This window comes from Telmatherina bonti (genome assembly GCF_933228915.1).
Source record: "Telmatherina bonti genome assembly, chromosome: 11".
In the NCBI taxonomy this organism is placed as follows: domain Eukaryota; kingdom Metazoa; phylum Chordata; class Actinopteri; order Atheriniformes; family Telmatherinidae; genus Telmatherina; species Telmatherina bonti.
Genome location: NC_136629.1, coordinates 32,858,133 through 33,002,311, shown reverse-complemented (window position 1 = coordinate 33,002,311; position 144,179 = coordinate 32,858,133). Strand labels below are relative to the sequence as shown.

The following is a 144,179-nucleotide window of genomic DNA, read 5'->3' as shown; positions in this document are numbered from 1 at the left end:
TTGCAGTCGATCAGAAGCGAGAGAATGTGCTAAATCTTGAGCTAGTATGTAGAGGAGAAGAGAAGACAAGACTTGAGAGGAAGCCGAAGTTTCGGTGGGTTGTCCAGAGAATACGTCTGTCTCCACAAGAAAAGCATCTCGCTGCCTCCATTAAATGTAGTCACAGAGAAGAGTTGAGGTAAATTAAGCATAAAGAAGTAGTGCTTCTCTTTTATCTAAGCTGTGACTGTCCCTCTAATTTAATTGAAGATGACTAATTCTGCTGTGGTAAACAAGGTGTGTGGTTGTGAGACTTGGACAGAGAAAATCTCTCCCTCTGGATCCCCAACACATCATGGTCACCCTGAACAGAGTCTTCAGCTTTGGTAAAGTGAAATATTTTGCAGCAGGTATCAGATTGTTTGCTAAAATAAAATGACAATGATGTATGTTTACTTGGATGCATGGGTTTAGAGTGGGCCACAGATGAGGTCCTGTTTTACACAACTCTGGAAGGTCTGCGTTCCAGCACGGTGTTTCGTCTGAATCTGACCTCCAGTGGAGAGAAGATAACCTCTGTGTATGAAGAAACTCAGCCAGAGTAAGTGCAGTGTAGCAAGTTAAGTGTTTTCTGGTGGCGACGTCATGATTTTAAGCCCAACATCTTCCCAGCGTGTTTGTGGAAGTCGCTCTGTCCAGAGACCGGCAGATCCTGACCATCAACTGCAGCAGCAGAACCAGTTCAGAGGTGCTGCTAAGTGACGTAGCAGCATCCCAGTTGGAACCTTTTGTGGTTCAGCCTCGCCAGCTGGATCTACTCTACCATGTGGAGCACTGGAGAAGACGGCTAATCATACTAGCAAACACAGGGCCGGGGCAAGAATATGAGGTAGTCCTTCTAGCATAGTTACATACTGTTCATGGGATGCAGGATAGAAACATGAAAATGATTTATTGTTCTGTTTCCTAGGTGGTGCAGGCCACCCTTTCAGAGCCGTCTATGGCTTCTTGGGTCTCGTTGTTTGCTCCCAGCCCTGGCACTGCAATCAAAGACATGGATGTGGTTGGGAACCACTGCGTGTTGGTTGCAAGAACCCCAGCCAATGAACTCGCTCTGATTGTGGTCCCACTGACTCAACCCAAAGAAGCGTGTGTTTTACAGGTTAGTGTGGCGGATGTAATGGGTAAACTGGTGGGTTAACTCAGTTTGAGTGTGCTTGATTATTAGTGTCCCAATAAATCGGCATCTTGTCCTTTTCCATTTAGTTTTCTGGCTCTTACTTTTGTATTTCTACGCTCACTCCTAAGCTCCCCCCATGGGCGTGTGCCATTGAAACCAAGAAACCAGGTTTTGCTGACCGACAACATGTGTTAGAATTCCTGGTATCATCTCCAGTCCACACACCGGTGCCATACTGTCTAGACCCTGAAAGAGGGGTTCTTTTATCAGGTTCTGAAGATGGGTCCTTCCCTGAGAGCCAAGCCAAGTGTATCACCACACGCTTGGAGGCCTGCAGCCAAGTGAGAACACCTGATCTATTAGACACGTGCACACACACTGTAACAGTATCAGCAGGGAGGGAAGCATTTTGTTATAACTCTCAGATGTCTGCTGATAGAGCTCTTGTTACACTTGGCCAGCGCTGCACAGATATGCACCACACAGAGTCAGCAAGTGATGATGTAGACAAAACTTTTCTTTAATGTTCATTTAAATATTAAAGTCACCACATACAGTCTGAAAAATTCTCCCACTGTTCGCCTTTGCAGGATGGCACCTTGGTGCCAGTGACACTGTTTCATGCAGGACCAATGGAGGATCTAAAACAGGTTCCTTTGCTGGTTCACGTTTATGGAGCTTACGGTCGCGATCTCAGCATGGCGTTCTGCCCAGAGAAAAGACTGTTGTTGGAGCTGGGCTGGGCTCTGGCCTATTGTCACATCAGGTAACGCGTTACCCTTCCAACAACTTAAAAAGTTACTCGGAGCAGTCAGTAGGGTTGAGGGTTGCTGTCTTCTTTTCTGGGAGCTGAAATGTTTCTTCAGACAGTTTCTTCAAGTCCACAGAAGAAGAAAAAAAATCCTGTGAAAATTTGTCAAATGTGTCTACTGAAGTGTGAAAGGGAATCTCTCCTCGATGGTCAGCAGGGAAAAGACGGACGTGCACTTCAGCTGCATGCAGTCTTCCCTTTGTCACAGGAAGGCATGGAAGCACGTGTATTTACATGTGTGCGTTGTTACTGATGTGGAAGCTGCATCACAAAAATAGCATTTATTACATTACCTTTTGTTCTTTTCTCGATGTCCATTCACATCTTAAATGAAAAGCTTTATGACTAGGTATCAGCCATTTGTCTACTTCCTCATTCCTGCCATCAAAAAGCATCCAGTTAAAGAAAGACTCATCCCTTGAGACTGTTCCTGCAGTTAAAGTGGGAATATCAGCAGGCTAACAAAGTTCTGAAAGTCTACCTTTATTTTCTTTAGAGGTGGAGGGGAGTGCGGCCTGTCATGGCAGAGACAAGCCCAGGTGGAAGGGAAGCACAAGCCAATTGAGGATCTCCAAGCTTGTCTCCAACACCTTTTCTCTATAGAAATCTCTTCCCCTTCCCTAACTGCCCTTACAGCCTGCAGCGCTGGTGCTGTCCCAGTGGGAGCCCTGTGCAACAGACACCCAAACCTGCTGCAGGCCGTCACACTGCAGGTAAGAGGCTGAAGCTTAGCTCTACCTGTTTATGTGCAAGGTTATGACATCTCTTTCTGTGTTCAGGCTCCTTTTCTGGATGTTTTGGGAACTATGGAGGACCCCAGCCTGCCTCTGACTTTGGAGGACATAGATGAATGGGGCGACCCAGTGGGAAATCCAGAACACAGACGTATCATCTCTTCCTACTGTCCCCTTCAGAACATAACCCCACAGGTAGCCAAAGAGGAAAATTCTCTTCTACAGCTGATACAAATAATGTCGTTTTGTTGTTTTATGGTTGTGAAGATGCTGCAAGTTTTCCTGCTAAATACATTTACCAGGTGATGATGAATAAAGTCTGAAGATAAAAGCTGTTTTAGCATGATATTTTTGATTATTTAAACCAGAGCTGAGCATGAATAGCTCTGATTCAGTTAGAGGTGAAAGCAATGTTTACCAAAGGACGGATGTGACTACAAGGGATATTTGATAAGTAATAACTTTTGCTCAGCATTCTAATTAAATCTGGTTGTTTTTGTCTTTGAACATGTCCTTTGGGAGGCAGCGCTACCCATCAATGCTGCTGACAGCCTACAGTGGTGATGCCAGGGTTCCTCTGGCAGGTGTCCTCAAATATGCTGAACGTCTTAAGAAAGCAGTTTATTCACACTTCAGCATGAAGCCAAAATCCGGTACGTCGACACTCACACGATACCTTGATCAGTTTTTCACTATGATGATACATCCACTGATCAGCTACAAGACTGAAGGCGCAGTTTGTTTACATGACAGTAGGAATAAACTTATTGTCTGAACAAAACCAGACTTTCATCCTGGATGTTAGTCCAACCAAGATGATAGAAAATGGAGTTTCTTGAAATCATATTTTAACACTCAGACGATGGAGTTACAGTTGATTAAAGTTTGTTACATCCTTCACGAGAAGCGACAACTTTGTTCTTGATCTCGAAGCTGCAAGAAGATGAAAAAAAAATAATTTTTTTGCCTGGTCTGATCGTCCTCCACAAGAAGCTTCGTCTGCAACGGGGCAGGATCACTCCAGGCGGTGATGTCTGCTGTTATGTGCAATAAACCTTATTTCATATTTCACTTAAATCTTCATTCCCAGCAGGGTGGCTGGGTCCATATATTTAAATGCAACATGTTCTGACTTTCTCAGCACCTTGATCAGCTGTTTGTCAAAACAATCCGTTTTATTTGCATCAGCGAAAAATGCAGAAGCAACATTTCGCTTCATGCTTTCTCGAGAAATGTCTTCAAACACGTCTGGGAGACGAAATGACGACATTTTCTTCTCAGGGTCTCGGGAACAAGAAAAAAGTTCTCGCTTCTTGTGGAGAAAGTAGCAGCCGTAACTCCTGCATGAACAGTGAAGAGTTCAAGCACAATTCTGTGGCTCTATCACACAATATCTCAATTCCTTGATTTTGTCCTTTTTTTTGTTTGTTTGTTTAGTGTTTTGGGCGGGTTTATTGTCTTGCTTTTTTGTGTGTGTAAAAACCACATAAGTGTATCTTAATATGGCCAAGTTCCCAGTATATCTGCTCCCATTCACATAGTTTCTTATTCCTTTGTCAAACATTAAACAGGGAAGAAATTGTGACTGAAAAGCAGCTTATTAATACTGTCTGCAACTTGATTTCTGTAACAAAATCAAAAGTAACTTAGAGACAAGGCCTGTGCAACATTTTTAGCTGTACTTACATGTACATAAAGCAAGTTAAAATCATCAGAATGACATTAATATTTTCTCACACAGTCCGCAGCATTGTGTTGTTTAACGTATCTGTTAATGGGTAGAGCTGAATGTGCAGGTCTAACTAACTGGATTCCATCCTGCATGTGCAGACTGACAGGTAAAGTGATGATCTTTGAGCATCTTGTTACACCACAGTACTCTGGGTGCAGGCATTTAGTTACTATTACTCCTGAAGTTTCTACTTGCTCTCACTCATTTGCAGATTTGTAAACAGAATATGTAGGTTTTAGTTTATTTATTTATAAATTATTTTTTTTATTGTTATTTACATGATTGTTTTGTTTACATATTACATGTTTGAAATAAACTATAGGCTGCACGGTGGAATAGTGGTTAGCACTGTGGCCTCACAGCAAGAAGGTCGCTGGTTTGATACTTGGCTGGGGTGAGGTTTGGACAGTGACCTTTGTGTGTGGTGTTTGCATGTTCTCCCCATGCATGCGTGGGTTCTGTCCGGGTACTCCGGCTTTCTCCCACCGTCCAAAGACATGCATGTTAGGTTAATTGGTTACTCTAAATTGCCCATAGGAGTGAGTCTGAGCGTGAGTGGTTGTTTGTCTCTGTGTGACCCTGCGATGGACTGACGAGCTGTCCAGGGTGTACCCTGCCTTTCGCCCAAAGACTGCTGGGATAGGCTCCAGCTTCCCTGCAACCCTTCATTGGATTAAGCGGTTAGGACAATGAATGAATGAAATAAACTAAACAAGGGGGTGTCCAAAGTCTAGCCTGGCACACCAGACTGGAGTGCTCTATATATTCAACACAGTGCGACTCAGTCTGGAGTCCCTTCTCCTCACGGAGATTCACATTGGTCTTTAACAAACCGGCCACTCTGATTGGTTGATCTGAGGAGACTCTTGCCTCTCGCCTTGCATCACCATGTATTCTTTAAAACATTCTGGTAATTTAGAACGCTGTTTTAAATGACCGGTAACGTCAGCCTGGCACGCCAGACGGGAGTGCTCTCTGTATTCAATACAGAGCGACTCAGGTCATTTTCGTCTTCTGTACTGCACGCCATGTTTATTTTCTTCTGTTCAGTCTACTGAACACTTCCGGACATTGTAGGCTGCTGCTTTACTGACGTCACCAGCCTTGTTTGTCCCACCCTAGAAATCTGTTGATGCAAATGAGTCCCCAGACTTCACTGGTACAACGAGAGAGTCTGGCTTGCCAAGCTGTCCAAAATCAGTCCTTGGTGTATTCCTGCTTCAGCACACCGGACTCAAATCAAATGCATCTAACAGCATGTGAACTTCAGCACAGTGACTCAGGGTTACATCCAAAGCCTGCAGGATTGTGGCCCAGAGCTGAACACGCCTGATCTAAACTAAAACTAAACAACGTTGTAGACACACACCACAATGGCCTGAACTGACAGGTTAAAATGCTCATTTTAATTAAACAGTCAGAAAGCACATGGACACAGAGCGGTCCGCCATCGTTACTCTGATGAATCAGAGCGTTTTCATGCCAGCAGAAGACTCGTCTAATTAATCATGTAACTGAAAAAAAGCCGAGAAGCTTTAAAGGATGACTGTGTGGTTGTAGAATAGTCACATTACAAGTCTCTGAGATAAATGCCTCCGAACCACAAACTTTGACTTTCCACAGATCATTTTCTGCAAATAGCAGAATTGAAAAAATATATAATCTAAAAAAAAAAATCACTGCAATGTATACATTTTTCTCAAATGGATTTTTCTTGGACGTTTGTAGTTGCGTTTATTTAAATAATTACTTTAGTTTCAGATACTTTTTCACCTAAAATTCTAAGTTCAGTCCAACACACCTGACTTTATGTATGCATCTTTATTTGATGTGTGTGTGTGTGTGTGTGTGTGTGTGTGTGTTTGTCTGGGTTTATTCCTAATGGAATTCTGTATTCCACATGGATCTTCCACTTTCTTTTAGCTGTAATTTCTGCATCAGCAGAGGTTTTAACAGCTCAGGGTCATCTCCCTGAAGTAGTGTCAATGTGCGTGTCAGGAGAAGCAGCAGTAATAGATGTATGGGTGTCTGTCTGGGGATGTGCTTTCAAAGTATAGCTAGGTGACCTTGTGGTAAGCCTTCAAATGTGTGTGTGTGTGTGTGTGTGTGTGTGTGTGTGTGTGTGTGTGTGTGTGTGTGTGTGTGTGTCAGCTAATTGCTCTCATTCCCCCAGACAAGCTCTTTCTCCCTCTCACTTATAATCTTTCTTCACCAAGTTGGCGGTACTCCTTATTTACACGGCTCTCTCGCTCTGGCTCTTCTCTTCCCGTTTCAGATGCACACATTATCTGCCTCCTTCGCCGTTTCACGCCTCTGTTGTTCACGCGCACACACACCAGGCAGCTTCAGTGTCTGTATATGTGTGTATATGTCTCCCTAATCTGTCTCTGTTCTCCGGAGCCTTTGATAAAGTGCTGATGGCACAGACGCTTCTAGGCGGGTGGGCAGGCCCATTAGCATGGTAAAAGAGATGGTGTATCAGAGCAAGAGATTAGACAGCACAAGCTGGGAGCTGTCAAGGTCAAGACCACACTTGTGAAACAGTCCATACCAGAGAGACAAGGAAGATGGATAATACAGAGCGGGTTGGGAAAGGGGGCGAAATCAGATGGGCGAATGAATGAATGGAAGAAAAGATGGAGGTTAGAGGGAAGACGGAAGATGAGCAGACGATACTGGATGTGCAGTGCAATAAAAAAAAATTATCTGCAAGAGGAGGTTTTATTTCTATGTCTTCCTTCATTTTGCCCTTGATTTCTTTGTCTTTGCATTTCTTTTAGAAGGTAAACCAGAAGCAAACATCGTTGTGAATATCCAGCCTGGAGGAAACCACCTTGGACCAGACAATTTGGAGCTGATGTTGGAGGAGGTAAGACGTCCTACGGAGATTTTAGAGGTCACAAGAAAGAAAAACTCGCTTTAAATGTGAGCCTTCGAATGTAACAACAACAACAAAAGATATTTAATCCACTGTGAAATCATGTTTTTGTATTCTTAGAGGTGGAAGGAATGAGAAGTTTTAAAGCACTGTTTAGAGTAATAAAAACTGCTTCCACACACACTTAAACTGTTTTTATACTGATTATAAAAAGACCTTCCAACACCGGTCTGCAAGGATGGACACAACTTGCTTTATCAGCTGGAACCTTAAACATGGAGGCTCTAAATATGCCAGCAGCAACGTGAATAGTAGCTGTGTGGGACAGACATCACAATTCTGGTCCTTTTGTTTCTCAGAAAACTGGGATCCAACAAGGTCTTAGACTATTAAATACTGCCATTCCTTCATGTCATCATATTTATGGGTCTTTGGTATCGTCTCAAACCAAGATATGTTCTAAAGAAACATCAGATCTGATCAGTGCCTGATTATTTAAAGCCTTCATGTTACACACTATATGGTAGATTTGAGATATTTGTACTTTTTGTTGCAGGAAGCCCTCAAGCTTGCATTTCTATACAGCGAGCTGGGCCTGGACCCTCCCCGACCCACACGCAAGATGAGGCGATAGCAGTGTTGTCACTGAGGCGGTCGGGAATGGAAACTAATCCCCAAACATTGATCGTTACTGCTGGAAAAGACTGAAGACAGTGATGACCGGGTCTTTGTGTTGCCAAATAGAATTCCAGACCTGTTGTCTCACTTTGCTAGCATAGCTTGTGATGGGAAGTGGAGAAGAGTTAAACTTTTCCAGGTGGCAGTGGAGGTAGACCATAGACTGTATATAGAGATGAATGGAGCCTCCGTGATGTCACCTGTAGGTTTCTGAAGAGCTGAATTGAAGCTCGGTGGGCGGTTCCTACCATCACCATCTTGGCAGCGTCATGCGTGTCGTCTCGCCCAGAAAATACAAATATGGGCGAAGAGGTAGAGCTGAGAGGGGGGCTGTGAATGATTGACATTGAGCGAACTCCAAGCTTTCTGTAGCTAAAAGCTAACTGAACTAACCTGGAGATAACGGGAGCTAACCAGCTAACGGAGGTAAGCGAGCTAAAGCTAAGTCACGTTGTTAACCGACTAAAAACCGCGGTTGTTCTACGTTCTTCTGACTTGAAGCGGGAGATTGGTACCTGTCAATCAAAAGGACACGCCCCTAAATATGCCGAACTTCGAGATTAAAATACTTTTAAATGGGTGAGTTAGAAAAAAAATTCACTCCCCCCACAGTGGTCATGAAGGTAAACCTGACCTATTAAACCGAAAGTGGACTTTTGAACCAGGCTGTAAACATGTTTATTTCTGCCTGAAGTTGGCCTTTTTAACATGGGAGTCTATGGGGATTTGCTCTGTTTTGCAGCCCCTAGTGGATGAAGGGAGAACTGCAGTTTTATGCACTTCCGCATAGGCTTCACTTTTAACCGCCAGAGGTTGCCGCTTAAGGTTGACACAGTTATGCTTGTGTGTTATTTTGTGAGTGCAACAGGCCACAGAGGCATTAATCCCTCGCTTCTTTGTGAATCCTGCCCAAAAATAAATGTTAACAGCAGCAAATTCATTTGTCATTTGCTTTATTTTATGACAGAAGTCCCTTTTAAAAGAGACATTAAAGAATCTCTGCAAGTATGTCTATGGTTGTAACGACTGCATCCAGTTCATCCATTTATATCAGCATTTATAAAGAATGCCAACAGTCTCCATATAACAAGCCTTCTCAGAGACGTAGCACTCTGCAGGATGATTGGGGTGAAAGCGAGTGTCGGTGGAATACTGAATGAGCAAACCCTCTCCGGCTTCTGTCTGGATGAGAGACTTCTGAAACACCTTTCCATCATGAAGCGGGTTTGTGCTCATCAGCACCTTCAGCTGGTTGGGTAACTCATGAGCTGACGATAGATCTGTCGTGGCGGATTGTTTCCCAAAGTTAAGCACCACGAGGTAAGCTTCTTTGTGTCCATCAAGCTCTCTGAGGTAAGAGAAGACACTAGCATCAGCATGAACGTAGCAGAACCACCCGCGCTGGAAGGGGAGCTCAGACTGGCGCAGGCTGTTCAGGAAACGATACTGAGCCAAGACAGAACCATCGTCTTTCTTCTGGACCTAGAAAAGATGCATAACCAAAAAGATAAAGTGGACTCGTCTCCGGTCAGATCTGTTTTACGTGTTGAACGTGCACAAGAGAGCGGCGCACCTCCACATTGACGCTTTCATAATCAGGGTGTACAGGTAACCAAGTGACGTTGGTTTTGTTGTTGAAGCCTGCATTCATGTCATCGTTCCACTGCATTGGAGAGCGCTCAGGGTCACGACTGGCACTCTGCAGCAAAAGCAAAGGAAAAACTCTGTCAGAACACAGTTCTGCTGAGTTTCCCAGCAGTTCCACTGCATGCAGTTCTTGTTGCCAAGCTGTTGCATAATTAAAGTGGTCGTCTTTTATGAGCGAGGCGTGTTTGTTTTACTGCGTTGTAAAATTAAAGCACTGACCGCGTTGTATTTGCCAGCAGGATCCTGTATCTGACTGTCTGTCACATTAATGTTCTCCATGCCTATCTCTTCGCCATAATAGGTGGTGGGTGTGCCAGGGAGGGTCAGCAGCATCATGTTGATAACGCGAACGTAGATCGGACCAGCACTGGAAGAAATTCTCGGCCTGTCATGATTCCCGACCTGATAACGGTGCAGGAGAGGCAGGGAAAACAGACGAGGATGTTTTGAGTGACATGGAAGAAAGAAAGCTGCAGTTTGGGTTCATTTGACATCAAGGAGTAAATAAGTAAACTTATAGTAAATAAGTAAAGAAGTTTTCTTCAGTCTGATCTGGAAAGGTGTTTCTCTGCGTTGGATGAAAGCAATTATAGAAACATACAGTTGTGCTCATATTTATTCATACCCTTTCATTAAAGAAGGAAAAAAAAACAGCTGTCTGTAAAATAAGCTGAAATTGACTAAAGTAATAATAAATAAAAATTTTATGAAAATCATTACATTATTTTCTAGTTCTGGTTCAATAGAATTTTTTTTTTTTTTTTTTAAAGCAAACAAATAAGATAAATTATTACATATTACATCAGTCATAAAGTAATATTTAGTTGAACAATCCTTTAACGTTTTCGCTACAGTCAGGTGTTTTCTGTTCCTCTCAGTCAGACTTCTGGACCTGTTGACAGGTATTTAGTCCCACTGTTCAACAGAAAAGTGCTCTAATTTGTCCGGACCAATTTGTTTGTTTGTTTTTTATTGCTTCCACTCAATTAAGCTTTTTCTTTAATGAAAGGGGATGAATAAATATGAGCACAACTGTAGTTATGAACACATGGAGGAAAACAAACATGAGAGCAAAAAGCATGAATGAGACGCACATACAGCAGGTCCATCTTTCTTTTTTTTTTCCTGTCAAACTGTTACGCTAACATTTGCGAGGCGACTCACCACCCAGTTGGGCCATTTTCCTCTGGGCATGTTGGACATCCAGAGATCCACCAGATGCTTAGCCCACAGGCCGCTGGTGTTATGAGGCAAGTCCAGCAGGTAAAAGTTAAAGGGGAAGTCACTTTCTTTAACCAGGGGGGTTCCGTAATACATCATGGTCTTCTCCACCTCGTGGTAATCGTATGACTCCGTCACCATGAACCTGCAGAGACATGGATGCGCCGTACAACAAACTGAAAACGGTGATGACTTCCATCAATCAGGCATTGAAGTTTATTGGCTCTTTGTGATGGATTTATTAAACCTGTTTTCTAATACAATATTTTATTTTGTGTGGGCTTTATGTCTTAATTCAACATAAGTTATCTTTGATCTTTTGACTGAAGATGCGGGTTGTAAGACTGAGTAGTTGTGATTAAGAAGTACTCATGAGACATTTGATATGAAACACAACGGAGCATGAGGGATTTCCTGCTTGTGAAGGCATTTATGTGCCAATATGTCACATGATCATATATAAAAAATTGCAACTACAAAATAAAAGGGAGAGAAATTGCTAAACACAAGTCGTAGCTTAGAGCATTTATAATTTCAGACTTAAATCTCCTCTAACATCGCCATGAGCTCCCTCCGTAAAGTTCACTTTTATGTTTCAGTTTTTGGTCATATGTAAGGGAAAAATCACTAAAAAAAACAAAACAAAACAATAATTTGACCTGTAATTCCAAATGAATCATATTTCATACACATTTGAGACTTCTGCATCACTTAGACTGAATGAAAACATTCCTTAAATTTATTTTACATGCAGTTTAATACATATATCTCATAACTTTACTGATGTTTTGCAGTTAAAAACAGTCAACAAGGACTCCTTTTCAGTAGTTTCCTTCAGTTATTATGCAGATTGTTTTCCATTTAAAGGGTGGGTTTTATTGAAAGGGCCAGTTAAAAAGTCCAAGTAACAAAATAAATAATGTTTTTATTTCATACGTCAGGCTTTTCAATTCCAAAGAACATAAGTGATAAGGGAGTCTTACAACCTATAAAATTTGTTGTTTTAATGCTAAAATACAAATAAATGTCAAAGCATTTATGTAAATGCAACTTTGTCATCACTGAGAGCTTGTGAGACAGAGCTACAAAAAAAGAGGCTGATTTATGTGGGAAAATAAAAGGGTTGTTTCAAAATTAATAGCGCTAATTACACAGTCATCAAATGTGAAGCACATTGATTAAGCTTCACCATGATGAGTCTTGGTCTCTAATAATTCACCAAACAGGCTCAGTACCTGTATCTATCAGGCTCATTACTGTAGGCGTCCATCTCTGCCCTGAAGTCCCTCAGCAGGTCATGTAAGCCCACCTGGCTGGTGGTGTAGTCGTGATAAAGGTCCCACTCTGTAGTAACGAGCTCCTGAAAAGAAATGATGTCATGACGACAGTTATAGATCTGTTTCGGTCCGAGTTCAGATATTGCTGAAGGATCTTTTAGTAGAGCTGCTGAGTAGTGTTTCATGTAACGTTCTGTAATGGGATGTGGAGAGTTCTGGTGTTTTTTCCTCCCTACAGGGAGTGAGGAGAGCTTGTCTCTTAATCTATTCCCTTCTCGTGCCAAAAGCACAGAGTCTACTAACAGCCCAGACATTAGGAAGGTAGATAAAAACCAGATACACAAAGACAAGAACTACTTGTACGTGAGAGTAATGTTCATACTTAAGTTCTGCTCTGTCTTTATTTTAGAACAACCTGATATGAGATTTTTTTTATGAGTTAAAATCTGTCTTAAAATCGGGTACCGGGTTCCTGAACTCGCCGTACTGAAACTGCTGAAGAATCAACTCGAGATCTGAATGTTTTATTCAGGGACACAAAATAACACTTTATGTGTCTTTTTGTTTCGAGAGAAACTACAATCACTGAGCTCATGTGGAGCAGAAAGGTAAGCCATTCAATCAGCAGTCACTCTGACTTTAAATCTGCACTAACACACTAAAGCAGTGACAACACAAATACACACAGAAATACACAGCTGCACATATACAGCTGTTTATATTTTGCACTTTTCAATCTTTAACTATCTGACTCCCTAAACTCTGACTCTAGTCTATAGATATAAGTTGATGTAGAATCAGGGAGCATGCCTCTAAGTTTGACTCAGTCCCAGTATTATAGCATTACCCTGCAGTAGTTAGTAAATCCCAATGATTTGCTAATCCTCTAAAATATGCTTCTTTTGTACTAATCTTTCCTCTGTGAGAAACAACCCTCGTCTCTGTGGAACAAAAACTCTTTTTTACTGAGCTTAAGTCAGTGTGTGTCATGAACTCTTTGAATTGAAAAAAAAAAAAAAAACAAAAAAAAACAGTATTTTATTCTGAAGGGTACAACATGAGCCTGACATTTAAGCTAAAGATAAACAATTAACAGCACATGTACGGTGTGAAATATCCCACTCAGTTGGTGATTCTGTTTGTTCTAACAGCCGGCACTGGAAGTACTGTTTCAGTCGCTGCAACTGTTTCTGCCCTTGAATCACATTGTTTAAATCTGGACTCTGACATGTCATGTATGAGTCAGGAGAATAAAACGATGATTATATAACTAAAGGTTATAGCAAAGATTGTAAACCAAACTGAACTTTGAGCAGTGAAAGTTATTGGCTGCGGGAATTAAAATTTAACACAAAAAGCCGGAGAACTTGTAGCAAAGAAATGAGGGTTTTTAACTCTTTATGTTAACAAAAAATATGTACATTTTGCTGATTAGTGCCAAGTGTACTACAGCACAGTTTTAATCCTCCTCCACCATTCAACAAGTAGACCTTATTTCATTTTACAGACCATTAAAAGATTTTATCAAATGTAAAGAAAACTTCGGAGGAACAACACGAGCCACCACCAGAGGAGATCTGATCATACCCCACACACCCACCGCCTTTGGTCAGACGGGCCTGTCTATCCGAGGTGGGAACAAATGGAACAGCCTGCCAATAACACTCAGAGATTCTCCAACATATAATCATTTTAAGACTCAGTTGAAAGACTGGCTATAGTCAAATCAGCGTTGCACACATTAGATATTATGTTATAAATGCTGATATATTCATATGTTGCATATGAATGGGAAAGGTTTTATAGAAGGGTAATGGGAAAGGCTCCACTGCTGTGTGTTGTGTAAACTGTGTAGTGCACTAATATGGGAGTGCCAGTGTGCACATTTTCAAATGTGATTGTTAATTTTTACATTACTGTGCATTATTTTATTACTTCCTGTGTGAACCCCCCCCCCCCCCACACACACACACACACACACACACACACACACACACACACACAACAATCTGGCGTGTTTACATGCATGTGTTTGATTTTTTTCTATTTGTTTGGGTCAGTGCACATTAATGAACAGACATAATAAGACTAAATTTAACATCCTAGATGACCAAGTGTGAGGTTGGATTTTATGTGGTGCCAAAAAGAAAAACACTCACAGGTGGTTTGTTTGGATCCACCTGTGGTTCATCCCTCAGGTGTGTTGCCTCCAGGATGTGCTTCACTGCATCCATCCGGAAGCCATCCACCCCCTTCTCCAGCCAGAAATGAATAAGATCCTGAAGTAAAACAAAACAATAATATTTAAAATGATCTAAAACCTGATCATCTAAAAATTGTAAAAAATAAAAATAAAGTGCACAAATCTATCATGAAAATGTGTTTTAAAATAAAGCATGGTGTCCACACAGGTACACCCTGTCATGCTTTCTGACGCATGTTGATGTGTTACCATTTTATCACTCATCACCGCCACAGATTACTCAGGAGTTTGAGAACAAAACTGATGAAAACATACTAGATTATTGTGTGTCTGAGTTTCTAGAACACATTTTTAGAAGCAAATCAGCAGCTGAGGTAAAATGAGCTGAAGTAATCTTACAATTATCTCTTGGCGTACATCTGCGTTCCTGAAGTTCAGGTCCGGTTGCTCCTTGAGGAACTGGTGCAGGTAGCATTGTCCTCTGACTTCATCGTAAGTCCACGATGAGTTTCCAAAAATGCTCACCTGTATGAATCGAAAGAATGAAAAACAGTCTGCAAACCCTAAAAGATGCATTATTTATTTAAATCTTAATTCCAACTCATGACAGCTTTATGGTAGAATGCACCAGTAGAAACACAAACCCAGTTATTTGGCTTCGGGGAAGAAGCATTGCAGTCAGCCCACACGTAGTAATCATCATAATGAGGATCTCTGGTCCGACTCAAGTTAAACCAGCGGTGGCGGTCACTGGTGTGGTTGGGAATGAAGTCCATGATCAGCTTTAAACCTGTTGGGAACAGAGACCGGACCATTTGAGTCTGCCATTGAACAAACCCTGGGATATACTCTCCTCCACACCTTCCCAGAAACAAGCCGACTGAACGTACACACCCTTTTTGTGCATTTCTGCCAAGAGTTCTTCAAAGTCCTGCATGGTCCCAAAGAGTGGATCTACGTCCCGGAAATCCTCCACATCATAGCCGAAGTCCTTCATGGGAGAGCGATAGAAAGGGCTGATCCAAACAGACTTGATATTCAGGTACAGGAAGTGGTCCAGCTGTTCCTTAATTCCTGCCAGACAGGACACATCACAATGCTGAAAACTGGTCACTAAGATCCACAGACCCAATCCTGATGCTGTAGCTGCAGAGTTAAGGTGTACAAATCATTCCAGGAACAACAATGTGGAAATGGATTTGGAACCTTCAAATCCAAAAAGGTGGGAATGTATGAAAATATTAATAATTTTCTCTTTATAAATGTAAACACCTTTACATTTAGTTTGAGTTGTACCTCATTACAGACAGAATGAAACCAAAATAATTCATGTTTGTGTCTAAGTTCTTTTATTAACAAGCATGATTTCACCTTTCAGAGCTGCAACACAATCCAAGACAAAACAGGTGAAACTTTTACTACTTTCTAAAGTTGCCTCGCAGCCTCATGCTATCATGGACGCTGGCTTTTTGACTTGAATAGATGCTCGGTGTCATTTTGGGTCTGGGACACACACCATCCATTTCATCCTAAAATAATCTGAATTACTGATTTGTCTGATCACAAAATACACTATTAGTGTATAACAGAAAAGTTTCAAGTAGCATTTTTCAATGTAACCATATTGTAATTTCCTTATAGTTATCCACCCCCAAAATAATTCACGATGCACCTTTATTCTTTACACACAGGAATTCCTCTAGATCCCTTCATTATTCTTCCATTATTAGCCATATTTGTTAAATGTCTTGTTGTTTTTTATTCCACATTTGTTGATTAAATAAACTGAAAATGATCACAGTTGTTCCTAAAATATTTCACAGATTCTGAGTTTGCACCAAATCAAATTAAAATTATTAAAATCCCTTTGATCAATATTTTTGATGCATGAACATTAAATTGGTTAGTGCAGCAATACTAAATTTAAATAAAAATTTAAAAAAAAAAAAAAAAGGAAGGGGGGGGGGGGGGGGGGTATTGTTGTTGTTTGGTTTTGCATCTAACTCTGCTTTTTATTGTTTGGAGTACCAGTCATGTTCATTTTCCCAGCATATGCCATACAGTGACCATTTGAATAATATATTTACAATGTTGATTTATGGATGATTAAAGTGAATTATTTACCTTTGCTTTTTGAACACATGACAGCCTATGGTTGCAAAGCAGTGATAAGTGCAACTTATCTGAACTCCATCTGCCTGTGCCAAACTTTTGTTTAATGACTTTACTTTAAAAGTTTTATTTGAGGGGCAAAATTGCTTCTTTTAACGTTTTGTTATCTGCAAATACAGATTTTAGGTATAGGCAAGGCCGGATTATCCAGTGGGAATTATGTCATGATATCATATTTTGTATCTCCTTATTTCTGGTTTCCTGTTTTGGTTTGTAGTTTTCCTTGTTTACTTCTCTCATGTCTAGGTTCCTGTTCATTAGTTCACCTGGTTTGACTTTCTGATTTGTTTCACCTGTGTCTAGTTTCTTTTTCTGTATATTTATACCCCTTGGTTTGCATTGTGAGTTCTGCCCTCACTTTTGTTTATGGATTGAAATTACGTCTGCTCTCTGCATCGGTGGGTAAGGGGGCCCCCTGGAACACTCTGGGCCCAGAGGCCTGTGCACTTTTAATCCGGCCCTGGGTACATGAGTTATTCTTTATGGAAAAAGGCTACTTGCTAATTCACCTTCACCTCATGGTGAAGGACATCCTACCTCTGAGGTCTCCGACTCCATCCCCGTCCGAGTCCTTGAAGGAGCGGGGGTAGACCTGGTAGACCGGGGAGACCTGCCACCAGCTCAGGCACCGCGGGGACAGCGCGATGATGCTGATGGTGACGGCCAGCAGCGCGAGCGTGCAGCACACCGTCAGCCAGAACAGGATCTCCCTGGGGACCCGGTACCGAGCCCGGGAGGAGTAAAGCAGCAGCACCTCCTTCGGCATCCCCGCGTACGGTTTGACCTGCGTGTACTCCGGGTCCAGCTTCACCGCGGCGGAGTCCAGCTTGGCCGCGGGCTCCGAGCTGCTTGCGGTGTCAGCCGCCGACTCACCGCCGTCTGCATCCCGGTAAGCCGGGTTTCTGATGCACTCCGCCAGCTCCACGCCACCGCTGTCGCCTTTAAGACTCATCTCTTTTAGATGTTTACTGCAAAATCTGAGCAACAAAACTGGCCAAGTTCAGACGAGCCTGTCAGCTGTGGGAGGGTCAGAGTACAAAAGCTGCAGACTCCTATGCTTCCCACTCAAACACACACACACACACACACACACAAACACACACCACTGCCACCTGTGGAATGTGGGAAAGGCTGAAACTGGGCAACTGAGAGGACTGGTTACAGATTAGCATTTCTTATCTTGTTGCAGAGCAAGAGGCACTTCTTCCCTCCAAAGCAATGTGAAAATATCTCAAAGTTTGCACAGGTTGAATCACAACTATATTTATTTATTTATATAGCACCTTTCAAAAAACAGGTCAAAGTTCTTTACATATATTAAAACAAGTAAAACAAATACACACTTCATCATTCACTCACACACACACACACACACATATACTGGCACACCACCAATCCCATGTTGCTTGATAAAGCTTCTATGGTAATCTTCTATCTGAGATAACATCTGGCTTGGCAAACTGTGAGGAAACAATATCCTGAGGATCCTTTCACACCAGGGGCCAGCCCACCCATAACCAGGGTGTGTCACCACTGGAACGGCCACGACTCAGGCTTGGCCCTGATCCATGCAGGGCTGCAATGCAAGGGCCAACCTGTCAGAGGCCATCCCCATGGCAACGATCCGGCAAGGTGCCCAGGGTGGTGGATCCCCATGAGGAAAACACTGGAGTAACAGAACTTAAGCTCAAACAATACTAGGACCTACAAGGAACCAGCTAAGAACACAAAATAAATAAATACATAATAAAAGTGAGCATAAGAATAAAATATTTAAGAATTAAAGTGATAAAAACAGATTGAAATACAAAGGTGAAATTTAACAACAATAATAAATAAATAATCCTTACATAGACTAAAAACTGGATAACATCATCTAAAAGCTAAACTAAAAAGGTGGGTCTTGAGCCTCTTTTTTAAAAGCATCAATAGTCTCTGAAGCCCTGAGGTTCTCCAGCAGGCTGTTCCACAGACGGGGACCATGGTGATGAAAAGAGGCCTCACCGTAAGTTTGGGTTCTTACTTAAGGAACATGTAAAAGGCCAGTACCAGAAGAGGGTCTGCAAAGAGGACGTCAGATAAGTAAGAAGGCCCAAGACCATTAAGACATTCAAAAAATCACTAAAACAATTTTAAAATCAATAGGTCTGTGTGTTGAATATCGTCTGACGGATGACTACGGCTGCAAAATGAGACTATATAGAGTGCAAATAGGACACAGAAAAGTTGGGGGAAAAGTTTTAAAATAATCCCAAAAATCTTAAATAATTGCACAAAAAGTAAGGAAGTTTGTGTTGGGTAGATTATTTCTTTGCTTTACTAAAACTAGTTGGTGTTGTATTATACATTGTGCCCTGATTAGTCATTGACCCGTGTTGTTCATTCTACAGAAGCACTATCTTTACAAGTTATACCTTAGACGTTGTACCTATATATAACATAAAACCTCCAGGGACTGGGATTACACAGCTCTGAGTCAGTACTCAACCCAACTGAAAACTTGTGGGATCACTTAGAGCATGCTATAGATACAAAGGCCCAACACATCCGTGCTGCTTGACCTTCAGCAGCTCCTGGTTGAAATGTGAGGAAATCCCACAGTGAAAAATGACCCGGTTGGTGAGCAGCATAATAAAGAAATGACTACATATGGCTCTTCCGCACTACTGAGGTCCCTTGCAGTGTAAAATGATTAAATAAATGTTGCCTGTATGCGTCGTTTTTTTCTTTATTGATGTATAAGAGTGTAATCATGCATTCCAACAAGAAATTCTAAGAATAAATACAAATAGGAAAGTTTTTCTGAGAATTTTGGCACATTTTGGGGAAGGTGTGCTACCCACACTTTTAGCCGTGTTGCTCATTTCACATAAACAAGATCCTTGTTGTTACACATCACAGAAGTGACTATTCATATTTTCCAATATACAATAAATAATACAACCCTCTTTTAAAAAGAGAATAATGACCAAAAGTAACATTTCCTTACTTTTTGTGTTAAGTATGGCATCATATATCATATGTTCAATCATTTGAATCCGAATTTAACAGAAAAATATAAATGAATTGATTTTCAGAGCCTTTGCTACAGGCTTAGAGTACTACTATGATGCCAGTCAGTTATTGAAAATGCTTATCACCAAGTTCAGCAGAAAAGCTTTTTTTAGGGATAGATTGATTAACATAAAGTGCACCACTAAACACCATAGGAAGTCTTCCCTTCCTATATCCATTAGCCTCTGCAACTCCTCCCCCAGTCACTCTGCTCAATTAGCTGATGCACCTCTTCCAAACATTACCTCTTAATACATCCTTTTTATTCTGATTGTAAGTGCAGTAACTGTTTTCCTTTACTGGATATGCAATGCTTTAGGCTCAAAAGGCCATTACCATTAGATTTACATACCTTGCAGAACACCTAGTTACAATATTTTATCACTTCTAAAGAGCACTTACCTGTATGGTAAAGTAGCGTTTTATCTTTGCTATTTTTCTCTGTGATAAATAAAGTATTTTTAATCTTGGATATTAGGTTTATCTCAGTTTTTGGTTTTATTCTACATAATTTATATATCATTTTTACATTTTTGATGGTGTCAGTACAATTATAAGCAGTTTCCTGGATTAATAAAGCTTTGTCCATTTTGTTTTTAAGCTGTGGCTAACAAGTTGGTGCCAAAGAATCTGTCTTTTTTTTATTATTATTACTTAAATAATGCAGAACTGAAGTCTGTTACGTTTCTGGTACATTATGGATTATGTCAGCAGCACAATGCCAAATCTTCATGTTGCAGATTTCTAAATATTGAGGACACTGCAAATTTCCTCTTCTTTTATAACCATGTCTGTTATAAATACAGTTGAAAAGCATTGATCATTTCTAGAATTACGTTTTTCTTACAATTCGAGTAACTTATCATGTAATCTGCAAATGGGGTGTGTATAGTATTCCCAATATTTAATATTTTAAGAATTAGTATGTTAAAAAAAAATACATCAAACCAGTAAAACAGCATGTGACAGATCTTACCATGCTGATGTATGAATCAGTCTGCACAAACCAACTGTATCCAAAAATGAGACACAATTATATTTACTGGTAGTTAAAAGAAGACGCTCCATCAAATATCAGCTTTTAGCAAAGAATTATCTATCCACTCCTTTACTCTTATTCAGGGTCAGGTTGCAGGGGCAGCTGCCTAAGCAGAAAAGCTCAGACTTCCGTCTCCTCTCTCACTTCTTTGGGTAATCCAGAGGCATTCTCAGACCCGTCGAAAGGCATAGTTGATCCAGTCTAGTATAGACCCTGGTCTTCCCCAGGGTCTCCTCTCAGTGGAAAAATGAGTCAAAATAAATGTAGGACACAATAAATGTTCTGAAGTGTGCTCTTTGTAGAAATGTTAGTAGCCAACAGAGAATGAGGACAAGTTAGTGAAAATCACAGTAAACTGTAACTGTAAATGGCAGAAACTCCTCCAGGCAAGCAGACATCTCGCTTGTCAATATCTCTTCCTATAAAAAAATCATACTCATCAAAGGACACCAAACATCAAAACATGTAAAAACAGGAGTAAATATTGCTAGTTGTTTTTTTTTGTTTTTTTTAAAGGCATTATGTTTTCTTTATTACTGGCAGCTTTTGGGCAGTAAAGAGTGAAAAACTGAAATCTGATGCAGAACTTTCCCAAAACTGTAGCATGTTAATGACTTTGTTGTGTTTTAATAGTCAAACTTTGTGAAAACGACAGCAGTGTTTGTTTGCAAAGTTCTGCCAAGGTGTTGCTAACAACTGTAAGCAAAGTAAGTAAACACTTCTAACCAAGTGAACTGATCTGAAAAAAAAAGAATTATTCTCTGGCAAAACTGCCCCCTTGTGGTGATGACTTCTGAAAACAAGTTACAAAAATGGACCTTTAATTGGGCTTTTTGACCAAAGAACAACCGGTGCTGGAGCTAGAGCCAGTGCTTAAGTGGTTCAGCTTTGGTGCTAGCAAAGAACTAGTTTTGGTTTTGACTGATAGAGTCGCTGCTGCGTCATTACTGGTCGGTCAAGAACAGAAATCAGGATCTGGAAATTTGGGTATGTTTTGGGTCATCTGATGCTGCTGCGCCCCAGCACCTTTTTCTGGTCCCCAGAAATCTTCTGAAAAATTAAACTAATTTGTTGTAATATTATTATTACTGCATTACTCCATCGCTGTACTTGATTAAATTATGACATATTAAGGATAATATTTTTATACAGGTATCACGAATATACTGGGTTGCTATTGTATTGCTAATGGATTACTATTGTTATTGATATTATGTCACTTCATCGCTAGGGTGGGATTAAATATGAGTTTATGCTTCTACCCATTCCTTTTGAATGATTTGTCCTATGTTTTGTTTCTCTTTTCTTTCATAGATTTGTCATTTTGTTCAAATAAACTTTCTAAACCAAAAAAAAAAAAACAACAACTTTCAACGCTCATATTTTAGCCAGTTAAGCCCACAACCAGCTGCTAACGCACACAATGTGAAGCGGTACCAACCTCTGGCCCAGCAAAGAGTTGGTGCCAGGATAGAACTGGTTTTAAGGACCAGGAGCCGGTGCTTAGATAGTCGAAAGCCAAAGAACCGATTCTAAGTCTGGCTCTGGCTCCAAACCAGCTCGGTCGAAAAGCCCCCTGAGACTAAAAATTGTGACTTTAACACTTGGTTCTGTTCAGATTAACATACTTTCCAATCACTTTGGAAAGTATGTTACTTTGAGACTTAATTTCCTCTCAAAGCCGCATACAGACTCATTCTCCAGACACAGGACAATGTGTTGCTTTGCATTTTGCACAGCATTTGTTCACAAGCTTTCTTAAAATAAAATACGGTTACATTTCTGCACTAAGCTGTGAGCGTTTACACAGAGACGGCGATTAAAGTTCAAATGGGAAGAAAAAAAAAAAAGCAAAACTGGTTTAAACTTAAATTCATCTTTTATTGATGTTTATGTTCACTGTATGATCTGTAAACTTCACAACAGTATACTGGGAAATTAGTACAGGAAGAAGGGATGACAAAATGCTCAAGCCTGCCCTTCTTTTAGTTGTCTCAAAAATCAAAGTCACCTCATTCTGTCTTCAAAGTAAAGCATTACAATCTGAACTGAAACACTTGGAATAAATAAATTGGAATTTACCATTGCAAATCATACATCTGTCAGCCCTAAATGAACATGTTAGAACAGTGACCAGACACTGAATATAACACTCAGGGGCCAAACTTAGAGAAAAAGAAAAACACGTGTTTCTGCTGTCACTTAGTGGCCATATCAAAACAGTTGCGTCCCTTCTGACGTCCCCACAGTTACATCAACCCACCAGGCCCGATGTGTTTAAATCTCTACTCATCATTTCAGTGTCAATGATTTCCCCTTCCAAAATCCTTGTGTGTGTGTGTGAAGTCTCCCATGTGATTCTTTGTCATATTCCGCTATGAGAATAATGACCAAGTATATATGTTAATTTATTTTCTAAAACAATTAAGCCAAGAGAGCTCAGTTTGTCATTGCATGACTAAAGAAGAGAGAATGTGAAGCTGCAGTGCTGCTTGCATTCAGTCCATGCAGTGGAATCAGTGTGAGTAATAACAAAAAAAAAATAAAATAAAATAAAACTTACATTCAGAAAAATAATTGTTTCTTCCTCCTTCCCTCCCTCAATTCCTCTCCAAGCCCAGTGTCTCATATAGCTTAAACATAAACTTTAACTGGAGACCGTTCAGTGTGGTTGGACCTTGCACAATGTTAAAAAGTCAGAATGTGACATTCAAAGGAAACTTATAGCCATAAAGTATGACTGAATATAAAAAACATAGTAAAATAGCATGCTGTATGGGATATTAAAATGGAAACACCTAAAGTCTTGTAACACTTGTTCATTAAGTTGTTGTATAATTAAGACACCACTTGTGCTCCATTTTTCTCCAGGTCGTCCGTCTGTCTAACATTGTGTATCACCACACTGAACATATCCACCATGCCCCCCCCCCCAGTGCATTTCACACAACACACTCCCTCCATCAATCAGAAAACATGCACCGCTATAGATTCCACCCCTCCCACTCCCTTCACCACAAACAAAATAATCATCGCTTTAAAAACAACTGCAAAAGAACAAAACATTCAAGTACCTGTTTGTCATATGGCACCAAGAGCAAGTGTACCACAGGAACGTTAACCAGCCAGCAATCTCCGTTTGGCCTTCTCTCTAATACTTTACACTTTAGAAAGCAGAAGGAATTTGCCATTAAATGATTTTAAAAAGTGTGTTTTTGTTTACATTTTCAAGCTTCAAATCAACCTAAGGAAAAGAACACACAAAGTATGCGTACCTATCTTATGCACACATTTGGTTAAAAAAAAGTTTCCATAAAAACAGGTTTTTCTCATCAATATTGTTTCATTTGTAAGTGCATATCAATGCAAGTCCACGAAGGTAGCAGTGGGAAAAACTAAGGACAGCATTTTCAAGACACTGTGAGCATATCTCAGGGTTTACAGTCCGGTTTCTTTGTTCATCATCGTCCCTCCGTTACTTTATACAGTGAAATACCAAAAAAGCATTTTTCTCTCCCAATATGCAGATATAGTTTCATGCTTACCCCGTTACTTTTAATATCCCCAAAAACATGAAGCACAAAAGAGAAATATTCCAAATGAAATTTTTAAAAAAGGCTTTTTTTTTTTTTTTTTTTTTTTTGTTTTAAACAAGCAGGATATTAGAGCAACAGTAAAGGCAAGTTGTAGTATGAGTGTAATGTGCCGTGTGTGTGTGTGTGTGTGTGTGTGTGTGTGTGTGTGTGCATGTGTTGATGATAGAGAGGGAAAAGGAAAGTTAGGTTGTAAAACTTCTACCCTCACAGCCTGTCTTTGGAACGCCGCTGTGTTGGAACAATTTTAGTGCATGCCTTTGATTTCTTTTGGTCTACACACACAAACACATGCTCAGAAATGCACCCACACTGACAACACATCTGTTTGGCCACAATTAATACCCTGGTTAGGAATTTAAATGAATAAACAAATAAAATTCATATATATATATATATATATATATATATATATATATATATATATATATATATATATATATATATATATATATATATATATATATATATATATATATATATATATGAATTTAATATAGAATTTCTTATCTCTATATTCTAAACAGCAGGCTCAAAGCTAATGATTCTGTCTTGTGAGTGACAGCAGTCTTTTCAGGACCTGAAGGACAAAAAAAAGCCCCAAAAAAAAGGGCGACAGAAAGGAAATGTGGCAAACTGTTACATCATTTAAGAGATGATAGAAGAAGAAATTAAGCAGAGACGTGCGAGAAGAGTCACACTTGAGTTTAATGCAACTGCAGCGAAGCACACCAGTCCGTCTTCCGTTTTAATACAGATGTGCCAAAGTGAAATTGTTAACCAGTCATTAAGGTTCTCCCGTGTTCAGATGTGGAGACTCAGGAAATTGGCTTTCAGGCCCCAAATCTGAGGCTTTAACCCAGAGGTCGTTGGATAGTAAGGACTTCAAGAGCTTTAAATCTGGGATATTTTGTGAGGCCAGCAAGCCAGGTGATAACATAGATGAAGGTTTGGGCCCTGTTGGAGGACCAGTAATGCCCAGAACCCCTGAGACTCAACTGGACTCTAGCTTATAGAGGAGTTGCAAGCTTGTGTGGTCGATTAACTCCAAGTCAGATGCAAGAATGTTTACACTTCAAACAAATAATGCCGCAAATCACTTCAGCCATTTCAGCGTCTTGCAAGCAAGTGGCTGGTTTTCAGTAATGACTGGCTGGCTGTAGAGTTGTGTGGTCCTCCCTTCTCTCTCTCTGGTCTGAGCAAGGCACCATAAAGTCCAAATGTTTTCAGAGTAAGTATGCTCCCATGTCTCCATCAATCCACAACAGAAACAGCCATCACAAAGAAAAGAAGGGGCAAGAGGAACTGTGCTTCTTCGTGTCTCCTTTCTTTTTGGATTATACATGTTGTTCTGTAGTGCAGCTTTCCCCCTAATTAGTTCATAAAAAGAACCAAGAAAATCTCATATGCACTTTTACACATTAGGTGCATTTTAAAACAAGGATTTCTGTTTTGATTCATCTCTCAGTGAGGGGGAAGGGAGAAAAAAAAATCCCAGTGAAATTAAAAGATGAGTTTGATTGTGATCTCATGTGGAATAGTGGTCCTGTTGCTTTTTATTTTGGGGGATCAGGCAGTTGTGCTGGAGAGCTACCAGTGGCACTCCAAATCCGCTCCACTCTGCAAGAGGAAAGCCAAGAGAGAGGAAACAGCAACAGAGGGGGAGAGGGAGAAATGAGAGGAAATAAAAACAAGAGAGAGGAGGGACAGCAGGGTAACAGAGCAGGAGAAAAAGAAGGGATGTTAGAAAAAGTAGAAAATATCACGTCATATTCACTGATCATTTCACCCCCAATCTGGACTTCAAGGCATGGTTTTCCTATAAACAACACACCGGAAACAAATTAACAAATGAAATAAAGTTACAAAAGTAATTACAACAGTAATTTAAGCCAGGGCAGACTTTCAACCTCACTTTGTAGATTCTTCCTGTGATGAAAAAAACAAACAAACAAACACCAACATAATTCACTGGACGTTGCCTTATTGCAGGGACTGACACAGAAACAGAGACTGTCGAATGCTTGCGTGCAGCTGCTGAGAGACTGAGTGAGACAGCGATGCATGCGTGTAGGGCCAGTGCATGCGTGTTTGTGTTCTGTGATGCAATGTGAGACAAGGATGGACGGGACCAGAAACACCTTACCAATCTTCCTCAGAGTCCACACAATCATGTCTACACACATACACACACAGACACACCTTAAACTCTAAATGGAGCTCCACATGCTAAAGAGTATACCAGAGCAGGGAGTAGAGACTGACAAAAGGTGTGACAGAGGAATATGCCTTGCAGGTCACCACTTACATGCCTGGAAGATTGTGTGTTTGTGTGTGTGTGGTTGTATGCATGAGGGGTTGGAAGAAGGGGGTGGGGGTGGAACAGTTATATATGTGATCACTTACCAAATGAAACAGGAGGGCTGCTTTAATCAGAGGGTGAACACACAGTTAGACATATTGATACATCCCTTATCAATGTGTGTGAGTGTAGGTGTGAATTTTTAACTACACACCATTTTCACTTACAGTACATGCTGAGCTACGTAGAGTAAAATCAGCACATTTTGTGCAACTATAATACAAAGATGTTTTTTTCCTGCTAGTAGCCTTATATAGGGTTAAATCGCTGTCAAGTAAGGAATATCTTTTCATGTATGTAAACGTATGTGCAAAGCGGACAATAACTAAATCTTCAAAGACAACAATTTGAGGCAAACATCACCCCCAGTTACAAGCTGCTAAACAAACACACTGCTCCCCGATAAAAATGTAGTAATTTCCATCAAAAGCAGACACAGACACACACACATGAACACACACGAACACACCAGGCTGTGGTGTACAATGGAAAGCTAATGATTCTGAAAGCTGTCAAAATGTCACCCTCTGATCTGTCCTTTAAAAAGCACATCCACACACCCATCAGCCACAACATTAATACCAACAGGTGAGCAGCATTGCTTGTCTTCTTCTAATTCAGTGTCTTGCTGAGAAACTTTACATTTAGTCATTTATATGCATATTAATATTTAAGTCCAACTCTGATGAAACTCATTTGTACTTTATGAATTATATCTGAATGTTTTTTTTTTGTGTGTTGCAAAGAATATCTTGGTACAAAATCCAGCTATGACTGAACATTTCTGCCTTAAATCACCATGCTGGCTGCAGAATAAAGCTTAGCAGTTTATATGCTTAAAACATGAAGGGAGCAATGAAACAATAAGCCAGCAGGCTAGCAGGACAGGTTCGCCAAAGCTGGGTGAGGAGGACAGATGCAATGTCGAGTAGGGAGGCAGCCAAGGCTCAGACAGCCCATAGGAAGCTGAAAAGTTACTTAACTTCCTCAGATGGTTCCATTTCTACACTATAAACACAATTTTGAGGAATTCTTACATTTTTAAAGATTTAAACAGCTACCACAGTGGGACTTTGATATTACTACTATGTGAAGCTTGTTGAAGGCCAAACAACCTCCACAGCAACGATAACAGCACAGCTGCCTAAAAGAACCACGTCCTTAGGATCAGCTTGTAGAGCAGGGCAAAAAAAAAAAAAAAAAAAAGACAGACAGCTATGGTCTGGCTTTCCGCTTCTTAGATCTGGATGTAAGTGTCATACACTAAGTGAGAAAAAGAGCAATCCACACGGTCCGAGACCAACAATCCACCAAAAAGATCAAGATCCACTGAAATTGTCCAATAGCAATTCTCTCTGGGAGATGTTTCTCATGTTGTGGCTGATCAGCGTTATGTGCCACAACCATCCATACGCTATAATAAAAGAAGGTATCAGGAGCACACATCATAAGGTAAAGTAAATGTGACTGATGTGAAGTCATGTGCAGGACAGACCTCTGGCAAGCCCAGGAGAGTATTTCCACAAATTCCCACACATACCCCCCCCGCCGCCCCCCCAACCAAAAAGGAAACTGGGAATGCTGCGTAAAAGATAAAACATAATGTAATGACTTGCAAATGTCTGAAAACCCACACTTTTCCCAAAAGTGACAAATGAGTTGATCAGTGAGACTGCTGCTTCTGGATTTTTTGTTTCATCATTTGCCCAATGTTTTCCAAAAGTTTCTCTAGTTGTCCCACAATATTTAGATGCAGTTTGTCGCAGATTGGTGAGTCTGTGGTTATCTTAACATCCGACAAACTCTCTGAAATGCTCCCTTTAGCCTTTATCCCCAGTCCTGTTACTGACCTTTTGCCCATTAACCCAATTATCGAATGCCCCTGCAGTTATTTATGATTTGTGGCAAACACTTAAGATGTGTTGCTGCCATCATTTCCAAGCAATTCTTATTTTACCATGAAATGGTAAAATGTCTCAGTTACAGCATCTGAAATGTTGTTTATGTTCTTTTGGGAAAAAAACAGAAGTTTATGAGATTTCCAAATCAGTGTATTTTTCTTACATTTTACACAGCATAGGTTTTAATTAAATATGACTTATGTGAGACAAAATACTAAGAATTATGATTTTTGTTGTCAAAACTCAAATATGAAAGACAAACTAAGGAAACAAATGACTGCTAAATCATGTTATGCAGCCTCAGATCTCAGCATGGAACTCATGTGAGTACTGTGTATAAATGGATCAAAGATAATATTCTTCACATAAAATGATACTCACCCCATCTTCCTCCTTGTATGGGTTCAGACGGTTGTATACTGCTTCGATAACTTTTCGCCTGAAAGGAGAATGTAAAGGCAAAATTGTTATCAGGCCTTTTCACATCAGTTTAAATATTTAAATTATTACAACTAACTTAGAAATATCAAGTTACGACACAGGCTCTGGATATAAAGCAGGCAACAATGATGTAAAAATACCTATGGCTTTATTCTACTTCACAACATACAACTCTCCACAGCTTCAAATCATGGTGCATTTAATGTATCCTTAAAATACGGGAAAGTTCAAAATCTTCTTTTTTTTTAAATATCTTTTTTAAATCTTTTCTATCAACAGCAGATTTTTACTAGTAATCTATTTTAACTAATTTTTACTAGTTATCCAGTTTACTCATAGAAATGGTCTACAGGTACTTTGTTTTCTGCTAAACTGAGAAATCTGATGGCTTGCTGTGGAAATGGGAGGTAATGTGGAGACAAGTGGCTCAGTCCACCCTCCATAAAACCTACTGCTTTAAAAATAGTTGACACTGTGGGGTTGAGAGAGAGCTATTGTTTGGAATTTCTGTTATTTTGGTCTAAAAATGTAATTACATTAAGACCTTAGGGAACTGTGTCCCCTGGTAGAAAAGGGGCGTAAAATTGCTCCGTTAAAATATTGTTATCCTTACTTGCTGGCAAGACCACCCCCTGGTGGCAGAGGGGGCATGCCACTGTCAGTAGACAGGTTCCTCATCACTGCTACCAGGTCTGGGAACCCGTCCTCCCCCGGCCGAGACAGCATCTCTAAAAACAAACAGGAAAATGGGTTTCATAATAAGGTAACAGAACTGATAAAAGCCACAAAGTGTGGAAAGATAAGCGGCATGGAACAGAGCAGAGAAATAGAAATATGTTGGGGTTTTTTTTTTTAAAAGGAGAAACAAAGTGATGATGGAAACCAAACAAGTGAATCAGGGGCAATGAACATGTCTGGTAAAGAAGGATGGTGAAAGCATGAGACCTGCAGCTGAGATGGGAATGGCATGAAGCCAGGCCAATGTTAATCCAAAGCATTCCTCTCACTAGGTCCTGTTCTTTAAATAATATTAATAACAATAATCTTAACAAAAATTTAAAAAAAAAAAAAAAAAAAAAAAAAAAAATCACACCCTCTATTCTGTCTTCACATATAAGATGGGGCCTCAAGCTAAACAGCTACTCTACTTGACCTTAATAAAACTAAAATTCTAAGGTGCATTTCACCACCTCCTGGGAAGTTAAACCACTTTAACCTACTTTATGATCATATTTTGAGAACATGATCTCAACGTATTCTGTCCTCACATTACCTCTTTGTGTCACACCGTTCCTTTTTGAGGTCTTGCCATAGATATAAGTTTATGTTCTCATCTTGTAAATCACCAACGTGCTAGCCAACTGGTAAAAGGGCAAAAAAGGCAAATGCCTGAACAGCTGACAAGCCCTCGTTTTACATAAACCAACACTAACGAACAGAAAGACCAGAGCAGGGAATCCATCTAAACAAGACAGTGAATGTTTGTGAAGAAAGGAAAAGGAACAAATAAGTGAATAGAGAATAAAAAGGGAGATCCTTGCTAAAGTTGAAAAGGAGACTGTCATAGTGTCGTTCTTCTGTTCTGAGCTGGCATTAACTTGGCTGGTTTTACAATGGAGAACAGCAGAAACAGTTGAGAAAATACACATTCTCATATGATACACAGCTTCATCCAAAAGGATGCATCTAGCCTCAAACAAAAAATAAATAAAAGTAATAAAAAAACAAAACTGCAGGCCAGGAGAAGAAGAATAGTTGGAACAACAAACTTTCTATAAAGATGTTTAGATAAACAATAACATGTAATGGCAAGTAAAGAATATGATATTTTCATAATACACTGCAACCATTTCATTAACCGAGGTACTTATTCCCTCACTAAACACTAACGCAATTAAATTCCCCAAATAAACTGCAATGCACAAAGAATAATTATCCCTCAGCTGTTTGGACAAGAAACAGAAAGACTGATGAAAAAAAAAAAGCTTTTAGACATTCCACATTCTTAATGTGATTCAAATACAGTTAATATTGTTTCTTATTTTCTCTCCATTCATTTCTTCTCACCTTCTACTCGAGTCTCCAGATATTTGTTGAGTTCGGCTTCTCTCCTTACAGCTTCCTCTGATACTTTGGGAGCATTGGGCAAACACACTAGCACAATACTCATGTTATCCCGACTCCCCTAGGTTGGATGGTAACAGAAGAAACATAGATAACATTTATGAAATGGAATTACTTTGTGTAGAGCTCAAATAAAAAGTGCAAATGATTTCCTGGGAACAAGCGATTGAAATGTCTGCATCTCAATTTGCTGCTGTATTAGTAGACGATGTGCATATATGGACTGCTGCATTACTATTAAAAAAAAAAAAAAAAAGACAGAAGGTGAGGTTTCACTTTCTATTTGAACACCTGTCTATATTCAAATCTAATGCAAACTTCTTTAGAGTGGATATGATGATATGGCAATGTTAGTAGTTACCCCAGGAAAAGCATGCCACAATTATGTAAAACAATACAAACATACCTTGTGCAAGCAGGTGTCCACCACTTCATTGCAGACCTTCTCCAGATCATCACACACCTCAAGCCTTGACTTTACATACTCGCACAACTCCTCATTGGACATCACATCCCAGATGCCATCACAAGCCAAGATTACAAACTGATCCAGCTCTGGTGCTCGAACCATCACAAACACTTCTGGTTCGGGGCTAACCAGCTGCTCTGTGGGACCCTTGCCATCCACACACTTGTAGTCATAGTCCCCCAAAGCTCTTGATACCGCCAACGACCCATTAACCCTCTGAATCATCACTGAGCCTCCGGCATTTTGAATGCGCTCCCTCTCACGTGGATTGCAAGGCTTGTGGTCCAGTGTGGAGAAGCACACCTGTGAATTGCGGTACAGAACAGCTCGAGAATCCCCACAGTTGATGAAGAAGAAATGGTCTGGTGACAGAAGGATTCCTACTGCCGTGGAGCCACTGCGATCCATTCCATTTCGAAGATCAGAGAAGCTACGCATGTGCTCATCAATCCTCAGGAAGCCTGTCCGGATACCGGTTTTCACAGCTTCCACTGCAGGAGCAAGTGGTGCAGGAGAGTCACTGGCGGAGCTGTCTGATCCAACATGGGCACCCTGTGTACCTCCAGCTCCTAAGCTAGCGGTAATAATATGTTCTAAAAGGTGCTTGGAGCAGTAGTTGGCAACCTTTGATCCAGCATGACCATCGTACACGGCAAAAAAAGACCAGTCAGTCATACCAGGAGTCTGAAGTCCCAACACAGCTGTGTGAGCATCTTCCATCTCCACACGCCAGCCCTGCATGGAGCTAAGTCCATAGCGTAGGCCATTACCCTCACCATGAGAGTTGTGCTTCTCTGTTTTGGGCTTGTCCAGGAACGCACCCATGGCTCTGTCCTAGACGGACCCACTGCCAACTGTGGGAAAGAGAAAAAGACACAAGCAAGGAACAAAAGCATAAAGTCAGACACTAAAGAGTATTTTGATAACATACTGGATATTTCACTGTACAATAAGTGGATTTTCAGTAGTGAACACTCAGACACTAAAAGTAAAATATCAGCTGCAATGACATGCTTGTGATTTTCTTTGCATATGCCAACATGGTAAACGTGCTCCTGGTGGCACAAACTGTGGCTGGCAGTTGTAACTGACTTACTTTGGCTGTGCTGTCCTGTAAATCTTCGTTATCAGTAGCTCACATTTCAACAAAAAGGAACAAAAAAAAAATAGCTATTTCTTATATTTTATTTAGATGAATGTCTGAAAATGTAAACCCTGCAAAGATCTACCAGAGATTTGTTGTGAGAATGCGAAAGACCTGGACAGCTAGGCTCTTTCAGAGTGTGAGACGTTTTGCCCCCCCCCCCCCCCCCCCCTTGATACTGGCCTGAAGAAATAGTTTAACTAAACAGTAATCATAGCTCTGTATCCAGAAATAGCACATCCACTTTGGTTTATGTTTAAACAGAATAGGAGAAGCTTAAAAGCTTCTGTGGCCAGGCAGAACCGGCTACTAAAAGCATTAAACTCCTCAGAGTGTTCAAGATGATGATATTTGGCAGTAACTGCATTTGCATTAACTAAATGAACAACATTAGGCTGTTTGATAGAGACTAATTCTGTATCAACCTTGTGCCGACTGTGAATCATACGTGAACATATTCACTCTTATTTTCAGATTACTTATCAGGCTTTTTGGCCATGCCAAAGTAATTTTTAGCAAGTGCATAATATCTGAAAATATCATACACAATGCAGACATACTCATGGATTCAGTTTCTAACTGTTTGATATAAATTTATTGTCAAAACTTGGCAAAATCATACTCTCGTTGCCTATTTATACTAACGCAACTGAAGTGATTTCCGGCTGTATTAACTGATTACTGATATGAAATACATTATAATAAAAAACATGATAATGGATTAGATTTATATACCACTTGTCAAAGCACTTTACAGTGAATCCATCAATCACTCATTCATTCCCTCTACATTCATACTTTGTGATAGTGCAGCGACAACTGCTCCGAGGCAAAACGATTGGGGGGGGGGGGGGGGGGGAATAACCGATGGCAGTCAATTTGCGCCAACAGCCTCTCCGACCACCACCAAACATTATGAAGGGGTTATGAAGTGTCTTGCCCAAGGACACAACAACAGATTAACTGAAAGTGAAGTTAGTGAGACTCAAACCACCAACCTCCTGGTTACTGGACAATCTACTCAATCACGTGAACCACTGCTGCCCCAAACACTGATGTTGGCAAATAGAAAGAACTGACAACATCATCTGTTTCTCCAGCAATATGTTCACGCACAGCTGAATGGTGCCACCTAACCAATTGATGAAACAATGGGTTTAATGGTCCCATCTTGAAAACGCAATGTCACAATAGCTAATGGACAATCCCAATCTATATGTCAAGCAATTAGTCTTTAATGTAAAGTCACCTATCTCCGGCTACATAAAATATCCAAATCTACACTGGCAACATCACAAATTGCACCTAATCTTTCCCTCATATATTTCAATTGCAACCAAAACATGTCTTATTTTCCCCTCATATATTTCAATTGCAACCAAAAAATGTCTATCTTAATGCTGCTTTCACTCCACAGCATATATGTATGGTTATGATCTAAAAAAAAAAAAAAGTAACTGAGGAGAAACAAGATTCCTTGAAAGCACACTATTTTTTTTATTACAACTGCAAAGGAAATATACACAATACTGCGTGTGTTTGCATGACTTAGTTTGAGCCCTGTATTGACATAATAAAGGACTCACTGTGTGTGCAGTCTTCTCCTGTCTGCTGCCATGGATTAGTGACCATCACAACCTGCTCCTACAAATGTTTTAACTGCTCACACAACAGATCCACTGGTTTTGTGGCAGTTACCATCCTGTACTGGATATGTGTCAAGGTGTAAGAGCTGCCTTACTGTACTTTACTCTTCAGTCTTCCTCACTTCATTTGTTGATTATTTTCAATGCAGGAAAAGCTAGCCAAGAATAGGAGCTGTGGTCAGTGTTTTATTTAAACTGAGCATTTTTTATGACTATTTCTAAAGTATGTTCAAAGAACCTAAGCAATTGTATTAGTGTGGTCTATGGCTGGGCTATATGGCCAAAAAATAAAATCTCCCATTTTTTTTAAACCAAATCCGATTTCTGATTTTAATCTATTTTTTCCCCTTACTATAAAGAAAAAAAAGACAAATGTCAAAAATGATTCTTTTTCAAAAATGCTTTTATTGCAGTCAACCTAGAAGTTTACCTAAATTTGAAGTGCAACTAAACAAGCTGTTAAACAAGATTGTAAAAAGAGATGGCAGGCACTGCCACTGTAAACATTAGAAACAACATGTTTGCATTTAGTGTGTTTCCACTGTGAGATAGGTTTTAAGTTTTGATCATACATTTAAGAATAAGCCTCACTTCATCTGTGTAACTTTATTCTAAAATAAAAAACTGATAAATAAATAAAAATGCCTACTCTTGGAAGAAAAATAGTGATTCATTTTAGAGTATTTTGACATTAAATAGCCAAAACAATTTCCCACATTGGCAATGAGGTAATAAAAATGAATGTTTCTTTACATTTAACATGTGTTTAGAGAAAATTGACCTCTTTGATACAAAATACTATTTTTAAAAATTCATGAATGTTAATTAAAGCTATATTTCTAGCATACATGTATTATTACATTCTTGCTGTTTTTTGTTTAATTTACACATTTTTGGCAAGAAAGACAAGCCTGTCAACTGCATCTGGTTTCAGACCCCTGTGGCATGTGACAATGCCCCCTCCCACACTGAAAACCCTGCGTTTCCATTACACCTAGAACTGCGCAAAAACTAAATATCGCCATAAAAAACCGCTGCTATAAAAGTTTTTACAATCTCAAGAGGTGGTTTTTCAGACATTTCAATATAGAACTATATTGCAAAAGTGTAATGGAAACACTTTTCCATTACACTTCCAAACACAAATCTTCCAAACACAAATCTTAAATTCTTAAAGAAAGCGAGGGAGAAAAGCTTCGAAAGTCTGAAGCAAATTCTCCACAGTAAGTAGAAAACCCTAAAATAACGCTACGTGTTCACTTTGCATTAACTGCAATTTTTGAAAAATGTCACGAGAGAAACGAGATTTTACTAAACCTGATGCTAATGTGCTAAACATTGGAAACACCCGCAAATCACAATTGTTGTTAGTCGAAATGTACAAATATCATTTTTATTTTGCAAAAAAAATGTAATGGAAACACAGAGGGGACACTTGTTGTACGTTGCTAGCTGCCATGTTGTTGTGTTTATGCGTTTCTGTGGGTTCCAGCGGGAGTGCGCTGATGTCACAGAAGCCAAAAGGTGATGGCAGGGCAAAAAAAATCCCGATTTTCATAAAAAATAAATCTTCACAAACAGCAAATTCGAATTAATTGATTAAATCAAGTAATCGCCAAGCCCTAGTGTGGCCATGACAAACCAGATTATTTTTTTGAACAGAGAATATGCTCCAAGTGTGTAGCTTATATACACATTTGATTGATATCAAAGACCCAACAAGCACTTGCAGTCAAAAGCATGAAACTAATGACATGCAAAACAAATGTATTCATCCACAACATGCTATTCATCACTAAGCATTTATAAAAGCTATTTGCCAAATTACTAAAACAAACTGGCCTCTCAACTATGCAGCCACAGCATACATAATGTATAAAGGCAAGGATGACAATATTCATCAAATCAATCATGAAAAAAAAAACCCGAAGTAAAACAAATTTGTAACATATTCAATAATCCACTGATCTAATAAAAAAGAAAAATTACCAGCATCTATAACTCAGGGGAGTGACGTCAACAAGAGCCCTTTTTCTGTGTGGTTACACAGCTTGGAGTGGCAGCTGAGTGGCTTCCATAGCAATAAGTTGATGCTAGTCCTTACAGCATGTGACAAGAGGACTGCACGGCCATGCCAGTGTGTGTCCATGTGTTTGTGAACATTCATGAGGCAATGTAAGGAGTGCTGATGCATTGGATTTTTTTTAAGGCTAAAGGGTGTTAAAACGGATTTAGTCGTGCTACAAAAATCTTTCTGCTCAATTGCTACATACATGTGAGTTTTAATTCCGAATAAAAGTTAATTCTGCTTTAAACTGATGAAAAATGACCATGTAAACACTTAATTCCTAATGCAAATTTCTATTCGGAAATAAACTTAATTCTGATGTAAGTGGCTGGTTTATTCGCATTTTAATTCCGAACCATTTAGTTCCTCTGTTATGTAAATCTTAATTCCGCTCCAAGTTAATTCGCTTTGCGCATTGCCGTCACCTTGTCCTGTTTTGATGACGTGCGTTGTTTTGCCTCCCATCTTCAGTGGTCTATCTTTCTTCTCCTTCTCAGTTGCTGCAAAAAGTGTAGTAGTATGCCCATGTTGAGCTGGTACTTATAATAAAAATAGCGGCAAAACTGGTACTTATTATGTAGCTTTTACAAGTTACGACTGAAAAGACGAGAAACAGGGAGCCAACTTTGTTTATTTCCGGTATACGTCATACGTCACATGCACCCTCTGTCCAATCAGAACCCTTCCCAACCTGCTACTCTAAAGAGGAATTAAGTGAGGACGTGTTTCGTGTAAACCTTCATTATTTTCATGTAAAATCGTAGGAGAATATGTTCATTCTGAATTATTTAATTCCGAATGATTAATTAAAAAAAAAAGTTTAAAAAAAAAAAAAGTTTCCCTTCATACTGGAAAAATAAAAAAACATTAAAAACTTAGTTCAGTTTACTATGGTTGTCAGCAGCTGCTGCATTATAGATACAAACTATGATAACTACTCAAACACTGGTAAGGACTATGAAAATATTCCTGTGGTCTGAAACCACCTACGTCAAACATCAATATTATCTCTGAAAACAGAAGTGTCTTCAGGCACCATGATAAGCAAAGTCAAATGACCAACAAGTTTCATTTTAGGAGAAGAAAAAGAGAAAATTACTGTGCCACTTCTCCAAAATCAAACATGACCTAACTCCCATGAAGAGATAATGGCATTTAAACCAATTCTTAAAATGTGAGCTATACACTTATTTTATATCAAAGTTACAAACTTTTTTTAAACTATTTGTTTTCCTTAATCTGATTCTTTCAGTGAAAAAGTCAATCACCTTTTTGGAAAGATACTTTGAACTGAGTGGTTGGTATCTAAAGTGCAAATAATTCTGGTTTTAGAAAATCTTTTACAGACTGAAAATACATATTATACAACGAATGTTAGCGAATGAAAATAGGTCTTCAAGTAATATTCAAAATTATGATTGTAAACTGATATTTCACCAAGTTTACTACAGTGAAAATTGATGGAGTAGCCTAAAAATGCCAATGACGACCAAAATTTGCCGATTGTGTTTATTTAAATGTGTATATTCTCAGCTGTCATAAAGCAATAAAATAAGATGATTTTAATGAGACTGGGAAACTGCCAAAGCAATCATAACAAATACAGTGGGTTTTATCTATGACATGTGGTTTTGCACATATTTTTTCATTAATTTCGAGTTAAGATTTATTATTTATGCAATAGATAAGGATGATAGTCATAGTTTTCCAACCTGAAAGTTGGTCAATTCCAGGCTTCCTCTGACTATATGCCGAAGTGTCTTTGGGCAAGACAATGGACCCCATTTTGCCTCCTTGTTTGCTTATAACAATGTGGATGCGAATGATATGAGAAAGCACTTGTACAACAACAGAAGACCTATATGAATGGGTGAATTTGACACTTGTCACACTTTGTAAACGCCTCTTGAGTGATCAACATGTGACTAGAAAAGAACTAAGTACAGTCCATCAACCATTTACATTTTAAGCTGAAAAACACGAATACTGACAGTACTGGTAAATGATCAATTTCTCCTAACATGCTTGTCTTGCTCTTTCAGTCTGGGATCATCTTTCTGTCGATTAAGCATCCACTGTTGCATTTCCACTTATGATTAAGTTGATTTTTTTTTTATTTTTTTTTTAAAACTTGGTTGTGTTGCAAATTGTCCATACTTTTGATTCAGAGAATCAGGTTGACCAACAATGAAATTCTTGCTTTCTCTAAAATGAAGAGGGGCAACACTCTGATGACTCATCATGAAAGTAATATCAGAATCTGTCAATTTCCCAGAATAAGGGCTCTTTGAACATAATCCTTTTCAAAGCAATGGCGTCTGGAACTATGGACCAGTTATTTGACCAGACTGGAGTCTATCAGACCATGCCCAAAGAGGACGGAGAGTAAATGTGTCATGTTATACTAGACTGTGAGTGGTTTCTTGGCAACAAAAGCGCATGTGAGCGTGTATATACCTGCTCTCTGTCCAGAAGTCTGCCTGCCATTAATTTGTCTTCCAGGCATCAAAAGTTGACATATGATGAGGTGCAACAAGGAGAGTACTTATCACATGATAAATGGTTTAGGAGCAATACCTATGGGACAAACTGTAAAAGCCCATGCAAAGTGTTTGTGTAATATCCTAATTCTAAAATCTGAAACAGGGTTATCAGAAAATGTATCTGCAATTATCCCTAGTCTTTTTCTGTCCAGCCACATGCATACACTTTATCCATCTAACCTTCTTGATACAAACAAGAGTTCAGTTAACAGGGTATCTGAACATACATCTGGATGTGCAGGGAAAACAGTGAAAACAGATACCACCAAAAGAGTGGAGATAAATGTCTTTGGACAAGCCCATAGACTCACAGTAGTCAGAGACTAAAACAGCATGGCTAGAGCAGGATTTCACACAAGGGTGCCAACACAAACATGCCACTGATTATGCTGCCATTTCTGGAACACACTGTCACACAAAAACATTGCCAATTGCACAGCCACATCCACAACCCAATAAAAAATATCCACAACACAGCAGTAAAACAAGCTAAATCCTGTGGCGGTGTTTCATACATACAGAAGCAGAATACAACACAGACTAGCACCTTAAGTAAGCATAGTAGGAGTGGGAAAATCGAATTGAAAAATAGAAAATTGGGATTTTTTTTTGCTTCACATTTTTTTCCCCACTAAATAAAAATAATCCATTATAAGTTTTTGGTCATTTTTATTGTTTTTATTGATCTTTTAACTTGTCATTTTGGGCATTATAGCAGCAGAATAATGGTCTGGCTACTGTGTTGTTTTTTCCTCATTTAAATTAAGTAAAATGACGAGAAAAAAAAGTTTTATATATTTATTTTGTTTTTAATCTACAAAAAATCAGCAATATCGAAGAATTATGAGAATAACAATTTATGTCGAATTGGCACCCAAAAAAATCGGAATCGAATCGGGACAAAACCATATAGTCACCACCCTAAAGCATGGGCTATATTTAATTACAGTACAAACTGATTACAGGATTGTTATTTCTCAGTGATGGTACAGAGTTGGTTTGGATTAAGAGTCTACTATATGGACCTCTTATTGAGAAACTATATACCGAACAAACAGCCATCAAGATCATTTAAACACCTCCACACTTGTTGCAAACATTTGTAGACCAGATTTATGAAGAAAAAACATCACTGCATGCATCATGCCCAAAAAAAAATTAATTAAATGCCATTTTTTTCACTTATCAACGTTCGTTAACTGTGTTAGTATCTTTCATGTTTATTTTTAAAACGCAAAGGTTGATACAGTAGTTTAATTTATGCACAACATTATAATGTAACTGACTTAAAATGATAACATGCAACAACAAGCAACGTCAACTTCTCCAAGTGGGACATATTAACAAGCGTTACATTAGCATTGCCAATATAATAACCATGCCCACAAATACAGAGAAATAACTACAATTCACGACTCTGATCCATAATAAACATTTGGTTAAGAGTCTGCGATTCTTAAATTAACATGAGGCCACTTACATGACATACATGATAAGCAGCTAGCGAAGTTAACAAAGTGCTGTCTAATGTTGAACGTTAGCGGCTGACCAACCGGTGTCGTTGCTTGTTGGAAGGACTTGGCGTTACTTACGTTGTATGAAACGAACTGTCTCAATCTCTCCTCCTTGTTGTGCTTAGAGTAAAATAAAGCAGATGTGCTGGTTTAAGACTGGTTACTGCTGGCAGCTGCTTTCGATTCTCGGCCCCTTGGTCGTCAGCTAGCTTTGATTGGGCTAGCTAGCATTTCACACGGTAAGTTCTCCTTTCAGCATATCTCTGCAGCGGAATAAGGCTTTTATATACATGTTTGGGTCTTTAAATATAGGGAGCTACAAATCAAGAACTCAAACGATGACTGTCGGTAGGGGGAAAAACCTTCGAGAAGGCAGAGTGTATCTATGATTTTGACAGCAAGCTAATTTTTTGGCTAAAGCTACACGTACGAGGCAGATGACGTACCATTTCAGTATTTACTTTAGGGGAGGAGCCAGTTTGTTTCTCTCCGCTATGATTGGACAGGAGCATATTCAGAACTCAGCAATGACTGGTCAAATATTAGGTCAATCAAATATAAATTTTTATAATATGATAATGTAGATGTTGAAAGGACAGTAGGACTTTTCTAAATCTAAACTTTAACATTTAGATTTAGGCTGAGAGTCTTTTTTGTATCGATTGGGTGTTTTTTGTTTGTTGGTTTCTTTTTCTAAAGCTATCACCCCCATTTATTTAAGTATTTGAGCTGCAACAGTGCAAAGTGCAGGGGATATATGAGTTTGTGTCATCTGTGTAAAAAAAAAAACCGAAAACAGGAAGCAATTGCCAGGGCAGATTTAGTTTTGGCTGCAATACACACACACACACACACACACACACACACACACACACACACACACACACACACACATATATATATATATATATATATATATATATATATATATATATATATATATATATATATATATATATATATATATATATATATATATATATCAAGTATATGTTGATAAATAGATATAGGTAAAAATATAAATACAATGAGTAAAACCTAGAAGAATTCTCACATTTAATGTCCCTTTTCCTTATTCTCTCCTATATATATGTATAAATAACTTTAAATATATTCATTTTAGGTGTTATTTTCCATCTTTTATGGATATTTTATATTTCTTTCATTTCCATCTTCATTCTATACTGATTCTGTGCAAGCAGTTATTTTTACATTAATATTCACCAGTACAGAGTAATTTATATATTTATATCCATTTAATTTCCTAAGGCGGTTCATACTTTTATTTACACCTGCGACAACAATTCCAACTTCTAAATTTAATACAAAATATTTAATTTACCCTGTAATGTTCAGTTCAAGCCAGCAGACTGAGCCATTTATTAGTGGTCATGATAAGAGGGTGCAGATTGTTTTACGTCGTCACGTTGGTGTAGTCGCAATAGTATGAAGTGTGTTTTTTTTTTTTGTTTTTTTTTTTTTTTAAAAAAGGTACAAGTTAAGCAATAAAGAATGCTCATGAAGTTCCGTCTCTTGAGTTCATTTCAATCTTAGCAGGTCCCATTGAGCATCACAGCCACAAAGGTGCTTGTTTAGTCTGTTTGATAAAAGCATGTGTTCAAGTTTTACAGTTGCCATTCCATTTTTTATCAGACTGCATAACAGTTGTGTAATATTTAACCTAAAACTCAGATTGTGGTTTGAATTTTGCCGCATAAACATAATTTACAAAATTCTTGCACATACTGTATACTGCAACAACGTGTCTAAGAGTATTTGGACATAGGGCTGGAGTACATAAAACATCCATCGCCATGTGAAGAAAAAAAGACCTTAATATTTTCACTGAGGCAGAATACAGTGGAAGTTACAGGACTGTAAAATGTGGATGATGATTAAACCAGTTTTGGAAAGCTGCATGTTCCTGGATACATAACAATGTATTGCATTTGGTCTCTTTACACATCCATTCTATGTAATAGCAGCTGTAAGGGTAATACTGACCTGGTACATTAATGTTAGTCCTGTGGCAAATTATGTTTCTCGCTTTACGTCTTTTGACTTTCATTTTTGTTGAAGGGAGGTTAACTTCTTTCTTACCTTTTCAGAGGGCCTAAACCCTGATCAATATGTCTGCCATTAAGTATGTGTTTGCACACTCTTTGGTTGTTCCAAATGGCTGTTCAACCAATTGGTCCATAGTTGAAGTCTTCTGAAAGCCAGTGCATTTATATTACAAGGAAGTTGTATCCTCACATCCCAACATATTTCTGCAACAAATGTATTAAAAGTTTGTTTAGATGTGTGTGATGTTTGAGAAGTCTGAACTGACCTTGTGGTTTTAGTTGTGCTCATCTGGACTGTTTTTTCCCTGAGTGCCTTTTATTTTTATAATCAAAACATTTTCTGAAAATCATTGTAGAGGCAGAGTGTTTTTTTCTCCTGGTTGTTTTATTACTTTTCCATTTCTATTTCATGTGGATGTCCCAGGTAAGTTTAATATCCATTGTTAAGTTCCAGATATGATACCTTCATGTCTGTCTTTGTGTTCATAAACTGCTGAAATTGCACAAACTATAAAATCACTAAGGTTTAGTCATTAACTGAGAACATCACTGAATTTCACTGACACTCAACGTTGAATTCCCAGAGTGCTATAAGTGAAAAATACACGTGTGGAAATTTTGTGTTTCTTTAAAGTACTTTAGTGTAATTCAGCTTTAATATACTGGAATAATTTGTCTTTCTAAAAAGGGAGAACCTTTTACTGTCATTGTCTTGAGGATCATCCTAATAAGAAAGTCCTTATTTTTACCATAATCAGGATAATAGTAATGTTAATCACCAACTTCAGTCATTGTCTGCCACTATGAAGCAGATATTAGGTTTTCTTGATGAAGAAAATTAATATACAAACCTGACTGGTTGATATAAACCTGTGGTCAGTTCACAGGGCCTGATAAAACCCCTCTCTTTATTCTTTTCTTTTATTTACACATTGGAATAAGCTATTCTGATTCTTTCTTATTGATTGTTTGGAAGGGCTAGAGCATGTTTTAAGAGTTGTTTTTCATCTCCAAATGCTTATTCAGAAAGGTCCTCTTGTTTGTTCTTATTATTTATGGTTGTTGTTGTTTGCTTTATTGTAAGTTTGATATTTATAGTTAATCATTTAGTTACTATGAAACATTCAACAAGAATTACTCAGTTGCAAAATAAATTTTAGGGTTTTTAGAATGTTCAAATTCGGACGAAATCCAACCAAAAATGTGCCATTGGTGAGGCTTAGAATGGCAAAACGTCCAACTCTAAACAGAGACAAACTTGAACATTATTTTTTTATTTTTTGGTTTTCATTTTTGACATGGTTTCTTCCAAAGCTCTGTGACCTTCATTGAGGTATTTCTGGAATTGGTGTGAGTGAATGAGTGTGGACTCATGCCCTCTTGGGGCCCACATATGGCATACACCAGCAGTTTGGGCGTGAAACAAAATGTACATAAAAGTCAGACACCACAGTGTCTAGTGTATTGCTACTGGTACCACTGGCTGAGAGACGTCAGAAATGTCGTTTCACAGTGTATTACAATTCACAATTTTCACAATGTTGGGGTGGGGAAGGGGGCCCCTGGAACTCTGGGCCCAGGGACCTCTGCACTTTTAATCCTGCCCTGGGTGTATGTGTTTTAATTTCTTCTTCTTAATGTATACGGTTGTATACGGTTGTATTGACGGTTGTATTGACGTTCATATTCATGTGCTGATGGATGAATAGTTACTGCACGATACAGTTGAGTCAAGTTCTGTGCAAATATCATAAATGAGCTGCAACACATACAATCTGTTTCAAGTGTTAAAAGTCTGACAGCTTCGATTTCTTTTTTTCAGATGAGCACAATTTATGTGAGTGTTGCTTGTTTGTGTATCATATGTGAAGGCAAAGCAAGCAAGTAGCCTTGGCTTTAGCTGCGTTTTCGCTCCTTGTATGAAATCAGCACATCTGATCCTCTCTGCAGAGTGCAGCAATCACTCCTTGCCTTGCTCTCTGCTCTTCAAACACGAGAGCACTTGAAAAGCTGATTTTCTGCTCCTCAGAGGGAGCAGGTTTCTTTTGTCAACTGAAGAGCTGGGTCAAAACAATAATTGTTAGCAAATTGTGCCTGAAAATATACAACGCTCATTTGATTTACATGTCATTTTCATGAGTCCACTCTTCAGGCCTCCTTAACTGCTCGCAATGTTACATTAAGGCTTCATCAAATGTTTATGAGGGCAAATCAATTTCATTTCCTGGGTGTGCTAGAGTGTGTGTTTGTGTGTTTGAGAGAGGGAAAGAAAAACATAATATACAATGCAACCCCATATTAAAGCATGTTATGTGAGGGGGGCGGGCTACTCCCTCTGCTTAATGGGATTAAGGACATTAACAAACTGTTTACTAAATGGGGACCTCTCTCTCTCCTGCTTTATCTCCAGCTCTCTGCCTTTGTCTCTCACTCTTTCTCTTCCTCACTTTCCACCATTTCACTCTTTCCCTTCGTCTCTGATCCCTAATCAGAAAGAAGGCCTAGGAGTGCCTTGGGGCTGAATACAAATGAGCGCAGCTGCCCAGTGCGGATTACTACCACACACAGGCCTGCACTTTATGTATAAATTCACACACACACGCAAACACACCCCCACACACGCACAGTCAGAGACATCAGTACGTGCAAACATGAGCTTTGCATGGGCATATGTCATTCATATGCATGCCCAACACTCGCTGACACATGTATTTTCCAAGCACATGTCATACAATGAATTTGTCTCACACACACATGGACACACACACTCACAGATACAGAGAGAAAGCGAGACACAAAATACTTAGTTCACATGTCTGTAACATTCAGTAGCAGACATATGCTGCGACACACCCACTACTTTTTGTGTGTCACAGAAACATGTGTGCTCATGGCCGGTATATTCGTGTAAGGGGGGGGGCTGTGCTGCCATATGTCGCCAGTCATCAGCGAGTGACATTGTGGATCAAGCTCTACTCATCAACAACAACAAACAGAAGAGATGAATAATAAATGTAATGATTAAATCTCCTGTTCTCAGCTTTTCTCGTGGTGAAGTTGGCCTCTGTGTCTCTGTTTAAAAGAAATCATCTAAATGATGCAGTCAAAGTTGAATCGTTTCAACTGTGACCTAAGATTTATCATTTGGGTGCTGTGTGTTGACCCCGAGGAGCTGAGCCAGAGCAGGTCAGCCATAATTCTTGGTTCTGTGGCACGTCAGATGCCTGTAATGAAGAAATGACAAGCTACTTTACATCCATATTTATAACGCTGGGCTGGAGTTGAACTGACATCCTCTCACTCTGCAGGTCGAATTGCCCGGGAATCAATAGATTTCCAGTGGTATTAAATTTCAGTATTATCCTGGGTTTGTAAATAAAAGCCCTGTCTGGGTGAACCCACTGGGTAGGGAAAGCGATAAAGTGACCGTAGTGTCAGTATCACATCTCCATCTAGTGGTAATGAGATGTACAGCTGCTACATGTGGATCTGAAACTAGTTTTGTTCCAACTGATCCAAAGATTGTTTGAAAAAGTTGCTTGTCTTGTTGGGGAATTTCCTGTGATGCGATATAGAATATATTAACTCTTTAAGGGATCCTGTTTTATCTATTTTCCCCTGTTAAAGTGGAAACACGTTCATTTAGGCATGAAAGGTTTACAGAAAATCAGATTGGGCTGATAAACATTGCTAGAAAGTGAATAAATGACCAAAAGAAACACACGATTACCACAGATAAATGAAAATATCACATGAAAACATAAGATGGCAACAAAGACATGGAAAATGACTGCAAATAGACCCAATCAATCAAAAACATTTAAATGAAATGGAACATCATCAGAGAGAGACTGAATTATGTCAATTCTCTCACATTAAAGACACAAGACCAGAAAAGAATGAGTACAAATAAACACAAAATCAATCAAAAGACAAAAAACAACCACAGAAGGAAAAACATAAATGGAAAATGGCTACAAAGAACAGCAATATGATTTTAAAGAAGGAAACAAGATCCCCATGTTTACAAAATGATCACAGCAACAAGTAAAATTCTTTGGGGGGAAAAAAGGAAAAACTACAAAAAAAAACAACCGCAATTGGTAAAAAGGTACAAAAGCAACAGAAATAGACACAAAATTATGACAAATTAATGCATAACGATGGCATACAGACAGAAAATGACAACACAGACACTAAATTAGAATCCTTCCAAAGAGCATAAAGGACCGCGGAGCACAAACAGACAGAACGACTGAAGAGATTCAAGACCTATCTGAATTTTTATGAGAAGATGTGATAGATGAGTGGCTTGTTGCTTTTATAATTCATTCTTTTCTGTTGACATCCTTTTATAGTTGACTTTTTAAATAAAAAAAACTTAATCCCTCAATCAAACCCTAGTTTCCAGTGTACTCTTCATGCTCCATGTTCTTTACATCTGTCTCTGTACTCTGTCTGGTTAGTCTGAATCGTTTCTTTATTCTGTTGAACGGAGCTGACCTCTAACCTGTTCATTTTTCTATTAATCCCATGAAATATTCACATCCATAAAAATATCTAGAAAAGACTGTGTGGGTTCTGACTGCATCTTGGCCCCTGCACAGCACCTTGTGACAAGAATAACCTGAATGGTTATTCAAATGGCAATAAAGGGATTGATTTCCTGTGCGAGCTGTATTGCCAAGGTGACTCCGGGAACTCTGGGTGTACATGCAATCTTCGTTTCCGCTGTGTGATCTCTCAGTGATCTCTTTTTGATTGATATTGGGAGAAGAGTTCAGCTGGAAGAAATCGTTTAACAAAGCAAGGACGATCTTCTCCCTGAGCTGGCAGAGGAAAGGCCACCACTTCTGTCTCTGCATCTGCTTCATCCTCATCCTCATCTGCCCGAGCTCTTTTCTCTACCTGCATTTCTTCTTGGCCTCGAGTTTGTGGTGTCACGTCAATCACACCCAGGGAAACACAACAAGGTAGATCCATTTGGCTTTTTGGAAAGGTGCTCTTGAGATGGTTTAAGAAGGAAGTTAGTGGTGAGGGGAGTACATTAAAGAGAATGAAAACGTTAATTGAAGATGATGATCAAATCCACAGAATCAGTGATGTTGAGTCGGGCCTTATTTTTATCATGATGATGATATCCTGTGTTGTCTTTGTGTTAAGAAGCATTCAGTGTGGTGATGTGATCGCTAGATCTACTCGAAGTCTCTAACTGATGCCTTCAGGTGATTTTGGTGTAAGAATTATGATAATCTATGTAGCAATTGATCATGGCCAGTATAATAAAATCATATATAGCTATGATGTAATGGATAACAAATTTTACAGCACATCAGCTAAATTAGCTGCAGTTTAACAAGACTGAGGCAGAGATCCTCAATCCTGTTCCCTTAAGAGCCAGTGTCCTGCAGGTGTTCCAAGTGTCCCTGCTGCCACACATCTGATTTAAATCAATGTGTATTTAGCAGACATGTGCAGAGCTTGTCTGAGTCAAGTGTGTTCCAGCAGGGACACTTGGAAAACCTGCAAGGTGCTGGCCCTTGGGGACCAGGATTAAGGATCCCTGGACTAAAGGCTTCTTACCAAAGGTTGTACCTGACTTGTACCTTTTTTTTTTCTTTTTTCTCAGAACTAAGAGGACAAATAACAGTTTTCATGCAATAATTTTGTAATCTCTATATTCATTTTATCTTTCCTGTCCTCTCCACCCCAACCAGTCGAGGCAGATGGCTGCCCTCCCTAAGCCGGGTTCTGCCGGAGGTTTTCTTCCTGTTAAAGGGGAGTTTTTTCCTTCCCACTGCCGCCGCGTGCAGCTCAGGATGGGGGATTGGATCAAAGTCATGACTCGATGCAGTCAGTTGGTTTCTATTATAGGATATGTGTGAATTGGCTTGAAATGATGTGTATGTTGATTCGTGTATGTGAAGTGCCCTGTGACAACATTGTTGTAAATAAAGTTGAATTGAATTAATAGAGAAAACTGTTTTTAATTTTGCTAAAATGTAAATATTGTTTTTAACATGATACTTAAAACAATCAGAATAAAAACATGACAGAAGTCGCATCACACACCAAAAGATGGAAGGAAAAATGAGGTTTGTGTCAAGTGGCCTGAGGAAAAATTCAATTTAATATTGCATTTAGACTGTTTATTTACAAATATCTTATAAACATATTCAACCATAATTCACATGTGAAGGACCCTGTCAGTTATCACATATTTCTGAAAACAAGAGGTATTTCTCTCACATTTCTGTCCCTTCTGTGTTCTCTGGTCAACATTTTAGCTTCAGTCAGTCACATCTTGGGATCTTAACAGAATTTTATTTTTCTTATTTTTTTCTTTATTTTTCTGTGTAGTTCCTTGTTCATCCCGTCTGTTCAGCACTTTCTGCTCTTCATTAAATTCTTAGTTAATTCAAATAAACAAATGTGAAGAAACAGTTTTCTTCTGCTTTCAAGTTTTACAGAATTACGATTCAGTCGACTGCAAAGTTATTTAAGAGAATCGAGGAATACAGAAAAATGAGGCGTTATGTTGAAGGTGTATTTGCAAGGCAAAGCAGATGCACAGTGACAGACAGGATCCTAGTGGACTGACTAAAACATAAGCTAAAGTAAAGTTTATTAACTGTGATTGACTGGCGACCTGTCCAGGGTGTACCTCGCCTCTCCCCTGATGATAATTGGGATAGACTCCAGCTTCCCCACAATCCTTAATTGGACTGGTATAGAAAATAAATTAATGAAAGTTGATTAATTGATCAAATTCTGCATTAAGCAACCGGTCTGTCCTACATTATGACAAATGTGTGCACATCTTTTTTGTGTGGAAGCACCGCAATGCACCAGCTTGCTCTTCCACAGAATGGCTGCGTGTCCATTATTGATGATGCCATTAAAATATGCACAAGGACAAAATAGGTGATGTGTGGAGAGAGAGAGAGAAACATATTTTTAATAATAAATGGTGGAAAATACAATTTCCTTGTGTAGTTATTAATTACTATTACGCATAAGCATATATTTTAAATTAATGTTAAAAACTGTGTCTTCAAACTGAATATGAATTCAACTCTAATCACAATAAAAAAAAACCAACTTTGCATTTAAGTGTGTGTGACTGTGTGTTTTGTGGTGTCAGCCAAGTGCAGTGTGATCTAACAGCAGCTGACAGGCAGGTTTGAGGCCTCTCTCTAGGGTCCTCTGTGTGTGTGGTGTATGTGTGTATGCGTCCTGATCTAGTGGTGTGTGCTAATTGAGAGCTCAGCGGGACAGGCAGCAGGTCCTCTGTAGTGTACATGTGCACATGTAAAATCATACTCAGTCTCTCCATTCCACAGACAAACACACACACACAGCTCAACAGCAGTCTGCTCCGTTAGCCTTTCTACATTTAACATGAGTCCAGTCTGCAGCCTCTTCACTTATTCATCCCTCTCCACCTCCTCCTCAGCCACTTCTCGCCTGCACTAACCTGAAACGACAGCTGCACTCTGGCCAACGGAGACCTGCCAGCCTCCCTCGTCTCGCTGGACATCAGAAAGAAACACACACAGCACAGAGGAGCTGTGCAGGCATTTCTAGATGAAGGTAGGAGTGTGGAGGACGTACAAGGGAGCAGGACTGATATGAGTAGAGAGGAGAGCGATGGAGTACCTAGTGGTGTGTGAATGTGTTATTTACCTGGACAGGCTGGGGAGCAAAAAGATGAATCATTCACCCTCTCCTGAGAGATCCTACAACACACACACACTTGCGTGGACACACAGGCATGCAGACACAAATATGAATATCACACCTGCACATTCCCACACATCTACATCCTAAAGAACCAATAAACATAAGGGATGAACATTTCTGAACTCTGCTGTTTGGAACTGTGATAAATAATAAATGTGAGTTATAAAGTTTATTGATCCTCGAAGGGCCTCCCTCTTTGTTTACTTAAGTTAGTAAAACGATGCGATAGATCAGGTTTCAGCATCCCTCGAGTTAACGCTCAGGGAATACTGTTTACTATAGCTACACTCAACAATGCTTCAGTGTAAACACAGTTGCTTAAACAATTATCCAGTTCACTTCAGTCATATTTTTTTAAAATAAATATTAGTTTGCTTTCATACAATATCAAACAATCTAACCGTCCCAACTGAATATGAGCCTTAAAGTACAAAAATACATTTAGATAAAACAATGCAAGATCAATTCTGCAGACTTAAGTCCATGCTCAGATCAGTAGCAGTATTATGACCACTGATCCTCCTCCAGTTACCATCTATCTCTGATCAATCAGGGTGCGAAAAAAGAAAATCTGAGGATATTGTAGGCCTTGTGGGTTATGAGGCGGAGGTCTTTGAGAAATACCTCAGCCTTTGAGGAATTTGAGGAATTTGGAGGTCAGGTAGACATCTCAGGTTGTTTGTCATGTTCTGTGAGCTCTTCCTCGCTGCTTTAGAGGAATGCCATGTGTGAGATGTGACTGCTTTTGGTTTTACAATAATAATAATAAATGTTTATTAAAACAGACTCAAGTCCATAAAAGAACACACAGAAGACAAAGAAGACACATACGCATAAAAAAAAAATCATCAACAGCTAACATGAACCTTGAGTGTCTGTTTTCACTAACTTTGATCTCAGCTTTTATTTAATTGCTGATAAATGCTTCCTGAAGTCATATTAGTTCCTGTTTATTAATATAAATATCGTTCCGTCCATTTCCATGTGTGTGCTGTGGGATGTTTTCCAGGATGGATGTCAGTTACTTTACAGCATATCCGACAGCCTGCATATGATCCTAAGAGAGTGTGACAGCTGTCTTCACGCCCCTCTTAACGCAAACATACATACGCACACACATGCACACACTGGTCATCCACATGCAGAATGAATGGCAGATTTGCCACTCTGTGACAGATCTGCTACATTTACCTGCAGCCAACAGGCTCGAGGACAGAGAGGTGGAAGGGTTGAGTATAAGATAGGAGGTTGGGATTAATATTGCTCGAGGCCAGACAGGGGACAAATACAGGGACGGACAATCTAGCAAAGAACTGGTGGAAGGATACCTCGATGGATAGATGGATGGGAGAAACTAGGAGAAGGAAGTAAAGAAGAAAAGGACAGTTTAGTTTAGTGATCAATGGGTGAGGTAAGCAGTTGTAAAGACTTAAGACCAGTGTTAAATAAACTGAAATATTGGTAATAAAAGAGGGCCTGGGCAATGCTGAGGCTTGAGAACATATTGAAACACAATCTGAAACAATGATAAACAACATAAAAAAAAAAACTGCCAGGGATTATTTGTCATCATCATATCTTGAAATAAAAATAAAAAAAAATAAAAAACACTTCCTCTCATAGTGAAGTCTTCATCAGCTCTCTAAACACACTTTTACCCTAGATTGGTCTGTTTTTTTTTCAGTCTCGCTTCCAGCCTTCTCCTCCTGAGGGCATAGACCCTTTAACTGATAAGGGCTTCGGGTGCTGGGAAGAATAAAAGCTGAAGGATTGTAATAGCCTTTGTCGAGTTGCCTTCATTAAAGCGATCGCTCCTTAATATGATGCGACGTGCCTGACACTGCACACCGCATGACAGACAGAAGAAGCGCTCAACTTCACACATATGTGCAGATATGAACCTATGTGAAGCATAAATAAATAAGATAAGAAAATAGTAAGACAGACAAAAGTGGGAGAGTTAAAGCTACAATGGACTGCAGATTTTTTGTTTTTCTTGTTTTCTGGCTCATTATTTTGTTGATCTTTCCTTCTTTGTTGTAACAATTACATGTCATGGTTGAGGGAGCCCCGTGTCTCCCCCTCTGATGACAGGCGTGTTCTTGACATGCACGTTGTTTTATTCATCTACATACTTATTTGTTTGTGTCTCGCTGTCCTCTTCCATTCTATCAATCCTCCAGACTTTGCATGATGACAATTTGTAGAGGAGAAAACTTAACAGGAGTTCATTTTTCGTGAAAAGTGAACATAAACAAACTTGAACAAAGTGGAAAATCGTGGCTTTGAGATGAAGAGAGAAACACTTCTTGCCTGACGTTGGAATTTCTGATCATGACATCAAGCTGCAGTCCTGGAAACTGTTCTTAGAAGTTACTGTTTTATCATCATGAGATGAACAGTGAACGCAACACATCATACCAAGGTTCTTTATAAACAAACATCAAAGCATTTATCTAAGAGCTAGACTTATTTCTTAAAGGTTTCAAACACTGCGAATGTCTTTAACAATGACTATAAAAACTTGCTAAAAGTACGTCGGGGGAACCCTGTGCTGTGCTGAAGGGCAGGCTCACCGTTGGCCTTTTCCCAAAGCAGAGGTGAAGTGTCCTGGTCCACTAATGTCAGCATTACAGCCAGGGTCAGAGGGCTGTCAAACACACTACCGCACAACCTTTTCTGGCTAACATTAACACAGTAAGAGTACATGATTATGTGCATGTCCCAAATGTCAAGTGCTCCCTTGTTCCATCTCTGTACTTCTGCTATTGTGCCACTTAACTTGCCTGGAGGTTAACATGCACATGCAACATGCATGTGAATCCCACATTTTTGTACTTACCTATCCATGTGTATTTGCAAGAATTAATGTTCACTTATAGATTTAAGTAACACAGTTTTAATACCTTTTTTTTTTTTTTTGCTGTTTTATCAGTAATACAAAATTCAACATCATGTATATCAGAAGTACCTCAATCACATAATGCAGCATTTTATAAACATGAATGCATTTCATAAACATATTATGCCATGTGTATTTCTTGAGCATGATCTGTCAGGACAGAGACACAGAGCAGATGAATTGGATCCTAGACAAGTCTTAAGATGGCATGCAGTGAAGGCATGTAGGTGTTGGAGCGTGAAGGTTTTCCCTGCTAATATGGATATAATGATGTGACCATGACTGCATCGGCATCAGTGTGCGACTGTGTGTGTGTGTGTGTGTTCACAGGGACAGTGTTGTTGAGCTGCTGGACAATTCTTTTTGACTCACACCTCATGAAAGAGAGAGTTAAAGATAGATAGAGGTTATAAGAGTTAGGTAAAGGCTGATAAACAATGACTGTGTGTTGTTTGGACCGTGCTGGGAAGAAAGTGAAGCCGACAGCGAGTTGGCCTACATTCATGTGGCTGAATATGTGAGGGGACAAAGAGATGTCCCAGTGTCGATCTAATTATTTATCCACAAAGAGAAAGTGTCTGTTATTTTGTAAGGTGTGTTTGTGTGTGTGCTGAGGAAACTGACATGTAAGCTTCAGAAAGCCAGAGACACCAACCAATAGGAGGCAGCCATAAGTTTCTAGTTATAAATTTTAAAAAAATTGAGCGCAAATATGACCCCCTAAACACCCATGTAAAGTTGTAAAAATCTGGCACACACAACAAGACCGGTGAAAAAATTGATGATCTATGGTCTGTGCAGAGTCGAATGCAAAAATGGCTCCACAGCGCCACCTAGAGTGAGAAAAAACACCTAAATAAATTAGGTCCCGAATGTGTACGTTGATGTAGGACAACAAAATTTGGCACACATGTGTAAAATCCCAAGACAAGCAAAAAAAAATGCAAACACCCATTGCCATGGCAACAGGGTGACCACCATTATTGAGTTTACGCCCATTTACACCCCATTTTTACACCTGTTGTGTTTGGACGAACTAGTCTGAGAGGTTTCATTTGACTGACTCTAAATTTGTCAAAGACTCTAAATTTGGTGGGAAACTTTAAGACAAGTTGACGACCAAACAGTAGTGAAATTTCTCTTATAGGACAAATCGTGTTACCATGAAAAAAGCCTTCCCACCATGAAACATGATTTACTCATATCTTCTGAGAAATACATGGTCTCTGCACCAAAACTGACAGAATTCATATTTGGTAGGTCCTTAACACATTACATCCTGTCGAGTTATGCTAAATGGGTTTATGAAATGGTTGGCGGGCAGGGCCGCCTTTGGGTCCCTGAGAAGTTCTGCAGGCCCTGTCCCGTCCAGATGTACACTGAGGTTTTTTTTATTTAAGTGGATTGACATATTAATAACATGACCATTGTGAACAATATTGAGTACAATAATGAATGAATAAATAACAGCAGCAACAGATCAAATAACCCTGTAAAGCCATACTTCCTTGACATGGTTTAATTAACGTGACTCTTCAGACACTGCAGCCAAAACATATGAAAACCTGCAGATGCTTTCACGAAAACACTACACTGTCCTGGAAAACTCTAAACTGCACACGCAGAATGGGCACATAACAGATCCGGCTTCGGCTGTGCCCGTGTGACTGTTGTACATGCGCCATTGCGCATCCATGTCAAAGAGCTGGGCTTTGCATTTTGAGTTTGCACACAGGGAGGGGGGTGGGGTGGGGGGTGTTGGGTGGGATTTGGCATGGTGGGTTCATTTGGATCATTCAGCACTCTCAGATTTGTTTAAGATGCTGTTTGAGCAGAACTTACAAGTTATATAACAGTTAGGCTTTTTAGGTCATTTTGTCCCAAAAAGGAAAGGCCCCTAAACTCTGTGGACCCCTGGGCTTCAACCCAGGTAAGCCCGTGCATTAAGACATCCTTGTTGGCAGGGGTGATGGATGTGACGGAACCCGCTGGCTGCTCAAATTATACTTGTTTTTGTTTGGCAACCATAAAGAGTGAATTACTGACTCCCTGTTCCTTTCAGACCCTTCTTTTGTGCTTTTAGTAGTCCTGCTTTCAGTTTCTTGACATTGAGTAACATTTTTACTTTCTGGCAAGCAACTAGTTTCAGAGGCAACAAACAATCCCATACCATGATAGTACCACTGCCATGCTGTACTGTACAACAAATGTCTGAGCTTCATTTTGCTCTCTAAAAAGCAATTGATGCATCATGTTCCCAAACATTCCTCTCTTGTTTCCTCAATCCATGGGTAGAGTTTAGATTTTTTATATGTTTTTTTTCTGAACATGAGCGTTATGCAAACTGAAACCACTGCTCCAAACTCCTCCAGATCAGCCTGAAGGCAGGCTGCAGGTCAACCTGTGTCTCTTTTACAGACTTTGTCTGAGTTTCTTCTCACTTCCATGTCCATACACACACAGTCCCATACGTGTGAAGCTTTGTGATAACATATGAACTACGTTTTAAGATTTTGATGACTGCATTTTACTGTAAAATTTGAATTTATCTCTGTTTTGGTGAGAACAGCACATACGCTCAGCGAGCTTATGAAAACCTTATTCTAATCAACAACACTGACATTCCATCAAATCATACTGATGATCATTTACTACTTATTTGTTAATATATTTCAAATTCTGTAATTATAAATTAGGAGGGCCAATAATTTGGCCCAAACCGTCAGCAGTAGGTTTGCAGAAAGTTAAACATGAAATAGCAAAGTGGGAAGCGAAACTATGACAATGTGTGAAACTTGTTGGCAATCAAAAAGTAACAAAGCATTTAAGTCTAAATATCTGCTTTTTGATAATAGGCCAGATTTGATTCAAATAGACAAAAACATTGTATTCAATGCATGACCGTTTAGTTGAGAAGGACTAATTGTTCTACCTTTTACTCTTATTTATTTGATATTATTGCTTTCCTGCCCAGTAGGTCCTTAGTTTAAGTTTCAGGTTATGAGTCATTTTTTATTCTATGTCTTTCTGAAAAGCAGTTTTCAATGATGTTTGAAGAAATACTGTATAAATGAATGTTATACTTAACATTAAAGCTCATGAACATAGCTCTGACTTACAGCTGAGAGCTTCCAGTGGCCTGCATATGTGTGTATAGATCAGGGTCCAGATGAGACAATGTCACACTCCTCTTACTTTTTTTTTCTAAGATGACATACTTGAAAACATTTTCACTTTCAGACTCTAAAAAGTGGTATTAATCTCCATCCAGTATCCCAAAAGACGTTCACACACTGACACACTACATATCACAGCAAGGTTGTTTCTGGCGTTTCCGTGGTTTAGAGCATCATCCCTGGTTGCCACTAGTGTGAAGTTGTGAGCTTCACATATATGACACCTCAGCTCAACAGGGTCCACACAAACACACACACACACTTACTAAAAGGATGCCTGTGCTCTGCTTCTCCTGCCGTCACATTCTCACTTCCTGATTTAGACAGACAGAGACTGATCCTTTGGGACACAGACACACTTCTTTCCTTCACTGCCTCACTTCTTTCTCTACTCTTTCCCCTTTTCTTGATCCCCTGCTCCCTCTCGTGGGGGTTGGAGGGAGGTGGGGCTGGACGTTAGACAGGTGGAGGCGGGTGATACACTGATATACAGCCAGTCTCAGGTTTGCTCCTGTGGGAATGGTGAGATGGAGAAGGAGAGGGAGAAGGCAAAAACAGGACAAGCTCACAGAGGCATTTCTCCTCATGAAGAAACACAAATGTTCAAAAAGGGAAAAAAAAAAAAAAAACTTGTTCAGTTTATATCTTAAAGAAAAATGCCATTTCACCATTTCACCTCAATGTAGAGTTCCACTTTTAAGTTTTACTTATTTTATTTAAGAGATTTTGGGTATAAAAAGAAATACACAAAAATTAGGGTTATGTGGTTCAAGATAATGTTCAAGTTAAAGCCAGATTTTCAGGGAATATTCCATTTTTAGTTTGATTTATGTTCATTTTTAGGAGTTCAGAGTGTTTTTAATTTGTATTACTTGTCATAGGACCAATGAATGATGATGATTGATTTTGAAGATGTCGGAAAATTTTGCAAATTTCCGCCTGCTTTTTTTCCCCATACACATTAAAACAGTGGCAATTTCTGTGTAAAGTCCTCTGAACACATTCTACAAAAAGCACCAAAGCTAATGTTAATTGTCTTATGTAAGCGTTTGTTCATTTTTAAAGGAGAAACCAGCAGAAACAGACATGTCAGTGATGCTTCAGGATTAAAGTCTGTGATTTTGCCATTTTTAAATGATGAATTAACTGTAAATAAATATAAATCACCACAAACAAATAAATGCATTTCTATATTTTAACTCAGGCAGTCAATTTCCCTTGATGTAAAAACATTTTATCCCATAAACTGGATTTTTAAAAAAGTTGCTGAAGACAAATCTTTAGTTGAGCAGAGAAGCAGAGTTAAACAGGAATCAACCCACATACTAAACTTCTATATTCATACATTTTCTTTATAAATATGGCGCCATTTACCGGGACATAAACCAGCTTTCTAGTGTAATAATATTTACTGACGTTTGATAATTACAGTGACAACTTTATGGAGTTTTAAAGAAAAAAAAAAACAGATCCAGAAAGAGGAAAGGTGAGAAAAGATAGAAAGAAAGAAATACTAGACAACTGGCAACTGTGTGTGTGCACACCAGCAGAAATAGAAACTCTGGATACTTCAAATCCACTGGTGTAAGGCTACTGCGATGCACTGGACTAATTTGGACAAAAAGACAAGAGTCAGAGAGGAGGTTGACTTTTTGAGTGGTGTGAGGTTTCTTCTTCTATCTCTCTGCTTGTTTCTACTGACACTGCTGTCAACAGCCGCTTTAGGTCACTGAGAGGCTACCGCTCCATCTACCTGTGTTTTAGCACATCACACGCCGCGCTGCACTCAGCACACACACTTTTACACACACACTCGGGGAGCGACGGTTCATTGGTCGAGAAGGATCGAGGAGCTGTACAAGAAACAAGAATTTGTCTGTGGATTGAGTGACCTGGCAAAGGTGGTCACCAGGAAGAAGACAGGAGGAGGAGGAGATGTTTGTGGAGAACAGTGATGCCTTCTAGTCAGGAAGTAAAAATGATAGATCCAGGAGATAAATAATTGAAGGAGTACATTGATGCTTTTATGCTAGGGAAGCTAAACTCACATCCTGGGGTTCATTCATGAAAAAGGGAGTCGAATGATGGAAGGATAAAGGGGGGTTAGGGGTTGTTGCTACGGCAGGTTTCAGTTCACACACACTCCCTGACACTCATTGCCTCGCTCATATATTTATTTTTTCACTTATAATGATGCTAAGTCTCATGCTAAATAAGGCTGGCAATGAGTTTATTCTCAACACTTATTACAAGACCCTAAAGTGTAAAACTACACATTCCATTTATTTCCTTTATTGTTTACCTGTTTTTGTAAGTCTCGTATCATAATTGGACTAAATAAGTCTGAAATCCTTAGTCTCAAATAAAATAGAGACCTAAAGGGAAGTAAGAAAAATAATTTATCAGATAAAAACAGAAAACAAATCTGGAACACTCAAACATTATTGCTGCCTGTTTTATTTGCTTTCCTCTCAAAAGTAAAATGCACTTTAAACCTGTGACTGCAACCACAGTGATGGCATAGGTGGGATACTTTTTTGGCTAGATGTGTATCAAGATCAAAAAGCAAGACTGAGGAAATAAACAAAAGATATTAAACATAATCATCGTCAAACTAAAAGCAAAAGCATCTTATAAGAGTCTAGCACATAGAAAAAGATGGAACCTAAACATAAAAATCAGAAAGTGTAACTAAAACCATGATAGTAGTTCAGAAATAACCTGGATATAAGGGGAGATCTTCCATTTTACACACACGTGCACACACACACACCCACCCACACAAAGACTCTCTACTGGATGTCTTAAAATGCCATACTGTTTTGAGCTGACATGTGACAGCACAGCCCACATCAACATAAATCTATTCTCTTTTACAGCAGACACACACACACTACCAAAACACATACCCTGCTGTTGTACTGTGGACATCTCCAGACATGCCGGGGCTGGACATGCCCAAAAGGCAGAGCCTGTTTCCTGTCACCTATCAGCTGGTGGCAGGCTGCAGGATGTGACTGTGTCTGCGTGTGTGTGTGTGCTGCAGCCTCTATCTTTGTGAGGACCATGTTGAGACACAGACATTACAAGTGTTGGCATTTAGTTGTGAAGTTAAAATGTGTTTCTTGAATTTGCTTTCGTTCTTCAGTTCTATCAGAGGATTTTCATATTTATGAATCAGTGTTCTTTGCTGCTATTGCAGTCTCAGCCAGAAGACTCCTGTAAAACAGATCAGCCAGGTTTACTTTAACTGTACAATGTGCATCTGTTCATTTATTCCCTATTTTAAAATGCAGCAAAATTTCCTAAACTTCTTCATGAAATCAAACATAACTTATTTGTGTTTCTGGGAACATTATAACACATACTGAACATTATTACATTATAGTAAGTGGTTATGGTCTGCATGATATCGTTGTTGAACTCCAACTTTATGTCATTATTTCAGCTTAAACTTTGTTTCTATCTATATTTTTACATAAAATACCTAAAAGAATGTTTGGGAAATAGTTTCTTTACATCCAGAATCTCTTCACATGTACAACATTTTACTTCATATCATCTATGTAACAGTGTGTAAGTAAGTAAGCTGATGGATCTTGTTTTCGGGTACTAACATGTCATAGGTCATGCCAGAGAAGGAGAAGGGAGATAAGAAAAGGCAGCTGCCTACCCAGGACTGCTGTCTCGGCTGCCAGGGGCGGAGCCAAGACAGCATGGCACACGTCATCCTCATACATTCCTTCTCCTCCCTCTTTCCCCACAGGCTCTGACAGGCGGCACGAGAGCCCCTTAGCCCAGTGAGGGGTGGACAGCCATCTGACAACTCCCCACCTGCATGACCTTTACCATGCTTGACCCCCTACAGGAGACAATCACCTCATAGCAAACAGCCCTACGGGAGATGCAGACACACAGTGCGTTCAGGAGGATACACACATACACAGCCATGCAAAATGCTCACACAAATTGGCAGAAAGTTTGGTGGAAGCTGTTAGTCATGTGACAAAATGTACACAAGCTTTTGACGTGTGGTTTAGGTCTCACAAACACACACACACACACACATAAAAAAAAGAAAGATCTTTTACTTCAGCAACATAACATTTGAAGTTTACATTGTGACACAAGTGTTTTGAGACATTTACTGTAAAATATCAAAATTTAGAAACATCTGTCCTGACATTAGAAATGATTCTTTGTGGGTATTTCTGAGGTCAGATGTTACAAATATGAAACTTCAGTTGGTCATTATCTGCATACAGATCATTTGTATTAGTCGGTAACATTTAACCAGTTTTACCATTATGGACAACTGACTAGTTAAGGCAGACTTTTTCAAGGTCTGCATCTACATGGATTCAAGAATAATTTCACTGTTTTGGACAGGAAAGCATATATTAGGTAAAGTATTTTTGTTATTGTTATTAGCTTGTGATAAACACGAAGTACTAAAGGAGTAAATGGGAAAATGCGTTTTTTATTTTAATAAAAAAATAAAAAAATATTACAATAAAACTAGTTTAAACCTTTTAACAACTGCTCAAATAAAAAAAAGAAAAGAGTTAAATTACTTCATGGGTTTAATATGACATTTAAATGTAATATATGCCTTAAATGTTATTCTGTGTAGTCTTTTCAGTGGCCTTTTACAAATAAATTACACACAAAACTTAAGTTGACAAGATTCAATGGATAGATTAAAATACAACATTTATTGTCAATTTTTCTATTCTTGCCATTATTTCTGTTCTGGTTTATGTCATATTGTGAGTACAGGGTTAAATTTGTAAGCAAGCCTAAGATCAGAATTAGGTGGTATTCTGAAGGAATATGACATAGAAACATCCAGAAAAATAAGGAAAAGATTTGTCTTATCCAATTTTCCCCAAAACCAAAGAAGTATCATTCAAGATCCTAAATGATATCTACCCATCTAACGACTTCCTACATAGGAAATTCAACAATAACTCATGTGGATTCTGTCAAAAAGAAATCGAAACAACAGAGCACTTATTTTTTTATTGCAGACGTGTCGGATTTTTGGACTGCCTTTCAGGGTTGCCTCCACTTAAAGAATATCACGATGTACCCTCTGGCTATGTGCTTAATCAAAACTGGTGTTATATTAAAAGAGAAGAACTTGGAATTTCTTGTAAACAACCTGATCCTGTTGGTCCCACATTTTATACATTGATGTAAATATGCCAGAACTAAGCCCCAAATCAATGGATGGAAAAATGATCTCAGAACATTCACAAAACCTCTTCAAAATATGAAAACAAAAAATTCCCAAAGACTTTTTTCCTTGATGGACTTGTTCATGTTACTAGACAGGGACTCCTAATCGATTTCTTTTTTGTGTGTGTGTGTATGTGTGTGTGTGTTTAGGCTCTCATTCCTGTCAGACGGCCTTGTTTTAAGTTAAATGTATACGACAACCAATATGCCGTATGTATGTACATTGTTGTTCAATAAAAAAAAAAGAAAGAGTAATTCTCAATAAATGCAGTTGTGCTCATACGTATTCATACCCTTTTATTAAAGAAAAAGCTGAATTTACAACAGTTACTCAAATAACTGGAGACTTAAAAAAGGAACAATAACTAAACATTTGCAAAAACATAGTTTAGTAATATAAGACACTGTTTTTTCATTTAATTGGGTTGAAGAAAGAAAAAAACAAATAAACAAACCAACTGGTCCTGGAGAAATTTGAGCACTTTTCTGTTGAACAGTGGGACAAAATACCTGTCAACAGGTGCAGAAGTCTGACTGAGAGGAACAGAAAACACCTGACTACAGCAGAAACATTGAAGAATTGTTCAACAAAATATTAGTTTATGACTGATGTAATATGTAATCAATTATTTTATTTGTTTGCTTTTTTTAAAAAAAAAAATCTATTGAACCAGAATTAGAAAACAATGTAATGATTTTCATAAATGTTTTATTTATTATTACTTTAGTCCATTTAAGCTTATTTTACAGGCAGCTGTTTTTCCCTTCTTTAATGAAAGGGTATGAATAAATATGAGCACAACTGTAAATAAAGAATAATCTCATAATTATGACTTTAAATCTCATAATAATGACTTTCAATCTCATAATTATGAGATTGTTTGCAAGATTTTTTTTCAAGTGGCGGTAATGGGCTTCCATAGATTTATGTCATATTGTAAGTACAGTGTTGAATTTGTAAGCAAGCCTAGAGAAACATACGTCATCTACCTGCGACATTTAGCGTCGTCGCCGGAACAAAAAGCATGAAAGATTTTCGTTGCAAATGCTACAGTTAGAGTTGTAAGTAATTCCTTAACATTTCATCTGTAAACGTAATTTATTAACGGAGCCTTTCGGCTGCACTACTGGGGAAGCGTTTTTCACTTTGGTTTATTTTTCTTTGGGGTAATTCTTCTTCCTCACTGCCTTCGGTTAAAGGCAGTGAAAATGCTAAATCAGTCAAACTCTGAACATTAAAGATTTTATGTTATTTTCACCTCTTCCTCAATGCTAAATCAGTCAAACTGTAAACATTACAGATTTTATGTTATTTCTTCACTTTTTTATGTTACAGACGTTCCCCATACCGTCCCTACGTGCTCCCTACCAACACCGTGCTCCGTTCTGCAGACAATGAATCCACTAATTAGACGGAGACTTCCTCCGTCCGTGAGGCGTCTTCTGACAGATACAGGTCCAAAAGAGGAGGAATGGACCGACACCGAACCGGACACGGTGACCAGAGAGGGAATTCTGCTCCCATCCAGAGGACCTGCATCTGGACAAGAGGAGTTTCTCTCTCCAGCCAAGACACAGGAGGAAAAGTCTACCGAGGCTGCGAGTAATACCAGGAGTGCAGTCTGCATGTTGTGCAAATGTAAACCCTCCTGCTACACGTGTCCTCGCTGCAACCTGCATTACTGTGGGTTGACTTGTTATCAGAGCCCAGAACACTCTGTGTGTTCAGAGGAATTTTACAAGGAGTCTGTTCTTCGTGAGCTGAAGGAGATGGGGAAAACAGAAGCAGAGGGCAGAAAGAAAATGCAAGAGATTCTGATGGGACTCAGACAAAAAGCAGAAAATACACGTGGGGGGATGGAGAGTTTGTTGAAAGAAGTAGGGATTGTAGGCAGTGACACAGATAAGGAGGAAGAGGAAGAAGAAGAAACAAAAAAGGTGCAAGTTATGGAGCTTTTGTCGAGATTAGCAGAACTCCAGCAGTCTGGACAGGAGGACGTAACAGAGTTTGAGGACATTTTGAAAAGACTTGAAGAGATTGGAGGAGGAGAACTACTGCCTGGAGACACTGCTGAGGATATTCAGAGTGAAGAGGATGAGCTGGACTTGGCAGACCGGCTGTCAGGGTTGGATGTTGATCAACTTTCAGAAGAGGAGCTGTGGGATCTTCTTAACAATAAAGAGAAAGAGGTGTTTATGGGTTTGATGAAAGGTGGAGCTCTTGGTGGGCTAGTTCCCCTGTGGAAACCTTGGTGGGAGGAGCATGAACAGGATGGGAAAGTGTTAGTGGAGGTGTTTGAGGATGAAGTGGGCTGTAACAGTGAGGTCAAGCCGTCAGAAGAAGGGGGAGAGAAACTAGACAATTTAGCTCCAAAGATGAAAAATGTCAAAGTTAGAAGAAGAAAGGAGAAAAGTGCAGATAAGGGACATTCATCTGTGGAAAGAGTTCCCCCAATATCTGCCAAAATTCCGAAGTTGAGTAACTTGTGTGCAAATCCGTCACCTCTGGTGTGCTACAGTTTAGTAAATGCACTTTATGGCTATGCCTTTACCTTGTGCCGGTTGAATGGTGACACTGATTCGCTCAGGTTTGAGTTCTGTGACATGATAATCGCTCTGTCAGAGGCACTGAACTCCAGCAGGGTGTTCAGCTCTGTCCAGGAAGCCTTAAACTGTGGAGAAGCTCTCATTCTTAATGGAGGCTACCTCGACAGGGATGATCCTCAAGCTCCAGTCAGATCTGTGGAAGCTGTGGCTCACATCATGACCGGAAGAGACAGACAGGATGCTACTGGATACTGCCTGGCAGCTTTGAGTCAGCTGCGCTCTGTGCTGTCTGAGACCAGGACAGCCCTGTCTAAAGAGGGAGAGGAAGGGGTGAGGAGACAGAAGTACTTCCTTGCCAGCAAGAAGTGTGAATTTTTTCAAGCCTGGCTGTTGGACAATGCACACCAGATTCGTAGACTGGCTTTTGAGTTGTGGAGTGAACACAGTAGAAGAGAGAGTGTGAGAAAGGGGATGGAGAAATCAAATACTGAAGTTGAAAAGAATTTGAGGAAGAGGAAAGGCAGCAGAAAGCTGATTGAAGAATTGAGTTAGTGAAATATTTCTTCTCGTTGTTGGATGTTTGTTAAAAGTCATGCTGGAGTAAAATGAATGAAATCTTTAATAGCGATCTGTTTCTGATTTTAGTTTGTTCTTAATATGTACATATGTGTCAAGATGAAATTCACAATATAAATAAATTCTACTATTGTTATTAAAAACTTGCATCCATGGAAATGTGATTAATTTGAAGAAATGTGGAATTATAAAGTAAAACTTAAAATTTCAAACTGCACAAGCGTTTTATGAAGTAAAGCAGTGTTTTAAAAATGAGATAGAAATGCATGAACTGACGAACTGAATGCTTTTTAGTTTATCTTGAACCTGTAATCTTAATTTAAAAGATAATTTATTGCCTCATGATAAACATGCCCACTACAACACATGCTACATGCTCAGGGACTAACCCCACCCCTTGCCTTATGATGGCTCTGAATTAAAACACAAATCATGCTGGAAGAACCTTTCTATATATTGGCAGAAATAAAATGTACTGCAAGAAAATAACCTTTAAAACAGGCCGAACCTTTTATTTTCTGTTTATGGCATTATTTAAAACAAAAAGAAAAAACCTGTGTTTTTGAGTGCCCTATAAAGGGTTAAATCACAGTGCATACATCTAACTAGGTTACTTTGATATAAATGGTTTATCAGTTTATATTACTGCTATATTTTATTACCTTTGAAAAAAGTATTTATTATTCTTAATGAAGGGTAATGATTTTCTTATTTAGTTTGTACATCTTTTTGGGCCCCTATCAAGCTATTGGGCCCTTAGGATCTTCCTAACTTCTCCCCCCCATATGGCGCCTCTGACCCTGCCTTTCGCCCTATGACTGCTGGGATAGGCTCCAGCTTCCCCGTGACCCTGAATTGGATTAAGTGTTTCAGAAAACGAATAAATGAGTATATATACCAAATTTTCTATGTTGTTGCCACCTGTTGCTTCAGACCAATTAGGCAGGAGAATATTTCAGGCTTTTATTACAACAAGGTAGCTCTCTCTTGAAGGTCCTTTTTCTGTTTGTTGTGCTTGTTTGTTTGTTGTTGTTTGGCCGGTTGTACTATTTCTTTTCGCTGAATCTGAGGATGATCGCAGTTGTAGAGCTGTTATTTTGTTATTTTTCCATCTCTCCTCACAGTTTTAATCCATCCCACCACAGACCTCGAGTCAGACAATAGAACCGTCTCTTATTGATGATTCTTTGTTACAACCCAGCTTGTTGGGCTCCCAGATAGAAATCTAAATCTAATTTAATCATAAACAAAACATCTGAAAATTAAAAAAAAAACAAAAACATTTTAATATCCTTTATGGGTGGGGGCATCAACAATAGGTACTTCGGTTGTGCAAGAGTGGCGCAATGTAAAGTGGGTCGTTAATCTCGCGAGAATTCTTTCTGTCACGAAGTCACGCGGTACGGAAGCTTCTCCATGCTGTGAAAACATGGCTGCGCTTTTGAGATCAGCCCGGTTACTTAAGTTTTCGCCTTCGGGTTTGCGTCAGATCACCGGGACCAAAAGGAATGGCCTGCCGCTTAGCCGGCTCTACAGCGGGGCTGTCGGTGGCAGAAGGACCGGAGTTGGTTCTGGACAGAAAAGCCTTGTTTCTGACCACGTCTCCAGGTAGAACATGATCCATGCGTCCAGCAGAGATGTCATTGGGCTTCAATGACAGCCAAAGGCACACACGTGTTTAGTCAAACATAACATACATTTTTAATGATAAAATGTTGACTTTATAGAATGTTTTCTTTAATGCATCGCAAGTCGTTAGCTCCTGGATTACTAAAGATGTCTCCGTTTTATGCAAGGTGATGATGACACGTTGTGTAACTTATCTAGCCAGCAATCTGTGTGAATACACACCTTTAAGCAGCTACAGTCACTTAGATTTATAAAGTTAATTTACCTGAATACACTTGTTTTTACCATTCTGTCTTGATCCTAAACGTTTTTAACCATGTGATGCTAACCTTTAGCTCCACCAGTCTTGTCTTAGTACTGGAACCACATGGATGCAAATGAATGAAATTCATGCTCTGTTATTTGTTTAATAATGAAGTGGGAGATAAAATGTGTCTCTGTTCATGCCAGAATAATGTATATCAGGCAGTCATGGGTTACTTTACTGGGTCTTCTTTCCTTCAAGGTCACAGCACTTAACTAAACTGCAAACAGCATCTAAATAGGTGGTTTAGCCATTAGAACATGTTGCACAGCAACATTGTGCTGTTTCACACTCAACACACTCTATACTAGGCCATTTTGTTACAATTTAAATGCCTGTACAACCAGGGCCGGATTAAAAGTGCACAGGTTCCTGGGCCCCGAGTATTCCAGGGGCCCCCTTTCCCACCACAACATTGTGAAAATTGTGAATGATACACTGTGAAACAACATTACTAACATCTCTCAGCCAATGGTACCAATAGCAACACACTGGACACTGTGGTGTAACTATCTGGTTTTTATGTACATTTTGTTTTATGTCCAAACTGCTGGTATTTTCCCTACATAGGCCCCAAGTAGGCCCCTGGGCCTGTGCCCATAATGCCCATTGGATAATCCAGCCTTGTGTACAACACACAATCACATATGCTCTTTCTCAAGTACCAAAAAGAGCTTTGTATTTCTCTGCCCCCCCCCCCCCCCCCCCCTGTTTTTGGTCCTTACTTTTCTTAATAATCAAGTTCTTTTTTTTTTTTTGCTTCTTTTCATCTTCTTCCTTCTGTAATCCATCAGCCGTGTGTGGCCATATGCAGCGGGATGTGTGCGTAGTTATGCTGTGGCCACAGAGCAGAAGGATGAAGCCATCACGGCGGTGCGATCCAAACAGGTGCAGCAGTTTGACTGGGCCCTGGCCAAACTGGACAGCTCTGTGAGGAGGACTGGCCGCATTACAAAGACCTTGCTGCTACGCATCTTCCATGATATCTGCAGGATTGGTAGGTGGACAGATCATGAACCGCAAGTCATAACCCAGATTTATGAGTAGATGTCCACTAAGAAGGTGTAAAGAAACTGGGAATATCTTGATTTATTAAAAACATTTACTAAACACATCAACAGATGCATTAAACTAGATTTTTGTGCCATCTATGTCTCAACTTGCAGGGTATCCCAGCGGTAACCAGGCCTTGTTGCTGTTGCGTAGTTGTGGGTCCCTGCTGCCTGAAGTACCTCTGGCAGAACGCACCGAGCTGGCACACCGTGTGTGGGAGAAGTTGCAGGAGCTGGGTATGAGTTGCACCATGTGTCACGCTCATGTTGTTTAAAGAACTGTCATAGAACCACACTGAGTTCTCCACACCAGTCACAAACGATCAGGCTACATCGCTGCTACTTCACTGAGATTGGTCTTCAGCATAAATATTAGAAAAAACTGTTAGTGCTGCCTGCTTACTATTGTATGACTTTTTTTTTTTAACCTGAGAAAAAACTGTGCACGTTTTAAACTCTTGTAGTATCCTCCAGTATGATAGTAACACTCTTTTCAAAGTAGAAAGTGTAATATTCCAAGTATTTCAATGAGTGCCTGATAAAGGGCTACATTTCAGTCAGTACGGATTTGTACAGTATTTACAATAAAGCTGCAAGGTAGGAAAACATACAGTAATGTCAATTACCATGGCAACGACTAAATACAATGAGGAAATGCAAACAAATATGTATGTGTATGTTTTTAAGTATTGTGTATTAAGGGCTGCACATCTATCCCTACCTCTGCTGGTTACTCGCAGAGCATGTGCTCGAGCAGAATTGCAAGATCATCAATAATACACACATGCTTGAAACATTCCGATTTTTCCAGAGAACACCTTATACAGTCGTACTCATTGAACATTGCTGTCCCCAGGTGCACAGTATGATGTCAGTCACTACAACGCCTTGCTGAAGGTTTATCTGCAGAATGAGTTCAAGTTCTCCCCGACTGACTTTCTGGCAAAGATGGAAGCAGCCAATGTCCAACCCAACAGAGTAAGTACCTCAAATGCAGGGTGCATCAAGTAAAGCAGCTACATTACTGTTTGTTTGACCCCATGAAGCACTCGAGTTTCAATGGAAGACAAGCACATGTGTACAGTTTGATGTAGTATTTTTATTTGTTTTTATAGTTTTCAAAATAATCTTACTTTTCATTTCCGATACTCCAGTTATGCTGTCAAGCTCTGTTTGATTGTGTTTTTTGTCGTTTTGAACAGGTTACCTACCAGAGACTCATAGCAGCTTACTGTCAGAATGGGGATATTGAAGGAGCCAGGTGAGCAAACTCTGATGACGTGGAATCGGCTTCCAGTCTTACCAGAACAGATCACTGTCCACGTTTTCATGGCAGCTACCTTTTAATTAAGTAGTTTGTGTGTGTGGGCCCTAACTTCTCTGAACTGCCTCAGTGAACTATGTTTTTATAATGTTAAGATGATAATGATAAGACTTATAGATATATTTTTCTCATTCACCTCCAGTGGTTTCATACTAACATACGATACCTCTGGGCCGAGATTTGTGCTGGAATTTTTGTAAAATGAAACGATATCTTAGAGGGCTTTTTGTCATCAGTCTTTTTTTAATAACATAGCTGGTATGTGAGTAAGCAGCACTAAAGCCTTGGATCTTCCAGTAGGAGTCTGTTGGTTGGTGACTGCGAGTTTATCCAGTTAAGAAACTTTGTTGCAGATTTGATATTTCTTCCCAAAAACTCACTAAGTTTTAGCAGCGCTGTTACATGAGTTTCATATTGTTTTCTTGTCATTTTCTGTTGTTAACTTTGCATTTTTATTTTTTATTTTCATGGGTTATTGCGAAATACTTCATAAGCATGTTTTTATGATTATTAATGTTACTATTTATACCCGTTTCACTACGTTAAACGGCCTTCTCTGCTCTCACAGCACTATCTTGGGTTTCATGAAGAGCAAAGATTTCCCCATCACTGAAGCAGTGTTCAGCTCTCTGGTGACCGGTCATGCCCGTTCAGGGTGAGCATTGCAGCTTTTAATCTGCATTCACCGGCATACATAAACAGTTTAATCGTAAACAAGCTGTTTTCTTTATTATTGTGCAGTGACATTGAGAGTGCTGCAAACATCCTGTCAGTGATGCGGGGAGCAGGAATTGAACCGAGTCCTGACACTTATGTGTCACTGCTGAACGCCTACGCTGAGAAGGGAGATCTGGACAACATGAAAAAGGTGTGTGTCATCAGAACAATAGCGATGCATATTTTATACACACTCACATTTCCCTTTCTTCCCTTCATCGTCACTTTGTTCCACCTTTTCAGACTCTGGAGGCGGCAGAGAGCGCAGATTGCAGTCTGATGGACAGAGACATCATGCAGGTCATCTTCACTCTCGCCCAGGCCGGACAGCAACAGCTCATACCAGAGATGATTGAACGCTTGAGGCATGAGAGGGGCTATGTGCCAGGTACTCATATGCACAGCAACATATTGCATATTTTTATTGTGGTTGGTAGTCACTTCGGTTCTTCGTGTTAAATACAAATATTTGTTAAAATAATGTCTCAGTCCGACACATCAAGTCTGGTGTTTTTACATATTACAGGGGATAAATGTAATATGAAGACATCATACCACCTGGACTCATTCATTCTCTAAAATGAGACCAACAAGCTGATGCAGGATCCTGAATCATTCAGTGCAAAGATGCTCTTTATGCTCAAACTGAAATACAGAGTTGGATAATGTCAAACAGCAACAGCTTCAACTGTGAATGAAACAGGACACTGTACTGATTTAATGACGCATTTGATCTGCAAGGATTTGCACATTTCTATGCGTAACATGTGCTCTTGCTTTAGGCAGAAATTAAAAGTAGTTTTCCAGATGCTGATGTTGATGCTGTGGCTCATAGAGGCACATGCATGCAGGGCTTTTGGGAAACAAAGGTTAGGACCATAGACTGTATATAAAGAGATTGACGTAGCCTCTGTGACTTCACCCACTGAGTGATGCAGTGGAAGCAGGACACCTCCATGTCTGCAGTTTCTGCAGAAAGCTTTGTGCTCAGCATGTAGGAGATGTTGGCAGGGAAGGGGAACTGATGAACCAGTGACAGGGTGACGGGGGGAGAGAAAGCAGACCCGGTCTACTAGTGTTCCTGCAAAACTTAATGATACTTCCGTTTGTCATGTGGGGCGGTTGTTAAGTCAGAGACCAGGCAGAGCGAACTCCCAGACCCATGTTCACCTCTGAAAGCTCCCAAACTGGTGCATGAGCACGAGAACTGGACCATGAAAACCTGAAGGAAGGTGGCCCAGTCATTCATTCAGTTTATTTAATTTTCTAAAGATAAATCATTCATTCATTCATTTATTATCCTAACCGCTCAGTCCGATGAAGGGTTGCAGGGAAGCTGGAGCCTATCCCAGCAGTCGTTGGGCGAAAGGCAGGGTACACCCTGGACAGCTCGCCAGTCCACCGCAGACAAGCATAGACTGCATATAAAAAGATGGGTGGAGCCTCCATGATGTCACCCGTAGGTTTCTGAAGAGCTGAATTGAAGCTCGGTGGGCGGTTCCTACCGTCGCCATGTTGGCAGCGTCATGCGCGTCGTCTCGCCCTGAAAATACAAATATGGGCAAAGAGGTGGAGCTGAGAGGGGGAGCCGTGAGCGTCATGGCGGATGATTGACATCGAGCGAACTCCGACTTTTCTGTAGCTAAGAGCTAACCAAGCTAACCCGAAGATAACGGGAGCTAATCAGCTAACGGAGGTAAGCGGGCTAAAGCTAAGTCACGTTGTTAACCGGCTAAAAACCGCGGTTGTTCTACATTCTTCTGACTTGAAGCCGGAGATTGGTACCTGTCAATCAAAAGGACACGCCCCTAAATTTGCAGAACTTCAAGATTAAATTACTTTTAAACGGGCGAGTTAGAAAATAATTCACTCCCCCCACAGTTGTCATGAAGGTAAACCTGACCTATAAACTGAAAATGGATTTTTGAACCAGGCTGTGAACATGTTTATTCCTGCCGTGAAGTTGGTCTTTTTAACATGGGAGTCTATGGGGATTTGTTCTGTTTCGCAGCCCCTAGTGGATGAAGCGGGAACTGCAGTTTTATGCACTTCCGCTTCACTTTTAACCGCCGGAGATTGCCGCTTGGCTAGGACCTACATTTGCAAGAATCTGTAGTTATGTGAGCTTGAGAAAAATCTTCATATGTTTTCTTTGTAGATGCCATGAACCTGTGTTTGAGCCTCATAACCCAGGGGCAGGAGGACACATCTTTTACCATCCTAAAGACTTTCCCTTCCCTGCAGTCTGAGAATAACGACTCCTCCAACTTGGGCAACTTCTTCCTCAGACACTGCATCAACATGGACACGGTATCTGAGAAGATTGGTCTCTTTTAGCCATAGAAAAAAAAAACTCTTGAATCACAGAATGATTTCTGAGGTTTTTAGACACACAGTTGTCAGTGCCTTTCTGCAAGTTTGTGTTTGCTGGCTTTAACTTTCACACTCACAGATGCAGTGAATGTGGAGGCTTCAGTTGAACATTTGGATGTAATTTTGTCACTTGTGTGCATGCTCTACAGCCACTGGAGAAGATCGCCCGCTACTGTAAAGAGCTTCAAGATATGAATCTGCACACTGCACCATTCACCTTCACACTGTCCTGTGCCCTGGAGGCCAAGAAGACTGGTAACGCACACGCTTTCTTCGACCTGACAATCATCTATTTGTATTTTTGTGAATCATTAAAGTAACTCTATAGCATAACTGCTTCACCATTTTTATCAAGCTTCTACAATGATTGGAAACTGAAACTTTTGTTGCTCTGAATAAAAGATGTTTTCTGTTTGTTTCCAGGCACATCTTTGGAGCTGATGAAGTTACTTAAGGAGCACGACTTACCTGTAAGGCCTCATTACTTCTGGCCTCTTCTCACACAGCCTGTGAAAGACAACAACATAGCTGGTACAAAAACACAAACATACACACCCTACTCAGTTCAAATGAAAAGATCTGTGGTGTTAAGGTCTAAATGATATCGTCCTGGCAAAGACACCATAACACACACACACACACACACACACGCGCGTGCTGGACTGTTTCATTTCTGTCTTTATCGCTTTCTCTTACACATTGTTTACATGATGATGCTGTTCTGATGGTCTTCTGCGCCAACACACCAGGCAGAAATGAATGTGTCATTGTGTAGAACTTCGCAGCAAGCTGTTGGATATATGTGATTTGATTCAGGTGTGTTGGAGCAGGGAAACATCTAAAATCTGTCGGACTGTAGTCCGAGAGGACTGGAGTTTGACACCCCTGATACTAGCCACGTTTACATGGAAACTTTTATCCCATTTGGTTTGAAATTATCCTGATTCAAGATTTTTGAAAGAACCCAACTTGACAACTTTCTGATTCAGAGTTTATATGAAACCACCATCGGTTTGCTGAAAGGATTGTTCTTCCACTGTGAAACCGAATGAAAATCCTTTCAGTTTCGGACTTTTCATGTGGAATGAGGTGTATGCATGGATCATTTTCATTCCAGTAGAGCTTTCTATCCAATTGCAATTGAGTTTTTTGGCTCAGTGTAAACATAGGTAGGGTGAGCTTCACCTTCAGATCCTTCAGCATCAAAACCTGACCAAAAACAGTGTTATGAGCCAAATGCTCCCAGTACAAAGAATGGGAATTGAGCCCAAATGGTAAAGACTGCCATTTAACACTGTCATAACATTTCAGAGCAAAATGGTTTCCTTGCAAGTGGCGAGTACCTTAGATGGCAATTATCTGGTGGTTTCTGCAGGGACTATTTAGTTTTACTTGGCCTTTCCAATGGTTATGTCATGTTTGCAAGCATTTCACCTGTAAAAGGACCCATTCAGTCCTGAATGTGTCCTTATTCAGCTTGGATCTCCATTTTGCCCTCTGTGCAGCTGCATTAACAGCTGACTTTAGGAAGTTAGACCTGCTGTTCGTTGTTGATTCCACAGACCAAGCCACTTGCAGGCAAATCCATATTTAAGCAGTGGCTTTTCCACCAGGCAGCAGAGGTTATTAAAATGCCATAAGCAAGTAAAGGCCTTCAGGCCTCCCTCGGTCTACTTGTCCACTCAAACGGAGGCAACGTGGTGTTTATAGAGCAATAAAGGAGTCTGTGTTTATACCCCTGGTGAGATGGTGAGTGAACGCTCCAAAGAGAACATCCATAACGTTGTATTCTCTAACAGCCTGAGCAAAGAAGAAGTGGTCTTGTTGGCATGCTTCTCTAATTTTACACCCGCAGATGCCATCTTTTATATCATGTATTTGTTCTCTGTTCTTTTTTTAAAGGATTATTTTACAGGAAGTAGCTGATGGGAGTTGAGTAGATCATAAAAGTAGTTTGATCCTTGAGTCACTTAAACTTCATGGGAATGGTCTAATGCGGATGTGAGATCCTAATGGGTGCTTTGGAGCCCCAAGAGAGAAGATAAGAATACCTATAGCTGCTGTGCATACGATCTGAAATGGAGCGGTTTGTATTTGCTGGTGAACATGTTATTAGCAGTTCTTTTAGCTGTTTTTTTTTTTTTTTTTTTTTTTTTAATTTATTTTTTTCTTCTTGTGGGTGTACAGGGGATTATGACATCTCCTGTACCAGAAAGAGCTTTTAAAGGAGAGTTTTCCTCAAATATTAATGACCTATAGAGCGGTCCAGCTGGGACAGATTTCACTGGGCCGGGGCAGTGAAGGGCAAAGAGGTCTGATCCCTGCGTGAGAGGGTTAGAGTGGAAGGAGATGAAACAAACACATACATAAACACTTAGAAATACACACTCGGGCCTCTCAGGAGAGCTCTTGGAATAGATCGCAAATTTCAGAGGACTTCAAACTTTCCATTTTCTACAGACCAAAAAGACACTTTGACTTTCAGAAAATGTACTCAGACATGAAAGTCATAGTTTTTTCATTTCTCTCCTTGATCTCGCAACCCTTTCCACTTTCAGCCCTCCGGTTGCATGTGCTCCGTGTCGAATTGAGCTGCTCTGTTATCAAGCAAAATGCCAATTTATTTTTAGCAGTTTTCAATGTTTGTTTTTTGTTTTTTTTTTTAAGCTGAAGAAGAGTCAAAAGAAAGTTATTACGTCTGTCTTCTTCGCTTGTCCTGATAACTTATTATCTCCTGTATTTCAAGGCCGAGCAGCCGACTTCAGAAGCTTCTGGGAGAATATAAACAAAACAGTTTGTATGGATGGTTGACCCGAAGATTTTTGCCTCATGGCAGGGTCTCCCTAAGCCAACTTAGGGATCTCTGGGGATGGGAGGGGCTTGGTTTGCTTTAAGCACATGCATACCCGTATACATGGATGCACATGCATCTGTAAGGCAGATCAGGGTCAAAGGCCACTTTGCTTCAGTGGCTTTCTTCAAATCTTTTGCCAAATTGGACTTGTTTATAATTCCAGACCCTTTCTCTGTTTTTTTTTTGTTTTTTTTACGCCACAATATCTGTGGTCTGCTCACACAGGGATGTCCTTCATGGAACTATTTTTGCACCATATCTGATGAACGTGAAAGTTGATGAGGCAGCATTTTTTTTGTCAAAGTGTTTTTAACATTTTAGATATGTTTTCATTCGCCCATGGTCTATACACATCCACGATGATGTAGTAGTAACGTAACATCCAGAATGAGTCACACACAAGCCAAACCCATGTCAGAAAAAAAGAAGTCATTTAGATTCTTTGAAAGTTTATGGACAATGAGATTCAGGGTTGGTCAGTTGGCAAGGATAATGCCAGAGATGTACATTGTGTCCATGAAGAGCCGGGGTGCCTCAGTTCGGCCACCATCCCGCAACCTTTAGATGCATCCTTTGTCAACACACCTGAATCAAATAAATGTCTCATTAGCAGGCCTCTGCAGAACTGGATGACATGCAGAAGAGGGAATTCAGCTAAGTGATTCAGGTGTGTTGAAGAAGGTTTGCATCTAAAAGTTGCAGGATGGAAGGACCGAACTGTGACACCCCTGATGTAGAGGGATTCATTTAAAATAAACAAGTTTGTCTCATCTTTTGGCGCTTTTCACATTAATAGAATAATACATCAAATGATAACAGATTCTCCAGAAAGTCAAAGTCAAGTTTTGTGGTTTTTGCCAATTCTTTATCTGCTGGTAAAATCTATGGTAAATCAGCTGAAGGCCCACATATATATATATATATATATTGTGCACTAAAGATGTAGCTGAATGGTGCACATGGTGCACATCCCAGACCAACAGCCAGTGTGCTGATATCCAGCTAGTGGTGTGATGTGGTACTGTAAAGCATAAATCTGAGCAGGACGTTGAAGTGAAGTGTGTTTTCTCAGAGCAATGATGGCTCCCGGAATGTGCACAATGAATATCAGTGTACCATTAAAATGAGTCGCGAGACTTTTCAGGTTGGAAACCTTTGTACTACCTCACCTCAAAATTTATTTTATTTATTTACTTGCTTATTTATTCACATATTTATTAACTTATTTTATTTTACTTACTTAACTGCTAGTCCAATGAAGGGTCGCAGGGAAGCTGGAGCATATTCCAGCAGTCCTTGGGCGAGAGGCAGGGTACACCCTGGACAGGTCAACAGTCCAATGCAAGACTAAGTAAGATTAATCAGTTGTTAAATTTCAAAGATTTTTTTTTTAATCTTAGAGCTTTCACAATGTCTGATCTTATTTTTTTTCCCTCCAGTATTCAGTCCAATAACTCTACCTAATAATATTACTGCAGTATGCCAAAAAAACCTTTTTGTTGTTTGTTTCTATTTTTCTATTTCTTGATAATTAAATTGAACATAAACAGTCAGTAGTAATAGACTTTCACGAGTTGGTAAAATTAAATCCTCTTCATGTTGTGCAGCTTAAGCTTTTCTTTGTAATCTGTGTTGAATCTGCATTCAGTTCAGTTATCTTAAATAAATATCTCCGTCAACAAATTCTGCCTCTGTTGCAGGAAACAATGTTTTTCAAGATGTTTTCAGGAGAGGAGCTTGTTTACAGGATGGTGGAGGAATCATCTCAGTCACAGGGATCTGACATCCGGAAACTTGTCAGAATTCACAAGTCATTAGTGAATATACCCCGTCACACATGTTCAGCAGCAGCTTGGCTTTTAAGTGCTTTATTTATGCTGAGCTCTGGGTCTCTCTTTGGGGTTTTTAAAGGAATTAATAAATGATGGATTTTTCTCCTGTCAGCCAATTGACAGCATTTGAACTGGCAGGGAGATGAAAACTGGTCAGACCAGTGCAGCAGAGCTGCACATTGACTCTGCCATGTGTAGATTCAGAGCTCGCATGGTGACATATCTCAATGCCGGCGTTGGATGCCTAATAGAGACACACACGCACACACTTACACCCATATTTGGACTAAAACTGTAACCGCACAGTGGACGATGTGCATTTAGGTATCACAGTGCAGACAGAAAGAAGCAAAGTGGTGAAACTTTGCTCTCACTCACACTCGCTTGTTTCCGATGGTGTTTGCTTTAACTCTCATAAATGATGCAGCCTTTTTTTTTTATTTTATTTATATATATTTCCCTCTAACTTCCCTTCATCCTCTCACACGTGCACTGGCTGTAGGAGGTGTGTGTGTCGTTGTGTATTTGTGTGTGAGGAGGGAGGGGGCAGTGTAGGTGATGTGACTGATGCAGAGTGACTTGATTTCATGTAAATGCAAGCGCTCTGAGGGAATTCACTTTGAATTACGCGCCCCACTGTGCACAGCCCATGAAATATTAAGCGTTGTGTCGTTTTTTTGTCCACAGGTGTCACTAGCGGGCAGAGAGGCCAGAGCTGTGGAATTGGGGAGGGTGGGTCTGTGGGGAGGGGGTAGGAAGGAATAAGGGAAAAATGGGGAGGTGGGGGAATCCTTTACATTTTGATGAGGTGTGGATTTGGCAGGTTTAGTGAAAGCATATGCTTTGCCGTACTTGCTACCTGCCGCCAGCTAGTCAGGGCTTGTTGGTCCTTGAAACACAACACACTCTTATCACTTCTGACATAGTTGAGCTGGAAAACGAGGGAGGGAGAGGAAGAGGGACCTGCAGAGGAAGAAAGGGTTTCTGGAAATGTGCTTTTAGACTATGAAAGGGATGTAAACACCTCCTTGTCTGGTCCTCCATACCATTACCTGATTCTCTATCATGGTCCGTCATCGTTCGCCACGCTTAACCTTTCTAACTGCTCTGGTTGAGCTCCTCTACGGCCTTTTCTGAAATAGGAAGGAAAAAAAGAAGCAAGCAAAGATGAAGCCGCTACTTGACTCTTAAAACGAACACTTTCAGGCCCTTATTTTTATTTTTCAACCTGCTGTTGCCTTGTTTTAACAAAGCTTGCCAACAGAGCCAAGGCGATGGGGGTTCAGATGGAGAAAGGAAAAAGGGTAGTGACAGGTGCTCATGTCCAAGGACAGGAGGAGGTGACAGCAACCGGGTCACTCCACTCTGCTTTTCCCCTCTTCTCTGTACTAACGTCTCGTCTGTGACAGTTAACCTGAAGACACGAATCTGATGATGATATCTTGTGACCACAGTCATGCTAAACTCACTACTTTGATACTTTCTTTTCCTGGATGGCATGTCAGCTTTTATGCTCGCCAACACGGAGCGTGCTCAACTCGTCTCGAAGTTGCCAAATCTGTTTGGCAATTTTTCAGACGGGGAAAAGGTAAAATGTTACTCATTTATGAGGATTTTGAGGTAAACAGAAAGAAAACCTTGGTAGAATACGAACGGCACTTCAGAGCATCACCTATTATTTTGTCCTCACTGTGAGTTCAGCGAATCTAAAATAGCGAATCTGGTTGAACACAATCCAGCAAGGAGTTTAATATAAAACCACCAGATGTCTTTCTGCTAACCTGTTGGTTCAAGACATCCTGTGGGTGGGAAATAAATAAATAAATATTTTACTCCATCTCCCTTCCAATTACCAACTTGTTGTACACCCATGGAAAGCTGAACGTTATGAGATTTGAGTGATGTTTATTGTTCCAGGCTATGATCATAACTGCGGATTCAGTAAATACTTATTTCAGACCAGTTGCTGGTTATCTTTGAAGCGATACTGCTCTCCAGTAACAGATGATGCTGCAACAACAGCGGTCCTGGTACACCAGCAAGGGTCCAGTAAAAAGCACCGGTCGTCCAGTGAAATAATAATCCATAACAATTCTTTTATGTATGAAAACCTGTTTTAGGTGAAAATTGCTGGGTTTTAAGGGGTTAACAGTATTTATTATTAGCTTTAGACCTGCTGGCGGGTTGGATAGATTTTATTACCTGCTGACAGAGTTTGGCAGCGTTTCCATGTTTCTGCTCTTTATGCAACACTTCAGACAAAAGCTCTACATTTATGGCATACAGCTGACGTGGGTTTTATTTATTTTCCCCGTCTATATAAGCCATGGGAGACCAATGTTTTGGGGGTTTTTTTTAATCCTATAACTCCTTATTCAATGCTTAAATCCTATTTTTCTGTTATTAAGACTGAATGGAGACATTACCACTTACCATGAAAGAAATAAAAACTAGTCCGTGGCGTTTGCCTTAAAGTGTTGGATAAAGGTTAAACCTTGATGTTCACAAAACAAGACTGGATTTGCATTTTAATTTTAACATAAGTTTTTCAAATGATGATTTTTGACAGTGTTTTTAGGTGATCAGTGGAATCTGTGTGTATGGAGTCATTGTTAGCATGACGTTATACTCTGTTGAATGCAGAGAAAAAGCCTCTGAGGACAGAAATTTCTTATTTTACTCGGGCATTATAACAGACAACGTTTTTTACAGTCAGAATATATTCTTGGAGGTCATACAAACCTTTTCATTAAAAAAAAAAAAAAAAAAAAAATCTGCATATACTTTGGATGTACCAGGGTGTCCATAGTCTGTCCTCGAGGACAGATATCCAGCAGGTTTTCGGTGCATCTCTGTCCCAACACACCTGGCTCACATTTATCTGGTCCAACGGCCAGGGAAGTTTTGCACAGTGACTGCCTGATTTGACTCAGGTGTGTTGGAACAAGGATGCATGGAAAACCTGCAAGACGTTGGCCCTCAAGGCCCAGAGCTGGACACCCCTGAGGTATACTTTTCCTTTGCAGGTTTTCTGAAAATATAGATATGGCTTAGCAGGGTAAGAAAGTTAGTTTACCTCACAGATATGTTCAAGGATTTTCAGAGTGGACCTGGTATTTTGTTTGTGTTTAAAACGTTAATAGACCTGAATAATTTAAAACAACATTAAAAAGCTGCAGTGCAGGAAGGAAGCGTAAACGTCCATCTGCATCTGGGAATGATGGTGGATCTTTCTACAAAGTGGGAGAAGATGAAGAGTTCCCAGAAGAAGACAATTTAAGAGAAGTGTGTAGAGTTAAAGGAGGGTCTTTCCTTTGCTGCTTTTCTTTCTCCTCTAAGAGTGGACACAATGGTTTTAAATGTGTCCTAGATGCTTGAGATTGTTTTTGTGTGTTTGGAGCAGAACCTACCAAAACCTCAACCTGGTCTTGTTCTTCAAAAGTAGCCTGTGATGGGCCGAGCAGTGAAGCACAGTCAGGCACAGGTTTAAAGTTAAAAAATAGGGTTTTTATTATGATCCAAAAAGAAAAAGTTGTTTTAACATAAATTAACAAATCAGGCCTATAAAAGAGGTCAACTTAACAAAACTATCATCAAAGAATTTGTAGCAGAAGTAACTCAAGCAACAAAATGAAACAAACTGACCTAACAAATGAAACAAAAGGGCAAACTTAAATAGTGGCTGATCAGCCCAAACAAAAACAGACAAAGGGGATGACACACAAAAAGCTAACTAAATGAACAAGAGAAAACCCTAAATTCCCCCTCCCATTTCTGCCACTGGTTTGGTCCAGTTAGCTGGCTCCACCCCATGGCCACCTGCTGGTTCACAGCCAAGGGACTGGAGCCACTGAAACACAAAGGAAAAAGAACACAAATGAAAACAATTATACCGTCACAACATACACTAAAATGCACACTTTTTCATTTGTGATGCTACATGAAACTAATGTCTAACAAAAATATTGGTCTACAAATGAAATCCTGGTTGAACAAAATAAATCAAAGTGTATGTGTGATGCATTTTGATATCACCCATGTGTGGCTGAAGACACAGCCATCACATAGCCTGTTGAAGCTTTATCGTCCTAATGTCCATTAACATTCCTAAATAGTCTTCTGAGGATTTGAGCCTCTGCTGTCGTCCTCCTACAACAAGTCGCTACTTTCTTGTGATTCGTGAGACTTTTCTTTTTGCGGAGTTTAAGTTGTTGGCTTCTTATAAGAAGTACATAAGCTCTTTTTTCCTTTGCTGTGGACGCTTATCTTATTACTTACATTGAAACCATTTGGTATCTGCTGCTCAATATGGGTCCCATTGCAAAGACTTTTGTGCCAATCAATATTTAATACCCAAATGCAAAGGAAAATAGGGCCCAGGTTGAAAAATCCTTGGATTTTCTTCCAGGTCTGTAAATGTTAGCGGAGAAAACAGCTTGTGGTTCAAAAGGTTAAAAGCTTCTTGGTCACAGACGTGACTAGCAAAAAAAAAAAAAAAAAAACTCAACACAAACATGCTTATTGCACGAATGAAAAGTGCTGATGATCCTGAAAGCTCATGTCCGGAAGCCGGAAGGCGCGTGAGGGACGGCCGACTTGTGCATTCATACCTTCAGCTCTCCATTCACTTTGTTTTCCGTCTGTTTGGCTCACCGTGAAATTGATTATGGATTATTCAGGAAGAAGGCAGGTGCTCCCTCTCTTCTTTCACAAAAAAAAAAAAGGTTGGATGAAAAGCGATTAGTGAGTAAGAATGAACCTACGGAGAGCAGAGTGGATGGATCCTCCATTGAGAAGAAAGGGGAAGATCGCCTGTTTACCTTTTCTTGAAAGCCTGGTAGATGGATAGTGAGAGGGGCGGATGAATGAGGGATGAATGAGGGAAGCGGAGGGCAGGATGGACGCACGGAGTGGTTCAGGTAGCCCTACCTGGGAAAATGCAGCCTGACTGCAGGTTTTAATGGCGTATAAAAGCTCACGTTCATCTTTTATTCAGCTAAAGAGCGAGACTTCCAGGTGAACACATACGTCCCAAGAACACGAACACGGATATATTTATAAGCGTGTGTGTGTGTGTGTTTCAGAACCTGAGTGGGCTGTAAATACACAACCTTTTGAGGTGTGTCATCTTAAGGAAGTACTTTAAGATAGTTTGCTGCGTGAGAGGAAGGTGTATTAGTACACTATGTGTTCACATCATAGATGCATTGATATTTCTGCTGCGCTGCAGTTTAACAACAAACACACACAGCGCCGTGTGTTTGTGCCCTGTTAGGCCTCTGACCTTTTATGTACCCACTCCCAGACATGTGCAGAGGGATGCTTCTATGTTTGCACGCTGTGCCACATACACGTGTGCAACAACTTGCATGTTTGTGTGGCCGTTTCATAAGCGTGGGGCCGTTTTGTCCTCCATCCTCAGGGCAGGACTTCAGGGTTCTTCTGGAAAACTGGATGCAAGAGTCCACTTCAGGCTAAGTGCATGTTTATGCACATATATTCACCAGGCTGAGGGTAAAGGGAGTGTGTGCAACAGTGCTTACACCACTCCAGGCCTATACATGAGAGAGGGTGTAGAAGTTTGTGTGTGTGTGTGTGTGTGTCTATTGACTTGCAGTGAATCTGAAAGAAACACAAAAGTTTTTTTTTCCCAGCTTATTTATGTCATTTATAACAATGCAAAGACAGAAGAGTTGGATCTTTCTTTTTGTCTTCTGTAGGTGTGGTGGAAGTGATAAAGGGCATGCAGGAACTTGGCGTGTCCCCCGACATTGAGACTTTATCCAACTACATCCTCCCAGTCTTCCCCACCCTCGAAGCAGCTCGTCAGGCCCTCAAGGTTGGTGTCTATAAGTTGGTGTGTGTGTGTGTACAAGTTTTCAGGATTTATTGAAATGTTTACTTGATTAAAAAAAAGTGGACTTTGCTCCATCTAGGAAGCAGGAGTGTCCGTGATCTCCGAGGGTTTCTTGTCCTCTGAGGTTCGCTCCATTGCTGCAAGCAACCTGGCTGAGGTCTACAACCTACGTAAGAAAACACACACATGCCGCCGATACAACCTTTCCTGCATCGCAAGCGTCCATCATCAGACAAATCGCTGCTTTGCCTGCAGGCTAATTGGCCTTGTGTTAACACTCGCACACACACATTTGCCCTCGCTCTCCTCTGTGCTCATCAGGCCTTTTAAGAGATTAGTCTGTGTGAATATGTAAGAAGCGAGAATGAGAAGCGCCTCGACTGGCAGAGTTGAGGCGCTGGGATGGCGAGGGCTGCTGAATTATTGATCACTTTTCCTGTTTTCCGTCTTTCATCTCTTTTTAGTCTCAAAGGTTCTCCGCTCACCAGAACATACATGACAAGTATTTCACAGTTACACTTTTCCTGTCTTTGACCTCACGTGAAGGGAGCTGTTAGATCTTTTGTCTGATGTTTGCTCTACAATGTGAATATGCAATATTACCAGAAACACAACCTATGAAGGTGCAAATCTTCATGTAAAACAGCTAAAATCCTCCCAGTGCTTGTGGACTCATTTCATTTTGCATTAGACAGTTCTTTACTCTGTTTTTTGAACCAAAAACTCTGGTGTTGATTTGCGTCTGCAGCTCAGCGGATCTTTCCTAAAGTTACACAGAATCCAGCTCTGAAATAGCAACTCAAAGACAGTAGAACTGAGTGAAAAACCTGGAAAAGCAAAAGCAATCCCAGCAGGAAGCTATCCACCGAGTCTGCAACAACTTCTGACAGACTTCTGACAGAGGCTCGAAACGGTTTTATTGATTTTTTTTTTTTTTACACTTTCATCTATAGAGAGAACTAAAGTTACTGTAGAATATATAAATATTTAAGGTAGTATCTAGACTTAAATTAGTTTATATCCCTACAGACTCCCCAGCAGCCAGGACTTCTTTTTAATCTGCAGATCAAATTGCCGTTGTTTGATCATATACGATGATTAAAATTATTATACAAGCACATATAATTCTAGGTGAGAAACCATTCATCTACTTTCTTTCATAGTTTGATCAAATATTTTCTGCTTCGTTGGGTGAAACCTATATATGAGTGTTGATCTAATTTACAAGAGCACAGTCTTCTTCTCTGCCTGGTTTTGTCCGTTTTAAATCAGCACGAACACAAAGGGGGATCCAGAGGGGGGGGGTGCACTGAGCCTCACAAAAGTAGAGTCCTGCAGTTACACTGTCGAATACATTGTGGAAAAATAGGCTTGTTTGGAAATCAGCATCAACATTAAATAAGCTGGTTTTTATCAGAAATGATTAGCTTTGCTATTTGTGCTTTATTGCCATTAAATTCCCTTTGAGCACGTAATCCCTTTTTAGTGCTTTGGCATAAGAGTCTTTTCCTTTTTTTTTTTTTTTTTTAGTTTTAAGGGAAGTTTTCTGCTTTATCTGTATGTGTTGAGATAATCAGCAGCCAATATTAGACACAAGAAGTCGTACGGAGAAGCTGCCTGAAGTGAATTTAGTTCAATTAAGCCACACTTTTCTGCAACTCTTGTGAATAAATCTTTTATGATTTCTTACATGTCAGATTTCTGTCAAGTAATCTCTTGATCCACATAATGAATTACAATATTTGCATTTTTTTTTATTATTATTGTTTTTAACTTGTAATTGCTTCCTGTCTGTCTGCTCCACATTTCAGTGTCGGATCCCTCATTTCCCTCTCTGGACCTCAGTTCTTTCCGCAGCAGCCTCATCACAGGCTTCAAAAAGTGAGTCGATTAGCCTGCATGTCTTTCCACATTCTGCATCCTTTTCAATTCCATACTTTTAAACATTGGGCATCAAACCTCCTGCCTGGCGTGGTTTTGTTTTTTGTTTTTTTAAGGAAAGCCTGTAGCTCTGTGGAGGTCAGCGCAGCATATGCTGCAAATATGACATGTGCAGCCTATCACACCATCTATAACGCCCGTGCACGCCGGCAGCTGCCGGGAGAAACACCACATCGCACATACACACAGAAATACTTGGGCGCCTCATGCATATGGAGGCCATCATCCCTCAGCTCTTGCCCCAAAGCACCGTGGGAGATATGGAAATTAGCAGATGCCCACCACTATCCCTCATGCCCAGACCCCCATACTGGTTGCAGTCACTCTCACACTCAGAGACACAAACACAAGCTTAGCCTTAGGACCGGACTCTGACCCACGGGCTTTTGTTGAAGGGGTGTTTATGAATATTTACAGTTTCGCACTACACAGTCACACAAAAACACTCCTGGCCCTCAGCGATGCTGGGGGTGAGTCAAAGAGTAAAGTACTGACTTTCCTGCAGGGACTGAAGTTAGTTTCACTTTGGCAGAATACGCTCGGTTGAGCTTAACTCTGAGTACAGTATTCAGTCTTGTTTGTTGTTTTTCATCTGCAGAACATCAATAATCAGCCGTAGAGCTTCAGAAGATAAACATGTTAAAGAAGATTAATGATTGTAGTTTTTCTGGAAGTGCAGTGTGTCTTCTTTTTTTTATTATAAGAGAACATAAAATTCTGTTCTTTAAAGGTTGAGTTAACTTTGAGTTGTGTGTGCAGAAATGTGCGTGTGTGTTAGCAATTCTTTTTCATGTTTCTGACTAATTTCAAGTCAGAATACACACTAATTTTTTTTTTTTTCTCCAAATCCACTTCCTCCCTTCTATTGGCTTTGCTCTCATTGCATTAGCACACACACCTACACACACTTACACCCTCTTCTGACGGTTAGGTTGCCTGACAGGGTCATAATTGAGCTTGTCACTTGGGGAGAGTGTACGTGCGTGCGTGCGTGCGTGCGTGCGTGCGTGCGTGCGTGTGTGTGTGTGTGTGCAAGCCGTGTCATCATGATGCGGGACCTGCCCCTGTCAGAGACAAGGTCAGGGGATAATTTAATCATTAAAGACCTCTTCGTCTCTCCTCTCATCTCCCCTTCTCTCCTCTTTTCCACCAACCAGCTGACAACGCCAGAAATGTCAGACACTGTCATCATTTAGCGCGCGCGTGTGTGTGTGTGTGTGTGTGTGTGTGTGTGTGTGTGTGTGTGGGCGACTTTGTCTTTTGTGGTTTCCCAGACTTTTGCATGGCTGTCTGTCCTCTGTTGTACTGTGGGATGGAGAGTGTCAAACTGGAAAATCTGGTGCTTTTTCTTAGTGTGTGGTGTTGTTACACTGTCAGCTCGGTAGCTATGGCAACGTGGTGATGTCAGTGTCAAGATGACTTTTAAATGATACCTTTGAAAAAGTAAAACTATATTCACCTCCATATTTTTTTTGCCCGGTTCTTTTATCTGAAGCGTCTTGAAACAAATACCTCAGATGAGACAGAAATGTCGAGTCAGCCGTCAGTTTTATACATAAAGCATCATTATCATTTTTTTTTTTTCTTTTTTTTTTAAGAAGTTTATCCCCGACATGTGGATATCCATTAATGTTTTCTGACCTAAAGCAAAATGAACAAATTGCAAATCAGTATCTGGTTGAACTGCTGCCGTTGCTCATATATTGTCCTCTACTGCCCCCTGCAGGTCTGCAGATGTAGAGAGCATGGTGAAGGTAAGACATCAACATACTCACTGTTGAGCTCATGCAAGCAGTAAAGCTGGCGTTGTTTTCATATTTTGAAATAGTCTGAAGCCAGAAGTGATGGAGAAGGATTGATACTAAATTATGTTTTGAGTTATTAAATGTAGTTTCAACTCCAAATGTCTGTCGAGTCAGTCAACGATGATTTAAAATGTCACCAATTTTTCCTTGATATGTTTAAAAGAAAAACAAAAAATTAGGCTTAAAATCCAGCTCAGTCAATTTTGTGCTTCTTTCTCAACACAGAATGAATTAAAATGCATTAAAATTGATAGTTGGGACTCAATATTTACATGGTAGGGATAGATGCTGTATGCAAAGAAAGCCTGTTGTTCTACATATTTAGTTTATGATCTTGTGTCAGTTTTAATGTGACACACTGCTGATCTGTTTTCTCCAGATTACTGAGCTCTTGTACAACGACGAGCGCTTCAGCAAAGGAAACTCTGCGCCTGCTGGTAAGAAGACATTTGTATACTCATGCAGTTTCTTTCATCAACACAAGGTTGTGTGAGTAAGTCTTACGTATCCTAGAATGCAAGCTGCATGGAGGTGAGAAAGCGATATGGAAGTGGTTTATGTGTGTATTATATTTTGGATCAGTATTCACAGTTGCACGTCGTGGAGTTGTCACCTTCCAAGTTTAAGGCAGGTGATAAATGATGCTGTTTAAGCTGAGTTTCCATGGCGAGGAGCATCACCTGGGCCTTTTCTCATCATGGAGCCTGTGTATGTTAATGTAAGACTGGGATGTGTGTGTGTCAGCATGCAAGTGAAAGACCCACTCTCTCCAGTGGAGGAAATGGAGCCTGGCTGCTGACACAGCGCTGAGTAGTTAAAGTGTGTGTGTGTGTGCATGTGTTTGTCACTGTTGAGCAGCCTCTTTGCTTTTGCAGTGTGTGTATGTGGAGTGTTAATGTCGCTCTGTGTGAGAGAGTCCCAAGTGTTGAATCTGGTGTTTTTGTGTGTGCGTGTGTGCTGGTGGGAGCGATGGAGACTGTTATCCATGTCACATCCCGTTAGGCGACATCTGCGCGTTTGTGTGTGTGTGTGAGCGGTGAAATAAGACGAAGCTGTCACCGCCATCCGTCCTACGTTCACTCAAAGTCCGGCCCGAAAGCCGCTCCTGTCAGCAGAAAGGCAAAGCAGCCTGGCGCTCTGCAGAGGTTACAGAAAAATAGTACGAACACACAAATGGATGTCATGACTGACACTGCAGCAAATGAAATTTACTCCCAAGATGACTGCTCACTGCGTTTGTCTGTGTGTGTGTGTGTGTGTGTGTGTGTGTGTGTGTGTGTGTGTGTGTGTGTGTGTGTGTGTGTGTGTGTGTGTGTGTTTCTGTCCATCCAGAGGTGACCGCCTACTTCCTGTACAATCTAATCGACAGCATGTCGGAGGGTCAGATGCGCACGCAGGAAGACAAACTGCGTAATTTCTTCAATCAGCTGCAAGCCCAGGTACAAACACACACTAATGAGTTAGTGAAACCGAATCCTCACACACCCCACAGAACACACTGCTGCCTTGTGTAATCAGTTCACTCAAGACCACCTTGCTTTTAAAGAAGCTTTCACGCTCTGATCTGAGAGGATTTGCAGTGTGTCCTCAGATTCGGATGCAACGTTCACGGTGCTTTTGTTGCCATGGAGCCGGTTTATCAAAGTGAACTTTGTTAGATCATATTACTTTTTTGTTTTTGCTTGTTTGTTTAAAAGAAAAAAAAAAAAAAACTGATTCTGTTTTTAAGATTTTATTCACTGGCTTTTATTTATTTTCTGTTATAAATATATAAAAATTGGCTTTAAAAATGTTTTAAATAAGTAAACAGCTTTATGCCATGTGAGAAATTTCTCCTCCTGGATGGATGCTGATCAGCATTTTACTGTTAATAACTTTCTTTCTGTTATTTCTGTTCAGAACGTTAAAATTTCTGTAAACATCTTCAGAGGAATTAGGAACCTTTTGGAGTCTTGCCAGGTTCCAGAGCTCATCAAGGTACAGAACCCAGACTTCAGGCTTTTATTTATTTTAAATGTGGCTCAAGATTTTCAGATTTCTCCTATAATCTCCAGATCATTTAAAGCTGCATGAAAAGAGCTTTATTTAAGTCAGCTTCCTTACATTAGGACTCGACTTGGTCTGCACTTACTCTGCTCCGATATTCTTTTCTCTTTAGAGTATAATTTATGATTATGTGGTCACCCCATGATTGCATGTCTTAGATATGTATTGGCTTTCATTATGGTTTTTTTTTTTCCTGTCTGTAAAGTGTCTTGCGATGGCATTGCCGTGATTTGACGCTATATACAGTTGTGCTCCTATGTATTCCTCCCCTTTTATTAAAGAAAAGGCTGCATTTACAACAGTCATTCAAATAACTGGAGACTTAAAAAAGGAACAATAAATAAAATTTTGCAAAAATATAATTTAGTAATATAACACACTGTTTTTTCATTTAATTAAGTTGAGGAAAGGAAAAAAAACCAACAACAAACAAATGTGTCCTGGACAAATTAGAGCACTTTTCTGTTGAACAGTGGGACAAAATACCTGTCAACAGGTGCAGAAGTCTGACTGAGAGGAGCAGAAAACACATGACTGTAGCGGAAACATTAAAGGATTGTTCAACAAAATATTACTTTATGAATGATGTAATACGTAGTAAATTATCTTATTTGTTAGATTTAAAAAAAAAAAAAAAATTCTATTGAACCAGAATTAGAGAATAATGTAATGATTTTCATAAAATTTTTATTTATTATGACTTCAGTCAATTTCAGCTTATTTTACAGGCAGCTGTTTTTTTTTTCCTTCTTTAATGAAAGAGTATGAATAAATATGAGCACAACTGTAAATAAAGCTGAATTGAATTGAATATGTAATATGAACTTTGTGTGTGTCAGGATGTGATTGCTCTGGTGGACACTAAGGACAGTGTGTCCAGTGACCATGTGGCATCAACTCTTCATGTTACTGTAAGTAAGACAGCATGACATTGGCTGCATTTTAAGAGTAAATTTTCCCCCTTCGAGCAGATGAGTACATATAGATGTTGTGTTTTCAGTGGAAATTTGTGCTGTCCTGCACAGGAAAATGTGTCCTAACATCTTTGTCCTTCAGGGAATTGAAGGGAAGGTGTTGGGTCTGGAGATGAAATTGGCTGAATTGAAAGCGGAGAACAAACCGCTGGGCGCCGTTCTCAAACAAGCCATCCAGGCCCTGAGTGCTGAGGAGGTAACTCAAGCCTTTTAAGACCTTCTTTGTGTGTTTCTTGAGATTTGTGTGCGATTTCTTTCTTTTTCTGAGAGTTTTGTTGTGCGATCAGAACCTGCAGCGCGCCCTGGAGCTGAAGCAGCAGCACGAAGAGGAGATGACAGCCGGCGGCTACGTGACCCTCATCAACCTGTGCTGTCGCCACAACAATGTGGAGGAGGCGCTCAACCTGAAGAGGGACATGTGAGTGGAGCACGCACACGCACACACACACACATGCATACACACACGCTGGTCTGCAGTGTGGCCAGTAGTAAGCCATTAAAGTTTAACTTGAGTGGTATTAGGGGAGACGTTAATGCAGGGTCCAGGCGCTCTGTTGACTAGCTGAAACACAGGAAACTCGCTCCTCTACCTCCCCTGTTTCCTCCTCCTTGCTCTCTCACCATCTGGTTCCAGCATCAGACTAATATCTGAGAGCATATTATAGATGAGCTGCATTACTGGAAAGTGGAATACATTAATCAAGTCTGTCTCTCGCCCTCTCTCTTTCTCTCTCTGCTTTCAGGAGTCGGAAGGACTCATCAGTGGTGCTGGATGCCAGTAAATACATCGCGCTGGTGAAGACCCTGTCAGTGAATGGCAGAGTGGAGGGTAAAGTAGCATCTGTTTGTTAGTATTAAATAAGATGATGGCCTTTTCCCACGGCGATCAAAACCGGCTATGTATAATCACTGACCAATGAGAAACTACCTCAGCAGCCGGTGAGATTGTTACCACAAGTCCTCATTTATCCTCCTCATTTGAAGTAACATCATATTTAAATGGTTTGTGATCATTAAAATTATGAACAGCCCATAAAAACACAAACTATATGAAGCTAAAGTCCAACAATCTGCAGCTGCAGCCAACTCCACGTTCATCCTTACAGATCTCATGTTAAAATTATCAACTTTACACCAGAAATAAACACATTTACAGCCTTATATGGCAGTTATTTATTACATTGTTATATTAGGTTGTCGGTCGGTTTGAGAACTTCCATGTAAATCATGGACAGATCCAAAAGGACAGGCTGAAAATGAAAGGAGGATGAGTCCATTCTGATGCTACCTATTGATTAGTGAACTGCTGAGTTAGTGACATAATGGACACAATGCATCACTTGCTTTAACTCTGCCTGTAAAAACTTAGAATTAAACTGAGGTCATTTTAATTTACTGAACAAATAGATCAAAAATGTTGTACCAGACTTTAAATGTTGTTGGTTTTTTTTTTGCTTGGAGAAGTGGAATAGTGAGGCTTGCCTTGCTTGTCGTGCAAACAAGAAGGAGCCATTTCACCGTTGGCATGTTGTTTAAAATGATAGTCCACAATGATAGTCAGCAGTATCTCGCCAGCTACATCCATCTGTTATTGTCAAGTGTTTTTAATCTAATGTAGCAACACAGCAGACGTGGTGCCTGAATTGTTGCTTGCTATAAACCCAAACTGGACGTGCACGTCACTGTGTGATGATGCAGTTTGGGATGTAAAGTTGATAAAACACCGTCCTCATAATATTTTCTATTTTAGAGGTAAATTATTTGTCTTATGCATTGAATAAATAAATTGTGCATGATTACATGCGACATAAATCTGAAAAACGGATGTCAAACCCTGGAACTTCTTAACGGCCAGTTGAAAAGATGGCCAACATTTCATTTCGATGTTGTCTCTGACAACAGATCCGAATGAAATCTCCGGAGAATGTGTGTGTGTGTGCGTCTCAGCAGCTCTGTCACAATCTTTCTCCCTCATACCACATTAGCCGGCCATTTTCAGAATTCTACGGTGGGTTTCCTTCAGCCCATTGAAGACCCAATTACCATCAGTTTTACTGCTCTGCTTTTTGCATTCAATGACAGGAAAATGTTTCCCTTGTCTCTCCTCGTCTTCGCTCTCCTCCTCTTCGCACTCGCTCTCCGTTTCTGTCTCTGCCTCTCGATGTGACCCTTTCTCCCCATCAGTTGCAAAGCGTGTCATTCTCCTGCCCCACACACACACACACACACACACACACACACACACACACACACACACACACACACACACACACACGTGCACACATGTGTCAGTGTGAAATGAGAGGGAGGGGAAATTACAGGACTGTGTGTATTTTTCCAGAATTATTGAAACCTGCCTTGATGCTAATGGCAGATCATGTCCACCGAAGTGCTTGAGCATTTCACACACACACACACACACACACACACACACACACGATGACACACAAATTTGCATGTGAATTCAAGCAAAAGGCATTTGTTGGCACGACGGTTGGTGCGTCCATCGGTGTGTGTTGGAGTGTATATAGTCAGTGCAAACACATTTGCCATTAGCCAGAGTGTGCATATGGAGGCAACGCTTGTCAGCCACATTAGCACACATGGCTAACCTTGATGTTAGCCTGTCCCCACCCAGGCGTTGGTCCGCCTGGTTCCCAGCACACACCAGGCCCAGCTGAGGATCATGTCTTCTGGCAACTTGCTTTAGTTCTCGCCACCATTAATGGCTTTGTTGTTTGTACCCTTAGTTTAAAACCTCCCATCATCACTCGTCGGGGAACTTTGTGTGTTCATCCTTTTGACTTTATTCTGGTCACCTTCTTTCCACCACGGCTATCTGTGGCTGTTCATCATAATTAATTCCTATTCTTCCACCAAATTAATTTTCCTCCGTGCTCACTTCTCATCTACATCGCCAACCTTTAACCTTCACTTTTGTCCAAGCGGCCATTATGTCTTCGTGTATGTGATAGTTTCTCCTGAAGGATGAGCTTTTAGTAACCAGAAAGCTCTTCTATACTCTGACTTGCTCTGAAGTATTAACTCATCACCTCAGTATCAGCCTAAATGTTACAACTGAACTTTTAGTGTATATTTAGTGAGCTTATTTTAAAGCTCATCAAACATGTCAAACATAAACTTTTAGCTCATTTTTCTCTTGCCAATAATATTAAAATGCTTAGAATTTAGTTCCATTTCCACTCCGGGATGAAAGTTTCTAATTCTAAAGTCAACGCGAAAAGTTTGGATTGGAAATTGCTGACATTTGTATAAGTTTTAGGTTTTTAAACTGTGCAACACTGTAGAATAAGCTTTTCTTTCTGGGATTTATTTGATAAAAATAAGCTTATTTTCGACCTTGTTAATGTACAAAATTGACCATAGTTTTAACCATTCAGCCCCTTTAACTTTATTGATCATTGTTAAAACTGAATAAATTTTGGGAGCTCAGGCAGCCCTCCACACCCAAATGACTCAATTTAATGATTAGGTTATTTCTTTGCAGCCTTTAGATTGATATAAGCAGCTAGTTGTATTAAACATGTCTCCTCCATCACCGAGCATCTCTTTGACCTGCCCTTGCTCCTCTTCCTCAATCGGCCCAACCTCCCTCTTTGGTAAACTCAACTTGTTCTGGCTTGAGGTGGTCTTGGGTTCATCTTTAGTGTCTTGTGTGTGTGTGTTCCTGAAAGGAGACATCGCTAGCAGTCAAGTCATAGACATTAGATGAACCATTGGGCTGTGTGATGTTTGTTTACCTGGCCTGTCTGCCTCCCCGTCTCATTGATGCGTGTATGTGTGCGGGGTCTGGCTCGCTGTGCTTGGCCACGATGCTCGGCTGAGCTGATGGATATGCATACTGGCTCAACGGATGGATGAAGGGGGATATGGAGGGAGAACACCATGGGGGGGAGGTTTGGATGGAGGGATGTAAGCTAGTAGAGCTCCATTTGGGCAGATCAGCTCCGAGCCATTGGTCTCGGTGATTAACGGGGCTGTCATAAATGATGGAAAGAGGTACGAGGCGGATGGAAGGAGACAGGGAGAGAGAATGTGTTACAATGTCTGAAATGATAAACAGACTTGGCACCAGGTCAGGTTATTACAGAGATATTCTTTATGCTGATGGAACCGTCTGTGATCAGCCTGTTTCTTCTGGACATCTTTAGGTAGTGATTTCAGCTAACAAAGCGTTTATTTTTCCCAGTGATACTTTCGCTCCCTGTAATTTCAGCTTTCAGCGAGTCTGGTCTCTTTGCTTTTTGCTGCTTTGGCTGTGGTTTTAATAAACAGAATTATAGGATAAACTGGGTCTGAATTGTCAGTATCCACCACAGTGGGTTCTGGGTGTGTACACCCTTCTTCCTCCTGCTAGATGTGGGGGATTCTCACACAGATGGATTTCTGTGATAACAGGTACATCTGTGTCCAAATGAGAACTTCAAAAATAGACTCCTTTCCATGGCACTGACCACACTGTGTTTCCTTAAAGCCCCAGTGTGTAAGAATGACTCCCATCTAGTGGTGCTCTAACTGAATGCAAACAACCAATTCGCGGTTTAAGTGTGTCATTACAACTACCAAAGCCGCGGAGAGTTACAAATGTGAAAACATCTTGCACAAGTTGAAGTGTCTTCTCAGGTGAAGAGGTACAGGACGACACATAATTCTGTTTCGTTATTGATGCTGATAAGTTAAAAGCACGCCCTCCGTGTATTTCGTAGCAAGCTACTGCTAATAGCTAATGTCATCCTGTGAAAGGGTGTGACAAGAGGGAGGGCATGATCCCCCACTCCCCTTGACAAATCAGCTGAAATATGTAACACAAAGAATAACTCTTGGAAAATACGGCTGAAATAAGCGAACGGTTTACTGCTGGTATGACTGAAGAACTGAACTGAGCTTTTCTACTGTTGGCTAATTAACATATGAACCATTTCTGCCATTTTATATAACAAGTAACAGTAAATTATCCGACTTAAACGAGAGGATGAAGTAGTTGCTGGACTACCTGTCCTGTTTCTAACATGACGCGAGAAAAATTTCCCTGTTAGATTAAATGAACTTACCTGCCAAGCAGGAAGTGGCCATCTCCACCCCTCTTCCTCGAGAAGTGTCAATTAATATTTCTCTTTCTTGTCTTGGCTATTTTTTTTTCTCTCTTTCATGGACAACACAAAGGGATTTACAGCTAAAATACATAAGGCTAAGATGTTTGTCCCCTATCAGCTACCATATTCAAAGATGGCAATGCCTTCTGTATTTACAAATAACTCATTTAAGATACAAGAATGCTTTTATTTGGATGCAATTGTGATTTGACTTTAGTGAAATAAGTATTTATGAAAGCAGTACCTGATTTTTGCTAATATAAATCCAAATTAGTTACACATTGTACCTTAAAAACTAAATCGTTTAGCATAAGCTTGTTTTCTAAGAAATAAAATTGTTGACAGACTTCTCAACTCTGTGGTTTTACTTGTGATAATTTAGGTCAGAGCGCTCCATTTTCTGCAGCACGCTGGACAAATAAATGATAACAACCAAACATGTAGGAAAAGATCATTTTCGCTGCATTTTTTAGGATTCATGGCAACTTGGCATCTTGTAGACAGAAAACGTCGATATTTTTTGGCAAACCAAACTTGGTTTGATCATAAGAACTTGGTTGATCCACATTTGTATCGTTATAAATCAAGAAATCAAATGTGTTTCGTGGCAAAAGCTGGAGAACTTCGAGCTCTTTGTGATTTTTGTTATTTTTCCACTTGGCCGTAACCACCTTTTTGGGCCAACTTCAAATGGCTAAACTAGTTTTCTTTCCTTGCCGTACAGAAGGACCTTGTAGCAAATCTTGCACTTATTGCAAGTCTGACTCACAACCTGTGTTTTTCCAGACAACTGAATTTCCTTTCCCTTTCTTATCAACCAACGTCTGCCTTTCTGCAATCTGTCACAAGTTAATATCTTCCCAAAAACCTCCCAAAAGGCTTCTGTTGCTTCTTCCTCTCAACACAAGCAAATGATGTACTGTGTTGAGTTTGAGGGATGGAGGAAGCTGCTGTGATGGAAGGTTAAGCTGTAGTTAAAACAACACAAGCTACAGCACCGTGACGTGCTGCCTGGTAAGTGACTTTGGTTAGTCACTGTAACCTCTGATAAGTGTTGGATTCTGTCTCAGCAAACAAGCATTAAACACACGATTATGATGGTTTGTTTCCAGAGCTGGAGCTCAGTAACATAGTTACTGTTAATGAGCATTTCCTTACATTGCATTTCTGTTGGGATCTTTTGAAGTGTTTTCTAAGGGAGCCCTCATCAGCATAAAATCCTTGACTTTGTTTTGTCCACCAGATGTTTTGACACAAAAGTTTGGAACTTATCCACTCGTCCTTCAGAGCCAACTAGTTCTGGAGCTGAATTACAGCATCCTAGTGGCTGAGAGGGGAAAAAGGAAACTCCCACCATGTTTTCCTATTTGATGTTTTTATTCCATAAAAGTACAAGGCCGCAACAAAATCTTTCCTATAAAAGACCAAATCTGGGTCACATCAAGATTTTCCCTTTTCCATTCTCAATGAAAAGTCCCCAGCCAAACCTGCTCTTTCTTTTCACCCCCTTCCTCTTTTGTCATTTCTCCTTCCCACAGTTTCTTCCTTAACCCAGCCTTCCTTCCTTTTTCCCTATGTCCCATTAAGTCTGTGACAGGCTTTGGTTCCCATCGCCATAACAACTGGCACAGGGAGGTGGACTGATGGAGAGGCAGACTGAAATTAGGATGCCAAAGCACTCACCAGTGGCCCCATTTCTCAGCCCCCCGAGTGTTTTCTGAATGTGGTTTCCTGGTATACGGTGACACTCCTGTCTGAGGGGTTTTGTTGTGTTAACAGCTATGCAGGTGTAGCGATCATAACACCCACATTTATTCACTTAAAGTTGATTTCATGTCTGTTTTTGTCTCAAATTTGAAACGGTGAGGGAAGCAAAGATTTCTGCTGAGGGAATTTTTTTTTTTTTTTTTTATTTATTTATTTTTTTTAGCAAGAAACAATTATTGCCTGCAGTTTGGAGGCTTAATGAAGATCATTCAAATATATTGAGTGTGTGTGCAGCTCTCCATCTCCTCCCTTCTTGGTCATGCTGTATAGATTAGTGTCCGTGGTGGATAGCGGCTATATCACTGACAGCCCATTAGCAGCTGTCTAAATAGATGGTAAACACATCTTAATTACTTTATGCAGATGCTGAACATATACACACACACTCTACATTCTCTTTTCACCATTTAGTCCCTTAGTGTTGGCCAGATGGGCGCTTGGCCCAGTAAAAAGCCCTCCATTACCGGCTGGACTTGACCAAACCGATCCACCCCTCTGCCTGCTTACCGAGGTCTTGCTGGGGCCACGATGGGCCCTTGTTGCCACATACCTATAATTTAGCCCCCCCAAGTGCTTTCCACATGGCCACAGCAAAAAGCTGGCCTCCATTGTAGGGGTCTGGTAATTGTAGTCTCGTTTAGAAAACCGCAAGTAGCAATTAGCACGGAGTTGGCATTATACGGGGATGGATTTGCATTCCTGCTGGGTGCAAAATGCTGTTTTAATATGGGTTTGTTTTCCCCTCATGGAATTAGCTAAAGGGGCCTTTTATCATATTCACACACCCTTCTCTACTCCCAGCTGAGCTCTGCCCACCTTTCTCTCTCTCTCTCTCTCTCTTACCATCTGTCTGTGTTATATCTCTTTTTCTTTTATTTGTTCTTGCTTTTCTCATTACCTGAAAATCTGTCGAAGCATACTTCTTCTAATCCCCACACCTTTCGCTTTTTTCCTTCTTCACAGAGGCGGTGGACATCCTGAAGGAGATGAAAGAGAAGGAGGTGGTGCTGAACGACGCAAACGTCACCGCCGTCTTTCACATGCTCAGCGCTGTAGTGGCCAAAGGCGACATCTCCGCCGTCAAACGTCTGCAAGAAACCATCTTCACCCTCGGGCTTGCCAAGCCTACTGCCAATCTCTGCTCACCCGTGGTCACTGCTCACCTGGAAAGGTAGAATAAAAACCAGAAGCGGCGGTATAACAAATTGCAAAAACACTTGTAGAAATGTTTCATTTTTGTGGTTTGCTTCGTTTTTTTTTTTGTTTTGTTTGGTTTTTTTTGTTATGGCTCAAGTTGTTCTCCAAGCAGCCAACAAGCTCACTTTTTGTTTGCAGATTTGGCTCCTCATCTGCCAAAGCTTGTTGCCAGGTGTGTGTATGTATGTGTCTCTCAATGAGTCACTCATCCCTCCCTGTGATCATAGCTGGGGTTATATTCTGGGTCGGCGATTCAGACAGAGAGAGGATGTGGAAATTGCTCATTTACGTTCATGTGTGAGCGTGCAAGTGTGCTACATCCAGATTTTGTTTGTTTGAGGATGCGCCAGCTGCAACTTCTCCCCATGAGCCCCCCACCCCTGATCTCCTAATACACCCACTGCTATCATCTGAGGGTTTCAAAGTGCTTATGCGTGTGTAAGAGAGTGGAGAGACATGACCACCAATGCTTCTTCCCATAATGCAAGTATGCAAATGAATGTTAGCAAACATCCGCTGCTGGGTCACTGGTCCTGCCACACCTTTAAACTCTATGTATGTTCTTCACTGTATGTGCGTGTGTGTATATCCCTTTTTTTTTTGTAAGCAGCTTTTAACGACATCAACTCATTAGCATGTTAATTATGTACAGAGCACTAATTGCTGGATTTACCATGGACACACAGTGTGCTGATAGCTACCCGTCTCCAAATAAACGGGCAATCTGCACGTCTTCTGTTCATTCACAGAGGTAGACCGTTGCAAATGATGCTGTAGATCTGCAGAGTGCTGCACCTCCCCTCGCCTGTTTGCGCTGCCGTAAACCTGGTCCGGTACAAACAGACTTTCTAGGTTGACTCGTTAATCACTGCCTCCGTCGGATTAGCGGGCTAATTTACTCCTGGGTCATCAACAGCAGCTAAAACACAAACACAAGCAGGAGCTTACCGCAGCCCCTGCTCGCAAATCAAGTGCCAGTTGTACGTCCTCCAACTGATACTACGGAGAGCACATACCAACGAAGTATAGCTGCTGGTATCTTCTTATTATCTGTCTGGAAGAGGTTCATTTGTGTTATTTAAGCTTGAAATGCTGGGTCAACTAGCTTAGCGTGCAGATAAAATGTTTGGAAGAGTTGATGCAGGAGTTATTGGCCTCTTTATACAATAAACAGAAAACAGCGTCTTTTAAAATCAACACTTCTCCTCTTTAAAACTGTGATTCGACCAGTCTGCACCGACCACAGCTTTATTCCTCTTAGAAACTAGATCTTATAATGACTCTTCTCCTTATTCCCTTTAAGCTCTGTTACAAGAGACATGTGAGCATGTCGTGCTCATAGCTAATAGATGCTTTCATAAATTTGCCTTTTATTTAAAGGTGCTCGGAAAGTGTGAAGTCTTCAGTTTTAGGGCAGCTTTAAGTACTGCAACACTTGACTATTGCACTCCAGTTGAATCTGTCTCCTCGCTCTCCTCTCTTTTTATCATCATCCATTCGCCTCCACCTCTTCATTCCGTCAGTCAGCGGACAAACAGACATTCAAAGGGGTGTGTGCGTGTGTGTGTGTGTGTGTGTGTGTGTGTGTGTGGAGGGAAGTGATAAAAGAGGACAAAGCAAGCATCACTCCCGCCTGCACCCATCTCATCGCTGCGTCAGCGCTAATGACTTAATGAACACTTCTCTGCCAGATTAGCCCTTGACAGCCCATCACATGTGCCGCCCCGTTAGCCTTCATGCCCGTCCGCTCAGCATTGTGTGAGCTAACCTGCCACCGTGCTAGCTGGCAGCTAGCTCAGATTGCCATCCTCGAGGAAGTGATTAGCGACAGTAAATGCTAATGAATCCGACAAAAAGGAAAAAGTGAAAAAAGGACGGGTGATGAGGCGGCAGCGTGGTGATGGCATATGAGGAGGCGAGTGCGGAGCTGAAAAGACGAGTGGCTCGGAGTTGCAGGAACATTCCTGATTCACTCCCTCTCCTTAGGGAAAATGGATGAAACAGAAAAAGATTGAGTTGATCAGTGAAAGCAGCATGAGCTGAAAAGTTAATGTAGATGATCTTAGAGATTGAAAATGCAGGAAAAAAAATGGTGACAAACTCATCATTGGTTGCCCAAGTTATCAATATATTGATATGTTTTAGCAGAGACCGTGTTGCATTCAGTGTTTCTGGAGAAATTTCACCATTTTGGTTTCACAGCTTCTTTTCTCATCAGTCCTGTGTTCTGCTTTAGCTTGAACTATACCTGATGACTTTTTTTAATTTAACTTGGTTGATCTTACCAGAGGAAAGACCCACGGTGATAAAACTTTTTACATCTACATCTGGATTCAGGATCGATCACTTTATTCAACCTTGTTGAACTTAGTTGACTGTAGCAGATGTTTAGGGTTTTGTGGCTGTTTAGATGCCTGTTTTAATCCAAATTGAATTGAAAAATGATTGGTTGGTAAGGTTTAGAAGTATTAAGGTATGGTCTCACTGTAAACAGAAGGCTAATAACGTTGCATGTCTGCTGGATGCGAAGCTCGCTGTTCAAATAGTTAGCTATATTTGTCGGAAAAGTTGGAGAACTTAGCCCAGTTCTTTTCAACAAACATTATGGTATTAATTCTTTGTATTTTAATAGATGTAATATTGTGGGGTGGGAAGGGAGAAAAACAATAACAAAAAAAAAAAAAAAATTGTAGCACTACATGGAAGGACCTACATCCAACTGGACAGTCCAGTAGCACCTTCCTACGATGTCCTCTACGGTTTGATTTCATGCTTGTGTTGTTCTCACTCAGATGTAAATCTCTTTAGATAAAAGCGTCTGCTCAATGACTGTAGAGTAGAAAACAAACATGTCGCTGTATCAGATTTATAAACTTGGCCCAAGTACTTATAATGAATGAAACGTTTAGGGCCTTTTTACACTCATTCACCCGTTAGGGAGGGTGAATAATGTCTGTAATGAGTAACTATGGTTCCTGCACTCATCTAACAGTGGGCTAGAGGTGTCATGATCACAGTCTTGTTTGGGTTTGGAGACACAGACACCTCGTTCTCCCCCACACAAGGACAGTGGCTTGATAACAGACCTGCCCATCTTCCCCTGAACAAAAGAATGGGACAGAGAGGGAGAAAGCTGCTGGTGGCGGGGGGGGTGGGGGTGGGGGGTCAAAATGAGCTTCCTTGTCTAATCCTTCAGGTTTCCACCGAGCAAGCCACTCGTTATTTTTTTCAGGGCTTAATTGGCTGGAAAGTGGCTGACATACAAAGTTGGGGACATTAACAGGGCTGTGCGCTGCAGTAAATGGCAACGCAAAGTGACAGTTAAATTGTACCAAGGGGAAATTATCCATCTTTAGCTCTTTTTAGGGGGTGGATCAGCGGGCGGAGAAACGGGTTGTAATTGCAACGCCAGACCCCCCCCAATCCCCCCCCCTTTTTTTTTTTTTTTTGTAAAGATGTCTAATTAGGAAGGAGGCATTATAAGTAGGTGTTTGATGAAGAGAAGAATGAGGTGGACAGATAGCAGCGATGAAATGTCCGCCAACATGAAACGACTCCATGTGCAAGATTAAACTTAATGCAGTCTATAAATGCAGCTCCTTGTTATCATAAACAGCGCTCTGCACTTTGTTCCTCATGTTTATTTCTCACCTCCTGCGTTTGGAGAAAACTGCACGCTCCCATGCCATCTTCCTTCATACCGTTCGGCCTCTCTGCTGCTTCTCTCATTTGCAGAAATCTCTCTCCTGTATTGTTCAATCAGACTGTTTTGCGGCTGAACAGCCTCTTGACTGGCACTGCTGAATAATGTTGTCCCTCTTTATTTCAATTAGTGGAGCTCTTCCAGCCTTAATAACTCCATTCCTCCTCTTCCTATCACACACTTCTGCTCCCAACTCACAGAGTCAAACAAGGTCAAATGTCTTTTTTTTTTTTTCTTTTTTTTTTCTTTTTTTTTAAATATAAATTTCCAAGTAGTTGGTCATTTTGGCCATATTTTGCATCCCTGCTTGCCCAATTGATTAGAGAAAACACTTTAGAAATTATACCTGTTCACTCTGAGTCTGTAACACTCCCTCACTCTACCCCCTGCCTCCCGGATGGGGGCCCTATATGCTTTGACCTCTGTGTGATTGACATGGTAATTACCCAATCAACAGATTGATGGCAGCGCTGTCACAATACAGGGGATTAAAGTGGTCTTTCATGTTCACTCACTTGCTCTCTCCATCTTCCTCCCTCTTCTTCTCTTGTTATCACTCCATCACGTCCATCCTCTGCACGCTCTTTTGTTTGTTGCGACGGAGGGAGGTTGGCGGGATAGACCAGGCGAGAAAGCGATGACATGAGAAGAAGGGGTGCGAGCTGTTGGCGTATTTTGCGCTAAATTGCTCAGCTGTGCAGCGAGGTCATCGCAGGGGGGAGTGAGAGCTGACGGCGGGGGTCAAAAGGAAGATGGCGAAGGAAAGGGAAGAGGGAAGTGTGAGGATTTGGAGGAAAGGGAAATGAGAGAGGAGGAAATGAGCGGAGGTTAAAGAGGTTCGAGGTGGACAAAAGAAATGGAGTACAAAGAAGCGGGAGGCTGAGCAGGGAGGGGAAAGATCAGATGAGTCCTTTTATCTGCTGTATGGCTTTGCCTCTAAAAGCCTGTCCAGAGAGTCATTAGCCCCTCACAGCCAGGTGTGTGAGAGTGCGCCTGGTTGTGTGAGAATGATGTATTGGGGCCAAAAGGCTTCATCAGCCACAGTTGTGCTGTCATGAATTCAAAGGCCCGTATTGTTGAGGCGGGTCATGGTGCTTGAATTGGAGGCCACGGGGTTAACACCCCATGATACGCTCTTGATTCTCCACTGACGCAGTCCTGTATATGACTGACTGGACAGACCGGTATCTAACTCACTTTCTGTCCACTCTTCCATGTTTGTGTCTGCAGTAAGGATGTTTCTGGAGCACTCGATGCAGCGCTGGAGTGTCAGAAGCTTTACAACCAACTCCCGCGCATCCACGACATCATTGTTGCTCTGGTTGAGAAAGGAGACACAGATCTGCTGCAGAAAGGTTTGGCATTTGTCTCCCTTGTCCGGTTTTCTGATCAATTTGCAAACATATTAATAACCAGAGTGCTGATGGTCACCACACACACACACACACACATATATGAGAGCAAAGGAATGTATGATTTTATGCCAGTATTAACAGGAATTTTTTCGGATTTTCCCAGTTCACTCACATTTTCTTTTTTAAAAAGTCCCATAAACTAAAACTGAAGTCATTATGCAATGATCAGACACATGTATGGTATATATTTATATTTTTATATACACACAAAGATCTACAAAGTTACTCCTGTTCATTGCTGTATACATCACCATGTAACACAGACTGGATCTTTCTGGTCCCATTTTTACTAAGAATGCACCGATACCAGTATCTGTATCGGCTCAGTACCAAGCATGTGTACTCGTACTTGGTATTAATAAAAGTGTACCGATACCACACTAGTTGAGCTACCACAGATGTGTTTGATGACATGCTTCGGACATGTTTTAAAAGAAATAAATGCCTTGAATGTTAAAATGTGATATTTTTTGTTACACTAAAAGCGAGATCTTTGTTTGAAAACCACACATTTATAGTTGTATTTAGGTAAAACGTGCCAAATCAAAGTAAAACTTGTTGAAATCATTAGATCTGTAATGTTATTATATTTGTATTGGTGAAGCAACTTCAGAAAGGACGGGTCATTTATTACAACCTAATGAAATCTGACATAGTTATAACAGCAATAATAACCATAGTCACAATAATGTTCACATAAACAGATTTGGTATCGGCAAATATCTGTATCGGCAGATATTCAAGTTTGGATCGGATCGGAACTCCCAAAATGTGGATCGGTGCATCTCTAATTTTTACACCAAAAGTATCATCTGCTCTTTACAGTCATAGCATTGGCCGCTCAAATGGCCTGTTGAATCCTTTCCCATGGCCAGCTGTGTGTTAATGTTAAATGTCTGACAAGACACTGAATATCACTACCCTCTGGGGGGGAATATGCATGCCATGGCATTACATTGTACCCTACAGGATAACTGTACAACTTTGACATAACTAGGCTGGTTTACTTTTTTGTTGCGAGGGAGTGAACATCAGCCCCACACAGCAGGCACAGATTGAGCTTTCTCCTGTTTTGATATCTTTAAAAAAAAAAAAAAAGAATCAGTCCCCTCTCTTTTTGTCAGAGTTTTCTGAGTTTGTGTCAGACATCACTGCTGGGACATGTTTCTGCAAAGAAGTAAGCTCCATTGGAACCCTCCTGGAGCATCCTCAGTGAGATTTGTCATATCCACCCAGATGTTTTGTTCCAGTCTGTGTCATGCTGAGCTACCCCTCGAGATGGATTTTAAAGTTACGTTCCAAAGCCAGATGTGAAAGGCTTCTCGTGTCTGATTGGCTTCATGAAGTTCGGAAAAAGCGCTCCCTCTGTCACTTACCGGCTTTTTATCTCCAGCTCAGTCTGATCCAACTTTTTCTCATCATTCCTTTTGTGAGTGTCTGCTCAAAGTACTCATTCAGTATTTCTGCATTAAACACGTACGTAATAAGTGCCGGCAATTCCAAGAGCACATAAGAGTGTCAGGAGGTCAGAAACATTTAGACCAGGGTCGCGGTGAAGCACGTCAGGCACGTCACATTTGGATCATTCGCCCTGCATCTCGACAGCAGCGCGGTGAAAAGGTCAAGTTCAGCGTGGCGCGAGGCCAAGCAGCTGAGAGTGTGCGAAGGTTGACGCTCTGCAGTGTGGAGCACCTCTTCACCTCATTCCCTTTCATCCCCACACATCCCAAACCCTCGGTTCGCCACCGCACCCTCTAAAACAAAGTAAGTTTTGACGACTTTCAGGCCAAGGCACATGAAGCAGTATCGACCAGAAACAGACCTAACTCCAAATGATTATGTTTCCCACTTCATTGTTTAAAGCACGAGTTAGCGGCGACTTTTGACATGAAACACTGAATCACATTCAACCCGACCTCCGTGTGAGTGCGCGCTGAGTGCCGCAGCCTCCTGCACAATGGGCTCGTCTGGAGTGTTCGCGCTGTTGGACAGTCTGAAAACCCACCTTTTGAAATAAACACAAAAATGAACTAGAATCTCAGTCTTCAAGCCGAGTGCCTTCCAGTGATCCCAAAACACATTTACAAAGGGTTTTCACTCACATTTCAGACCTTGCTTTGAACCGAAGCATCAACAGAAAATTAAAATCGTGGTTTGTGTGCGACTCGGGCAGCCATAGCAACCACTGAGCTCATTTCCAATAAGAGGAGGACACAAAAGAAGCTTTCAGCCTTAAAATGTCTTAAACCTCAAGTTGAAAAACCAGGATTTTCCTCATAGACGCTACATGTTGTCCAAATGGTCAGAAACACGGCCGCTAACCTGTCCATGTTACATCGATACCGCGAATGAATTCCTGAGGGATTTAAGTCCAAAAAGCAGTGCCTTGTTCTGTCCTCAAGTGAGTGTAAGTACAGAGAGGGAGATTACTTTGTCATCCTTGGCTTTGCTGAATATGCAGGTTCGTTTGGATAAGTTTGTAGTTGTGTGCAAAATGTGTGTGCGTGTGTGTGTGTGTGTGTGTGGTACCTGTTCTAAAGCTGCTGCACAGAGATAGTATGTAACGCTGAGCAGAGCGCTTTAGCAAGTTTACCAGGAGAGCTTAGACTTTCATTCAGGACTTGTATGTGTGTGTGTGTGTGTGTTTGTGTTTGTTTGTTTGGGAGCAGTCTTGATATGGCTGCTTTGTGCCCGGGACATTGTGCAAAATAATGCAGTCTGAGGGGAATGATGAAGTGTGGTGTGTTTGAATACATCTGAGAGCATTTTTTTTTTTTTTTTAAATTCCTGACCTTTCTCTGCTCTGTTTTCTCCTCAGCTATGGACTTTGTGAGTCAGGAGCGGGGGGAGATGACGATGCTGTATGATCTGTTCTTCGCATTCATGCAGACGGGCCGTTACCGTGAAGCTCGAAAGATCATTGAGGTAAGCATGTGAACTCGTGCAACCGCTGACGAGCTACATTGGTGTGTTTTGAACTACTGCTTTGAGAAAAACTTTCCCAAATTTTCCGTTTTTGATACATGAACAAGTTTTAAGCATAAGGTTTTTTTTATTTCTAATGGACCTAGAGTCTGAGTAAAGTAAGTCAACATAAAAGGATGACTCCTGAATGAACTTAGGTCATTTCATTTCGATGTACCTGGTACATGAAGTCATAACATCATAGCTTTTTTTTTCTGTTATGGTTCATCTGAATTAAACTCCATTCATCAGTTATCTATAGAAAATGGGTTCATATTTAGTGAATGCACTTGATAAAAGTGGTCCCCGCCATCAGCACGATTGTCGCGGGCCTTGCAGAGGACATGTAGGATTGAATTGCCATCCTCTTTTTTTTGTTATTGTTCGTCATCTGACCTGAATATTTCATTAATATTTATATCTTTGTCATCTTAAGTCCTGCTATAAGCCCCGTAGATTAGTGTGAGAAAAAGAGAGAGGCAAAGCGGGCAGATAAGAAGCGATTTTCACATGGATAAAAGCGGAGGCAGCAGCACGTAGAGAGGCTGATGAACAGATGAAAAAAAAGGGATGAGCCTGGCATCAGAGAATGAAAGACAAGGCCATTATGTTGTCTGATCATGATGAGAACAAAACAGGAGAAGGAAAATCTGAACTCCCTCGCTCTGACATGACTCTGTCCTGGTGTGCACTAAAAGAGGGATTTGTCCCTCATGAGGATTCAGAACCTCTTAAATATTATCAACATGTTATTGTGATTCTAGATTGTATGACTGCTATCCTACTTATACTCAGCTACATGCCAATAATGTGCGAGATTGGTCCTGCTTTGTAAAAAGACTAGACATGCTGTTGACATGGCGAAGGAACAAACATGTCTGATTTTAATTCCATTGACATGTCATGTCAGGGGGGGGTATGTTAAACTGGCATTTCATTAGTAAAAACCCTCAAAGTATAAGAGCAATATTATCACCTTAGGTTACCTTTTTCTCCCTTTTACCTGTACGGTCTCATGAAAGGGTAGATCTTTACTTGTATGCTTCATGTTGAAAATGTCAACAATTTGCATGAGATATACTTTTGTCTTATGATTGGCAGGGCTTTCATTATCATAAAATTTTTACTGTCAATTACAGTAATTGCCAAACAAATGATTATAACAAGTCAGGTGGGTTTTTTTTCTTCCTTTTTTTCTATTGTCAGTTCTGTTCCCTTTCTTCTCCACTGCTGGCATCTTTGATCAACATCTTTTAGGTCCAAATCCAAGTTATTGGGCTGTTCTGCAATTAAAAAATGGGCTGTGTTTACAGATTATGACAAGACAAAAGATATTATATTATACAGTGTGGTTTAGGATGGCCTCATATATAGGCTGGTGTCCTGTAAATTAGGTAGAATATTATATAATATAGGTTAAGTGGTTAATTTTTTCCTTATTGTGCTACACCATCACAATAACATTTCTAATAGAAATATTACTCAACAAATCTGTTGAGTTGTTTAATTGTTTTGCTATTTCAATTGTCAAAAATGGTAATGTAAAGCCTTTGTTTTGTGTCAAATCACAGCTGCAGCAGTTGCGGGTTTTTATCAGTTTCAGCTCCAGTTGGAGTCAATGGAATCACAAGGCATGGGTGCACTAATGGTGTGTTGTAGTCGGGGTTATAAGAGTTGGCACAGTTGATATTTTCTTAATTTAAACACATTTACTGACTTGAACATCTGTTATTTTACCTCTGAAAGTGACTGCAGCAACTTGGGGTCGACGGTCAGTGGAACAGCTGGCAGTTCTGTATCAGTCCTGCTATGTGGGATGGACATCCACAGCCCAGTCACAAATAGGAAACCAGTCTTATTACTGTATGTTGGACAGTCGTGCTTATCAGACTGATTGATTACTTATCGGTGGAATATCAGTTGTTTATGTTGTCATTGTTGCAAGCTTGACCTTATGGAGTTAGCTTTTCTAAATTCACTGAAGTGTCTAAAGTCAATCAGGATATAAACTTAAGATGGAAAAAAATTTAGTCATCCCACGTTTAACTAAAAAAAGAAGCTTATTATTAGAAGCTGTCTATGTTTCTTGACAGTTCCTGTTCATTGGTCTATTGGTAGAAATGCTAAACGGTATTTAGACCCATCCATGTAGAATCAAGCAAAAGTTTGAATTTCTGCAGACAGTGTGAGCTCTTTCCTTGCACTTTCATGTTATAACAGAAAGACAAAAAAACCAAACACTCGCTTTAGTCTTTTTGTTTTTATGGACAGAGAAGGTGTTGTGACTGGTGTTTGGTTGGTTGGTCTGCAACTTAACTACAAAACAACACTAAATTCTCCACATTTCCTCTTTAATTTTGTGTTACAGACAGGTTCAAAGATGCAAGTGCAACATTGAAGAGAAATATCTTCCTTCTTGTCTGCTAAAAGTTTACAGAAACCCTGACATGTGTGGTCTTCAGAGCTTTATGATTGGAGTTACCAACCTGACAATGAGGTCACAAAATGCTAAAATACTTCCTGTAACTGAAGGGAAGTAAAATCCACAGTTGTGCGATGTAAGCAAAACTTTTTACGTAACACATTTAGCATTTCAACTCGCTCATTGATGCAGCTTTGATGCAAAAACAACAGGTTGATGTAAACCTTATTCCCTAGAAATTCCCAGTTTAGAGGGGTTTTTTTTTCCTTGTAAGTGCAAAAAGGAAAAACATTGTTTCAGAAATTCCTTTTCACTTGACCTGCACAGATTTTTTTTTTTAAGAAATAAGTCTCAGAATAAATCTGTTGTCCCACTTTTATCACGATGGATGTCGGACTCAGTTGACCACAATAGAGTCATATCTCTCATCACTTAAATATGCATACTTACACACTCACTTAGACGCACAACTACTTTTTTCCCTGTGAGAGAGTCAAGTGGCAGTCCAGAGTGGTGTCTCTCTTTAGGCTCTGTTTGGTATAATTGGCAGCTGATTAATCACAGCTAATTAAATGTAATGATAGAGAAAGGTGGCCAATTTTGAGCTAAATGGTCATAGTTGGGTAGGGGATTGTCAGGTGGCCAAGCCTATTATTGTGACACACGTGTGTGCGTGTGTGTGATGGTCAAGGTTAGGTAGTATTGCTAAAGAGTGGTGAGCCATTATGTGTTTTTATGTTAGGGAGAGGGGTGTGTGTGTGTGTGTGTGTGTGTGTGTGTGTGTGTGTGTGTGTGTGTGTGTGTGTGTGTGTGTTGGCTAAGTGGCCAGGTGATTAGTGGAATTGGAACATTAGGAATTGAGATGTAGAGGGTTTGTTAAGTGGAGGTGATGGGGTCTGCTTTTGCTGTTTATCTGTAGCTATATGTAAGAATGAGGAGAAATGTTTAAAGATATTTTAGTACCAACAGGTCACAAAAGACTCTTAAAGAGGCAGCAGGCTCGGGTGGAACACTCTGCACTTTTGTGTGTGTGTCCTTGAGAATGGTTGTGATAATCTGGCCTGCTTGACACTTTTCTATTTTCTTTCTCAGAAAGTGATTTTTGTGCCTTTTCTTTCCCCTGTTTGTTTTAAGTTTAAATTCTTTCAAGCTTCATGTGCTTTCTTATTTCTTGGAATTTTGTTTCGGTCCAGATTAGGGAGATTTTGTCCTGATGGATTCAAAACCCAAACACATTTGTGTGTGTGTGTGTTTGCTGTTAGTTATGCTGCTTTGAGCCCTCAAGACTTTTCTAAGTAAAGGGAATCGGAGGCAAAAAGATGGAGCACTTGCACCGGGCCTTAGTCTCTAAGAAGATTAGACAGATTGAGAGAGAGTGAGTGCTACACATTTTAATTTGTCCCTTTGGCTGGTTGGGTAAGAACATAATGCCTGGGACAGCTAGAGGGATGGAGAGGCAGGGGAAAAGACTGAGGAGGAGTGGGAGAGATTTGGAGGAAGAGGGAGGGATTGAGGGATTGAAAAAGGAAAGGATGATGACAGCAGTGAGGGATGGTCAGACAGGGATGAGGCCAGTCTTTTCTTTCCTTTGACGTCCCTCTCACGGTATGATGGGCGTCCATCAAAGAGGCCAGCGAGGATTGAATGCTGCTGATCCTCGTTCAGATTAACTTCCTGCCAGATCGCACTGTGTCCCTTTTTTTTTTTTTTTTCTTAGCCAGATTAACATGAAGAGGGGGGGGGGATGAAATTTCTCAATCCAAGTCTTATTCAGATTGTATCAAAGCCCCAGGAGACAGATGAAATCCTGCTCACTGCTTTTGCATGATAATAATCATCTAGGCAGTGCACATTCATTCATTCATTCATTCATTTTCCGAACCGCTTATTCCAATTCAGGGTCGCGGGGAAGCTGGAGCCTATCCCAGCTGGCTTTGGGCGACAGGCAGGGTACACCCTGGACAGCTCGCCAGTCCATCGCAGGGCCACACAGAGAGACGAACAACCACACTCATGCTCACACTCATTCCTAGGGGCAATTCAGAGTGACCAATTAACCTAACATGCATGTCTTTGGATGGTGGGAGGAAGCTGGAGTACCCAGAGAGAACCCACGCATACACGGGGAGAACATGCAAACTCCACACAGAAAGGCCACTGACCAAACCAGCCAAGGATCGAACCAGCGACCTTCTTGCTGTGAGGCCACAGTGCTAACCACTGTGCCACCGTGCAGCCCATGGCAGTGCACATATCAGGCTAAATCACAGCTACATGAGCCTCCAGATCAATCTATGTCAGCCCGTATTGACAGCACAAATACTCTGCTTGTCTGTGTATCATTGCTGTCCTAAAACTACAAACCAATCTCTGGAAAATGGAGGACTACAGTTGCAGAAAGCTCAGAGTCAGAGCCATTTAAAACCGGTCCTGTTGCGTGGTCAACACCAGCAGTACAGAGCAGCGCATGAAGTGATGATCTTATTGTTCAGATGTTACTTCTTGCAGTTTCTTCAGTTTTTTTGGTTAAGTTTTAAGACCGTCAGTATTTTTTTTTTCAATTATTTGACTTTTCCCTAATGTTTAATCAATATGTATCCTGAAACTAGAATTGTATTGTGGAGTTAATAAAAGTGACCACTAGGGATGCGCATCTAACAACAACTCACGATTAGATTCGATTCTGACTTTTGGGGTGACATTTCGATTCAGAATCGATTCTTGATTCAAACAGATTTTTGATTTGTCATTACACTTAAGTAACAAAAGGTGCTAATTTCCTGAGCAACTTAATTTTTCTATAAGCTAGAAAGAACTGAGAAATTATTTGGGCCAATTCAATTTAAATTGCGACATGTGCAGAACTTTTTCAGCTTGTCATTTTTCTTCATTTCAATCAGGAAAATACAACCCATTAGCCAGACCATCATTTTGCTGCTATAAAGCCCAAGAAGACAAGTAAAAAGATAAATAGAAACAATACAAATGGCAAAAGAAATGTATCTATGATTTTTTTTTTTTTGGAAAAAAAAAAGGAATCAAATCCGATTTGATTCCTCACCCCTACTGACCCCTACCATGTGTTCTGGAGTTGACCCTCCATTTGTACCTATTGGCAGGAGCTTAAAAAGTGTGTGGATAAAATATTGTCTGTTGACCTCCCCCCTACTTTTGTGGTAAAATATTTGGGCACTTTGGAAATAAATCTGATAAGACCTGAAGACAAATACATTTTTAAAATCATGGTGCTAGCAAGCAAAAAAGCAATTGCCAGAAAAAGGATAAAGGATGAAACACCTCAGATAGATGACTGGTTAGAGGTGATGCACAAAATCTATGTAATGGAAAAGATCCCTTTCTCTCTGAGACATAAGGTAGACGAATTTAAAAGAATATGGCCAAGTTGGTTAGAGTACTTATCACCAGTTATGTCAGATTTTATTTGAAGTATCTATTATCAAAATTAAATACCCTTGTTCGTTAGGGGTTGGTAATCAGAAGTTCATTTGTTAAGTTATTTCTATGGTTTTTTTTAATTGTTTGTTTTGTTTTGTTATTTGGAAAAGGGTGAAAATGTGCCACTGGGTTCTTAAAATTGAATTGGTGTGGAATTGCTCAATAAAGAGAAACTTGAGAAAAAAAAAAGAATAAAATGCTGGTCCAAGGGTCACTTCACATCAGACTTGAGAGGGAAAACCTTATGGTGCATCTGGAGCTAATGAATTAAGTCAGAGATGCAAAACCTTGGTAGGTTAAAAATTTCATGAATTATCTTCATTGTTATAGTTAATTATGATTTAAATTTCATGCAAACAGCACAAATAGCTGAAGTTAGTGCATTAACCCTCTCACTGTTGGGTTAATAAAACAAGAAACTTAAAGTGATGGAGATTTTAGTCTACTGTCACGTTATAAAATTACATTTTTTGTTGATTTTTTTCAAACAAATAAATATAATCCCTTACAAAATTTTTGTCATTTTTCTTGTTTTTATTGATCTTTTTACTTCTTGGGCATTATAGCAGCAGAATGATGGTCTGGCAACTGTGTTGTTTTTTCCTCGTTGAAATCAAGTAAAATGACGAGCAAAAAAAAAAAAGTTTTCTACATTTATTTTTGGTTTTAATCAACAAATATGATCAATATCAAAGAATTGTGAGAATTGCAATTTAAATCGAATCGGCACCTAAAAAAATCTGAATCGAATTGGGGACAAAAACAAATCGTCACAGCCCTACTTTCTACCAGTTCTACTGTCTGTGAGGCAAAGCTTTGCTTTGTCGCTTTTATTATTTTTATTTATGGTCTGCAAAACCACTCGGGGGTGAACAAACGTTACGGAAATGCATCATTATTGTTGCAAAGGAAAACTGTTGAATTCATTGATAGTTAGTCATGCTCCAAGGAGCCTGGTGTTTTTATCTAAAAAAAAGAGGTCCAAAAAATACAAAGCGAGATCCCAATAAAAGGCAAATAAAGAGAAATGAAAAAATGTTTGACAAAATAAGACATGAAATGACGAAATGGTAGTAAACAACCAGTGGAAAATAGAGGGAAAAATGACCCCAGATATGGAGAATGGCTTCAGCAAAATGAGACCTCAGATTATCATAACAGCCATGTTAAACAGTCAAATGACTTGTGGTATTATTGTTTGTTTTTCAGTCTGGATGTTTTTATCCTTGACTGTAGCAATACAGACGGTTCTTGAACACATCTGCAGTCATATTTTATCATTCCTGTAATCCATCGTTGGCCACACCTGCTTTTAAGGACAAAAGCTCCTTTTGTAAACACATTTTCAAAACAACTGATAAATCAGTTTGTGTTGTTTTTTTATGCATTTTTTTTATGAATTATTATTGGTGTACATGGAATTATATTAGACAATGGAAAATGTCTTATGTTGAATTGTATTAACCTGTATAAACCCCAATCATGGTGATTGAAGTCAGTGTTGTAAATTACTCCAAACAGGGTTTATGTTATATTGTAACAGTCTAACCAGATATTCATCCATTTCTGTTTTTATCTTCTGAAGTTGTATCCTCTGCTCTCCTTTTGTAGACTCCTGGGCTGAGGGCAAAGCCTGGACGTCTGCAGTGGTTTGCAGACAAATGCATTTTTACTAACCAGGTAACACCCCCACACATACAGTCAGGACAATGTGTATTTAGACACTGACACAAGTTTTACTATTTTAGCTGTTAACTAAAACCTATTCGATCCACCTGGAAATAAAGTGCTCTCTTAGTTTTAATTTAGAGGATATTCGCCATCAAATTGAAGGAAAGGTTGAAGATTTACAGCTCTTTAATATGTAGCTGCCTTTTTTCAAGTTTTTCAGTGAGCCCAGTATCAGCAGCTCAGTGTGCCATCAAGAGAAGATGTAAGGAAGGCAAATACAGAAGGTTCACCCCAAGGTATAAACCATTAGTCAGCCTCAAGAATAGAAAGTCCAGATTAGACTTTTCCAAAAAAGAAAAAAACACCAAGAGAAGATGGCTCAGTTCTGGAACAGCTCTCTTGGAGGAGATGAAACTAAGATGAGAAGCAGAATGATGGGGAGAATAAAGTGTGGAGACGGCTTGGAGAAGCTCGTCATCTGCGGTACATTACATCTTCTGGAAGACACAATGGAGGCAGTTAGATGGTGAAAGCATATGTGGCTTTCTGTGGCTCTATGGGTCGCTGGTGTTGATTGATGTCACAGCAGCGTGGATGAACAGAAAGACCCCAAAACAAGCAATAACTAAAAAGACAACTGCAGTAAAGGTTGAGCAAAGGATCCCAAAGAAGAAAACCCAGCGTTTGATGATGTTCATGGGTTCCAGGCATTTTATTGACAGTATTGTTTTTTGTCCGGTTACCTTTGAGCCCCTGAAATGAGAATTTGCATTAAAATGTTTTCATTTCTTAAACACCTTTTATAGGATTTTTTTTGTTGTTGTTGTTGTTTGTTTAGCCTCTTGAATTAAACCTATAAGTCTGCACAATTATATCTCAGTTGCTGCATTTCAGATCCAGACTGGTGGCATATAGAGCCCAAATCATGACAATGTGTTGCTGTGAACATGAATGTGTGTGTGTGTGTGTGTGTGAATAGATGGAGCCCCTGGAGAAGATGGTGGAGATAACGGCCAAGCTGTTTGAGTGTGACAGAGATGAGATGTACAGTTACATCCTCCGGCTCTGCAGTAAGTCTCCTTCCTTCATTTCTTTGTCTTGTTTCCTTCGGTGTCCTCTGCTTTTGTGACCTGCCACCTATACGTTTGGATGGGTATGTGACAGAGTGGGATCGGTCAGGAGTGAGAAGAAGACATGGTGTGATTGCTGCAGGGGAGAGCAGAGTTGATAACGAGTGATTGGAGTGTTAAAGCTGATTGTCAACCCATTACCCCCACTTCCCTGCACACGCACACATTTGTTGGTGTGTTTGATACACGACAGCATAGCTGAGAGTTGGTCAGTTGATCAGATTAGAGCTTTGATTGCCTTCTCTCAGCATGGAGTGCTTTGTCAGAAATACCTCTTCTGCATCAGCTTGGTGGTGATAATTCAGAACATAGGTCTGTGTCACAGCTTTATAGCACATTCTATTCCCTTCCTCTCAATGCGCACACACACACACACGTTTGTTTTTGTTTTTAGAGGAGACGAATGACTGGCAGAAAGCAGAAGCCATGTGGATGAAGATGCAGGAGGAGAACGTCATTCCCAGGGAGAGGACCCTGCGCTTGCTCGCAGATATCCTGAAGAGTAATGGCCAAGAGGTTCCCTTTGAGGTGCCTGAGGTAAAAACCTGGCTTTATAAGGTGTAACTATTTTATTTAGAGCAGGGGTGTCAAAAGTCGGTCCTCGAGGGCTGCTGACCTGCAGGTATTTAAACTATCCCTGCTCCAACACACCTGGTTCACATTAAACGGAGCCAACAACCTATAAGGTTTTCCACAATGACTGGTTAATTTGAGTCAGGTGTGTTGGAGCAGGGATGCATGGAAAACATATAGGATTGTGGCCCTCGAGGACCGAAGCTGGACATCCTTGATTGAGAGGAGGAAGAAAAAGTGCCAGGAGGTTCCACCAGAAAAAAAAAGAAAGTAAAGCAGATAAATCTGAAAGAAAAGGTGAAGAAACTGTCAAGAGTTCCAGGGGAGGCTGCCGAGTTTAACGTAACAAACGCAACATAAATCATTACAGTGTGACTACATCTCATCTCTGAATCAATAAGTTTAGTTTTTATCAGAAGCAAATAGATTCTTTATGCCTGGCTTGTAGTTGATAAGTAGCTAAGACCGTTTTGACTAGTTCTGCTGGGACGAGCAGGGATTGAGACAACATGGCTTTTCGTAGTTTCACTTCTGACAAAGCTTATTTCAGACTTTTGTATGAACATTTTCTTACTTTTAGTCGCTGCATCAGCCTGTCAAAGGTTGGGGTTGGGTTTAATGTAGATCAGATGTTAAACGGACATCTTTCCCTTTCAGTATTAACTGCTAATGCACTCGACTAAAGCTGGATTTATACTTGCATGTGCAAGGTCAGTTACGGCGTAACTGACGTATGCACTGCAGAAGCTAAATGCGCACCTCTTCCAGACCCAACGTGCACCCCTCCTTACAGCGCAGTTAGCTGAAAGCGGAAACCTCCGGCGGTTAAAAGTGAAGCCGATGCAGAAGTGCCATAAAATGCAGTTCCTCCTTCATGCACTAGGGGCTCCAAAACAGAGCAAATCCCCATAGACTCCCATGTTTAAAAGACCAACTTTACAGCAGAAATAAACATGTTTACAGCCTTGTACAGAAAAACATTTTAGGTTTAATAGGTCAGGTTTACCTTCATGACAACTGTGGAGGGGAGTGAAATTTCTTCTAACTCCTCCGTTTAAAAGTAATTTCATCTCAAAATTTGGCATAATTTGGGGCGTTTACTTTTGATTGACAGGTACCCGATATCCTGCTGCAAGGAGGAGGAATGGAGATTCACCGCGGTTTTTAGACCACTTAACATTGTGACCTAGCATTAGCTGCTTATATTCGTTAGCTGGTTAGCTTCTGTTATCTGCGGGTTAGCACAGATAGCTCTTGTCTGCAAACAGTTCGGAATTTGATAGATGTCAATCATCCACCATGACGTTCACAGCCCCCCGCTCGGCTCCACCTCTTTGCCCATTTTTTTATTTTTCAGTAGAGACGATATGAGTGACGCTGTCAAGATGGCGATGGTAGGAACCGCCCAATGAGCTTCAGTTTAGCTCTTCACAAACCTACAGGTGACGTCACGGAGGCTCCACCCATCTTTTATAAACAGTTACTGAGGTTACGTGGAAATACTTGTTTGTGATTGGTCAGGTTCTCATTACGTGTTTCCTGGAGCTTTTCAGTGACTTTGTGCTGGAACCGTGAAACAGAAATGGCAACACCATCGCTATTTGTTCAAATACGAGAGGACATTTCACTTGGCCTATTGTACGCAGACACCACACGAGTGTAGATGCAGCCCACGGAGCCATTTCAGGTTGTTCGGACTTCTGGTCAGGATGCTTACTGGATACCTTGAGGAGTGATGTTTCACACATCTGCCTTCACAGAGATCCCTCAGGGGAGATCCAGTTACCAGTTGCAACAAAGGACCAAGGAGTCTTTAAAGTCATTTATCCCTTAAACCAGGTTACCCGGGGCTACCAGAATGACTACTCCTGTTTGAGCTCCAAAAGTAAAGGTGTACGTACTCTATGCACAAAAATGAACAGTGGCCTGAGAGGGAGAATTATGATCCGACCTGTGTCTCCCAGCTCTGATTGAACTCTGTATCACTCAAATTGGAGTTCTGCAGGCCTGTAGCCCCGATGACCTGATCCCAGAACATGAACAAAACCTTAACTGTACCAATACTTTAACTAATGGTTTCCCTTTACAGATCATGAGGAGAAAAAACTGTAAATTTCAGAATTTGCTGAATTTCCAGTAAAAAACAAAAAAAAAAAAATTGAGAATAACAGGACACATTCACAACAGCAGCTGTAATCCAGAGTCCTCTAACTGTACACAGTCATACTGCAGTAGCATGGTTTATAAAAAGTGAAGCTGCCCTCCATCGTCACCACTTATTGTCAGTCTGAAAACACCACAAGTATTTCTTTCCCCTGAAATAAAAACTGTTGCTCATTGAATAGATTAACCAAAGAGCAAGTTGACCCTGGCCTCTGATTTTTACAGCTAACCCCCCAAAAACCTCAGCAAACTCTTATCGGCTGCTCTCCACGCAGCCCACCCCCCTTCTTTTCCCTTTCACTGTAAGCCTCTGTTCATTACATGCAGAGCAAACAGGATTGAAGCTCCGATCTGAAGTGTAGTCAATCAGACGGGCTGGTTGGTGAAAGGAATTACAGCCTGATCTGTCTATAAATCTGTAATGCCCGACTAATTTCGCCAGCAGCTAAATGCCACCATATGGCTGCTGCTTGATGCTCAGCTGGACTGAAATTAAGTGAGAATCAGATCTTTTTTTATCTCTGTGATTTAATTACAGTAAGAACAAAGAGCTTTTGCATCAAACGAGCTTTTTCTGCTCCTTTCCTCCTCACTGCGCGCCTCCTCTTCGCTTCGCATGCTCCTGCAGCATGAAGCATGATGAGACAGGAAGTGATTGCTGTTGCCTGAAGCGACGAACTTGGTGACCCCCAGAGGCTCTCCAGTTGACACCCCCTCACTCCAACACACACGCTCTTCAACACACACACTTTTCTTTTGCCCCCGGGGTGCCAGACCTAATTTGCCCCCAGCCAATACAGCTTAACCCCCTCCCCTCACTGCTTTATGGGTGACCAAGCATTAGGGGACCCTGCCCTGGCTGCCCGGCATTATTGCACCATCATACACACACACACACACACATACACACACGCGCTCTGCAACAGCTGAACAGTTGAGACTGAATATTTTCAAAGAAATATCAATTCGAGTTTAACTTTTGTGTCATTTACAGACGTGGTACAAAGACGCTGACACCGATCAGGTAAAGCCAGCACCACCAACCCCGGCGGTAGAAAGCAGAGCTGATTACCAGGGCCGTCTGTTGGCGCTCTGTAAGAGGGGCAAGGCTAAAGGTAAGCAGCAGGGGGTCGCCCCACATGTCATGGAGCACAGTCAAACACAAAGGAAGCTGGTTTTAAATTTGTAAACCATCTTAAGTGTTTACAGTTTCCATTTCCAGTCTGCTGAAACTTCAGTTTGATCCTGCAGGAACATGTTATTGATCCCAGAACTTCCTATCACAACTCAGATGGCCTCATCTGTGTACTTTGCGATGAAAGGACTTATGTTGTGTAAATATGTGACACACGGCCCAGATTGTATGACTTGGTGTCTAATTCAAGCAATATTCCAAACATTGTCTTTCGTGGGCAAAATCTGCAAGATCTGACTGCTTTGCAAAATAAACCACATATGATAAATGTGATTCTTATGCACATGTGATGTAAAATCGCTTTGTTTCCACCTTAGTGTTCATGGAGCCGAGGTCAGCTGCCATCTCCATCCTAATTTTTATCAGAAAAAGGAGGAAAAGATCAAAATAAAATAGATGTTCTTGTGCAAATAGAACAACTAAACTTTTTTTAAATGAAATGTGAATGGGAATAAAAGGCTTTTTTGACCTTTTTTTTTCAGAGATCTGGTCATGCTTGCATTGTGCTTACAGACACCCTTAGCTCTGGGATAAACATGATGCTGGCAATGTGTACGCATCATGGCACACGCGCGTTCTCAGAGTACTTTGACATGTAGGCCGCACGCGTTAACATGAGGTAACATGGTGCGTGTGTTAGATGTAGTATTGACTTGAACGCTAAAGCCTCATGCAAATAAGAGCATGAACATATTGGTGGTGAACACAATGGCGGGTAGTTGAGTGACTCTCAACTCTGTTTGCAGCTACCAACATTTCTATAACTATTCATCTCTGCTGCAGAGTTGCAAACACTTTTACCTAGTTAGCAACAGACTGGTGTTGAACTTTTTGGCTGCAGGATGCTTGCGTTTTTGCAGCAGGTATGCACACAGATATATGTGCATGCAAGCGTACAGAGCAAGTATATTCCAGCCCTTACAGTATGCTCATGCAGGTAGACTTCTAAGCCTTCGAAACACCTGTGACTTTGATTGTCTGCGCTCATATATCTGAGAAAAATTAAGATTTCGATGTCAGTTTCTGATTTGTCTTCATTATGAACATGTTCCAAATTGCCATTTGTCTTAACTTTTATGATATCTTTTCTGGAAGGCCTTTTCTTTAGATATAGTGGATAGCACCTGGTTGTGAAGAACATATTTATTTAGTTGTTCACTGCTGATATTACAGATCTCTCATTCTGTTAACATGAGGGTTATTTGTATTCCTGACTTTTTTTTTATCTGATACAATCTAATTTGTTTTCTCCTGCTGTTCTTTCTGCAGAAGCATTTGGGATTCTGAAGGAAGTTGACAAAAGAGGTGTGTCAATAACGGCTTCGTCTTATGACCACTTGATCCGTGCCCTGTTGGCTGAGGGAGCCATTGAGGATGCAATGGTTGTCAAGGGAATGTAGGTGTTCACACAGGATTGTTTAAAAAAACAAAACAAAAAAAACACATGTTTTCTTTGTGTTTAGCTGTTTTCAACAATGTAAAAAGAAAACACTGTTATTAGAAGGAGGACAGTAATGTGAAAAAGTCACAGTAAAGTGAAAAATGTTTGAGTTGTTGCGTAACACTGCCGAGCACTTTACTATTCCTACTCTTCCAGGGCATTCCTTGTAAAAGCTAGGTTTAGGAATCAAAATGTCATCCTGATGTAAAAGATGTATTCGAAGAACTTCTTCAGAGCTGGGACAAAGCTGCATCAAACGCAGACAGACTTGGTGGTTGGTTTTAGCTGATCATCCGATGCAGTTTTCTGAAGAAATATGAGACACTATTTTCTAAGGCTGTGACGATATGCTTCTTGTCCTGATTTGATTCCGATTTTTTATGTACAAAAATGTACAAAAAGTTTTTTTGCTTGTCATTTTTCTTGATTTCAATGAAGAAAAAACAACACACTAGCCAGTACATCATTCTGCTACTATAATGCCCAAGAAGACAAGTAAAAAGATCAGTAAAAAAAAATAAATAAAACAACAATAAATTTTATAATGAATTATTTTTATTTATTAATTAAAACTTTTTTTTTTAACAAAAAAAATTTGATTTTAAAATTGTGAAGCAAAAATCCCGATATTTGATTTTCCCACCCCTATTATTTTCCCAATTTTCCTTTTTCTTTTAGTCCTTTTTACTCGCATTTAACATCAACTAAAAATCTACAAATCATCCACTCCGCTGCTTTTGTAGGTTCAGATCATCACAATGTGTCGCAGTTAAAATCTGTGAGATATTTAACGTCAGAATAGAGACATGGCTCAGCTTTTATACTATTGGTTCTGAACATGAAAAATAGCACTTTTAACACGCAGTGTAGTTAATGCTCTGCTACCTCCCTGTCATCTTCAGCTGATGCCACACGGAGCTAAGCTGCAGCTCTTCTGCAGACATGAGGATTATAAAACTATGTTAACATACTCAACCCTGCTGGATATGAACAATGGTTCATGCTAAGCCCCAACGTACACACACGCGCGGATGTTCAGATTACTTTTGGTTTTCTGGGAAACAGATGACTTTGTGCAGAAATCTCAATCTTCTTCCAATTAGTAATGTATCATGTGTTGTTGTGTTACCGAGGCCACGTCAGGGCTTGAGCCTGGAGACAAATGGATGTACAGATGAGGGGGTATTACAGATCCAAGCTTAGCACAGAGCGGATCTTCTCTCATGTTTGTCTTTTTAGGTAATCTCCTACTTTTACTTTATCTCCTTTTGTCATTTTCTTTATATCACTTTCTTTCTGCAGAAGAAAACAGAGAAGCAAAGAGATAATAACATAATGACACACACTGAGAGAAGAGCTGCAGTGACTAAATTGAACAGAAAAAAAAAACATGTAAAAACATCCATTACACTATCAGTCTCTACCCTGTTTTCTGCTCTCTGCACTGTTCTCTATTTTTATTACAAGAATAATCATATCAATTTTAGAGCCGTGTTTCAACAAGCACAAGGCAATATGAGTGATAACCCATCTCCTGTCTGTGAATTGGTTTATGGCATCCCCGCCTGGATAAAAGCTTAGTTTATCTGCACTCTTAATGAGAAGTGAAATGAGCTGAGAGGAGAGTCGGGGAAAGATTGAAATGGGAAGGAAAGGATCGAGATAAAAGGGGCTAAATAGGGAAAAAAAAGAAGTGAACGAGAGAAGGAGGGCTAGATTTAATCATGTGTGGGGATAATGAAGACGCTATAGGCATTAATTCTCGGTGCATGAGGGTGTGTGTTTGTTTTCGGGTAATCTGTACAGAATTGAGCAGCAGGGTGCTTATGGTGAGATTAAGGGATTGGGAGAGAGTGATGATGAGAGAAAGAGGCATAAGATGAATTCATTGGCTAAAATGCCTAGAAAAAGGAGGAGAGTAGCAGAGAGTGTGTGTTTGGAAGGAAACAAGGTGAGTGAGAGACCGCCTCGAGAGATTTTCTTTCTTTTGATAAGAATAATTCTGACCCACACCCCCGCTGTTCGGTCTCCGCAGCAATCAGCCAGCGACCCTGTTACTGCTCCAATCTTTTGGCGTGACCCTGTCACAGCAGCTGCCGGATGCTGCTGGCCTGGTGTCGCCGTGGTGATAAGGATTGCCAGCCTGATGCTCAATTGAGCGGAAGGATTAATCTGGTTGCAGGGCTATAATGATAAATACAAAATAAAAAGAAAAAAGGCAGGAGGCAAGTTTGATTGAGGTTCTAATGGCAAAGAAATGAAAAGAAAGAGGGCTTGAAAGGACATCTATATATATATATATATATATATATATATATATATATATATATATATTCACAACAAGGGAAGGAGGACATGATGGGGGACTGAAGTAGCTCCTGGACCCCCCCCAGTACGGTAGTGTTTAGCCGCTTCAATCATCAGCCTTATATAATACTACGTAGAGATGTACAAAAACACACACTCTGGAGCTCAGCAGGAAGAAACATGACATATTCAGCGACATCAATCAACTGCTTGATGTCTGTATTATTTTCAGGTCACAGCAGGCGCTTTACTGGAGGCTTGGACTTGCTGCCAATCAGATTTGCTCCCATTGTCTTCTCTGTCTTATATCTTTCAGCTCATGTGTTTATCCTCTCTCCTCTCTGTGGAGTCTAATGCTTTTCTAAATGTGATGCCTCAGAATGACACAGAAATCAGAGCTTAAGATGCCACATAGATAGGTCAGTCATTGCAGATTATAAAGATTTGCCCTTAATGGTACACAGTATCAGCTGTAAAGTTAGAAATAATGGACTTTCTTGTGGCATCAGTCATACATGGATAAAATCTATCATGTCTACATGATCTAATATCAAGATATCACAATATAAATAGATACATTCTTTTTTCATTTTCAGAGAAACATCCTGTCCAACAAGGGATTACAGGATGCACACAAAAAAAAAAACCTCCTGGCCCATACACGCTATTTGTGAAAGAAACAGGACACAAATGGAGCTTTTCTTATGTCTATCAGTCGTTCGGTTTATATGACAGTAAAATCATTGTTGATTCTGGAAACGCAAACACATTCAGATAAAATAACTGCTTTTGATGATGGCTTTGACTCAGTGCAGTGCATTAAATGTCAGGAAAATGGTCGTACAACGGGGTAAATTCCTCTGAAGTCAGGAATGACATAAACCATCCGCATATTGATTAGTCACTCAAGTACGGACGCACAGAAAGCACCTGTCGCAATTATTAGCTTTGCATTTTTTTATGCTCCTGTACACCAAAACATTTTTTTTTCATGACATGAACATCTGTCTCCCTCAGTGCTGACTCTCAGGTCCCAGGATTCAAGCTGAGTGAAACTGCCAACAATTTGCTCATCATCTCATACAGCAAGAGAGGTCAGACCAGAGGTAAGATGTGAACATGCACCAGATGTAGTAATGTTGAGCACGACTGCCCCCCTCACCCAAAGCCCACCCCCTTCCTGCACTCCTTTTACAGATGCTCTTGACGAACTGAAGTCCATGCTTCAGGTGGATTACGTGCCATCGAAGCTTGCCATCACCAGATTGGTTCAGGGTTTGGGGAACGCCGGTGACGTGGCAGGCATCCAGGAAGTGGAGTCGCTCATCAAGAGCCTCGGCTTGACCCTCAACCTGTCCAGCATGGTGTTTGTTAACAACACTGCACTGGCTCACATCAACAAGTAAGAGCGTTGGATTTATGCTTGTTGTAGGATGGGGATGTCCTGTTCTAGTCTTTGCTGTTTCCTGCTTCTACACACCTGACTCAGACCTGGGTCATTTACAAGCTGTGTGATGGAGCAGGGAAACATCAATAACATGCAGCATGGTGGCCCCTGAGGCCCAACACTGGACATCTCCGGTGTGGAATTTAAAGGTTTTAGGGTTTCATAAGTAAAAACCAGCAGGATTTTTATTCACACACAAGAGACACTGAACTATTTAGTGTGTTTTAAATATTAAGTTCCTTAAATCTGATCTTCAGTGTTCATTTAAAACTAACACAGCTCACATTTAGCTAACGGCAGTCCAGAAAACAAACAGAAAAATTAACGTCTTGGATTAGCGAAGCCATAAGTTACATGGAAAATATTCTTTTTCCACTACAGTCCATCTTTATACACATAACGGTTTAATGCGACAGTGTGACAAGATCCAGGCTGGCATGCTTTTGGAGTAAAAGCTTTCATGGTGAGTGGGGCGTCAAGAACAAATAGAAAACACTGGCATAATAAGATTATTCATGGACTCCTTTTAATGTCATGACAACACCCATCCTCCACTACTGCGTTGTCTCTTCTCAAACAACAGAACAAAATGGTAAAACACATCATGCATCAAAGTTTCATCGCGCCGCTTGCCGCATTAACACAGTCCCCCGGCTCCAACAGCAGCATCCCCATACCAACTTGTGGGGACAGCAGGAAGTGAAAAATAGCAAAGCAGTCTCACGCCCGATTGGCTATCGCAGCGCGGGCCTGTCAGCTTGAACCCTGACCTCTGGGAGCTGCGCTCTGAGCCTCTCTGACACGTGCTTCCCCGATGTATCTGAGTCAAGCTGACTGGTTAAGAGCTGTGGCGGAAAAGCAAGCAGGTCCGGAAAGCGGAGCACCACATTTAGAGGGGCCCCTTGCTGAATTATTCAGACGGTCCCAGTCGCAACAATCAGCGCAGATATGTTCCCCTACCTCTGGACACTCACACATTTACGTACACAGTGAAGCACACACACCATGTTTGTTAAATTTTCATTACGACTGACGGCGGGGGAGCAGGGAGCGTAAAGTGTTAGCAGCGAGCTCGGGTTGCCAGATTGAGTTGCTTTAGCTTTGTAGTGCTTAAGTGTGCAGGACTTTGTCAGGTTGCGGCAACCTCAGCAGAAAAAAAAACACATTTCAGAGTGCAAGTGGGAGAAGGAGTTAGTCTGCTCTAAGAAAAGGCTTGGAACTGAAAAAAAAAAACTACACCTCATTTTTTTATTTTATTTTATTTTATTTTAAATTAATGGAAGTGTTAAAAAACAGTACTTGGAAACATGTTTCCATTATACCTAGAAATAAACAAAAACTAAATATCGCAATTTTAAAAAGAAAAACTCTAAACACCTACATTTACGTGTTCCCGGATGATGTGGGGGTTGTGATCAGTTCATTTCTGGTAAAGATGGAGTGGTATGGAACAAACAACAGCGAATTTCAGAGTTTAGGAAAAGAAAATAAGGTAGAAAGTTTTCTAAAAGCAGTAGTAAAATAAGTAGTATTCCCCACAGCAAGTAGATTACCTCAAATTAACACCATATGGCTACTTCTGCAATTCTGGTAAAATCTTGTCAACTGGATGAGATTTTAATGAGACTTAGACTTAGACTTAGACTTAGACAGACTTTATTCATCCACAAGGGAAATTCTGTTGTCACAGTAGCTCAGAACAGCAATAGAGGAAGAAATAGAAACAGCAATAGCAGGTAAGAGAAAAAAAAGTAAATAATAATAATAAAATAGAATAGGTACTATCCATAAAGCAATCTGGAATATGTACACTTTTACAAAGATAAATAAAACTATCAAGTAAAATTGGCAATATAGAATATGGAAATTTAGAAATTTACAATATATACAACATGTGACTAAATGCAGTGCCAGTTTACACAGAGGCTTTGAAATGAATGTTAGTTATCTGTCACAAAGTGGGGAGTTATTGTACATCTGTATAGAGAATGGTAAGAATGTGTTCTTGTAGCGCTCACTGTGACAGCGCAGCTGTAAAAGTCTATTGGAGAAGGAGCTCCTTTGCCCCTCTACAGTCCGGTGGAGTGGATGAGCAGGATTGTCCATAATAGAGAGCAGTTTGTCCAGAGTCCCCCTGTCCCTCACTGTCACAAATGTCTCCAGTTGACAGCCAACCACCTGTCCAGCTTTGCGGATCAGTTTGTCAATCCGAGAGATGTCCCTTTTGGATGTACTGCTGCCCCAGCAAGCCACAGCGAAGTACAGGGCGCTGGAGACCACAGACTGGTAAAAGATCTCCAGCAGTTTACTGCACACATTGAAAGACCTGAGCTTCCTCAGGAAGTACAGTCTGCTCATGCCCTTCTTGTAAACAGCATTACAGTGGTCCCTCCAGTCTAGTCTGCTGTTCACATGGACTCCGAGATATTTGTAGCAGTCCACTATCTCCACCTCTGAGCCCTGGATGGTGATGGGCTCCACTGGTGTCCTCTTTCTCCTGAAGTCGATGACCAGCTCCTTTGTCTTGTCCACATTCAGGAGCAGATGGTTAGCCTGGGACCACTTCACAAAGTCTGCAATCAGTGTCCTGTACTCCATCTCCTGTCCATCCCCGATACACCCCACCACCGCAGAGTCATCAGAGAACTTCTGCAGGTGGCAGGACCCGGAGCTGTACTGGAAATCAGAGGTGTACAGAGTGAACAGGAAAGGAGACAGGACAGTGCCCTGCGGAGCTCCTACATTACTGACCACAGTATCAGACAGGGTGTTCCCCAGCCGCACATACTGAGGCCTGCCAGACAGGTAGTCAGCAATCCAGGAGACAGTGGAGGAGCTGACACCCATCCCGAGCAGCTTGTCACTCATCAAAACAGGCTGAATAGTGTTAAAGGCACTCGAGAAATCAAAAAACATGATTCTCACCGAGCCTTTAACACTATCCAGGTGTGAGTGAGCACGCTGCAGAAGATAGATGACGGCATCATCCACACTAAGTTGAGCCTGATATGCAAACTGTAAAGGGTCCAGGGCAGATGACACGAGGGGTCTCAGCTGGGCCAGGACGAGTCTCTCAAACACCTTCATCACGTGAGATGTCAGTGCAACCGGTCTGAAGTCATTGAGGCCAGATGGGACGGGCCTCTTTGGTACCGGTACTATACAGGAGGTCTTCCATAGCACCGGTATCTTCTCCAGCTTCAGACTCAGGTTGAAGATGAGGTGCAGGACTCCAGTCAGCTGAGCAGCACAAGTCTTCAGGACCCATGGGTTGACTTGGTCCGGTCCAGGAGACTTGTTCTGACGAACCTTTTCCAGCTGCTTCCTCACCTGGCCGGCTGTCAATGTCAGAGGGGACGTTTCCTCTGTGGGGGTGGGGGCAGGTAGGGGGGTAGAGGTGTTGAGCTGCAACAGGGGGGCAGATAGTGGGGCAGGGGTGTTGAGCTGGGACAAGGGGGCTGAAGGTGAGGGTTGTTGATTGTCCGTCTGAGTGCTCTGTGGGGAGAACTGAAGCTTATGCGCTAAACCGAGTTTAATACCTCCAAATCACAACTTACAAATATTGATTTTGTTTTGCGTAAAAACGTAAAGGAAATGCAGCTACTTTCATTAGTTCTCAAACTGTCTTGATATTGCACCTACTTTGTATGTTTTTCTCACCATAATTACACACATTGCAGCCAAGTTGGGCATATTCCCATTAATAGTCCAGTGCTAATATGAGTGGAAGTGTCATTTATGTAAACAATTTGACAGCAGGTGAAGATGTTTGCTGGTAGATGGGTCATACCAGGGACTTTTATCTCTAAACAAAGCCAAAACATCATAAATATTACAGGACTTGAAATGAAGCTTTTGAATATAAAATTCCATTTATATAGAAATGTAATGTGTATTAAAAATAAATGCAATAATTTGTTTATTGTGAGAATAAAATACACAAAGTATTCACTCATCTTGAACTTGATGGCAACATGTGTTAAAAAAAAAAAAAAGTTGGGTTAAGTGGACTAACTACTGTCTATCTTGTTTCATCTGTGTGTAAACGGAGGAAACCAGCCGCTGGATGTTTGCCAGCTGACCCCACTCCACACTTAACTGTATTTTCCACAGCAGATATTCCTCTCTGTAAATGTGTATTTAAATCCCACTTTTCATAATTATTCATCTTAATTAGTTTTTCTGCTTTCCTTGTCCTTTCGGGAACAATTTCAAGTTTATTTTTTTTAATCAAACTGAATTTAAGAGATAAATGTTGCCACATTTTTACCTGATATATAACTTTAATTACTCAACAGTCCTGTGTTTCATTTGGCTTTTTATGATACAGATGTTTTAAGTTTGTAAACGATTCCCCTCTGTTGGCTGGCTACGGGGACTCTATTAATGGTTGTTCAATTTAACCATCAGACTCCAGTATAAAGCCCTGTAGTGACCTGCATGTAGAATATGATATGACTTCACATGCAGCCTGCCGTGTTTATGCATCTTTCCGCCTCCAGTGCAGAACTGTGATGGTGTCTTTCCTTAATTATGTAAAAGTTGAATGTAATGCACCATGAGTCACTGTGAAAAACTTTGTGATGTATCTGATATGACTATATTAAAAGAAATATAAAAAATGCACAGTTCAGACAATCAGATATGGGCCACTTTAACCTGCAGTTGGACGCAACCTCATACCATGAAGCTGTGTTCTTGTATTAGATGCCCTCTGCAGCTTAGCATTGTCTTGCTGAAATGTGCAAAATCTTACTTGAAAGCGACACTTTCTAGCCTTAACGCAGTGATGTTGTTGGTCTAGATCCACTGGCCCAATATTTTTGAGGTGTGCAGCTTTATTTTGTTGTGGATAAAATCGGAGCTTTACAACATAGTGAATACTGTTGGAACCAGGGTTGTAACAACACGGTTTTCATTCGTTTACAGGAACATTAAGTTGTTTTGAAATGAAGTCAAATTAACTAATCTTCATGTAAATTATTTCCACTCTTCCTCCTCAGTGGTGATATAGAATCAGCTGTCGAGCTGCTGGATGGACTATACACCAGTCCAGACAGCAACAACGCCAGTATGTCCTTCGTCTTCAGAAAAGTCCTGCAATCTGACAACGACAAAGCCTTAGACAAGTGTAAGACAAACAAACGTACCCAATGCATTCACATTTGAGTTAAAAAAAAAAAAAAAACCCTGATAAATGGACTGACAAAGATGGAGTTTAGCAGTAACATAAAGCTGACCGGTATGTGCATGTGCTGTTGCAGTGAGCGCGATGGCAGAGAGGCTAGCCAACCACTTTGCCTGCTACAGACCAGCTTCAGACCTCTTCCTCCAGCTGCTAGATATGGGCAAATACGAGGACGCCAAATTCATGCTGGCTGTGAGTATTTGCATACGAGAGCCAAACATCGATGCGTGAAGTATCATTGAGATGTTTTCGGCTACATCTTCTTCAAATGTAAATTTCAAGATTCCGATGTGATATTTAATGTCCTGCAGTATGAGTGTGTGTGTGTGTGATTGTGTGAAACCTTCAGGCTAGTTTGGTTACTGTCAACAGAAATGAAGATATAAAACTAAATTAGAGCTCAATCAACACACGTGTGTTTGCAAATGGAGATGGACGTGTTACTTCAGTTCATCACCTCATGTCACCACTGTTTAGACATGAAAACATAATCTGGTCTGTTTGTGCTCCTCACAATACATTCACACATTAACTTATCTTTGATTGTATAAAGATGAAGTTGTGCTACAAAAGATTAAAGAGAAAAAAAAATAGCCTAAATATGAATAAAACAACCGGTTGTTACTGTAATTCCCAGTGCCAAGTGCAGATACTCCCCATGCCCTGCTGTGTTTAGATGATTTGTCAGCTTTGTTTTTTTATTTTCTTAATAGGATGAAGGTTTTTTTTTTGTCCAGTGCAAACATTGTTTGATCGCCTTTGTTTGTCAGAATGTTTTTTAAAATAGAAAAAGAAAAAGCAAAACGATGAATTTAGTCCATCACAGCTCCCAGTTGCATTCATCCAGTTGTCAGACGCCGGTGATGGTGGAAACACTTCTCCACTGCTGTTGCTGACTTATTCATCCAGCTTCACATTTTTGTCAGGAAACGCTTACCCACATTCCACCCGCTGAGTCTGGTGGTTGGAAATTAGCCGCCCACTACTTCACTTATTTAACACAGTTCATACATTACAGCTCAATGACTTTGCATCGAGCCTGGGGACATGAATACCTTGCAATTAGATGAGCGAGAGACTGCAGGGACGATGGAGAGGACGATGCTACATAAGAGATGAAGGAATTCCCAGAGAGAGACATAAACATTTAGATGTTTACTTCTTTCTTTCAAGCAGTGATACTCTCATCCGCTAAGTGATTACCCCTCTCAGTCATTTGGCGGCATGTGACCGTAAAGCTCACTTGTACAGATACTGAACATGACTTGCTTCAAATGACTAAAACTCATCAGTTTTTGAAATGTGAATTCTGCAAGAAATCAGAGTTTTTTAGGTTATTGCATGTTCCACATCACATCGTCTTGGCTACCGTCTTTTCCACCCCTGAACTGGTCTAAGGGTTTAAGGATACTGACTAGAAGTTTCATAAATCACAATCTATCATAGTAAAAAAAAAAAAAAAAAAGTCGGTTGTTACTGTTCCTAAATGTGGTGGTGCATGTGCTTCCACAGAGAGTAACACACAGTAAAGAGGGTATTTCCAGACCTTAGATGGGCATTTAAAAGAGATTAAATAATTTTGTGTTGTTCTTTAACAGTCAGGTCAGTTACAAACAAGTCTACCAGTTACAAACGGGTCCTCTGTGCACAGGGCATGAAACCTGAAGGCACACTGCAACCTGACCCAAGTCTGTCCTTCATCTCTTTCTGATATCCTGAGTGATTATGCCTCTTAATTTTTAAACATGGATGTCTGACTAACATGCATGTTAATGAACAGATACATTACTTACTACTCCCATATGTATTATTATTTAAACATCAACTAAGATAACATGATTCTGAAGCTGTAATATGAACTCACACAGCTGGTCTTTCTGTAAGAAAAGTCCATCTTTCTTCTCTTTTTACACCATAAAGACTAAAAGCCTGAACTTTTAAAATTGATTAAACATTCAGCGTGACTTGGCAGATATTGATCAAGTTGATTTTCATATCAGAAGTAGTTATATATAACTATTTTTCATTTCCTCAAACTGAAATAAATATTGCTTTTCCCCAAATTTATCCAGTGGCATTTACTGTAATTTAGGTTACAAACAAAGCCAAAGAATCGGAGGAAGAAAATAAGATATTCTGTCATTATTTCCAAATAGTGATCATTTTCACCTTTTAATTGGATTTACTGCAAATTCATTCACTTTGAGAGTAAAAGATGAACACTAAAGAGACTCAGTTGGATGCAGTGGAATGTGGGGTTGATGTGATGGCATCTTGCTTTTTTATACATTTGACAAACTATTTTTTACTCAGTGCATGAAGTTAATAGTGTCAAGTGAAATCAGGAAAGTATGAGAGTACAAAAGTATGTTTTAAGAAGAAATTTAAAAGAAGACCTTGACTCTGCTGACCTGATCCTTTCAGGCAGCTCTTTCCAGAGTTTAGAGGCTTTTACAGAAATTCTCTGTTGCCTCTGGTCTGAAAAAGCCTCTGGAATGAGTAAAAGATGCAGACTTGCAACAGGCTCATGTGATTCAGATCAGATTAACAACAGAGTGAGATCCTACAAATGACAAAAGTCAAGCGTAAGATCTTAAAATTATCAGTGCAGGATTCAGTGTAAACAGGCTAAAAATGGAATAATGGGCTTTTTCTTTCTTGGTTAAGCCTGGCAGCTGAATTTCAGACATCTGTTGCCAATAAGTAGATTTTTTGGTGAAACATGTAAAAATGCAGTTTCAGTGGTTGAAAAGTATGTAAAATGGTATCTGTGACTTTAAACAATGACATAAACTTAAATGGGGGGAATAATTTGAAACAGAAGCAGTCCCAAAACTGACCCCTGTGAGACACCATAATTCACCTGGGGAAAAAATGAACCTGTGGCTGTTGACTGCAACATGAAAATTTCTGTCATAAAAGTAGAATAAAAGCCTTTTAAAAAAATCTATCTAAAAAGAAAACATACTAAAAAACACACTAGTAATATATCAATGTGATGCTGTACCAGATTACTCATAAATATGATAGCAGATTCATTCTTTCCTAAAATGATCAGTATTTCAACTCAGCAGCGGAATTAAGATGAGCTTCAACTCAATCACCTTCAATATTAGGTTTATCAGGCATTTGGCAAATTTAAGCATGACTTAACCTTTAACAGAATGGAAAATAAATGATGAGATAAAATGAAATCAATAAGAGGCCGCAGAAAGTAACACGGCTCAAAGTGTATAAAGGTGGTTGGGTAATAATTGAGGTTGCCATGTCTTACTTAAAGATAATACTTATCATGAAAATATAGATGTAAAATAAGATCAGCTGTAAGTTTAAACATTTGAAGCATTTATACACCAGGCGAACATGGGCAACAAAAAATATCACAGGAATACTTTGCTGTAAAGGTTGTTCTCAAGTATGTCCTCTCATTTGTTCAAGTTTGACTTTAAACTTGACCGTAGTCTTGTTTTCATCTTCCACACACCCCCACCTTCCCTCTTCCAAGCTGCTCCTCCAGGGTCACTGGAGGGTAGCAGCCCAATTCCTCCATCCCATCATAAGTGAAGCAGCACCAAAACTCTGAAAAGCTTTTAAGTAGGCAAGCAGACTATAATGATGACAAGGCTATCAAGAGAGAAGGAGGTGAGCTCGGCGGGGAGCCAGAGGGATGAAGTCAAGTCATTAAGAAGGAAAGCGGCGAGGCGGGCGCTTAACAGACTCGTCTACAACTGCTTTATGTGCATGTGTGTGCCGGGCTGGTTGAGGAAGAGGAGCAAGCATTCCCTGGGTGCGCAGGGCTTTTAAGCAGTGTGTGTGAGGAGCAGGGGGAAACGGTGGGTCCGCTCGGTTGTGGTGTCGCCGTTGGGAACGCAAGCTGTGGCCAGGGAGGGAGAAAAATACAGAAAGATTGAGTGAGAGCATGGAGCAAAGTTGCTTCAAAGAGTAAAGTGGCATAGCGTTGGTCTAATTGCCTGAATTGTACTGAAGCCATTCTGCCACTTAGTGACTCTGAAAACACTGCTGTGTGTGTGTCTGCGTGCATGCGTATGTGTGTGTGTGTGTGTGTGTGTGGTGCTGTTAAAAGCTTACAGGCCGGCCGCTGGCTTTTAATTCTGTACGAGGTGGAGAAGGAGTGAAACACGTTAGTTTACGACTGGCTTGTAATTGGACCTCACTGGTGCTCAGCCAAGAGAACACAAGCACTCACAGCGATGTTAATGCACCTCCTGCACACACATGAATGAAGAGGGTATTGTTTGATGCTTATTACAGAGTCAAACGTGTGGTAGAAGTCAGATTTACAGTAAATGGTTCATTTGTGTGTTTTGTTACCTAAACCAGGCGTCTCTTTGATATTCACTGTTGGCCTTCGCATCTTAAACTCCATATTTACACTGGTTGTAAACTATTTGGATAAATGACAAAAACTACTGAGTGTGGTGCATGAAGATTGTCCATTTTCACAATAGTAATTGCATTCAGTCTTGGTTCTCTTTCTTTTATTCATAGTTTGCTACTCATCTCTTTTTAAACTCCTGCTGTCATGTTATTCAAGTCTTAAATCTGTACAGGAGACAATCATGTGAGGAGCAGCTCAGGATTAGACCACACTTACATTCCCACTGAGTAGTAGGAATGGCCTTTAGTGTGACTAAGTGATGATAATTATGCTTTCTGATGAGAAAAGTGCCGTACATTTAAATTCTCAAAGAAATGAGTCGTTATTAGATCCATAATTATCCTTTAACCTGAGTGTAACCCTGACTGTATGAGTATTTGTGCGAACGCGTGGGTGTCCTGGAGTGCATGTAAGTTTATATACTGCAGCTCAATGAAGAGCAGAGGTTGGAGAGTCTTATTGACCTTTAAAAAAAAAAAAAAAAAAAAAAGTTAAGAGGAATCGTTGTAATGTCACACGTCTTTTTTTTTTTTGTGTGTGTGTGTGTGTTTTGTGTCCATGCAGCGCTGTAATGCCGTGGCTGAACAGAAAGATGTGTTGCTGTCCTTCGTGTCTCAAAAAGCTCAGAGTCCTGGACAGGTACTGTAACAAAGTTGTTTTTTTTTCTTCTCAGGGTCTGCTTTCAAAACAACTACTGTGGTCTTGGATTAAAACTTGTTTATAGTGAAATATGAGTTAAAATGAGTCATGGTGGAGAAAACTGAACGTGATGCAGCACCTACACATTTGTGTTTAGTTGAATTTGCACCTGTTGCATTCAGTAGATTTTCAAAGCAAGCTTATTTTTCCATCTTAGGCTGGTAGGATGTATTATCTACAAGGTAAGTCAGCTGATGTTGACAGTCTTGCAAGAATCCAACTGCCTCCCTAGTTAATAAACACATAACAGAAGCCATTTGTTGCAGAATACTTAGAGTACAAATGCTCAGAATACACCTAAATATATTATATGGATTGTTTTAGATAAAAAACAAAATTAAAAAAAAATCTATGTTCTGTTAATTGTAATCATCCTCGATGGTTTCTCTTGTAACCATCCATCCATCAATCTTCTGCCGCTTATCCGGGGTCGGGTCTTGGGGGGCAGCAGGCTAAGCAGGGAAGCCCAGACTTCCCTCTCCCCAACCACATTTGCCAACTCTGCGGGGGGATCCCAAGTTGTTCCCAGGCCAGCCGAGAGATATAATCTCTCCAGCGTGTCCTGGGTCTTCCCCGGGGTCTCCTCCCAGAGGGACGTGCCCAGAACACCAGGGAGGTCCAGGAGGTATTCTGACCAGATGCTCGAGCCACCTCAACTGGCTCCTCTCGAGGCGGAGGAGCAGCAGCTCTACTTTGATCCCCTCCCGGATGACAGAGCTCCTCACCCTATCTCTAAGGGTGAGCCCGGCCACCCTGCAGAGGAAACTCATTTCAGCCGCCTATATGCGTGATCTCGTTCTTTTGGTCACGACCCACAGCTCATGACCGTAGGTGTGGGTAGGAACGTAGATCGACTGGTAAATTGAGAGCTTCGCCTTTTAACTTAGCTCCTTCTTCACCACGACAGACCGGCGCAGAGTCCACATTACAGCAGACACCGCACCGATCCGTCTGTCAATCTCATGTTCCATCCTTGCCTCACTCATGATGAAGACCCCGAGATATTTGAACTCCTCCGCTTGAGGCAGGACCTCACTCCCGACCCCGAGAGGTCAGTCCACCCAAATGTGGCTGAGGGCCATGGTCTCAGATTTGGAGGTGCTGATTCTCATCCCAGCCACTTCACATTCTGCTGTGAATCGCTCAAGCGAGAGCTGGAGATCACGACCAGATGAAGCCAACAGGACCACGTCATCTGCAAAAAGCAGGGACCCAATCCTGAGGCCACCAAGTCGGATCCCCTCAACACCTCGGCTGCGCCTAGAAATTCTGTCCATATAAGTTATGAACAGAATCGGTGATAAAGGGCAGCCTTGGCAGAGTCCAACCCTCACAGTCACCCTCACATGACTGCAGCCCTCGAGGACCACATTTGCCCAGCCCTAAACTCACCCATTATGAACTTAAGTAAACTTAAGTAAAAATAGAAGAGTATTATTATTTTACAGAACCTTTGAAAACTAACCAAACCAACTCAAATAGCAGAAATATTATTTGGTATTATTTTTGCTGTCATTTTTGCCAAATGTAGATTTCGACTGCAGTCAAGACACCAAAATCTGTTTGACTTGCATGCACACTAGCAGATGTTGCTCTCATACATGAATTGTTTGTTTGCACAGATTGAAAAGATCAACTTCTTGCTGAGCCTGATTCCAGACTTTGCCGAGAAGGAGGTGTTATACGGGTACCTGATGAAGTGTCATGGTAAGACACTCTAACATGCTCTTACTTGAGGCATGAGCGGGGCTCTTGCGTAGCCGATAAAGCAGCAGACAACTCACTGGCCTGTAGCTAAGTCAACATTAACAGATGCATTAACAATGCATCAGGTCAAGGAGAGTATGTGTGTGTGTGTGTGTGTGTGTGTGTGTGTGTGTGTGTGTGTGTGTGTGTGTGTGTGTGTGTCTGTGTGCCTGTAAGAGGCAGCCGTTCAGGGGTTAGAAGAACACATGTCCTCTAATGAGTTAGCTGTCCTGGCTAGCCTAGCGTGCTAATCTTGACACGTTCCACCACTCAGCTTTTTACTTCACACATTTTTCTCCCTCCTGTCTTCATCACCTCTTGTCCTCTCCACCTTTTAACTCCTGCCTGCATTTTCTTGTCCATTTTTTTTTTTATATTCCACTTTCCCTCTTTGCTTTTACTTCACCTCTGCCCTGTTGCGGTACCTCGTCACGCCACTGATGAGATGACATGATTATTTATTTAGCTAGCTAGTCAGTCAAGCCAGCAATGAGGGACAAAATCAGCTGTTCTGTGGCTCAACTTTTTTCTTCCTCTTCTCTTTTCCTCTTTAATAATATCAATCCAACTGCCTTCTTTGATACACACAACCAAACAATTTGTTCAAAGTATACAAAAGTTTGCTGGAACCCTTATAAAAATGCACTTGTGTCAGATTATGTTAAAAAAAAAAAAAAAAAAAAAAAAAAAGCCTGATGACCAACACCATGTATCGTCACACTGAATTTTCTCTTTAAATATAAATAAAAAAAGAGGTTTATAATGTTAAACGTCTTATTTTGCATCTCTGTCTATCTTCTGGCAGTTTTGGATAAAGACTTGACGTCAGCCAAGGCGTTGTATGAACAGATGCTGAACGAGGGGCTCACTGTTAATGAGCTGTCGCTTAAACGCCTGGCTATTCTTTTCCGTGAAGCAGGAGAGACTGTGCCCTTCCCCGAGCCCCCTGTAAGTCATCTATACGCACACACAAACACAAACTTCTCTGAACATATGCATGAGTGTTTGCTCAGTTTAAAGAAAACACCTCAAAGTGGTCACTCGCCAAGTTCTACACGCAAATTTTCTCTTTGAAGTTTTGTTACTTAATAAAACCTTCCCATCACTCAAACTCTTCCAACAAGCCAGGAGACATGAGCCAGTTCTACACAAAAAAGTTGTGTTAAACTTTTTTGTGCTTACAGTTGGAGTTGCAGTAAAACTGTTGCACTTGTCCTGCTTGTAGTTGCAAAGTGGAGAAAAATCTGGAGATCTAGAGGTAAAGAGGAGTGAAAGGAGGGTAGCGGAGCTCATAGCATGCGTTTCATATCTACTTATTGCAACATTAGCTGCTGTTAACCTTTTAAGACCTGATGCAACATATGCAAGTGTAATCCTTTCAAACTGGATGAGACAAATGGGCTTTTCTCCCATTTTCTCCCATTAGCGCACATTTTCCATAATGCCATTGCCTCTTCTGTGTTTCATGCATCATTGTGTAACAACTGTATACTCAATGAGTATTGGGGGAAAAAAAAAAGAAAAAAGTCATAATTTGCTGTTTTGTGGGCAAAAATTTAGAAAATTAAAATAAAAAATTTTTTTTAAAAAAACTTAAATGTGACTGAAGAAGAGCCTGGTAGTTTCTATGAAGGTGAACAGGTTTTCATGGTGAATTATTAACTCCTGTGAGAAGCCCATGTTGGGGCTTCACTAATTTCTGGGCCCTAATGGTGTTTCTTAGGCCCTGTTTCTCAATCCAGGTCCTCAGAACCCCCCCCCCTGCATGTTTTAGACATGTTTCAACTCCAAAACACCTGAGTCTGATTATTGAACTTCTTCATCAAGTTCTTTGCAACCTGTTAACAAGGCCTTTATTTCATTCAGGTGTGTTAAGGTAGGGTTACCTAAACAACACACAGGGCAGGGGGTTGGATTGAGAAAACACAGTCCTAAGGTGATATCCCTCATTTGGGGTGGGGAATGCTGCTCCTTGAGGGTTGGAATCCTGCAGGTTTTCTATGTAGTCTTGGTCCAGCATACCTGATTCCAATCAAATGGATCCAACAGCTCTGCACAATGATTCGTTCATTTCAGTCTGTTGAGTCTGAACAGGGAGACATCGCCCACCCCTGCCCTTGATTTTCCTACTCCTGATAGAGGTGTCGCAGCAGATGGTCCATGACACATTTACCTGTGTAACGCCTCCATTACATGTTTGTAAAACTGCTCAGGTTAATTTTTTTAGCTTGTATTTTCGCGTTGTTGCTTATCAGACATTAACATTTAATTTTTTTACTCTGTTTAAGGAGAGTGTACTGACACAGTAACACGTATATTAGTTGTGACACTTCTGCAGTAATCTGACATGATTTGGCTTTCTTTTGAGACCAAGATCATGAATACAAGCCTTGTAGTTGCGCTGATGTACTTTATTTATTTTGGCTAATTTCCGACATGAGGCGGGAGAAGAAAGAAACAGGAGGTTAAGGAGCCAAAGTTTGAGCTTTTTGAATGACTTCATCTTTATCAGAGACTATGGAAAAAATGTTCTGTCACAAATATTAAATAGGCATTGCCAGACTAAATGAGTGTTCCCAACATTATTAAATGGTCAATTCCAATGTGTCTCATAGTGATGTCCCAGTATGGTGAGTCTATTGATGCTCATTGCCTATAAATGTTCAGTTTGCATCTTTTGACATTATGAATAAACAAAGAAAATACTAGAGCTGTGATGATATGCTTTCGTCCCGATTCGATTCCAATTCGATTTAATTCCAATTTTTTGGGTGCCAGTTCAGTCTAAATTGCGGTTCTAACGATTCCTCGATATTGCTGATTTTTGTAGACTTAAAAAAAAAAAATGTCCCCACCTTTTTTTGCTCGTCGTTTTCCTTGATTTCAATGAGGAAAAAACAACCCCGTAGTCAGACCATAATTCTGCTGCTATAATGCCTAAGAAGACAAGTAAAAAGATTAAAAAAATAAATAAAAATGAAAAAAATAAATCATAAGGGATTATTTTTATTTATTTGAAAAAAAATCAATTTTATAACAAAAAAATCTATTTTGAAATTGTGAAGCAAAAAATCTTGATATTTGATTTATCAATTTGATTTTCTCACCCCTAGAAAATCTAATCTCTAAAAGCCAATCTTAGTTACCCACATTACACTGGTGTCCACCTGTCCATGTTGCTACAGCTGCACACATAAACAGCATATTGTGAACAAGACTACACATGCATACACACCCAAAGCCACCTAACCAGTGCTGGCACTTATTCAGCCAGTGTGTGCTGCTGTGTAGTAATGTGAAGAAGCAGCACTGCACAGGCCGGCAGCTTGCATCAACTTAGTTTTTTTTTTTGTTTTTTTAACTTAAAATGTGTGTGTGTCAGAAATTACACCCTCAGGACACAGAGTACAGGCATTGCATTGTGTAAGCGAGATGGTGTCACTGCAATAGCCTTTCTTCTTTGCGGGTTCGTAGTGTTTTTGAGCATTTCAGCACATTGCACATTTTGTAAGCTGATGTAGCCCTATTTTTGGCAGAGGACACACACACACACACACATAAACACACGCATATTTAGAGGCCTCTCAGCAGCTGCACTTTGATGCATGTCCCCTTGAGGCAGGTGTAGACTGCAGCCCAACTCTTACCTTCCCATCACTCACCTGCAGGACGAAGATAGGAGGAGGAGGGATGAAGGTATAGAAGCTCCTGCATTATTCAGATCGTGTCAGGATAGCTAAGTGATTGCTCGGTTTTATAGGCAGAGAAGAAGAGTTGCAAGGAGAGGGAAAGGTGAATATTCATGTTCAGAAGTTTCTTCAATCAGGTAGAAACCTTCCTTTTTATTTGGAAGTTGCTTTTCTATTGAAATCAGCGGGGGGTTTTTTCCCCACAGCAGCATGATGTTGGAGAAAAATGTCATTTTTAAAAACTGCATTTCTAATTGCTTTGAGTTTAGTGCAAAAACCTGAAGAAATAAAACAACAAGTGGGCAAATCCAGTGAGGAAGTAAGTTTGTGTAATTAGGGTGAGCTGACCCTTTGAAACTGTTTGAAACTGTGCCAGGATCTCTCTCGCTCTCCGCAGCGAGCACGGCCATTTATCGGCATTAATTACAACATTAATGGGTAAATGCACATTGTAAAGAACAGGCGTAATCTGCAGAAAAGCCTCCCAAAAAAACACCCAACACAACACTTTGTCTGGATCAAAACACTGATTAATTAGCCTGGAACAGAGGCAAAAGAACGGAAGTGTGTGTTTGGGGAATGTGCTACAAATCCCTTATTTGTGTATTAATGGGGATTTAAAGATGAAACGAGACAACCTGGTTGGAGACTTGAGACTATTTAGACCGACCCAGGAGGGGTCCCGCTCTGCTTATTTTATTTTATTTTTTTTATTTTTGGAGAAGAGGCAAAATGAAAACATTTGTTAGCACGTTCACAGTTTGTTTGGGACTATGTTTGTTGCTGAATTGACTCTTTTTTTTTTTTTTTTTTTTTCCCCAGGAATCCTTCAGGTTTTACGCAGACAAGCTGAAAGAAAGAGCCAACAAAGTCCCAGCGACGGAGAAATAAAGACTCATCGCTGTCTTCTCATACCTCCATGCAAATCCCACTGTTTTCCCTTGTTTCTTTTTTTATATACAAGTTGTTGAAGCTGAAATGTTGAGTGTTGTGCTGTAACTGTTGGATGTTTAGGCTCTGTTCACTGCAATATCATTTGATGAGAATGTACAGAAGTATTTATGCTAATAAATGATGATGGGTAAATCAGTCTGCTTCTTATATGCTGAATGTTTGGCTTATTTTCACACTCACATATAACTTTATTGGATTCAACTTTAAATGTCTACATTTAGGAGAAAAGGGTTAAATCATTGAATTTTGTGTTTCTACAATATTTTCTAATATTTTTAGAGAAGGCCAAAGTTTGCATTTAAACAGAAATTATTTTATTTTTACAGTAATGTACATGCATTATTATCTTACTTGCATTTCTAAGTATGCATGTGAAATTTGTAAAAAGTGGAAAGTTTGTACATATTTACTAAAACGTGGGGAAGAAATACATTGTCACAACAGAGATTCTGTATTTCTAAAGATTGTTCATGTATAATGGCTACATAGAAATGAATTTTTTTTTTTTTTTTAAAGTGATGTTTAATTAAAGTCTGTGTTAAAAGTAATCATAAAATACACTAAAAAAATAACCTTGAATGACCCCTATTATATGAGGTAGAAATTCTTCCTGCATGTGTGGATTTGTTCTTCAGGGTTGCTGTTAATACTTATTGGCATCAATTTGATTCATCTGAAGTTGGCACAAATAGACTGTGACCCAGTGCGCCCCTCTGCTTGGAATCTGCATTTCTTTTTCTCTCTGACCTTAAATATTCCTGTTTTATGTAATGCAAGTTGTTGGCACTGTGAGGAGGCCTTGGATAACACAACTGGTGGCTTCCCAAGAAGCTCAGAGAACTACAATGTGGAACAACTCCTACTTTCCTCTGCGATCAATGTTGCTGCAAAGGTCCTTGTTAAGTAAACAGAAAAACCATAAGAGGCTGCTTAATACCAAGTGGTCAGACTGGGCAGCGGAGCTCATTAGGAATGCAAATGAAAACAGAAGTCACATGATCAACCACAAGTTTTCAACAAAAACGCCAATTTTTACATCTTACACCAAACTTTATATCAATAAAATACTTGTTATAGCTTGTTATTAGGATGATATATATTAGAACAATTCATCTGTATAGACGCAGGCAACTACTCATGTGACTGAATTTAAACCAAAGAGAAGCATGTAGACAAAAAAAAAAAAAAAAAACACTTTTTATTTAAGTTCTTTGGTAATTTGGACTTGGAGCATGTTGGTAAAATATCTAACCGGCCTTTGCACCAGCACAAAAACACAGTTTACATAACCTTCCTTGTGAGGACACAAGAAATACGAGGTCTCTCTTGTCCCTCCCCGATTGTGACTTAATAAATCTCTCCCAGGCTTGTCTTTTCAATCCACACACTTACAACATTACAGTAAGCCTAATAATCATACGAAAAAGATAAAGCTGCAGAGAAGAAAAAAGGAGATTGAAAATGGAACAAGCAAAAGCTGCAGATGGATATCTGCCAAAGTAGCGCTCTAATCGTTTGACATGACAGAAGAGGAAAAATCTGGATGTTAGTGCAGTGCTCTGCTGCCATCCAGCAGCAAACAGCAGTATGGCAAAGTGTTTGATCTTATACAGCAATACAAAGACAGAGTATTATTTTCTCTTGGAAAGTTCTGGGTAATCCTACACTTCCCAGACTCTCACACTTAATGAGATGTTAGATTCTCACTTAATGTGTTTTTACAACTTAACAGAGTTCCACTTTTAATAGTTCCTATTGCTTCAATGCTTAAGAATATGTATGCTACAAAAGAAAATACACATACTTTACTTTCATCCCCTGAATTAAGCATTTCTTCATACAGACATGACCATTAAAACAGCTAACTCAGTAGTATTAAGCTCTGTGTCGAACCAGTCGAACAACAAATGACTTTCCTCCACCCTGCCTCTGATTGTGTGTGATTTCAGACAATTATATTTCCATTAGCTTCTCGAAGCTGTCCCTGTTTTCACCAGTCTTGACTGGACTTCTGTTTTATGAATTTAAGGCACAAGAAGTAAAGCAAAATAAAGCCCAGACAGACCGCCACCAGGACCAAGTAGCAGGAGAACAGCGGGTACTGGTTCATTTTCATGGCCTCCACAACCTGCAACACAAACATGCGACTTTTATCCTTTCATGTCTCTGTAAATATGCTATTAGTTCAGCTATCAGCGTTGTCACTCACGTGTATGCCATCTACGTTGATAGTGATGTTTCCAATGGTAACGGGGTACTTATTGCCTCTGAACTGCACCTGCAGCATCCCCTCAAAACCCCAACGCATGAAGGAGGAGTAAGAGAGCCATGAAGCCACTGGAAGGGATAAACATGAATACCATGGAGATGTTATTTTTATTACCTATATCTAATCAAGCTATGTTCTAGTGCTTCATGTATTCTCTTAGTCTTTTCTGTTGAGAGCACAAATCTGTTTCCTCACCCAGCCACATGTTCTCCAGGCTGATGACAAAACCTCCGGTCAAATAGAAGACTGTGAACAAAGAGTTGCCCATGAAAGCAGAGGTCTGCAGGGTGGGAAGTGCAGCAGCCACAAATAGAGCCATGGACCGGCTGCAGTAAACCATCAGCCACACTAAAGAGAAGTTGAGAAGAAAACGGTCTGGAGCCTCGTTTAACCCTGCCAGCCAATAAATAGGCAGACCATAAACCAAAGTGAACACACAGTGTTCTGGTAGCTCCCCCAGGACCTGAAAGAAGAGACGATTTCTATTCAGATCAACAGATGATGCAGAAAAACACACATATTCTGTGTTATCTCATATGTTTGCATACGTTCACATTCCAGTGCTGTGTTAGGGTCAGGTGGCCCCAGCATGGAGCAAGTCTGACCCCTGCTGGAGATGATGTTTTAGAAGCAGGGTTTACCTTGGCAAAGAAGTACGAGGTGACAGAGTACATGCCGTCCTCCAGCTCGTGATAGAGCATGGCTCTCTCGGTGTGACCTGCAGAGGATATTATTCAGTCACTGCAGCAGGTGCAGAATTATAAACCGATTAAAATTCTTGTTTTGTGGTTGTCAAAATGTTTTGTTAAGTTTAAATGTATTTGACATGATCAATTTAAAAGTCTTTGGTATCTGAGTCATGAGTTTACTTAGAATCAGTTTTACAACTCTTGATATAGTGTGACTTTGACCTGACTTAAAGACCTTGACTTTAGTCGCTGTTTTCTGTTTTGCTACGTCTGCAGCTGTTTGTACTTGAATATTCCAAGAACTACGCGTGTCTGCAGCAACTACCTTCTACAACACTGTCTGATAACTTTACGATGCTGTTCCAGACCACATTAGCTGGTCCAGTTAGATGTCCCACCACAGCTCTGCAGTATGAATTTGATTAACATCTCTGCATTTCTTGTTTTCCTGCTTCTTCAATCCTTTCACTTTGTGCAGAAAACTTGTGAATTTTTAAAGATGCATTGTGCATGATTGTGTTCCACAGAATTTTGAGCAAAGTTTGTACCATTCCCCACATGTATGGTTGTCCTTCATGGGGAAAAATAGTTAAAAGCAGTTTTTGATTGAGACTTTTTTTTATTTAATTTTGGTCCACATTATCCTTCATTTAAAATTGCAGATGGCTCAAACGACTTCTCATCAGTGGCATTCCTTGAGTTTTACTCACTTTGGCAGTAAAATAAATGTAATAAAATAACCACAGAGTTGAAAATGTTAGTTTTAACTGGGAGATTAAATATTAAATGGGACTGGGAGAACGCTTTGGGGATTTTCTTGATAGAGTTGGAGATGCTTGGCTTTTATATTTTAACACAGCTTATAATTTGAAAGTTCTGTCTTTTTTTTTTTTTTCTTTAACCCATAAAAATCCAACCAATGGAAAAAATGATACGATACGACCAACAAAATCTTTCTTTTGTATATTTAAAAAATGCAGAATACAAATGTACTAAATTATTTTAGGGATATTTACCATTTATTACCATGTGATGTGTCGATTTTTTATAGTATAATCTTCTTTCTGGTGTCCATTGAGGGGCAGAAGACAAAAAATCTGATTGTGTTCCACAGAATTTTGAGCAAAGTTTGTACCATGAAGTGATGCCAAATGTCTCTGAAACTGTATGTATCATTTATGTCACACTGGGTTCTTATGGGATAAAGTAAAT

At 40.3% G+C, this 144,179-nt stretch overlaps 6 protein-coding genes across 6 annotated transcripts in view; 3 read left to right on the top strand and 3 right to left on the bottom strand.

Moving 5' to 3' along the window:
• Positions 1 to 8,837, top strand: part of prepl (prolyl endopeptidase like) — an 11,752-nt gene extending 2,915 nt beyond the window's left edge. The window contains exons 4-15 of the mRNA XM_079248967.1: positions 7 to 178; positions 277 to 365; positions 454 to 580; positions 652 to 868; positions 950 to 1,141; positions 1,288 to 1,500; positions 1,750 to 1,925; positions 2,467 to 2,683; positions 2,750 to 2,899; positions 3,231 to 3,357; positions 7,217 to 7,305; positions 7,871 to 8,837. Of these exons, the coding sequence (XP_079105093.1) occupies positions 7 to 178; positions 277 to 365; positions 454 to 580; positions 652 to 868; positions 950 to 1,141; positions 1,288 to 1,500; positions 1,750 to 1,925; positions 2,467 to 2,683; positions 2,750 to 2,899; positions 3,231 to 3,357; positions 7,217 to 7,305; positions 7,871 to 7,948 (1,847 nt within the window). The 3' untranslated portion in view covers positions 7,949 to 8,837. The remainder of the gene's footprint in view (positions 1 to 6; positions 179 to 276; positions 366 to 453; positions 581 to 651; positions 869 to 949; positions 1,142 to 1,287; positions 1,501 to 1,749; positions 1,926 to 2,466; positions 2,684 to 2,749; positions 2,900 to 3,230; positions 3,358 to 7,216; positions 7,306 to 7,870) is intronic.
• Positions 8,838 to 9,042: 205 nt separating this feature from the next.
• slc3a1 (solute carrier family 3 member 1) lies at positions 9,043 to 17,464 on the bottom strand (the record flags this gene model as incomplete). The annotated part of the gene is made up of 10 exons (XM_079248475.1): positions 9,043 to 9,474; positions 9,566 to 9,691; positions 9,859 to 10,041; positions 10,804 to 11,005; positions 12,096 to 12,220; positions 14,297 to 14,416; positions 14,740 to 14,865; positions 14,985 to 15,130; positions 15,235 to 15,414; positions 17,050 to 17,464. The coding sequence occupies 10 exons, from the start codon at positions 17,462 to 17,464 to the stop codon at positions 9,043 to 9,045; spliced, it is 2,055 nt and encodes a 684-aa protein (XP_079104601.1).
• A 7,266-nt stretch (positions 17,465 to 24,730) lies between these two features.
• On the bottom strand, positions 24,731 to 40,731 carry ppm1ba (protein phosphatase, Mg2+/Mn2+ dependent, 1Ba). The gene is made up of 6 exons (XM_079248378.1): positions 40,489 to 40,731; positions 31,433 to 32,349; positions 30,970 to 31,087; positions 29,516 to 29,630; positions 28,843 to 28,900; positions 24,731 to 25,818 (listed from the first exon to the last, which is right to left on the bottom strand). The coding sequence occupies exons 2-6, from the start codon at positions 32,318 to 32,320 to the stop codon at positions 25,789 to 25,791; spliced, it is 1,209 nt and encodes a 402-aa protein (XP_079104504.1). The 5' UTR covers positions 32,321 to 32,349; positions 40,489 to 40,731; the 3' UTR covers positions 24,731 to 25,788.
• Positions 40,732 to 62,544: 21,813 nt separating this feature from the next.
• Positions 62,545 to 64,717, top strand: znhit2 (zinc finger, HIT-type containing 2). Its single transcript, XM_079249108.1, has 2 exons — positions 62,545 to 62,600; positions 62,875 to 64,717. The coding sequence occupies exon 2, from the start codon at positions 62,934 to 62,936 to the stop codon at positions 64,635 to 64,637; it is 1,704 nt and encodes a 567-aa protein (XP_079105234.1). The 5' UTR covers positions 62,545 to 62,600; positions 62,875 to 62,933; the 3' UTR covers positions 64,638 to 64,717.
• Positions 64,718 to 66,079: 1,362 nt separating this feature from the next.
• lrpprc (leucine-rich pentatricopeptide repeat containing) lies at positions 66,080 to 140,292 on the top strand. Its single transcript, XM_079248575.1, has 38 exons — positions 66,080 to 66,269; positions 67,389 to 67,591; positions 67,761 to 67,883; positions 68,503 to 68,624; positions 68,849 to 68,907; positions 69,539 to 69,625; positions 69,712 to 69,838; positions 69,931 to 70,075; positions 71,846 to 71,997; positions 72,210 to 72,315; positions 72,484 to 72,591; positions 82,467 to 82,585; positions 82,683 to 82,773; positions 84,415 to 84,484; positions 86,271 to 86,298; positions 86,729 to 86,786; positions 87,682 to 87,788; positions 88,249 to 88,326; positions 89,235 to 89,306; positions 89,452 to 89,565; positions 89,657 to 89,787; positions 90,113 to 90,198; positions 97,214 to 97,421; positions 102,381 to 102,505; positions 105,384 to 105,490; positions 113,019 to 113,087; positions 114,058 to 114,148; positions 114,603 to 114,745; positions 117,939 to 118,059; positions 119,409 to 119,535; positions 122,905 to 122,993; positions 123,085 to 123,289; positions 128,338 to 128,465; positions 128,599 to 128,714; positions 133,486 to 133,560; positions 135,243 to 135,327; positions 136,172 to 136,314; positions 139,878 to 140,292. The coding sequence occupies exons 1-38, from the start codon at positions 66,091 to 66,093 to the stop codon at positions 139,944 to 139,946; spliced, it is 4,266 nt and encodes a 1,421-aa protein (XP_079104701.1). The 5' UTR covers positions 66,080 to 66,090; the 3' UTR covers positions 139,947 to 140,292.
• Positions 140,293 to 141,999: 1,707 nt separating this feature from the next.
• Positions 142,000 to 144,179, bottom strand: part of abcg8 (ATP-binding cassette, sub-family G (WHITE), member 8) — a gene marked incomplete at both ends in the record, with an annotated part of 7,319 nt that continues 5,139 nt past the window's right edge. Inside the window, 4 exons of the mRNA XM_079248829.1 lie at positions 142,000 to 142,137; positions 142,219 to 142,346; positions 142,474 to 142,741; positions 142,920 to 142,996. Of these exons, the coding sequence (XP_079104955.1) occupies positions 142,000 to 142,137; positions 142,219 to 142,346; positions 142,474 to 142,741; positions 142,920 to 142,996 (611 nt within the window). The remainder of the gene's footprint in view (positions 142,138 to 142,218; positions 142,347 to 142,473; positions 142,742 to 142,919; positions 142,997 to 144,179) is intronic.

Excerpts from the sequence above, each read along its gene's own strand:
- ppm1ba (XM_079248378.1), bottom strand. The coding sequence starts at position 32,320 with ATGGGTGCGTTCCTGGACAAGCCCAAAACAGAGAAGCACAACTCTCAT. Across the intron at positions 31,088-31,432 it reads TGGACACCTGCTTGCACAAG|GGGAGTCGGGATAACATGAG; the intron begins GTATGTTTGTAT and ends CATCCAACCTAG. Across the intron at positions 28,901-29,515 it reads GGGGGTGGTCTTGCCAGCAA|GCGAAAAGTTATCGAAGCAG; the intron begins GTAAGGATAACA and ends TTCTCCTTTCAG.
- znhit2 (XM_079249108.1), top strand. The coding sequence starts at position 62,934 with ATGAATCCACTAATTAGACGGAGACTTCCTCCGTCCGTGAGGCGTCTT.
- lrpprc (XM_079248575.1), top strand. The coding sequence starts at position 66,091 with ATGGCTGCGCTTTTGAGATCAGCCCGGTTACTTAAGTTTTCGCCTTCG. Across the intron at positions 82,586-82,682 it reads CAGCTCGTCAGGCCCTCAAG|GAAGCAGGAGTGTCCGTGAT; the intron begins GTTGGTGTCTAT and ends TGCTCCATCTAG. Across the intron at positions 136,315-139,877 it reads TGCCCTTCCCCGAGCCCCCT|GAATCCTTCAGGTTTTACGC; the intron begins GTAAGTCATCTA and ends TTTTTTCCCCAG.